A 144,179-nucleotide genomic window follows, 5' to 3' on the forward strand; every position below is an offset into this window, starting at 1 on the left:
ACACAAAGTGGGGCTTTCGAAATTATGACCACACATGAAGCAAACGAACACCACATTTTGATTTTTGGAGTTACGTTCCTCTGGTTGTCATTCGACGATGTGTTCTCGCACTTACGGCTTGTACAATTGTTTCAACTGTTTTCATGATGCCCTAGCACTGCCAAAGAATGATCTCCATGCATTTCGAGTTGAAACCCGCTTTGGTCCGAATTATACACATTACTCGGACCGTATTACAGTGTTATTTTTTTTTTTTTAACAAATCACCAATTAGAATGCGAAACATCTATTGGACACGATTGTACCATGAGATTTCTTCGAAAACAGATTCTACAAAGAAGACAGAAACTTCTAACCTTTACAAACAAGCCAGTATATTTTGTTGAATTTTTGAGACAACCTAAGTTCAAAGGGCAAAACATGGACTAAAACCTCATCTGTTACAACAGTTACTTCGTGTATCCAAAAACATCAATTTAGAATAGCAATATCATTGACTGTATGGTAACAATAGAAGGTTTAGCTCTTTATTTGCAACTCAAAGTACATGAAACCTATTAAAACGCCATGTGTTTCGATTTTTTTCTTACATTTTTTATTATTATTACATAAATAATGAATTTAAAACATTATTTTTTGCCTTGATATTTCTCAAATACACACTAAAATAAATGAAACAATATTTGCTGTTCTTCTAATATTGATTTTTCATTCTCACCAATAACACAATAATAAGTATTCACAAATACAGTGATGAAAGTTGTACAGTGATTGCATGAGATACAGCATTATAACTCCCGGGCTATATTCTCCAAAAATGTGTCTTCATATGAATTACTAAATTTCAATCCAACACATGAAACTTATCCACGAATATATATATATATAAACATTAAGTTGTTTCGTACAAGAATGCGTTACCTATAAATAAAAGATATTTAGAACAAGACCTCTTCTAGGCACGACTTCCTGTATGATCACGGCCCGAATAATGTGGTAAATCTTTTAGTAAAAACTTACCAGAACTTACAGAAAGTGAATACAAATATATTGAAAGTAAATTATGTCATGGTATCATGGTATAATTAGGTTTGTCTTTCATTAACTTTGCTTCCTCTTTAGTTCACAAAGAAAATGCTTTATATATATATATATATTCTAAAAAAATGCCATGTGCTGGTTCAGGAGAAATTATAAACGGACATCTATCATAGGTGAAAACGGCCAATATGAAATTCATAAAACGTATATATAATTAAAAGAAGTATAACAATGTAGTTCATTTACAGTTGCATAGATATTACAATGGAAATTCGTGTACACTGTTAACAATTCGGGTACTGCTTAGGTTTTACAATTTCATTTTTCCTTTTTTTTTTTTTTTTTTACTGAATGTGTACAATATTATAATATAAATTACATATTCAATATTTACATAAATAATACATTGCCGGAATCAAACACACTTAAGCATATCTCAATATACTAATAAACAGGAAACAGTACAAGACTGAACTAACAATATGTTTCCGTCCATGACGTTGCCAGCTCTCTGGAAGTATGCTGAAAGAGGCAACGCTAACTTGGATGAGTCAAAGGCTGTTATTCAACGCGTCAGTGATGATGGAAATGCTACATATAAACATATTGCCAATTCCGTTTTGTGACATTTCGTGTTTAATGCTTGGCTATGGTTAATATAAAATCATCACATCCATTACTCGCAATCAGCAAAAATGAAAACCAACATATGTGAAATTATGTACTTTTAACTCCAACCAAAGGTAACAAGATTGTCCTAATATTAAACTCAAACAAAAACGTCTTTCTCAATTTATGTTGTTGCATATTGTGCATACTTTTCAAATATTAAAGTACTGCAATTTTATTGCATTATTATTTTTATTATTTATGTTAGTTTTTCCGCATGCATAGAAAATATTTGTTCTGTTGAAGAGATACATAATCATATTTAATGCTACACAAATTATTATTCAATTGAATTACATATTACTATGGTTAACAACGTATGCACTTTGCATATACTGTTCAAAGCCACTCGTCACAAAAAAGTGCCAAATTTTACAGATACACTGCTGTCACAAATATTTGTCGCTTGAACTTAGTACACACAACTGATCATAATACCATTTAGATAAGCAAAGCTCATTACTCATATTTAGTATTTTTAATTCCAAATTAAATCATGCTTTTTAATCTCATACGATTGATGGGTGGGAACAAAACAACAATTTTATTTGTTTGTAAATAACGTTATTTGTTTAAGACTACAATTATTACTAATTTCTCCCAGCTCTTTATTTCTTCTTTCTTAATTTTAGTGAACAAAGCAGATACTGAACAACACTAATAAATATATATATATAAAATAATCCATCTACCACGTAGAAGGGTTTACTCTACCATTAAATAAACTAATAATTACTTTGCATTTTATCTTATAGTCCAAAGTTATGTATGTATGAATTATGACATGATAAATGTTGGAATTTGAAATTAGTGCTTCGTATGCACTGTCATGAAAACAACTATTCCTTCATGCTGTGGCACATTATAAAAGGATCCATTTTCCAAAGTTGTTATATTGTTCATTGTTAGTTTCTTACCAAAAATATTCCAATCTCACAGTAAAGAGCCTTGATGTTTTATTTCCAGATTAATCTTCATCTTAGCAACAACAATGAGAATTTTGTGTACTTCCCCTTTTTAGTGATAGTACACTACTTTTTCTACTCTTCTACATTAAAAAGGAAAACGAAAAAAAGAAAGTAAATTCTCACAGTTAGTGCGTAAAGGAAGAGAAGCCAGCACGTCATAGTACATGGAACAACATATCCGTGACAACATATATACAAAATCTTTGAGTAAATGTGGTCACAGATGCGTTTCCCGGTACAACCTAGTGTTTGCTAACCATATTAGGGCACACCCATTGGACATAATAGTAAATGAAACAAACAAACAAACTAAATTCAACGTATTACATTCAACTGAGTTTTCGCGAATCAAATCTATGTTCTCTTGATTTTGTCACTGGCCTTAAGAAGTCACTTCATTTTCAGACAAACTTCCTCTTTAAAAAAAAAAAAAAAAAAAATCCTACTACTGTACAAGTTGGTTCGTCTGTCTCCTTGAACAAGAACCTGTTATTATTATAGTTCTCTCCGCTGGTCTAATGGCTACTGCCTTTGTGCACGGTATCCCGGGTTCGATTCCCGGTGGAAGAGTCACTTATTACGATAGTTTGGGTTCTACCTTCAACTGTAAATCAACGTTTCATATAGTCTCGATTCCGACATGAGAAGCTGAATTCCAACGAACAAATAACAAAATTCTCATTATTATCTCTCTGTTTCTGCGTGATATGTACATGTAAAGTTCACATCACCCGAATCGGCATGTGGCATCAGCCAATAAACCTCGCAGTGCGCTGTTACTAAATCTTCAGGGAGGAATCTAATCATTCATAATTGTCCTCAAATACAAACAAAATCAATTATGAATGATTAGATTCCTCCCTGAAGGTTTAGTAACAGCGCACTGCGAGCTTATTGGCTGATGACACACGCCAATTCGGATGACATGGACTATAACACAATTATTTGTGTGTATGTATAATTATTGCTACAAATATTTATTGAATTTAAATAATACATATTTTGGTTTTCAAATACTGTACGCTCTTCATAGAATATTGTTGATACTTACCCAAAAGTTGCTACTGCCAAACGTCTTGCACTAAGACCATAAAAAAGAAAAAATTGACTTTCTGTACTAATGTACTAATGAGAATATAATGTGCCCTTTCTGTACTGCTGTAACTGAGAATATAATGTGCTCTATTCTTGGATCAGTACAGCCTAATGATGAAATACACAAAGCAGTTTATAACACTATTCCAAAGTATCTGCACACTCAACTTCTACATACGTAAATGAAGAGATAAAACACAGATAAATTAATTTTTTTTTACAAAACACAGAGTAAGGTGTTCGACCATTTGTAGTATATCTATTAAAAAACTTAAATGTTAACTACAGAATATACTAACAAAAATCGAATGATATAATTACGGCTTAACACTCAATGTAAGGACTTCTTTGGCATTAGATTACTTTTTTTTAAGCCTTCCTGCAGCTTCTGAAAACCAATATTTTAGGAAATAATAGTAAAAAAAAAAAAAAAAAAAAAAAAAAAACCTAGGCAATTGGTTGCCATTGATTCCTGAGCAAACCTTATGTAAGTTACTTAGCAAGAAATAGTATAATAAAGTGGTGTTTATTTTGTATTGCTAAAATTCATTTAACGATTATGTACTATGAAATCACAACTTTTAATAAGAATCTATTAGACAAGAATATTCTTATACCACTGACAATAATATACAAATATCTCAAGAAAAATGTATAAGGCACAATATAATAATCATAATATTTACAATTTCCTTTAATATAAGATTATATGAATTTAATATATAAGCTGCCTCGTTACCCATTAATACACAACCCAAATGATGAACAAAATTGAAGATAAATTAAATAAAATATTATTGCACAATTTGAAGAATGACTACTGAAAAAATAATCATCTGCTTACATGTGATGCCGAGTATACAGGAACATTCTATACTTGTTTGTCTTTATACCTGTACCTAGAACTTTTGACTCATGTACCTAAATATATAGGTACTACGTACTTTCAGGTACTTGTACTTTTCAATGAATAAATAATGCATAATTCGACTGTCTTTACAGTAAGGATGATTTACTCTATCAGCGAACAACTAAACGATCACGTATAAAGCAAAATGGAAGTGTGTATATTAATAAAATGTTATCAGTGCCGTGCCGTGAAAAATCAGCGCCCGGGACGAGTATACGACGGCGTCCCGCACATATGAGTGAAGTCGATAGACCAGCCAAGAAGCGCCACCATGGCTGGCGCGGAACGTAAGAAAATTTTCAGAAATAAACCCTGCTTTTCCTTGATTTTGAGCACTTTTTATTACATTTTTCCTTCCATTATATATATATATATATATATATCTTTTCTTTTTTCCTCCCGAATTTTGAGCCCCCCTTATTTCGGGGGCCTGGGCCGCCGTCCGCTCCGCTCGCCCAAGGCAGAGCACTGATTGTTAGATGTTTTATGGTTTCTCTCTTTCTCTACAACTCTTGTTATATCATTGCACTATATTATATTTTGCTTGATCTCTTAATTTTCTACTTACAGAAGAGGGACGGTATAGTTTACATGCATTTCCGCTGCGATCATTTTGGTGCTCTGTATTTAAGATCAGGTACTGTTTTCAATTATTTAATTTTATCAGTGATTTCTTGGAAACAATTTGAATACAAGAATCAGTTGTCAGGAAAATGCTTAACAAACTTTGAAAGTGATAAAAATTTTATTTATATATTATATTATTCATCTATATATTATAAGATGTTTATTATATTATATCTTATAATATGTTTATATATTATAAGATAAGATTTTAAAAAATGTTTAACGGAAGACTTTTTTTTCTTTTTCTAAATGTACTTCCAAGTGTGCTGCACACATTTGAGTCAGAAAACTGCTATAAAGATAAACATTTTATTAATGAGTTCCAATTATCTCAATGTCAATTACATTATTTTTAACTTCATTTATGATCCTTACTCTTTTAATTTTACAGTTGCATTCATACAGAAGTTCAATATGACATTACTTGTACCTACACTTAGGTACTGTTCTAATGCTCCACTTTGTACCTAAAATAGGTACAATTCTAAATTTTAATAGAAAATATTTGCCTATACGTAGGTACAAAAAAAAAAAAAAAAAACCTTCGGCATCACTTATCACATACTTAACTCCACTATACATGTAAGTAAACATAAGTGATTTGGTATTACTGATCTCGACCAATTAGAAAAGCAGAGCAATTCCTTATTGAAGATCACAGAGTTCCGTAAGTAATTAGTTGATTTATTAAACTTTACTTTGTCTTCTTTTGGTTTGTGATCTAGCTATGCTGTATTCTTTGCATTTCGAATTTGTGACCTCATTATATCAAATGTCACACTAGCTGCAATGTCTTCTCTTGTTTCACTTACTTGTTATTGATAGAGATGGATAGAATCTGCAATAAATAAACAAATATAATGCATATTTAGAATTTGTAACGACATAACACTAGCACGTTTAAAAGGCACTGGTCGTCCTCATCTTTTTATTCGTTCAACTTAATATTTGTGTATATTTATTATTCTGATTTTCAAGAACCTCTGTATTTGCATTAATCAACTTAAAGACGAACCTCCAAAGAATTCTGTATATAGGTTAGACAATGAAATTCAAGATTGATGCTGGTATTCTATAACTACTAATGGAAAAAAAAGTTTATCATGTGATACTAATACTATATCATGTAATATATGTAACAATGTTCTTCTTTTGCAGGTCATGTGAAGATTTGGTGTATATATATATATATATATATATATATATAGAGTGTTAATGAACTATACCGACAAACTGTAACAGGTGATTCCTTACATCAAAATAAGAGAAAAAGTTCATATGGACCTGTGGGTAAAAGTGCATAGTTTCAGAGCTAGGGCTGTCCAAAATCGCAAAAAAGCGAAATAATAATAATAATAATAATAATAATAATAATAATAATAATAATAATAATAATAATAATAATAATAATAATTTTATTATCAATTTATATGTATTAAGTTTTTAATTACGTAGAAATCTTGAATAGGAAAATATTGAATGGGGTCTGAAAAGCTTGCTCAAGCTAAATTGTAAATGATTATTACAAGTGATTCTTTATTCAAAAGTTCACAATTTATTTCTGTTAGTAGCTTGTGCTTCGCTTGCTCTTCACGCATCCAGGCTGAAAACCACTGCTCTAAATCAACTAACCAACAATGCTGTATTATAACAATAAACATACCTGGTCACTTGTAATTCGTGTCACTACTTAGTATCTCCTTGGGCAGAAGTTGGACCATGAGCGTTATTTGAATTGTCTGTAGCTGAGCTGTTTTCTAAATCAACTTTCCCTTGATTTTCCGCTTCAGCTAAAACAAGGAAATCGGAATTATTTCACATTGCTGTTTACTTCGTAATACTTTATTTCCCACAATACTGAATGGTATATATATAAATTAGATCTAGTAGAATATACTGTGGATGACACATTCAACTTTGGCGGGATGACACAGAGTTCGATTCTTAGTGAAGGACCAGTCTCTTAAAGCCTAATAGCTTAAAACACCCGTCGTTGTCAGCTCTAAATTCAGAACTTGGATAAAAATAGTACACACTTATCGTTGCTGACTGTTACTACAGAACATTAATAGAGGAAGAAAGTCTTTATTCCATTCCCCGGTACTTTATTTCTGCTGTTATATACACCCACACAAACACGATGTAATGTGCATTGTATATATACAAGGCGTAATTAGAAACTGTGAGAAATCTGCGGATGTTTTCGCATATATTTTCACCTTCAAATCCGATCCCCTGAGCCGAAAATCGAAAAACGGGCTTCGTGCAGAATTAGGTCTGGTAAAGACTTATTTGTATACAAAATTTGGTGGAACTAGGCTACTCCTTTCTATGTAAAAAGCTGATGACAGGCAAACAAGCATATTATTTTATTATCATTAAAGATGGAGCATAACCGTGGGGTGCTACAACTAAGATTTTGAGAAAGCAGAGTAAAATTAATTGTATATATGACAAAGGAAAGAATATTAAAATAAATAATTTCTAAACAGTGGTAAGCCATAATATAACGTAAACAATATTTTAACAATGTTACTTTTAAAATAGCTTTATCATATCATTGGAAGACGGGGATTCACCAAACAATTTACAAACAGACGGTTTTACGAAAGTAAACCGTCCAATCCATTAAAATTTTGAGTACGCAAGTACTATTCACACAAATGCCTCAGCAGACTTTTTTGAAAAAAAAAAAAAAATGGTACCTTATTTTATGATAACATTACATGATATACAATTATTATTCCGATGGGAGCGGTTCCGGTGGAAACACTCGGTCAAAAAAGTGTCATTCTGAGTGAGGTTTTCCTGATTTACCCCACGCAAATACGGGATGGTTCCAGGCCGCTTTCGACTGTATTTTCGCAATTGTCCATGTAATAATATGTAACGTATTTCTTCTTTTAAAAAAATCTTGTTTGAAGACAAGTAAATTTAAATATGCACTAAAGAATCGAAAGTGACGGCCTGCCTACCTAATAATATGCGGGACTTCTCAACCACGAAGAAGTGCAGCAACTCGACGCGGCAGGGAGGCGCCAAGTCGCTGGATATCTGATGAAGGGATGTGCAGCCATGCAGTCTCGATTGACGTCCATAATTTGGTGGTTGTTGCAGATAGAGGAACCTTGGTAAGAATGACCTGTTCGATTATACCCCACATGTGTGCTCAATAATGTTAATGTAAGGCGATTGAAGGGGGAAAATCATGCGTTGGAAATGGCCAGTGTTCCTCCAGCCAGTCGCAATACCATTGGCGCATTGTTATCCTGGAAACTCCCATTGATGACAGGATACAAGAAATCCATAAAGGGGCGGAGATGATCACTAAGCAGATGAACATAGCGATGACCGTTCAATCTCTGGTTTAAATGGACCAGATGACCCAAATCATATAATGTAAATACGCCCCAAAGCATTAAGGAGCCACCAGCAGCTTGGAGAGTGTCTTGTCGACAACTTTGGTTCATGGCTTCATGGTGTTTACGCGACACCAAGACCCTACCATCCGAACGTACCACCTGAAAACATCATTCATCTAACCACGGTACACGTTGCCAGCCATCTAACACCAATTCACGTCTTTCATGGCCCACGTGAGTCGCTGCTGCCAAATCTGGGTCATCCGTTCATAGGTACACACACTTCCCGACTACGCCATCGTGACCCTGGAAAGTAATTTTAAAATTATACTACCCTCGTAACACATTACTTGAGAGAAGTAAAATGATAAGAAAGATAACGCCAAGCCTGTGAACTCTTCAATATGAGGACAGCGGTCGTTGCTAAAACCAATACAGCTGAGGATAATAAAGTTTGTCCCTTAGCAAAGGGCAATAAGTATATACACACAAAAAATAAAATAAATACAGTACTTGACGCAATTTTCACACTAAGTTTTTTAAAAATGGTTTTATTTCAATTTAAAAACCCTTGCGCCCGCAAGTGCAAAAAAGGGCCGCGATAGCTGTGGTAAAGCACTCACTCACTGGTGTATGGGTTCGTGCTTCGATCTCAGCTCTCACTAAGTAAGCTTTGTGGGGGGTGTTGGGGTTTTCTCGGAGTTCTCTCGTTTTCCCCACTCTTCATTCCACCGTTTTGTTCATTATCACTATTATTACAGTTTCCCTTGGCCACGAAGCACAATCGCGGTACGCTAAACTTAAAAATAAGATTAGGAGTTAGATTTCTAGGCTTTCCGCATATATGGCCATATTAGACGCGGAACTTTAAATTTAAAAAGTTTTAGGATTAGGATTTAGATTTCTGGGCTTTCGGCATCTATGACCATGTTAGACCGTCACGTATGAAGGACGATGTCCCTCGGTGATCAGACTACCCGGGGAATTGGGGAGGATGGAAGAAATTGGGAAGGAAGTGGCCTGGAGTGTTAGGTACCATCCCGGGATCTGGCTGTTGTGAATAAGGAAAATGCAGAAAAACCTCTCTTAGGATGGCTGGCTGAATACTTTTCCTACCGAGTATTCCCACCGGGAATAAACTTTAAAAAAAGTAAATAAATAAATAAAATTAATGAAGTGCAAAATGTTTTCAAAATGTCATTCATTTTTATATAAGTAACTTAACCCGGTGAAAAAACGACACATAAGTGCCTGAAATGACTTAAAAACAGTTTGAAAGACGAAATTAACAAGGCAAATATTTCACTTATCTCTTCTAAAAATTAGTAGAGAAAAACACGTTACAGATTAAGATTACCTTTCTCAGATGAAACTTCACACACAGAATCTACGATTTCACCAGTTGGGGTTTCGACAGGTACACTATTCGTATTTTCTTCCACATGACTGATTACCTCTTTGTCTGGTTTGGGTACATTAATTATTTCGGAATCCTTACTAGTATGGTCTTCCATTACACTGCTTGTTACTTCAGCTATAATGCTAACTTCTTTGTCTTTTGTCTCACATACTTCAACAATATTACTAATTTCTTTGTCTATGTCCTGACATCCCTCAACTGTGCTGCTCACTTCCTTGCTTGTTGCCTTACATTCCTCAACTAAGCTGGTCTCTTCTTTGTCCGTTACCTTACAATCTTCAACTGCAACGTTCACTTTTTGGTCTGTTACATCAGCACATAATGTATCCTTAGCATCTTCAACATCTTCCTTCAAAATAAGAATATTGATTCAGCGTGAGTAACTGTTTAAACAGGTTCTTTTAATTGATATAATAAACTTGACCATAACAGAACAAAGTTAGGATTTTTTTTAAAAAAATGTGTAGGGTAACAAAAAAAATTGCTGAAGATTTATACGATGTATCGACAAGGAGAAATCATTTGACATTCTGCAATACCATCAGATTAATAGTGTTGACAACCCAATATAAAGTTGTATTATTCAAACGGTACTATCTCTGATTATGGCATATTTCAAATTTACATGTTAAGAGGAAAAGCTACAATATTAGCCTTATTATTGTATCACAAACAAAGGACGCTACAGTATGACAAACACCCAACTTTAGAAGGCTCTACTACAATAATAACGCAAGGAGACGGACAGAGTAATGCACATCGAAAGTACCTTAGTGTCAGAAACTATAGTCATGATATGACGCATTTCGGATAAAGAAGAAGAATTACAATGGATTGAAAATTTGACTTTTTTTTTTCTTCCAAAAAGTTCTATTTCGAAAAACTGCTTATATATGTATCAGTTCATTCACCCAGATTGCTTTGAATAGACGTACAAATCACAATGCCGTTTACAACACTTTGATATCTCAAACTATTCCACAGATATGATAAACATGGATAAACGTTGCAACATTGCTTAAATTTATATAATTACGAATGCCTGTAGTAACAACTACTAAAAACTATGGCTGTACCGTAATGTTTTAGAAGCGACAAACTCCCTCGTGGATAGATGGTTAGCGACCCAGGTTCAATTCTTGGTGGGAGCTCATGTGATTCGGATTTCATATTTAAGCTGTAAGTCCACATCTTATATAGCCTCGCTGCTGAACGGGACATTAAATTCCAAATCAATCAATTAACCAATATTATGGAAACACAGGAAAACACCTTTTTTTCACAAAAAAATCCACAAATACGTCATTTTAAGCAATTTTCACCCATGTTTTTCATATTTCTGGAATGGTTTGAGATATCAAATTGAGGTAAACGGCATTATAATCTTTGCATCTGTTGAAAACCACCTACTATGTAATTGGATCTGACAGATACAAATCTAAGCACGTTTTCGAAATTAAGTCATTTGAATTGAAAAAAGGAGTCACATTTCCAATCCCTTGTACATTTGATCCTATTTATTCGAAATATGCCATATTGAATTCATATCATGAAAACAGTATTGGACATTACGATACTTTGGATATGCATTGTTCCTGTTCCGTCTCACTTGTATTACTACTGTTGTAGAGGGGTGCAAAATTTGTAAGTTTGCGAAATTGTTGCGTAACAATAAGTAATAAATGTGGTATTGTAAATTTTTGATCTGATGTAGTGTCATTTGAAAAATACAAGATTATGTTGAATTGGCAAAATTGTTAATTTGGTGATGATGTAAAATACGTCAAACGATATTCCCTTTCCATATTTGCATCTTATAAAATCTCAACGACTTTTATCTATTAGTTTAAAAGTTACAAGGAAGTTTCAAAATAAATGTTTCACCCTGTATGTACTTAGGTATAACTTATCAGATTTAAAACAAAATATTTTAATACAGAGGAAGGTTTGATTATTTGTTTATTTTAGTGGCCCTTTTCAGCACCAAGGTCATATGAGACGTGGACCTACAGTGGAATCCAAACCACCACAATGCATTGCAATGTGGTTGTTCTTTAAATTTCTCCCACCTGAAATCGAACCCAGGACTCCGTGCACCAAAGCCGACTAGCGGGAAGGGTCAGACAGAAAGGGTATGAGAGAAGTCATAGAAAAAAATCAGTGGCCAAGAGGGGTTTTGATTTTCATTTAATTTGAGTTTAGCGTCCCATTCAGCAGCAAAGTTACATGAGATATGAACTTACAGCTTAACGTGGGATACGAACCACGTGAGCTCCCATCGGGAAGAGTGGCCAAGAAGAGAACGAAGCGTCGCCATGATGGCATCCAGTCATGTGGTAATGCTGCAAGTTGAAAGCAGTTTTTTTGCAAGGGAGATAAATTTCATGGAATGCATTGGTCGGTAATGTGCGTCAGAGAAAAGGAATAAATCTTGACCCATCCAGAAAGCCTAGAAAGTTCCTTAATATAAGAGAAAAACACTTGTGTGGTACTTCAAAAAATAAAATAAACTTGTCACATTTGAGCAAAGAAAGAATTTATATTTTCTATCTTATCTTTTTAGTAATATCACCTTGTCTTATTTAATAATCATATTTTTTAGTAATAACATACTCTACTATCTTTTGCTTCCTCTAACAATACCGAGGTTGTTTCCGATCTATAGTGACGATTTCGGGACCTGCATTTTGGTCACTTGGCATCGAATTTTCATTGGAGGACGCTGGCAAGCAGTGTAGACATGTGTAGTCGCATCTTTCAGAGGTAGTCAATGGCATATGGTTTCCGCTGTGCCAGGATCTGTTAGAGGAGACCGAAGGTGCACTAGTACATCTGTGAGGCACTCGAAAATTTCACTGAATTTAGGTGGAGGAAATGGATGGTCACCAGTTTCTCTTGCCATTTGTTGAAGAAAGAGCACTATCGAATGCTAGGACTTGATGCAGCCACTACGCATTTCTCTCACTCCCATACAGACGAGGACTGCCATGGACTATAGCTATATTTGGCATAGGAAAGTGCTGTTTCGGAGCCTTTCTAGTAGAGGTCGATCTTTGGCGGCACTCCTCAACCCAAACGTTCTCCACATTTAATATTGATCAAGAGATGCTCAATCTGTACGACCGATGATGTCATTCAATTTGTGCTACTGGTGATATTATCGACTGTGAAACTCGTCATTATAGATCGAAAGTAACCTATGTAGACATCAATGCCCTTTTCATTTTCAAATATATTTTATGATAATTAACGTCTACTTAGCTTCCTAATATATATATAGGGAGCTCCCGTAGTATACATATAAATACTTTATACCAATCCAAAAACTTACATTGTAGTCTCCTTCATACATATATTCATTTTCATTAAATTCTCCTTCCTCTTCTTCGTATTGTTCTCCTTCCTCATAATACTCCTCTTCTACATATTCTTCATCAGCTACATATTCTTCGTCAGCTACATATTCATCTTCTAATTTTTCTCCACTTTCCACTACGTAATTCTTTTCCTGTGTTTCAAATTCATTCAAATTTATACTCGTAACGTTCTCCACTAAATCATTAACTATATCCCTTACTTCACCCACACATTCACCAAAACTTTCGCTCTCCACTTTTGTCACTTGAAGAACTTCATCTTCCACCCTGCTGATACCACCACTTGCTATCACAGAATTTTGCACAGTATGTGGTTTGTTCACAGGAGAGTTATCAGAAAACTCCACACTTTCATTCCCACTTGTGGTCACGTCTTCCCACGAATCATCTCCACCAGAATGTTCTGCTTTCGCACTTATTTTCTGCTGTTTGCCCGTATCTCGGGGCTCACGTGGTGGCAATGGAGGTTTCTTCTCACTTACGGCTTCTGAAGTTGGAGCAATCTCGGAAGATGGTTTATTCCTGTTAGCAGCTACAAACTGATTTCTTCTTCTTGTTACATTCCTTCGCTCAGACGACTGCTTAATTTCCTTCTCGTCTTCTGATTGGCTACTGTAACTCATTGTTCTGCGGGTTCCACGGGCGCGTGGTGAATATCCTGAAAACAATATTTCGGGTTATTTCACACTGACTATTAAATTTAATCAGACCATTTACTTTAAGATAGTAGTTGATTTTTTTTAATCTAATCGTTAAGGGAATATATGAAACACTTACATCGTTGATTATGTGACTGAAAGTTGTCTAACAGTTTCAGTTACTCATTATGTGGTCTTGTTTAACAGGTTAAGCCATTCATATAAATCATTCAACGATGTAAGTGCTTAACCTATTTCCTTATTACTTGCTAGTAAGATTGAAGACTTTCAATACTAGACTGTCATGGTATTTCATACTTCTCAATACTTTAACGAGCTTTTCTCCCATCTCATATCTATGCCTTTACGTTTGTATACCTTATTGTACAAAAGAAACGCTAATCTCAATTAATCAAATAACATTTCATCTACCTGTTTTGATTTTCTGGAATTCAGCAATAAGGTTACGTCAGACAGGATCCATTACTTGAGATGAGATCCGAACCAATACTCGGGATTTTATTTGAGGCTTAATACTTCCATCAGAGATCGAACTCAAAACTACCCGGCTGAGCCACTTGGATACAAAGGGAAAGATCATCAGCCTGCTATTGCCAAGGGAAACCAGGAAGAATTCCTGATATTAGGACCCAAACTCAAGTCAAGTCATCAAAAATAGCTACATTTAATATACCGAAAGTATAATCAAATTCGACGTCATTGAATTTTCTATAATTGTAAGAACACATGTTAAATTTATACACATAGATGTGAATTCCAAAACATGGATACAAACTCCACGGAATACTATGTTACTTTTCTCATTAAGTAGACTTGGAAATAATCTAACAAATGGAAACTTTAGAAATAATTCAACATAGGATAAATTCGTGAATAGCAGTTCCTAATTAGCATACTATTTTAGAGTGTTCATTATCATTAAACACACTTATTATCAAATCAGGACACTTATTGTTGCACGCTGTTAAGTTAAGAACAAGAATATAAAAGAGAGCAAATACTGTTACCTGTGTGGTGCGCCTTGGAATATTATTGTTCTTTAATATTTCGCAAACACAACTGTCTGCTTATACTGTACTTGTAGTCTCCGAATTACGGTACTTCTTGAAGTGCTTCTTAATTCATATTTTCTCTCTTGTGTTTGAGGAAAAAGGATAGTTTCAGCACTTACTGTTAAAATTTAGTAGGTTTGTGTGAAGTTGTCTGAAACGTACTGAGCGCTTTAAAGTCAAAACTGAGGCACAATGGTTGACTGAGGCAATAATAATCAATCATTTATAGTGATTTGAAAATAGCATTATGAAACCACATATGCGCTATTTTGTTCGACGACCTGCCACTTTATCGGCAACATCATAATCACGTCGCTATTGAACTTCTGTGATTTCTGGTCAAAAAATTGTAACACGTGGTTTTCACAGGCCTCTCTTGAAACTCATTTAACACAATTCAGGAAGTTATGCAGGGTCTGAAACAAATGACGGTGTGATGATGCCACGTTCAGCCTATACGGTGGATGCATTAAAACCTACCAGCTAAGTTCTTTCCATTTCTGACTGGTCGTTAAAGATGTATGCGGTTTGGTGTTGTCAGTATGGTATACGACACTCTTTCTATTGTTCAGTCCCGGCTGTTTCTTTTGGATTGCTAGATGAATCGCGCTAATTGTCGATAAAACGTCCGAGTCCATCGTTTTGCCTGGCGGCAGCAGATCGTGATACAATATGTCCTTCGAATACCACGAAACGCACAGCATAATCTCCCTGAGCGTCAGTATAGGCTTTGCCACAGACTGTGGAGCTTCTAGCTTCGACCACGATCTTTTTCGTACATTGTTGTTGTAGGTGTAAGCTTATTATCACTCATAATCAGCTGCTTCAGAAATTGCTCGATTTCGTTACGTTTGAGTAGAAATTCACAGATGGAAATTCAACCGAGTAGTTTTTCAGGAAAAATATATGGCACCTAAACGTCGAGCTTCTTTTGTAGCCAGCTTTCGCCAAACAGTTTAATACTATTTGCTGATGGATGTTTGGGTCATTGATGTCATGATTGCTTACATGCCCATCCTGCTCGACTTCTGTCAGAATATCCTCCACTTTTGCTATGATTGGTCGCCCACTGCGAGGTGCATCTTGGACATCGAAATTTCCAAAATGAAAGCGACTGAACCATTTTCTGACTATTGGCTTTTGATAATGTATCTTGTCCATAAACAGTATGATTTTTTCACGGATCTGCGCAGATTTGCCCTTTGTAATCTAAAATGAAATGAAATGAAATCTTTGAGTTTTACGTCCCACGGTTATGCCGGTTAGGCTAAAGGAGACGGTGATGATGAGTGATGAATGAAATGGTGGAATGAAGAAAGTGGGAGGAAACGGGAGAACCCCGAGAAAACCCACGCACACGGTGTTTGTCCACCACAAAGTTCACTTAGCGGGGGCTGGGATCGAACCCGGGACCCCAAGCACCAGAGGTGAACGCTCTACCACTGAGCCACCGCGGCGGCCCCCTTTGTAATCTAATAAAACTGTAAAATGTTGCGCAGTTTTGTGGAAAATTCACTCATCTTCACGACGCAATACTTTATATCTGATTACAAGAATTCCATACTCTTTGCTCACCTACTAGCTTCAACTATAAGCTGTAGAATGAAATTAGGCTTCGCCCGCTGCGAGTCATCTATCCTGAAATTTGGAATACTAACGTTATCTCGTGCGCAAAAGGCTCACTACTTCCTGGATTACCTGATATATCCTTTTTGTTTCTCTTAAAATTTATGATTGCACACTGAAGAATGTATGATCATATGGGGTCCGACATCTTTCTACTTTGAAATAACAGTATTTTTATATCCATTAACATTGATGGGTTTTTGTGAGATGTACTGGTTCAAATGCTACACAAATTTCTATATAGTAACAGTACACATACGATTTTATTGTTTGCTATAATTTATGTTGTTTCCTTATCCAAGTTTAATTTAGAGTCTTTGGTCCTGATTAAGAAAGACTCGTATATTTGTTTTTCTAAAAACTAGTGAGCTTTATGCAAAATCTCCTGAAAGGCAGCACTATTTGCTCTCTTTTACATAAATGTGTTAAAACGTATACATTGATGTATTAAGAAAAAAGATGCTTACCTAATGCGACTTGTTATTTTTTTTAAAATCCAAAACGGTTTTTGCGAACTCTGTCGCCCTCCTCAGTTGGCGAATCTTCCAGCAAAATTGATTCTCACATCCCTAATTTATAGTTACAACAACAGAAAGTATTACCAAAATCCATCACGTAATACTCACTGTAAGTTTACGGTAGATACGTTACTATTAGTTATTTATTTATTATTTATTTATTCATTTGTTTAAAAACCTCCATGCCTAAAATTCCAAAGTTTAATTACTTACCAAATTCTGCATGTCCATAGTTAGAGCATTAAGGACGAAGGAAAATCTATTTTGTGGGTTAGACTGGAAGCTCTCGAAATGTGGGTGCGGAGATGAATGGAAAGAATCAGTTGGGTTGAGCGGGAAACGAATGAGAATGTGTTAGGAATAGTTGGGGAGAAAAGAACAATTTTAGATGTAATTGAAAAGAAGGAAAGAAACAGGTTGGGACATTGGGTGAGAAGAACCTATATCATAAAGAACATGCTAGACGGTATGGTGGCAAGAAAGAGCGAGGGAGCGTACAAGGCTATAGTTGATGGACGGTTTCAGCACAGGAAAATCGTACATGGAGGCAAAGAGGAAGCTTCCATGCTGAAGACTGTGGTACATGGAAGTTTCTCAGTTGCGGCAAGTGACCTGCCAATAATGCCAGAATACTTATGATGATGATGAATAGTTGGAGCTGGCAACGCTGACCTGTGATTCGCATATAGTGTCAATACCTTAAATTATTTTCCTTTTCCTTATTTTTCATAGTGCTTCCTGTAATTTTTTTTAGTAAAATTTCACTATAAATATAATTCTCAACTCAAACGAAATATTTATAGTTAAGGTATTGAAAGGAAAAAAAAAAACATCCATTTTGAACTTAAGTTCACAAGTTTTTCGCACTTTCAGCAGTTTAGTGACCGTAACCCGTTGTTAAAATGAAGATACTGTCATGCAAATTAGGGGTGTGAAAAACAACTTTGCACTAAGATTCGTCAATTGATATAGTTCGCTGAAACCATTTTGGCTCTAAGTAATTAACACGCTGTAGGTAAGGATCATTTTTTCTTAATTTAACACTCATTTTTATTTATTCATTTCATACATGACAAGTTTCAAAGTTTTTAATCATTATTATTATTATATTTTGGAAACTGTTAACGAAACAAAGGAATGAATGTTAACGAGCATTCGACTACCCAGCACTCATTTGAAGGAACTAAAGGAAAACTTAACGTTAGGATGGTAGCCTGCGGAAATTGGCGCCGGTAACTCACAAATACAATGATTACCGTTCACCGACCCCCATTAGGATAACATTATGGTGACTTCTCTATCATTACTTGCTACCATTGCATACATACCTTTTGTATTTCTTGTTGGCATGTTCCTTGTTTCGTCGTTAGGTATGGAAATTCTAATAGATCTTCCTATGCTCGTAATGCTACGTTCTGTCGAAAGTTTGGCGTTTTCCAATTCTTTCATTATTTCTTCTTCGAATTTTTGATCTAAAATAGACATAAGAAATATTTTAGAAATACTTAACTTATAACACACGTATCTATATGTGCTTATTATATACAGTGTGTTCAAAAATTCAATGACCAAACTCCGAGAGGTGATTGCGTATATAGAATGAAAGAAAAAAAGTTCTAAGAAACATGGGTTGAAAAATGCCTTCTTTCGAAGTTAAAAGCTGCCGTAAACGACAATAAATAAAATTTAAAACTACACAGCTTGAGAACTACGAGACTTATCGCAAGCAGTTCAAGGAATTTCACAGGAACTAATATGCGCTCTATCTAAATATCCATTTTTCACAACCCTCCCATACCGGCACTATGAATTGTACACAGAAGTTAGGGTACAGGTAGATATGTAATTAAGGATTTAACTACCAATTAAGGATTAATGACAATATTCAAGTAAATGCCTTTTAAAAATAGTTTCATTTCTCTGTTAGCAATCGAAAATTACTAACATCACTTTTTCTTATGATGTAGTAAATAATATTATTTTCAAGAGTTACGGAATCACATAAAGAATACTTTACCTTTAAAAAAATTAAAAAAAATAAAAATAAATTGTAAAGTGGAATAAAATTTCAATATTGAAATATGATGTGGAAAATTCCTAAGGACGTGTTTATTAACTTGCTCTTGTTTAAGAATAGTTTTTTTTTTTTAAATTTTATTTTATTGTTTTTTAATGCTTCATATCTTAAGAGTTGACCATCATTTATTTGCATATAGATATACTTAACAATCGTAATTCTTTATGCGAGCGAATGATTGTAATCTAGTTCGTCGTTGGAGGTACAAATATGGTAATGAAAAATTTCGTCGTTCAACTGGCAGAGAACTGAATCCATGTCTCTCATTTGACAACGGTTTTGCTGTCACTGAATTATCAAAAAAAAAAAATATTTCGGTAGTTTTTAATGGACTTGAAGAAGAGCTAATTATTTTATAACGAAACTTTTAGAACATATATAACGCTAAAGGCCTCCTTTAAAACCCCTTGAGAAAAGCCGGTATTCTCGGAAATATTATTTTAGGGTTGTTAGGTTAACGAACTTTATGGAGTAGCAAACACAAGGAAGTGATGATATCCGTGGCAGATCAGCAATACAAGACAACCAAAAATACGAAAGACTATGTTTAAGTTTCAGCGGGTTATCTGCGTTCCATGCTGCGAATGTATGTCATATGAATCAGGATTGCTTCCCAAATGATTATGTTAATTGACATATTGCAGAGGGACCATTGAGTTGGTTCATTCATAACTGTGATAAGTAGTGTTGCCCTCGAGACGAGACGACAGAGAATTTTGCGCGAGACGAAATAGAGCTCTTGCAATATAAAAGTACACTTTTTCGACACGAAATATCACTTTCACGACATCTCTGCAACACGAGACAGCTTCAACTCTTTGTCTCGTAGATAGTATTCTTTAAAAGACGGAACACTCATTTTAGGCAGACATGGAAGGACGCAATTGAAGTTGCTACTGATCGTCAGGATTAATAGGCTCTGAGTATACACTTATCGTTCCACCTACTTCACATCCCTCTTCCAGACTTACGACCAATCATCTAACTTGTTAATACATAAATAAGCAATGAATGACAACATGCTTAATAAATGATATACAACATTTAGTTAGTTACCACCTTAAACCTGAAAATATGAATTATTGACGAGTCTATGAAAAATATTGAATATAGTCAGCGACAATAGTGTAGTTTTGAAATTAAGCTCTCTTGGGGGCAAAATAGTGTGATGGGGAACAGCCTATACTATACGAGTTTATATTTACATAATAGTCTGTGCACCCGCCAAACACAGTGGAGTCTAAATCCGGTCGTAGTTCGGAGTCTACCTTAATAGTAAGCACCACCATGCATTAGCTCAATATTGCATAAGGATTCAGAACATAACACTCAAACATTAAATTTCTCAGTTTTGGGTAATCTTGTAACTATTTTTAAATGTCAATAGTTCATTTTCTTAGATGATTCCTCTTCCTTGTTTAAGGTACACCGTGTCCAGAAAAACACTCCCTGATTTGAACTGATTGTACAATGAAAACTGTTCGCAATATGTTTGTAAGTATGTTTGTCAGAAGGTGTAGTAACTCAAAATATTTTTGTTTCCTCTCTACAGATTGTAACATTTACCCAGTTTTTCGTTAGAAGGCAGTAAATTCTAGACGGCGCACTCCAAACAGCAACGCAAATGGTTTGTACTGGAATTTTTACTTGTTACTCTATTCTCATGACATGGAACAGAGTTAGAAAATATGATGCCACAAGAAGCAAGTGATAGAGAAATCATCGTCAAACGAGAAACATGGGTACAATTCTATGCCAGTGGCTCGAAAAGACTTTTGTAACATACTGATATTTCCTAATCTATAAACTTCCTCCTTCTTATTAAACAATCACAATCCTAAGTGTATTTTCAGATACAGATGATGCTCAAACCCTAAGATATGACATATATATATATATATATTATTTTTAACCTTAAACGGAACGAAATTACTAAATAAGTTCTTAAATTGTTACAACATTATATTTTAATATCGAAATTTCATTCCACTTTATAATAATAGTAATAAAAAACTTTTCTTTAAAGATAAAATATCCTGTGTGTGGTTGCATAACTTTAACATAATATATGCTATATGAAGGGTAAAAGTCATTTTCGATTACTAACAAAGAAACTAGTGTTGTAAGAAAACGTGTTTTTTTTCTGTGAAGTTTTTTTTCAATAAAAAACATCGTTCTTTTTCATGTTTTTTTTCAAATGTCTGAATTTTTTTCTGGCAACTATTATTTATTGATTTACGTCGCAGATTATTGAAATAATCAACAGAACTTGAGTCGAAGCCCTCGTAACTTACAAATCTTTTGTTTCTTTGCACCTATATACTAGCAAAATTGTGTGATTATTCCTTTCGGCCCCAGGTCATTTTTGGCATTTTCCTACATTTCCAGTTAGTGACTTATTGCTCAAAAAACATTCATTCGATTGATATTGTTAGGGCCTTGTTTTTTAGAAAATGGATGTGGCTATCTTTTGGTGTAAGCTGGATTGCAGTGTTGCCAATGGGTGGGAAATTACTGAGGGAAATGTAGGGGTAAAAATTTTTAAAAAATTCCGTAACCGAATTTCAAAATTTTTTGTATCTAGTACCACTGCTGCTATATGGGTTCAAGTCGCCTAAAAAAATCTTTGGTGTGTTGACAACGTACAGTGAAATCCTGAAGTAGCTTGCTTCCATCCAAAGAGGAAAAGAAAAAATTCTGTCATACACATGAAATTTTGACACTTTTTACGCCTCACAAGCAAAAATCAAATATGCCGGGGCTACACTTCTCTAATTATCCTATTAAAACTTTTTATGCTGCGTTCTGTAGGGCAAAGAGGAAGCTTTCAGGTAGTGGTACGTTTGTTTCAATGTAGTCAGTAAGAGAATAATAATAGAGGGGGAAAAAGGAAATTTTCCGAATTTTTCACCTAGAAGCGGGAATTAATTGTTTTGGCTGGAAACACTGCCATCAGACAGACGAAAACTATCTGAAAATAGCCCTAAGTACTCCAAAAATATATCCTACAAGTATCATGGCGATATATAACAAAGTAAGCATGAAATTTAAAAAAAAAATCTCATTCTACCTCAGAAATTCACCATTTTCTTACCATTTGCAGAACATGGTTTATTATAAACCTCAACTGTACTTTCCCTAATTATTCTAGTGAAACTTTTTATGGTGCGCTGTGTACGATAAGGATGAGGCTGTGAGACACTGGTATGTGTGTTCGAATGTAGCCAACAAGAAGGAAATAATAGAAATAAAAAAGGGATTTTTTCCCAAAATTTGCCCTAAAATCTGGAATTAAAATTTTCTGTAGCTGGCAACACTACTAGCAGTCACACACAAACTATCTTAAAATAAGCTTTGGTATCCCTCTAATATATCCTGCAAGTATTGTGACGATATCTAATAAAGTAAGCATGCCAATAAAAAATATCTCATTCTACCTTTAAAAAAATCACAGTTATCTTCCCAATTAGAGAACAAGGTCTACTGTACTTCCCCTAATTATCCTATTGAAACTTTCTATAGTGCGTTGTGTAGAGCAAAGACGAGACTTCCAGATACTGGTACGTTTGGTCCAATATAGCCAACAAGAGGGAAATAACAGAGACAAAACATATAATTTTTCCAAAATTTCCCCCTAAAATCTGGAATTAAAACTTTCTGTAGCTGGTAACACTGCTACCAGACAGACACAAACTATCTTAAATTAAATAATGTACACCACTAATATATACTACAAGTATTATGACGATATTTAAGGAACAAAACTTATAATTACCAAAAATATAGTACTGTAAACAGAAAAGTAGGGAAAAACTAGAAAAACCAAGGGTTAGAACCTAAATACGAATTTTTCGTGCGTTCCCTAATTACCCCATTGTAACGATCTGTACTTGCGTTTGTTAAGTAAGGACAAATGTTCGATTGGCGTAAGTTGACTTGCACTCGGACGTATAGGTACGGATTTATAAACAAAAATTTCTAATTTTTTCCCCAAATTTAGGAAACTTTAATTTCCCTTATTGGCAACACTGCGCGCAGGCCCGTCCAATTGATGTCAATAGTTAGGTATCCATCCGAGGTATCTACTTGGCAAGTATAAGGAGGTCTTTCTACAACGAAGGAAGCTACAGGGGAAAAAGAAGTAAAGGAAATTCGAAATTAGAAAATTCTCGAACTTTTGACTGGGGTGAAATTTGAGAAGGAAATTCGACCCCAGAAGAAAAAAAATTAATATGATAAACTATAGTCCAACTATATTTTGCACGAATAATATCCCGATATATTAATTAGTGCCCACACAGGAGCGGATTAAACAAATGACACACTCGTGTGTGCCACTTTGGCTACCTGGGCCACCGAGTATACATTTGATTACATTTTTCTGACTACTAACTCGTGTTGTTGTAGTTATAATCTCGACTAATAATAATATAGTTGTTGTAAACAATAACTTTATAAGGAAAATCTCTCCTTTTTACATCTTAGTTCCAACATTGTTGGTGAGAAATGCAGGGTGTTTCAAAATGAATTTTGGGGTTTTAAGTCTTCGTAGTACTTATTACATTTTACGTACAATTATAAGCAATACATCAAGTAAAAGAGCACCTCAAACAGTCTTTGCTACAAGTGTTCAATGTGAGATTCATTTGTCACACGGCACACATCTAGTCGATAGGCGAGAAAGGCCCAAAAAATTTTCCGCCATATGGCACAAAACACATTCAATTTAGGGGAGTCTCGTTTCAAGTGTACCATCTCCTGAGGATTTGCTGACGGCCAGATACAAACATTATGAGTGTTCACATTAGCTCTTAGGTGAAATGTCGATTTATCACTGAAGACGACACGATCCAGAAAATCTTCATTGTTATGCAGCAATATTTCATTTGCGAAATTGGCACGTAAACCGTAGTCTGTAGGCTTTAGACCTGTAGCAACTGCAAAGGATAAGGACGTAGTTGCAAGCGTCTCCTCAATATTCTTCACACAGACCGTTGCACTGTACAGATTCAGTCTTTATTAAAACACAAAAAACTTTCTGCTCTCTAGTCTACGTCTTTGCTGCTTGCTCTTTCTAACGGCAGACAGAAGAAACAATGCATGTACATGCGTGCGTACAAAACTGTTTGAGTTGCTCTTTCATTTGATATAATATTTATAATTGTAAGTTAATTGTAATAGATACTACAAAGTTTCAAAACCCTAATATTAATTTTGAAACACCCTGCATTACTTCACATTGTGTCATCCTATATTCATGTCTTTTATATACATGTCATCAGGGCCGGTCCTAGTCAATTTGTTTCCCCATGCAATGGCATAATTTGCGGCCTCCCCCTTTCTCCAGAAAGAACAAATCTTAACAGTCATCATTTTAAGTATGCTACTCCAGCATGAACAACAAAGGTGAGGGTAAGTGCAGTTGCACTCAGAAAGGCTTAAATACTTACTAAAAATGCAATCCCGTTGTGTCTTTGTTTTAATATTAATCTATTACGTTAATGAAAGATAAAGCAAACACACCTGCAGAGGAAAGATGGTAATCCTTTTTATAGAATTCACTATCGAGCTTCAATCTCAATGTATCAGTTTGCAATTCCAGTGCAACTAGTTCTTTTATCTTTATTTCTTGATTTCTCTTCAATATCTGTTAACTTTTTAAAAAAAAAAAAAAAAAAACTAGTTTCTATCTCCAATGATAAGGAACTTGTTTCTGACAAAAACAAGACTAGTTGTCATATCAAAACTGTGATAACTTACTAAATGGAACAGATATCCACTACTATTCGAGAACTGAATTTTTGCTTTTGGCAACAATCAAGCAATTTGTGCTCGGATTTATTCGACCATTTGCTTTAACATTGTCCATGTGGCCTTAAACTAAGGCAACCTAAACATAATTTATGAATGTAGTATTCAAATAGGTCAGCTTAGTAAATGTAACTACCAGCATCATGAAGTCTGTTTCCAACAAGAAATATTTAATTTAAATAATATACTTATGACAGATTTTACTGGACCATCCAAACTTGCCGCTCCACACAAATGCACGTGTTGCATATGTGGTAGAGCCGGCTCTGCATATCATATATATCTAGTCGACAAATTATTTATATATGACATTTAGAAAAATACTATTAGGCAAATTAGTATTAGACAAGTTATTTGAATTTTATACTGTTCGTGACATTATTTTCGTACTTATTAAAGACCTGCTTTCACGAAAAAACAAAATTTCATTTCTACTTTTATTTCTCAGTTGATATTGATGAAAACTGCTGAAACCCGAATTGTTAATAGGTATGGCATTCATGTAAATTGTAAAATGTTTGTAGCGTATCAGTATCTAGCGTTTAATTTATGTTGCATTTTACGGTGATTATACCTATATAAGAATATTTAATACTTAAATGGACGTAAGATGCATTAGAAATGACTATTTGAAAAAAAAACGAAATTTAGAAAAAAAACGAGAGGCAATGTTTTTTTTTTTTCTAAAAAAACGTACATTTCTGAAAAAATACGAACGTTTTTTTTTTTCTATTTACAACACTAAAAGAAACTGAACTACTTTTAAATGGCGTTTATTTGAATATTGTCATTTATCCTCAATTAGTAGTTAAAAGTGTCTCCCCGTACCTCAACTTCCTGTACACAATTCGTAATGCTGGTATCGCAGAGCTAGAAAACATAGATATTTAGATTCAGCGCACACTAGTTTTTTCTTGTGTAATTCTTTGAACCGCCTGTGACATGTCCATTAGTTTTCGAGCTATGTAGCTTTAAAGTTTAATTTCCATTCAACTTGTAACTCTGAAAGGCGTTTTTCCACTCATGCTTATTAGAACTTTTTTCTGTCATTCGATACATACAATCACGTCCCAGAGTATTATTTGATATTTTACAGAATCAATAATTTGCAGTAGGCTATGTTTACAATGAATTTCGAGGTATTTAGTTTTCTCTACAATTACTTCTAAAATCATGTCCCTAACAAGCGCTTAATAAAACCTCCACATTCCTCTCTATTGTCCTCATATCGTCGCCTATCAGATTCATATCATCAGCGTACATCATTGTCTGATTTATCTGGTAATTAGTATTTAGCTCTGGCTTGTTATCTTTGATTTTCTTTATAGTATATTCCAAAACGAAATTGAACAATAATGGCGACAATATATCTCCTTGTTTCAGGTCATTCTCGACAAGGAAGCTCGTGGACCATTTTTCTACTCGGACTCTACTTTATTTTGTGTTGTATTTAAACACATCTTAATCTAATACATATGCTTTCTGCTAATGGAAATAGAAATTAAGTGAAATCTGTTAGGGTGTCTATAAATTGTATGACTAGTAAAAGACTTTTTTTTTTTTATTGATTTTATATTGTTGATTATTTCGAAGTATGAAGTAGGACACTAATGGCATATACAGGGTGTTCGGTAACAACACCAAGAAACTTTGCAGGTCATATGTTTACACGAAAACATAAGAATATATATATATATATATATATATATATATATAGAGAGAGAGAGAGAGAGAGAGAGAGAGAGAGAGAGAGAGAGAGAGACAGACAGACAGACATATAGTAAGGATCCCCACCTTTCAGTGTGACCACATGAAAAATAAAATTCCACACAACACGTGCTATTGTTTACAATCATCAATACAGGCAGACGATACACATGAAGTAAACAGGAAGACACAAAGCCAGCACGACGGAACCCGAAGAGGTATGAGCCAGCCACAAATCACCTATGAAAGTGGATCTGAAGAGTACCGAAGTATCAGTTGACCACTGATCACATAACCTACACCTGCTCCTGAGGTCGCCCTGGACGAACGAGTATTACCTTACCCAAATCCTTGGAGATTGCCATGAGCTAAGGAGGTTACCAAAATACAGTATCGTGAAGGCGCTACAGACGCCCTGGAGGCTGCCATGAGCTAAAGGGTTCCAGTGCAAAAATATTTTCTTCCTTCACCGCGGAGAAAAGCGAAACTTTGAACGAAGGAGCTATAATGAGGGGGACACCTTTGCACATATTAAACAGAAACAACCAATGAACCAATGTTGCCAACTCAATATAAAATTATGTTTCTTCAAATAGCACTACCTTAGATTATAACATATTTCTAATCAACATGTGAAACAAAGACTTTGAATATCACATTTATTATTCAGTGTTGCAAACTAAGGATGTTATAGTATTAAAAATATCCAAAGTTTGGAATCCTCTATCACACATACTGCACAACGGAGATGGACAAGATACTGCACATCGAAAGTAACTTAGCGTTGGATATCATCGTCACAGTACGACTTGTTTCGAATGAATAAGAACGAAGTTACCAGGACTTGAAATTTTGAATTTTTTTGAAAGGGTTTATTTCGAAACAATGTTGAGATAAGTAATATCTAGTTACTTGTGTGGTTTGCAATTGGCAAACAAATCATTTTACCGTTTACAACACTTTGATATCTCAAACCGTTCCGCAGATATGAAAAGCATTGCTGGTTTGCAACACTGCTTAAAGCATGTAACTGCGAGAATTTGTAATTACAGCTACTAAAGCCTACTGCTGTAATGCTATGAAAGAGAAGGAAAACTACAATCATATTAAATATTTTCAACAAATACGCAATATGTTGAACACATTCTTCTGGAATACGAACATAATAAAAAATCATTTTCTTATTCAAGAAGCAATTTCAAAGCCCAACACCGAAACTATATGCGGAAAAACTTTCTTGGATGCTATGAGGTAGGTCTTTTTTAAGTTGTAGATATGCATTCCATCGTTCCTCTGAGTAATGACTGAACTAGGAAATTTCTACGCCATAATATCTTGTCCTAGTGGTATGTTGTTGTATGTTGAAAAATGAAATTTTTGAGTTTTACGTCCCACGGTTATGCCGGTTAGGCTAAAGGAGACTGTGATGATGAGAAATGAATGAAATGGTGGATTGAAGAAAGTGGGAGGAAACGGGAGAACCCCGAGGAAACCCACGCACATGGTGTTTGTCCACTACAAAGTTCACTTGGCGGGAGCAGGGTTTGAACCCGGGAACCCATGCACCGAAGGTGAACGCTCTACCACTGAGCCACCGCGGCCCCTTAGTGGTATTTGAGTTGTGGTAAATTTGTACAACATCCATCATTATCAATTATGTTTATTGTCCGTTTTCTCGGACAGGCAATGATATTTTTAAGTAATATGGTAAATATACAATAATGGTAAATATACAATACCTTCTAATGACTCATAATTCTGCATTTCTCTCCTTCCTCTTCCCCGATAACCTCGCGCTCTAGCTCTTCCATATCCTCTTGAAAACCTCTCATTCTCTGGAAACGCTGTACTTTGGTAAGTATCCTTGTTTTCTGGATTTTGTGACTGTTGGCTCGGCAAGCCACCTGTAATACATATGAACTAAAATAATAAATAGCACATTTCGAAACTTTAAACACATCTTTCTTGTACATTAATAATACTTTCTTCTTGTGTTTACTCTTTAAGGGTCTTTGCTACGCTCACCGCCACTTTTTTGAGTTTTAGTGAGTAACTTAAAGGCAATGAAGAACATCACACATGTAGAAAGTAAGCCAGATAGTATCTGCACAATGCTATTACATAAATAGTAAATTGTTTTTAAGACCTTTCGTTTAGATATAAAGGGCTTATATCCTGTTTGTCATAAGGACCCGATTGTGTCACGTGATCAGATCAAAAGCCACATTGCGTGCTAAATTGAGTCTAGAGATTCCAAATTCGGATGTGAGATATTTCAAGCTCGTAATCTCCGCGTGCAGTGCCTTGGGTAATTCGCAGACGATGCATATTTATCATTATTATTGATTTTACTCAAACAACTTGACTTCTAACAATGTTTTATCCATATTTACCTTACGTGCTATACATCGTTTTAAGCTCTTCATTTTATGTTTGCAATAAGCTTTCAATTAGCCACCTTATTATAGGTTTATATATATATATATATATATATATATATATATAGATAGATAGATAGATAGATAGATAGATAGATAGATAGATAGATAGATAGATAAGTGGACGACTTAATTTTTTCACTGATTTTCCATTAACTTTAACGTTCATGTTTTGTGCTTATTATTGATTATATTCCATCCATTTTAGGACAATTTGCTTTTGGAATATAGAACCTACATATTCTCTTCTATTTTTAAGCTCAATTTCAGCCATCTCCCTCTTTTGGTTTTTGAGATAAGTGGAAAAATTATTTGTTTTTCATTGATTTTCAATTGACTTTTTTTTCTTTCTTTTTTTTAATACTATGTTCCATCCATTTTAGCGCAATTTGCTTTTGAAATATAGAATCTACATAGCCCTTCTACATTTGAGCTGGATTTCAGCCATCTCCCCAAACGTCTGTTTACATCATTGCAACCAGATAAGCCCTTCGGATGCCAACAATTATGACGTCATAAACTGTACACCTAATTTTCTAGTCTATAAGAAAAGGTTTGGAGGCAGTTATTAGTTATCAAATATGTAGAAAGTGAGCCAGGTAGTATCTGCAAAATACTGTTGTATAAACTGGTGTGTGTATATATATAGGGTGTTTCAAAACAACACCGACAACGTTTGGGAGGTGATTTCTGACACCAAGATAAGACAAAAAGTATAGACCAACCTGGGTGCACAAATGCTTCCATTCGGAGTTATAGGCTGCCGAAATCATGAAATATTGAATTTTAAAGATCCATGGCTCCAAAACTATGGGACCTACCGTAGTCGGGTCAAGACTTCACTTAGGAACTAATATGTGCTCTATCCAAATATCCACGTTTCAGAATCCTTCGGTACTTCCGCAATAATTTTTATAGAGGTAGTTGATGAATATTTCAAATTATATGCCCGTAGCCAACCTCCCACTATAAAAACTGTTGCGGAAGTATCACAGGATTTTGAAACGTATTTTTGGATGGGGCACCTATTAGTTCCTAAGTGAAGTATTGACCCGACTTCCGTAGGTCCCATAGTTTTGGAGCTGTGGACCTTTAAAGTTCAATTTTTCATGATTTCGGCAACCTATAACTCCGAAAGGAAGCATTTGTGCACCCAGGTTGGTCTATACTTTTTGTCTTATCTTGGTGTCAGAAATGACCTCCCAAACGTTGTCGGTGTTGTTTTGAAACACCCTGTATATATATATATATATCTTCTTCTTTCAAGATCTTCCGTGTAGCGTATAAATTTGGGTGTCAACAATTATAACGTCATAAACTGCACACCCAAATTCTGGTCTATAAGAGAAGGTTTGGAAACAGTTATTAGTTCATTTCATAGCAGTTTGTAGATATTACCTAGCTCACTTTTTACGTTTTTGATATTCTTCATTGACTTTAAGTTATCATTAAAATAATAATAAAAAGAAAAAGTGGAGGTAACCTTAGCATAGAGTCATAACATGGGAAAACTTAAAGTTGCTACAGGCGTCCGTAAGAGTTAGTGGATATTCATGAATAATGTATTCTGTTTTTATAACAACTTGATACTTATTAAGTCTGAAGATATAAACAGCTTCTTGCAAGATACAGTACGTTGCTCAGAAACTTATCTCTATTCTGTATTTGCTGTGAAAGGAAAATCATCACTCGAACACATTTTTTAAGTGTTCCTTTGTATTTCGTAAATGGTAAAATGATCATAAACCAAAAACCAGTGGTAGAATAATTTAACACTTCGTGATTTCAGAAATATATATATATATATATATATATATATATATATAGCATGCATGTAACAGCAGGTGGCGATTTCTATTAACCATTCACAGCAGCAGCATGCTCAGTAGTATTTTCTATAACCCTTTTATTTCATGGGGCTATATACATTTAAAAAATATAATCCAATTAAGTTTCTTCTAGATTAATTTCATAACCAATACAAAACAACGTATAATTATAATACATAAATCACTGCAATTAAAATGACTAAGATAAACAATGGAATTAGACGGGTTTATAGTTATTGAAGTTATAGTTATGGAGCCTTAACAAAGCTCCCACTATTCGACTCGATTGGCATTTGTACGTCTGTCCATCCGTTTGGGCCCCACCATGACCGGTCCTAAGCCCGCGCTACGAAAGAGAAAGGGACTTTAGATAATATAAGTCGCATACGGGTTTCATGCTTGTACGGTACAAATTAAAACTTAATGTCCCACTACAGAGAATTCAAGCACTGCTTATTGCTCTTTTCAACAAGTCCTTCTTTATAGGATAATGTAGCATGGCAATGGACATAAATGGAGATGGTGATGGGATCCACTACTGGGGAAAGCAAGAACTGAGAAGAGGCTATCGGCCTCCTAAACGGGTGAATGACACGGAGATTGAACCCAGGAGTGTACGTGGTACCTTACCACGGTTATGACTGAGATAGTCTATTGTAGCCACACCTACCGGAGGAAGCGACTGGTGCCTTCCAAATGGGAATATATGGTTAGCGCAGACGGACAACATCAGTACCGGTAATCTATTGGTATCAACCTCTTCTGTAAAATAAAGTAGGCAGGTGTTAGGACCTTGTCATCCCTACCATGGCATGGAAGCCTTCAGGATACCTTTCAAATGGGCGACTAAAGCGTGCCCTTAGGCCCAGGTGGTTGGATGGGCACCTGCACAACACTTCCTGGCGCCGGTTGAACGACATTGGAGAACGGTAACGGGATCCTTGTTTGAGTTGGAATCTCCCAAGTTGTGGTCACATTGTAGTATTCGGTAACTTGGGACTATGTTCTTTAAGGGGGAGGTGCGCTTGCTTTACAACGTTCAGATGCTATCATTGCATATGCTGGTAGGTTTCCACTCGCAAAGTGTACCAATAACTCTAAGAGCCAAGGAATTGAGACTGTATGGGATTTCATTTAAAGATTCTCGTAAAGGTTCCATATATAAACATGTTGGGTAATAAACGGACAGGCCTTAAGTGCAAGGCTGGTCTTACAAGAAAGTCACCCTACGCTGGTGTTTATAAGACTGAACCAGACACTGCCACTACTCTGTCCGTTCGTCTGTTCCACGGTAACCCTCATAAAATTTACCAGATTTTGATCAAACTTAATATGTGAATTCCTAGAGTAAAATCCACTTTAGTATGTGTATAATCGGCAAAGACATGCATGTGGCAAATTTCATGTCAACAGAGCACTAAATAAGAACAATAAAACTTCCTTATTCTTTTAGCAACATTTTGTTTAACTCATTCTAATGTTCGTATTTTTAATTCTTTTCCTATGAAATCTACCAAATATACATTTTCCGATTATACACATAGTATCAGTATTAAAAGTACCCTGCACAATCATTATCAAACTATATTCTTACAAGAAGACAGTTATAGATATGCGCCAATCATTTTGGACATGAGTGTACATGCAAGACAATTTTCAGATATAACCCACGTAAAGTGTTGTCGATTATGACAGAACTGAATGCACACTTTCCAACATTTCTTTGAGGACTTCCAATCATCCCATCTGCAGAAAGTTAAAATCAGAAAAAAAAATTGATTTACCTTTCTAAAACTCTATCTACCAGAAAAAATAAAATACTGAATTTACCTTTCTAGAACTTCATCCCCTCCCATTTCTTTTCGAGTTTCACGGTAAATTTTCTAAAAATCATTCGATTTTGGTACAACATAAAGTATATTTTCTTTGATTCTTTTCTCTAATCCTCAGTGCTTGGGATTAAAATTAATTAAGAATAAGCAGTGAATACAGTTCCTTCCTGTGGAATCGATTACTCGCCTTTCCAATTTAAAAAATACGTTCCACGATCATTTCCGTTACAACTGTTTGATTTTGATAACATATGTCGTATATTTTCTTTAAGGTTTCGCTCATCTTGCACGGAGTTCAAATCAGTAAACAACAAAGTAGTGGAATCCCTGCCCCTAGAATTTTTTATTAATTTTACGATAACTTATATAAAAAAACTCATTTGGTTTTAATACAATATTATGTGTATTTTCCTTAATTCTTTTCTATAATCCCCTGTGCTTGGGATTAAAATTATTTAAGAATGAGGAGTGAATTTGGTCCCCTAATGTGGTATGAATAATTCTCCCTCCTTCCCTCTCAGATTAAAAGATATGATCCAAGATATCTTTCGTTAAAATATTAAATTTTCATGGAATATAGCTTCAAAATCATTCTATTTTCTTCGATTTGAAATCCAATGAGAATGAGAGAGCGAATATGTGTTCTATGATAACTTACGTAAATATTACCTTTTAACACAATGTGATATTTGTGTTTATTGATGTGTTTGGATAATCGCCACTTTTGCAGTTGAAGTCAATTAAATATCAGGACTCGCTACCCCTCTCCGGAAGATTTAAATAAAAATTCTGTTATAATTTTCGTAAAAAGTACAATTTTGTAGAATATGACCTAACTTTTTCTGTGAATTTCCAATCATCACAATTGCGTGCAGTTGAAATGTGCGAACATTGAGGGAACACGTTATCCCGAATTTTATATAACACATTTTTTCTGATTATTTCTTAAACACACACAGATTTTTATTGAACACTGTGTGTATTTTGTCGGCTATTAGAGGCTTCCTCCCATAATTCAGGGTTGAAATTAATGAGGGGGAGGATCGCTCGCTTCAACAACGCACATCATCACTAGCAACTATTATTCTTATTAAAAAAGTAGGGAATCAAAACCAGGTTACTGTTGATAATTCTTTACAACACGAAAGACTTACGCCCTCCCCACTCATTTAGTATCTAACGCGGGTGCCTTTGGTGCACGAAGTTCTTCTACGTTTAATTCCCAGTAGAAGATCCTTGAAATATGAATGAATTACCAGGGCGCAAAATTTCCAGTCGGCAGGTCGCTATTGACGACTAGAAATTTAGAGCTCGCGATCAGTGTTCAGTAGGAATGGTTTCTTCCTGAACTCACAGGGGAGCGCAGTTTCTATTTCGCACGAAAATAATTGTCACTGAGTGAGAGAAAACACGGAATGTGAAGTCTTCAACAACGGACATGGGAAGTGAAGTTTTCACAACGTTGTAATTCGCCCCCTCCTTTCCCACCCTCAATCGAAAACTTCATTACGAGATTCCCAAATTTGCTTCCAATTGTCACATTTTGTGTAGTTTTACCTGTGAGTACTGCTTCATATTAGAGAGGCTTCAGCAGTCTCAACAGAGTTAAGGCCGCCTACGGAAATCCACTTAAGACTGACACACTGGATGATTTCTCACAATCTACATCAGTGGCCCTTCACTTAAGGACTTTGATCCGGAAACTGCAATCGACAACTGGTACTTCAGTGCAGAGAGAGACCGTTACACAAACGTGAAGTCTCAAGGTAAAATATTTTTTACCGTGTATATGAATTGCCCAATTCAAAATTGATTATCCTGAATCAAACTGTCTAGTTTTTAAATTTTATACCCTGATGTAATCTCTTTTTTTGTCAAACCAAAGGCTGAAGGGGGGTCTCTCATACGTGACATATAATGGCGACCACATTGTTGGATTGGTGAGTGGGTCAGACTTTCATATTTTGCGCCCTGCATTACGGTGGTTCAAGTTTCACCTTAAGTTCATGTCTCATACAGTCTCGATGCTGAAAGAGAGACAAAAGTGAAATCCAATCAACCAACGGAAGATTTAATCTCAGAATCAATAGGAACTTAAGTATCAAGGCACAAATTCTTGGACCAAGTGAATGGAATTTTCTCCCTCACTGACAAACAGTTCTTTATCTTTATGGTTCATACTCCTTTGTGAGAGGAAACTAAAGTCTGAAAGACACAGTAGTATAATGAAGAAATGTAACACAAATACCACAACAAAATACTATCGTTCTCATAACTTCGTTACAATACAAGAAATTTAATGCTGAATCTGAAAGTTCCCTCTATTGAATAACAAGAAAAATAATATTTCATTATCATGTCACATGTGGATTCTTATAATTGACAAGAGTAATTACTATTCATTAATTAAATATGTAATATTCAGATAGCATCTTTACAAACTAACATATTTTACAATGTTAAAGGAATATATTACTTTGCACAGTACCTAAGACAAGTTTTTGACTCTGGCTAGATTCTTTGAGTAGATATAAAAAAAAAAAAAAAATCTTAATATGTCAGATATCTACGTGTTGAATGTACACTCGCAAGAAAACTGGATTCTTGCCTATGTTGTTTTCTTTTTCAGTTATTTCGAACAAGAAAAAACTATTTTCAGTGCAAGTAATTATTTAAGTGCATATTTCATCTTATCACCAACTGTACCCAAATCGGGTATCACTTGTTATTTATTTATTTACTTATTTTAAATATAAGAACACAAACATTGTACATAACAAATATCACAACAAAATAATAGCTCTGATTAGGATTGAAATAGCTTATACTTCCACTACCGACCAACTCACCTCGTGCGTGTGATGTGAAATGCTGGCCTGGACGCCTACTGCCTCGTCTACCTCGGTATGTCGATCTTTCTACCATTTGTCTGAAAAGTAAAAAAGACCAAACATATATCATACTTCATGTTTTAACAATATCAACTTCTAATTTCATCAATTTTAAAACATTTGACATGAATTTCGAAAAAATCAAGTTCAACTAAAATCAGCTAGTCCGGTCTCATTACTCAGAATATATCTGAAAAATCACATTACCAATATTGCACTTACACACACAATTTCATGAACAAAACTTAAGTTACATTATCCAAAGAAATTCTACCCATCCATCTTTTTTAGAAAACAAGAAGAAAACAAAACAAATTAAATGAAAAAAAAAAAAAAGAAAGGAAGGAAAGAAATTACAAACTGAATCATTTTAGGCGTACAGTTGTACGAATGAACGTTTTTAAAGGTAGTTGAATGGCCATTTTATTAAAAACACGAGTGTATATTATGACAAACTGCAAAATAACTTATGTGGTTTCGTACACGAACTGAGTCGTTTAGAATTTTAAAAGTATAAACGGGATAGTGAAACAAATTAATGAATATTCCAATCAGAAAATAGTAGGCATAAATGTGAATGATTCAATAGGCATAAATGTGAATGATTCAATTTAAAATTATTGTATTTATGAAGGGTAAAGCTGTCGAATATTGAAAATGAAATCAAATCTTTGAGTTTTACGTCCCATGATTATGCCGGTTAGGCTAAATGAGACGGTGATGATGAGTAATGAATGAAACGGTGGAATGAAGAAAGTGGGAGGAAACGGGAGAACCCCGAGGAAACCAATGCACACGGAGTTTCTGTCGAATATTGAAAACTGCACAGAACATAAATATATCACATTTACTATTATTATTTATCTGAGGATAAAATTACCCTTCCAAGCAGGAATTGAACTCAAGCTCATTCTCTCACTAATTTCAAAATCCAATTCCTGATTAATCTTGCACTTTCAAGCTTTCGGTTGTCCTTTGGAGCTTTGATAATGGAGAAGGAACATATGAAGTAAAAATAAATAAATAAAGATAAAAATATGAAAAATGAAACGGACTCACCGGGGAAGAGCAGTGTGGATACAACTTATCCTGTGTAGCTGAGAAAGATGTGCTCAAAAGTAATTATGTGGTTCACTATGGAAAGGTCGGGTTGTGCATTTTTTTGTTTGTCATGTGACAGTAGGTATTTCATGTTGGTGTTTCTGTTGTGTTTCAATGTACCACAATCACTGACTCTCACTTGTTATTTACGCAATCTTCAATCTATGGCTGTTTAAAAAAAAATAGGAGAAAAAAAACAGACTATTGTTGATATTTCTTTATAACACGAAAAATTTACGCCCTGCCCACTGGTTTAGTGGCTAACACGCAGAAAAGATGAAAAAAGAAAGGAAAAAAGAAAAGGAAGTCTCTGGGTTTCATTTCTGACTTCAAGTAAAACTCTTGAATTTAAAATATTGTGTTTTGTTTTCACTTCAAATTTCAATTTGTAAATAACCATTGCATTTTCAACTTTACGGGCCTCTTCTCGAGCCTTAGACATGCAGGATAAAATTAATTTTTTAAAAAATTTGTTCATCACCTTGAAACATCCAAGGTTTACCATATATAAAGGTTAGTTAAATAACGAATGAAAGATACTGATAAAAGTAAATAAATATTAGAACAATAGAAGTATCAATACAAGTACCAAAACTTAACTTGCCACACAAAAGATTATATATATACACCTTCAGTGAGCCTGAGCATACACTATCATTTGAAGAGTGAACTACACAGGAGATCAGTGGCGAGGCTTGAAGGGAGACAGCATCTACCCGTTAGAATTTCATGTGTGTGCATTAAGTTTAGGTCTTTTTCTAACCTAAAATTTCCTATATATATATATATATATATATATATATATATATATATATATATATATATATATTTCAAGTTGAAACTAGATCCTTACACACAGAGACAGATCTATAACCGTCTAGCGGTACCGTGAACAGTGTCCCTGTGTTAGATCCATAAACCTTGCATCAACCTATAAAAGCATAGGAGTACGAGCTGTGCGCGATTAAAGGGTCAAATAAATACTCGCCTTTAGAACCTTTCACAAGACGCTGGCGTCTCCGTCTTTTCAGGGTTGGCAGTCTAGTTTATTTTAAGATAGATTTGTAAGTGCCAGAAACACGCTACTTTCTTGTTTATTTTAAAAACATCTTTCGAACTCCCTCTGTAAAATGTTAAATTGTTATAACATGCTGTTGAAGAAGGATTTCTTTTTGCTTATTTGTCGGATTTTGTGTTTGTTTAATGTCCCAAAAAAGAAACTAGCGTAAAATTCAGATTTTGCATTGGCAACTCTACCACTATTGAGTATTTAGCTTTCGCGAGAGTGACAAGTAGAAGTGGGTGATTACGGCGTTCTCTCTCTTTTTCTCGCTCTCTGGATCTGGATGTGTGTTTACTTACACTGTATTATGGACTCCCTAACGGCTTCGAAAATTTCTATGTAGTTTAGCGTCCCTTTCTAGCAACAAGTTTATATAAGACGTGGAGTTACAAATTAAGTGGAATTGGAACCATCGCAATGCGTTGGAATTTTCAACGCTCTCCGAATAGGAATCGAACCGAGAATTATGTACATTAATGGCCCATGCCTTAGCCATTATACCAGCGGAAAGAGGTGTTTCGAAAATGTTGGTTAACAGATCATTTAAAGAAATTCTCACTTGTGTGCAAGTCGCTGAATGGATTTTAATAGCTTATAATAAAATTATTTTCAGCGAACTTTGATGCTTGCGCACGACATTCTTTTGCCATTAATTGGCTCCACACCAAAGCAAGTTAAACTAGTATTGGAAAATAACCTTAATGTTTCAGTTTTACGTCGCTATGCTGCTGCAGAAAGCTATCGCTTCCGTAAGGCTGCTCAGAAAATACAATTTGAATTTTACAACTCTATTAATTTACCTAAAGAATATTACAAGATAAATTGAAGGACAACGGGCCTCACAAATACACGTAGATGGAGGGCAATGTTTGATTCAGGCATTTTGCGACCTAGGAAATTTATGGTCGAATGCCCCTTCTCCCGTCACTGCACCACCTCCTGATACGCTATCCACTACTGAAATTGTTCCAAAGGTTGATTTTTTCTTTTGCGGTCCTTCTGAGCTCAGCGGCCCTAGACAATTTGTCTAGTCGCAGATTCCACGCTGATGGAGGGAATAGGAACACTTTTACCCATGCTGAATTTTCTGGTGTCCTACAGATGGACTACTTATAAAACTGTGATCGAATCGATTAGGACTTCATAAACTTCGTAATTTTATTGGATGACGCACTTGACCATACATGTGTCCTCTATGATCAAGGGCAGTGCTCTGAAGTGCGGTACCTCAGGCAGTTGCCCTCCTCGTCCTATGTAAAGGCCGTCGCTGATGATCCCTGGTCATTCATACCTTGAGTATAAAGTTTAAAATTTCATAATTAGTTTATTTTATACATGTAGTATGTTATTCCTCCGAAGTCTACATTTTCCAACTGGCACCACATTTCCTAGAAAGGGGGGGAGGGCATCATTTTCCCACACCCTCTGTAGGAATGATACACACATATATATATAGGTGTGTGTGTGTGTGTGTGTCTAGTGTTGTGTGTACCCAATTCCTCGTGGCACGATTCGCCACAACACGAGACAGAGATCGGCCCTAGGCAATTTGCCGCTCCGTGTAATGGCGTCATCCCCCCCCCCCTCTTTCTACAGAGAGAAAACTCTTAAAAGCCACGATTTTAAGTATGCTACTCCATCATGAACAACGAAGGAGAGGGAAAGTGCACTTGCACTCAGAAAGGCTTGAACACAACAAATACAATCTCGTGTCTATTTTTCTTTCGTTAAATAATAATCTATTATGTCAGTGAAAGATAACGCAAACACACCTACTGAGGAAATTTGGTAATCCTTTTTATAGAATTCAATATCGAGCTTCAATATTAATATATCAGTTTCTAATTCCAGTAACTCGCTCTTTATCTTTATTTCTTGATTTTCCTTCTACATCTGTTAAAAATTAAAAAAAAAAAAAGTTTCCACCTTCCATGATAAGGAACTTGCTTGTGACAAAAACAAGACTAGTTTTCATATCAAATCTGTGATAACTAGCTATAGCACGGCCAACAAGAGATGGTCTCTGACGTTTCTTACCACATGCGGTGGGACATTGCAGCCCCTACTTTGATACCAGTGTTACCAACCACGATCACTCTGTCGTATACAATTAATTAAATTGCCACTACAGTTTCACCGAAAAAACCTTGACACGCGAGTAGTGGCAATGTCACTGCGAGCTGTCAGAGACGTTCTCTTACTGGACGCACTATAAACGGAACAGGTGTTCTCCACTGTTCGAGAATTGAGTTCTTGTATTTGACAACAATCAAGCAATTCATGCTGAGATTTGTTTGACCATTTGCTTTAGCACTTTCCAAATGACACTTTAGCAATGTCACTGTCCCCATGTGACCTTAAACTAATGCGACCTAAACATGATTTATGAATTTGTATTCAAATAGAAGGTCAGCTTAGTAAATTTAACTACCATCATCATGAACTCTGTTTCCAGCAAGAAATATTTATTTTAAATAATATAGTTATGACAGATTTTGACGCCCCTCGAAACTAGCCGATCCGCACAAATGCAGCTTGTCCCTACAGGACAAGACATTTTGCTCTTCCCAGTTGACCCCGTTCATTTCTACAACTTAGACATTTTTATTTTATTTTATTTATTATTATTTTTTTTATTTATTTATTTATTTATTTTTTATCCTCTATGACCCAGGTTTCAGGGAACAACTGAAAACTTGAAAATGTACAGATTACTCAGAAATTGAAACTGTAAGTATTTCTAATTCAAAAGCAAACACAAGTAAGAAGCATTCTCCCCATCTAAATGACATATATATAAATCGAATGATTTTTCCACCATCATTCCCAACTGTGATATGTTAATTTTTTCTCTAACTATAGCACATCTTTGAGAACAAAACGAACACCCCAATAGTACAACTAGATTTTAAACCCCTCCAGACAATCATGTAATTATTTTCTAGTATTACCTACACAACTCAGGAAGAAACTTTTGAATTGTAGACGTTAAAGAAACGCCAGAATGCACCTGAGCCTAAACAATGATAATAGTTAGTCTGCATGCACAGAAAAGCACACGTACTCTTGATTTATCTTTTCGTTATCCCACTCCCTCCGCCAACTGCCTTCTGATGTCCTCTGTCTGTGAATCCGTTCTTCATCAATGCGATTTCTTTCTGCTCTCCACGCTTCGTACTCAGGGTGGCTGCTTCCACCCTGTTGTTTTATTCTTCCTCTCGACTGAAAATAATTAAATTTTGTTATTCAATAATAATCAAAATACCTAAGTAGAATAAAATACAAGTCTGGGTTTTTAGTGACTAGCAGTAAAAACCTCGAACCAGAGGTGGAGAATTTAAAAGAATACAGAATGAACCACACATACAGTATTAGTTTGATTATTATAAGCTCAGAAATGGAGGTTTAGAAAAGAAAAATAAATTCATACAGCCAAGGCACTTTGTAAGAATATTCTAGTTTTCTGGTTCAAATTATACAAATTACCCAAAAATAAATGTGCTCAAGCCACCATCTTGGAAAATGGTTGAACTCCGAAAGTTTTCACTGAAAATAATGGTCTTCTTTGGAATCATAATAAAATAAGCTTTTATGCGATGTATAAAACAGGCGTCTGTAATGCCTAGTAAAAAAAAAAATTAAAAAAATAAATAAATAGTGGCGGGAATTTCTTGAGTTGATATCCATATTTCCCTTTTTGGCCGTAAGGTGGCAACACTGTATGAAAACCAAACGTTAAAATTTGTAATACGCTAATATATATTAAAGATATTCTGCATGTTACGTATTATTCCAATGAAAATAAAGGAAATAATTGTTTGCAGTTCTTATTATTGTGCTTATCTGAACTGCTTAAACAACTCCGTAAAAGTGGTTTCCAAAGATAATTATTTTTACCATTGCAATTGCACCTGAAATATGTTTTACACTCCCTCGAATCCCAAGAAAACACGCATTGAATTGATGTACAGTTGCTGTTTATAGTATTTAATACAGGGAATTTTTGGATATATCACTGTAAAAAATTCCTGTTTTTGAATTATTGCCGTTCTAGAAAGGTAACCCTTCGTTGAACAAGATCAAAAGATTGTAAATATACACTAATTGATGTTAAACATCATTTGATTTTGGAAGTGCCCTGTCAGTCCAGCAATAATTAGAGTGATTACCGTAGTCGAAGAGTCGCCGTAACGTAATAATATGATATAAGAATGTAAAAATGAAATGACATCAAGAGGGCTTTAGGTCATTTTTTATTTTTATTTCATACTAGCTGAATATACCCATTCTTCGCATGAGGGCAGTATTTGGAAGTCAACGCCTGCGGAAGTATTACCATTCATTTCGGCGACCGCGAAAACCATGGATTTGATACTAATATCGGTCATTTTGGATTACTTTTACATGTCTCGGTATTCCTCCTCCCCCCGCTGACTCCCGGCCCGTATAGAATTGCAGCTGAATTTGCAAGTCGTCGCTAATGGAAGTGTAACCATTGATCTCAGCGACCGCGAAAACTATGGATTTGACACTAATATCGGTCATTTCCAATTATTTTTACATGTTTTGGTATCCCCCCCCCCTGACTTAAGGCCCGCATACAATGGTAGTTGAACTTGCAAGTCATCCCTGATGGAAGTGTAACCATTGATCTTAGCGACCGCGAAAACTATGGATTTGACACTAATATCTGTCATTTTGGATTATTTTTACATGTCTCGGTATTCCTCCTTCCCACGCTGACTCCCGGCCGCACACAATTGTAACTGAATTTGCAATCCATCGCTAATGGAAGTGTCACCATTGATCTCAGCGACCGCGAAAACTATGGATTTCACACTAATATCGGTCATTTTGGATTACTTTTACATGTCTCGGTATCACCCCCCCCCCCTCCCCCGCGGTGAACCCCGGCCCGGAGCCGAATAGGGTGAATTTGGAAGTTAATGCGATCGGAGTTTCACCATTGATTTCAGCGACCGCGAAAACTGAATTCGACACTAATATCGGTCATTTTCTACTACTTTTACATGTCCCGGTAAACGCCCCCCTGAAAGCCCCATGGTTCTCACCTTGGTCTGGGGCCTCGGTAAACGCCTCCCTGAGACCCCCTGGGTCGAAATTTAAAAAAAAAAAAAAAAAAAACGCTTCGTCTTGATCTGGAGCCTGGACCAAGGTATCCGTGACCAAATTTTGGTAACTCTCGGTTCACTCGTCTGGTCCCCAGGTCGCACACAGGCAGACAGACAAATACACAAACAAACTCTTTATTTTATTTATATTAGAAGTTCGGAAGATTTTCTAAGACTGCTTTCTACATTTCTCACACGAAAACTATAAAACAAAAAGTAAATAAATTTATTGTATTAAAAATTTGTAACAACTAATCTTGATACCACTGTAGCGCCCCGAGCGGCTTGGGCAGCGTACCTTCGGTTGGCGTCGGCAGATGATCACTAGTTCGACTCCCGCTTGGAGTACAGCAGTGTCCAGAGAAATGAAACGTAGATTTCAACTATTGATTGATGTCAATTTATTGGTTGAAGATGTTTACAGTTCCAATTGGAGATTCACAGAAAAATTGCAAAGAACTTATAAACGTCGAATTGTACACTGAAGACTTATTAAACGTAGACTCTCACTAAGAGGATTTACGAAAGTTATATAACGTTTGTCAGACTAAGTTCAAATAGACAAGACAAGACGAGTTGTGCGACACAACCGCAGGTGGCAGATCGGACCTCTTCAAGTAAAATTACGAAAACGACGAGCCGAAACTCCGGTGAAGAGAAGGGTGACTAAAGGAGCCCCTTCTGAAGGTTTTATACTTTTCAAAGCGGATATCATTGACGTGAACCTCATGTGAGAGTCCAGCATTTGTACATCACATGATTTTGATACAAGTCTTTTACCTTCGTTTTTGTATTACTTCAACAAAGAAATTAAAGAACACTGTACCTTTATCTTGAGTCCTTCACCATGTTTTTGCATGCGACGGTCAATAATCCTAACCATACGCACATCTAATGCCAAAGTCCAATAATCCAGCCAAAATACATGAAATTACAAATTACAACCATAATCTCTTGCATATAAAAGAATACACCATACAGATACGAATATTCAGTTTTTAAATAAAATATCCGATGATTTAAGATTAAATATACTCGTTTGTGGTATTGAATATTTTCACGTTTTCTGATGCCTTGTGTATCAGAGATTGCAAGCTGTAATATTACAACAAAGAGGAAGAATACTGTAATTTTGGACGAGTGTTTTCTGAACCTGACAGAATAAAACACGACATCAAAAGAGCTGAGGGCAATGGAAAAAGAAGTAAGATGTGAAACACAGAGAAATAAACAATTACTGAAGAAAGCAGCAAAACGACATATATGTAATGTAATTATGGAGAGAACGAGAGAAGTATAAAGTAGTGAAAAATAAATTATAAAGAAGGTAAAAGGTAAAGGAAGAAGTTTAATATAAAGTGTCAGTGTTTATGAGAGAAGTATTAAGAAGATTAAGTAAATATGTGAAAAATTGTTTGAGGAGAAAGTGAGGTTACAAAGAAAAGGGAGAAGAAAAGAATGGAGAGAAGAATGGGAAGAATAAAAGTGAAAAGTGATTAAAGATGTGATAACAATACCAAACTCTGCACTAAAGAAAGAAGAAGAAAATGTTTTAGTTCAGGATGTAAGTTCAAAGTGAAAGAAGAAAAGACAGGTGCAAAAGAACTTGTATATTCAGTGGAACAAACTATTATGGGCATAGAAGTAGAGAAAAAGAAATAAAATAAGAAGGAAAGCAATGGAAATAATCAAACAACATATGACCTGTAGAGTACAGCTAACGTGTCTGATGAAGCCAATCATATATTGCCAAAACTATAACACAGATTAGTAACTTCCCTGAACACAAGTTTACTGTACAATACAAATATGCTCACCCTGAATGTTCTACTGTTTTCAGGTTTATATGTTTTATTGTTACTTCCATACGAAGAAGGTTTGTCAGGATTTCTACCTCTCGGCTGCATTTCTCGTTTGGGTCTTGTCTGCATGTCTCTTTCTCTGTCCGCTAAGAACGTATATGGAGGATCTGGTGGTGGTCCACTTCCCTGGAAAATTGATAACGAAATAAAATTGTTTTAAACTGTACGTTTTGAATGAAAGGGGAAAAAAGACTAACTAACATACAAGCAAGTTAAATAAAATAATAGTAAAAAAATAAATAAAAAAATTGAAATTCAAAATATTTGAGTATATATAAATACATTTTTAAATAGATTAAACTGCGTGGATGCCCAGTTTTAGGAATAATGGTACATAAAAATCTGGAAAGAATAGGATAAAAGAGAATTTTATTCTTTAAATTACTGATTAATTATATCAGTAATGTAAAGAACACAGGAACTTAAAAATTAAATTACTGATTTCAAACTTGAAAGATCCCTCTTTTTTAAATGCAAAATGTGAAAAGAATATATTTTGTTGGTTTGTTTTCTTAACGGAATAACATATTGTATACATTTATATTGTATCTTTCACGAAGAATTGTAAATCAATGAAAAACACACACACACACACACACACACACACACACACACATACTTAAGAATTCACATAACGTAATTTTATTGATTATGCATTTCTAACGATCGATCCGGTACTTTGTTACTAGCATCCTGTCTTTCCACACTTTTGAGACATCTGAATATCTTAACAGCAAACTAGACAAATAATAGTCAAGAAACCAGTTACGCACATCGATTTCCGATGTTCGTTTTCTCACCACTATACTATTCCATAATAGTACTCTATTAACAACATCCCGGAGGTGGAATAATAACTGGATAATAACGGTATTCGAGAACCAGCAATTAAATTATGGAACTAAATATAGTTTAATTGAAATAGGTGTTCTTTATGTTTTGAAGTAATTGTAACTTTTTCTTCATGTAAGACAGCTGAAACACGGTACTGCTACAAATGTTTACACAAACATACGAAGAAATCAAAAATTATTCACCTCACCTGAAAAAACACGTCAGAATACTTTTTTCCAGAAGAACCCTCATAAGAACTTCTAACTTCTTTATTGGGATATCTTGGTCTTTCTGATCCAGTACTTCTTCTATTAAAAGACGGCTGCTTTTCTATTCTTGTCTCTGAGGGCTTATTATCAATAATTGAACTAAACTTGTCGGCATTCATTTTATCTGCTTCAACTTCCTAAATACCAAAATAAAAATGTCTCATTATCGTATATCAAAAAAATAAGAAGAGATATGGCCCAGTTTTTTAAAAAATAAAATATTAAAAGAATAGAACAAAAAATATTCCACTTTGATACAAATTTTATTTGTATTTTCACGACCGTGTGAAAAACATCGTTTCTCGTCAAAGTCGATGAATAAAATCCTAACCTTCTATTATTATTATTATTATTATTATTATTATTATTATTATTATTATAGTCTAAATAAATAAATATGCGGAGAAGAGTAAAGCTGAAACGTACTTTGTTGCGGATATGAAAATAATAAAATTATCATTTAATTTTCCTAAATAATAATTCTAAACTTCAGCTTAATCCCTGCTTCATGTAACACACAACACTTAACTTCCTTTAAGAATGTCAGGACTTTACTATCCACATTTACTGTAGTACTTCAAATGGAAATGTTGTAAATAAGCCACACAATAAATTTCAAGCTAGCAACTTCATGCATTATGTTGAGTCTTAAAGCTTTTTGGTAAGGTAACTGTTGCTTTCAGTGACTCTTCTGTACCATAACTTTTATTATAGGTATTATATATAATAGTTCCGCAAAAACTAATACTGAAACATTTCCTGAAATATACACTTCCATTTCACAACATAGATAAGACAGGAAAGTTAAGAAACACAAGGAGAAATTAGAACAAAATTGGGCAATGTTATAAACTATTAAACGTGTCAGATCACTCAGAATTTAGTCGGTATTCAGTTGTGCATGATTTAACTGACAAGCATTCTTGCGTTGGATCGATTTCCAACTTCTTGACAAATGACATGTGTGGTAGAACCTTGCTTTACTTGTGCTCTTGACTTGTTTGACTTCACTGGGCAACGATGGAAAAATTATTATCCTTGATTTTTTTTTTTTTCTCAAATTATAACATCCGGAAAATAAAACAGTTCTAAGGTTTGATCTTATGAAAAAGTACCAATAAAGGTGACAGATATTTTATAACATATTCGTTCAAAATCTATGTATACATCGCACATTGTAAAAGGTAGTTTTCCTACTTGTTATATTTAATATTGGACAGGCCTTTCCCTTTCATATATATTTTGTAACATTTTGCGTTTCTTCATCTGTGTTTTTCATATAGATCGAAATCTGGCACGAAAAAAATGAAATGAAATGAAATCTTTAAGTTTAACGTCCCACGGTTATGCCGGTTAGGCTAAAGGAGACGGTGATAATGAGAAATGAGTGAAATGGTGGAATGAAGAAAGTGGGAGGAAACGGGAGAACCCCGCGAAAACCCACGAGCACGGTGTTTGTCCACCACAAAGTCCACACGGCGCGAGCTGGGATCGAACCAGGGACCCCAAGCACCGGAGGTGAACGCTCTACCACTGAGCCTCCGCGCCCCCCCAAATCTGGCACGAAATCCGAACACATCGTATAGGCATTTTAGTACCCCCACTCCTTTTTATACCCTTCTACGTAAAATATTATAAATAAATAATCCGCTGAAACACGTGTTTAATTGTTTTAAACGGAAGGTCCAAATACAAATTTCAAGTATGTAACCTTAAGGGATTGCGAGATATGGTCATCTCATTATAGTAATTGCAACCAGTGATGATTTCTGATTCCCTCGGGGTAGTTCATAGCTGGAAAAGTATAGGATCTACCGTAGTCGGGTCAAGACTTCACTTAGTAACTAGTATGTACACTATCCAGATATCCAACTTTTAGAATCCTGTGATACTTCCGCAACAATTTTATAGAGGTAGTTGGTGAGTACTTCAAATTATATGCCCGTAACCAAACCCCCTATAAAAATTGTTGCGTGAGTACCTTAGGATTCTGAAACTTGTATTTTTGATAGCGCACATACTAATTTCTAAGTGAAGTCTTGATCCGACTACGGTAGATCCCACAGTTTTGGAGCTATGGATCTTTAAAGTTTATTTTTTCATGTTTTCGGCAGCCTAAAACTCCGAAAGGAAGCATTTGTGCACCCAGGTTGGTCTATACGTTTTGTCTTATCTTGGTGTCAGGAATAACGCCCTAAACATTGTCGGTGTTGTTTCGAAACACCCTGTATATAAAGAAGGGAAGACAAGGGCGACTCAATCCGCAGACAAGGCGGAAGAGGTTATCATCCTTTTCCCAGACATTCTCTTCGAACGTCATGAAAACAGAATGAAATGAAAAAAAAGAGAAACTTCCCTGACTCACTCAATCTTCTGACTTCTCGTCTGGGTGGGTAAAACGAATGGACCATGCCATCGGTACTATTAGCTCGAAAGGAAGGAACTCGAAAAAGGAGAGAGAGGAAGAGAATTCTCCATAAGGTACCCATCACCAGAATTACTGTCAATCATCTTAGACATTCCAGACTTCAGTTTACCTCTCTCTTTTGGGGAGGAGGGAGGGTGGAATAACCTCTCTCTCGAATACTGTGTTTCTGGATAACTTTCTCACGAACATTATCCCTTTCCTTCTCTCTCTCTCCTCTCTCTCTCTCTCTCTCTCTAGAAGATAGAGAGGAAAAGACTTTTCTCTTTCTTCCTCCCCTGGCCCGCTCACTCGCCTTTCCAAAGAGTTTGGGAACCACTGATCCCTACAATTCAGTTTCCTCTAACTGCCAATATATCCATACATCTCGTACCCTACGAGGTGCGTTCAATTTCTAATATTTCTTTTACTTCCTCTTCTTGCACTGTGTGCAGATGGAAGGATACAATTCATCCTAAATACGTGGACATTCTTTGCGAAAGAAAAGGCAACACCATGCAGCGTTCGTAGTTCCTACAGCCACTGCTAGAATGAGTAGTATTTTCGATACTACATATGGTGAGTTCAACGTGCAACAACAGAGTGTGATCAACTGTTTTCCCCATTTGTATGGTGTAGCACCTACCGATAATTACCTAAACTCAGTGAGACATGTAGTAAAAGCATAAGGAATAATAATAATAATAATAATAATAATAATAATAATAATAATAATAATAATAATAATAATAATAATAATAATAATAATAATAAAAAGAAGAGCTTTCGTGAGTGCGAAAGTTTGATGAACAAACGACATGTGGTAACGTGCCCAAGCAGTCTCGACTACGGACAAGCTAGACCGACATGATTGCGAGAGCAGAGGAAGTTGTTATGTATGAACACCGATTAAGTGCGCCTGATATTGCCTCTAGATTTAGCATTTTCATGGAATTTATTGAAACCACTCGGCATGAAAATCTGAAAATACGAAAAGTTTCTTTAAGGTGTATTCACCAAATGCTGATTTTCTGACCACAGGGTCGCAGGGTAACAATGTGCCAGTGTTAACACGTGACAACGCCATGAATGGAGCTTTCTTTTTGTCAAGTGCCACAATAGATGAGATATGAGTACCACTTTTCAATCCTGTAAAGGAACGGTAGTCACCACAATGGAAGCATACGTATTCTCCACCACCAAAGATTTTTCAGGTTATTGAAAGTGCTCAGTAAGTGACCATGTTTGGAACAGAGAAGGCGTAATCCTCACTGATTGTACTTCAGGGACAATACAGTGATAGCATCTTACGAACACATCTTGAATACTAAGCTTACTCGAGCATTACATATACAAGTAAAACGATACGAGAAGGTTGCGCCTGTGCTGCCCATCGGACACTCGTACCTCATCATTTTCTTCGTAACAACAACTTTGAGATAGTGTCTCATGCTCCCAACTCACGAGACCTCACGCCCAGTAATTTCTGGTTGTTCCAACAATGAAAGATCTTGTGTAAACGCTCAATTTCCAGTGAAGCCGCTTTGGCATCAGCGACTTTCCAATCGTCAAAACACACCCCTAAGAAGCGCTCTTGGTGGCGATGGAATTATGGTTTCGATGTTGGCAAAAATGTGTATATCTAAGGGGAGATTACATTGAGAAGTGACACATTTCCTGAGGTAAGTAGTTTAAAATCTCCACATTTTAAGCCCACCTCATATTTTAATCTTGAACTTGAAAAAAATCTCCAAATTTGAGCAAAAGTTTAAAGAATTTGCAGCATTCTCGGTTATTTCTCATGCCAGAGTTACATAAAGCTTAATACATTAATTGGTTTACCTACGCTCTTATTATGAATTTTTTAAAAAAACGTAACTTTTTATTGAATTTAAATTTAGTTATTTTAATTTACGAAAAACACAACATGCACATTTATCATGCAGATTTAACAGTTATAATGTAACATCAATTATTATGATACAAAAATAATTATTTAAGAAGAGATCGTTTAATAACAATGCAAACAATGAAGGAACACACACATTACCATATGTCTTTGCTTAATTTCCTCATTCTTTTTCCTGATTCTCTGAATCCGCTCATCAAGCAATGCTTCATGAGGGTCTCGGGACATCTATATAGAATAAAAACATATATTTAAAAAATGATCCGTAAAAACTACAGTAAAACCTGTTATCACCTATCTAACTTAACCATCTGCTCGGTTTGTACACACATGTGTAGAACTGCAAAAATACAATAATATAATTATTATTGCTTTAACATCACACGATTATGCTCAGAGGTTAAGGGGAAAGAAGACGATGATAATGAGAGAAATGGAGAATAAAAACATTAGGAGGAAACAGAGAAAACCCAGGGAAATCACGTTTATCCACCACAAAGCTCACTATGAACCTCGAATGAACCAGGGACTCCCGTACTAGGACTGAGTGATCTACCACTGAGTCACCGCGTTGTTATTATTATTATGAGTTGGTAACTTACATCAGGTTGAATTTTCAGAAGAAACCAAAAGTCAAGTTAAGACAGGTTTCACTCTATTCGTTATTTTAGTCAATTTAGCAATACAAAAAATTAAGATTTATTCTTAATGAACCACCTGAAATACACGATGGAGATTAGTGAGTGACTGCCAAATTCGGGCACAACGGGTCTGACTCCAACAATTTCAACATGTGGTGAATAACATCGTGTTAATGATTAAACTAGAAGTTGCAAGTACTCATTTGTGACTTTTAATTATGGAATTACTATTCTTATTGTTATTACCTGCTCCCACATGCTTTCGGCTCGTTATATACTATAGGCTAAAATCCCATTTAATTAAAAGTTATTAATCAACTATTATGAGAAACATCAAATTTATTGTACACTGAAAACATTTTTAGAGAAAAGACTTAACAAGAATTTTGTATTAAAAAAAATAAAGACAATTCTTTTTATAATAAAAGGTTAAAGCTTAAAATTACGTTTACATTATTTAAAGACTCTATCAAGCATAATAAAGGGCCATGGTGGCTCAGTGGTAGAGCGTTCACCTCTGGTGCATGGGTCCCTGGTTTGATCCCAGCTTGCGCCAAGTAAACTTTGTGGTGGACAAACACCGTGTGCGTGGATTTCATCGGGGTTCTTCCGTTTCCTTTCACTTTCTTCATTCCACCATTTCATTCATTTCTCATCATCACCGTCTCCTCTAGCCTAAGAGGCATAACTGTGGGACGTAAAACTCAAAGATTTCATTTTATTTCATTTCTACCAAACAGAACCCCTGTAGCTTTCCGGTGTATGGTGACCAGATTTACGACCAGTAAGGAGTACGTCGTCGGGCAACGTGCCCATGGAACGTTTGTGTTCACGAGAGAACAAAAATTTGTATGCCTGTCTCTTTGTTTTGTACGTGTTTGTGTTCTTCCACTATGGCTCAACTTTCGATTGTCACCACACACCAAACAACACACTAGTACTCAGGAATACCAACATGAGTTTCTAGCGTTGCTAGAATACTACTCCGATTCTAATGTGTTCGGTTGTTAGAATGGTTCGAAAAATGAAACTTTTGTTGGCTGTACCTTCGTCGCAAACAAGGACAATTGGGAATTTAGTCTCATCGCTTGTGTTCAGTATTTATTGCTGAACTAACAGCAGTTAAGTTTGCCCTCGATCATGTGCTTCACCTTTCACTGCATCAAATGGCTCATCTGCACTGACTCGGAAAGCTTTATTAGCCTGCATAATGTCTTTAGAGTAATCACGCCCTACGGCAAGGCATTTTTGTGAGATGCCATCAGCTACAGCAACAGGGCTGTGTTGTCGTTGTCTGTTGGGTCCCGGAACATGTAGGTTTCAGGGCAAAACGAGTGTGTCGACACAGCAGCCAAGAACGCCGTATTGGCAGAAGTTACACTGGAGCACTCTCCGGTACTCAAATCTTAACAGTTATTTCCTTCAACGGACGCGCACTTACCTGAAAGCGGGTTAAAACCAGGGTAACGAAAATAAGTGCCATTCAGTTAAACCTATTTTAGGCAATTGGCAGACCTCGTTGCGAAGTAGTTGCAGAGATAAAATGATGCTGACACGCTTACGCACTTCACTCATTTCTATTTAGTGCGTGGCTTGGATTGGATTGATTTTGAGTCTAGTGTTCCGTTCAGCAACGAGGCTATATGAGACGTAGATCTAGCTTAACATGCGATCCGAACATGAATCGAACCAAAGGCGCGTACACAAACCGTATAGCCAGAGGGAGCTCATTTAGTGTGTGGCGCTCGGCTAACCTCCTTATTGTGAAAACTGTATCGTCCCACAGTGTATTCGGCACAATCTTGTAATGTTCACACACTCAGGTTTTGGGAAATGTGTTGTTACATTTATTCGTGAAACTGGAATAGTTAATATACTCTTTGATATATATATATATATATATATATATATATATATATTTTTTTTTAAATTTTTCATGTTATGTTTTACTATTGCTACTTTGACTCATCTTCTTGTCATATATTTAATATTTTCTTTTTATTCGTTAAGAATTTTCACGTACTCTATTTTAATTTTCATTGTTTTTTTTTTTTTTTTAATATCTTATTTTGTCGAATTTATACTTCACTTTTTAAGGAATTTTCTTTGGATTTTTAATGCATAGATTGTACACTTTACGTCACCTCCGTATAATACATATACTACACAATTGTACAGCAAGAGAAACTGAAAAGTTACAAAATATAAATAAATAAAATTACCCAGTGGGATTCGAACCGAGTTCGAGTACTGAATCCCCACAAATAGAAACAAAATCCATGGTATCGAAACAATTAGAAAGCTTTGCACCAGCTGTATAGATAGATAACTAACATCTTAACAGCCCTTTTTTTATATTATTCCGAACCCGCACAATCGTGCGGGTAGCTTTTCTGTATTGCACAAGCGAGAATTTTTCATTTTTCACGCTCACTAGGGCTTCAAAACATGCACAATTGTGCGGGTCCACTTTCTCAGAACCTACGATGGACCCACGCATTGTTTTAATAAAAATGTTCTATACATGTTTCATGTAATATGGAAAAACCAGTCTCATGAAAATAATCTAAAAATTTCTACTCCCGTGCGGAAAGGGTTATAACAAAGTTTTCTGCATTTCATAAGGTACTATTTAGTTCTAAAGCATCATTACATTAAGTAACAAAAGAGAAGCTGAGTATTTCAAACAGCGAATTGTGAACTGTGTTCGGAAGTCTCGTATTTTTTAATTATGACTTCCCCTCCTATTACTTCGAATGCGTTGTTGCCAAACTTACAATTTTAAGGGACTTAAAAAATTTAAGCGCGCAATTATATTTTGGAGAAGTGTACATTAAATTGTTTTCCTTGTTAGTGTTAACGTTTTTAAATTCTTGCAATTTTAGAAAACAATTTTAACTTTCAGTTGAGTAGTTACAGCTTTAGTACCATTCATCCGAGTATCATGGTTCATATGTTATTCTCTTCAGAATGAGACAGCTTTCAAGTAGCAACATGCGTGACGTAGGAGACAAGGGAAAATTGCGTTAAATTGAAAAAAAATTCCCTCCAAAAATACCTTTTGTTAAGTTTTGCGCCTTCTGAAGTGAACGCGGCTAGAGGTATTCAAATATAATCTATCTTGAAAAATACTATGGTTCGTATGTAATAGGTGCGCCAAGATTAATTGTAATATCTAGAATAGCTACGACAGGAAAAATATTTCTCAATCCTGTTTGACAATATATAAATAGAAAGTTACTTACATAAATTGAAAAAAAAAGTACTTTCCAAGCATAGTACTATCATCCAAGTATCAGGTCTCATACGTCATTCTCTTCAGAATGAAATAAGTTTTCAAATGGTACCACGCGCATGTGTTCATAATGTACGAAAAAAAAAAGTAAACTTGGGATAAATACGGACATTTGCCTCCAAAAATTTATTTTTGGAGATCCCGGCTGCAGGCACCCCAATATAATATACCTTGTAAAGTACTGCTCCCAACACATAATGTGTACGCCAAATTTCGTTGCAATATCTAAAATAGTTACGTACGTAGAAATATTACCATTCGCTCATAAAAATACAACAAATCCACATAAATAGCAGATGAAACAACATTCACTTCCCTTGTTTGTCTTAAAACTAAATCATATAAAGCATTCTGGTCATGGTTGGCTGGTTTAAACCAGCTGTTTTTTTTTCAAAAAAACCAACTGGTTTAAACCAAAAAACAAAAAATGTTCGTAAAAGTGTGTGTTTGTAAAATCTTGATGAACACATTTGTGGGTTATCACGTTTCACTCCCGTATATTATTCGTATTATATTCAGACCTATCCCCCATTCATTACTCGAAGAAATTAGCCCTATAATACAAAAGCAACTTTTTTTTAAAAGTTTATAAATGTTTATTTTGTGATTTTTTGTAGTTGTTATTATTGTTATGTAATTGCAATCGAAGAAAAATTCTAAATATTGTTTCGTTTCAATGTTTACTATTGATAAAATACATCGAAAATGCCGTACTTTGTGTGTGTGTGTGGGGGGGGGGTCATACAGACCCCACGAGAGGCATTTAGTGAAATAAGTATCTTTGGTATCTATTTATGTATAAATGAGTCTGAGCCAAAGTGGACTCAAATAATTCGTATCTTTATTCACTTTTCTTATTGATATGCAGATTAAGTCGGTGTATTTCTTTAATTTGGACCAATAAAAGTCGTTGTTAACTAACTTGAACTAAATTAGTTCTTCTGTACTCCGTAGTACTTTGAAATTATTCATATGTAATTCTGTGTAATGGTTTCACTTGTGCAACTGTTTATCTTTTTGTCCTTCTGAAATGACTCGTGACAGTTATATTAAGAAGCATGTAAAGATCAGTGCAACGCATTTTTTATCAGGATTCTTTCGTGAGTGAGTCGGGAGACGTATCGCATTTGTGGCCAATTAGTCCTGGTTCCGAGTTCAAATGGAGGACAATTTCTCTCGGATGTAACTCGAGAAGCGGTTTTTATTCCGCTTTAAGCTTATGTGACCACTTCCAGCATAACCCGGTTGTTGCATAATAACATCAAGGCGAAACAAACTTATTTCTGTCCATATATGATATGAATATATAGAGCAAATTATTTAAACCATAAAAACCTGCTTTAAACCAAAAAAACCGGTTTTTTTTTTGTTTTTTTAATAAAAACCATGGTTTTTGCCAACTCTGATTCTGGTTATAAGGTGGGGAATGGGAAGAGGAGAAGGGGGAAATTGATACAATGTTCATTTCTTAATATGTACTCATGAACTGTGGACCTACAAATAATACTGATAAACTTTATTTTCCTTCCACTTTTGCTAAGCAGAGACAGAAATATTTCTATGCTACTCTAAACCACCTGGCTTTATTTCAAGCCGAAACTTGAAGGGACATCATCACTTTATACCGTCGAACGTAAAGGGTGAAAAAAGCATTTTGTTGTAACATCAAACCCTCTGGATATAAGAGAAACAAAAATCATTCTGATGCAAGAACATAGCCTAGGTATATGTGGCACAGCGTTTGTACCAAAAAGGTTAATGAATCCGTTTTCTTCCATCTCTGGCTCCTGACTTGAGGTACTGGTATTTGCTAGGCTTGTTTTCAAGGAAGTTAATGAAATTTTCAGTCAGGACGGCCGGCTCTTGAATCCCGGATGTAACAGGGGATTCTATTTCTATTTTATGCCTCATGGAATTACCCACCTCTTAGTTACTCTACAAAATGTTCTACTTCCTCCTTTCATAACTCTGATTACACTCGTGTAATTTTAGCAAAATGGGTCCAAATTTCCGTAACCAACCCTAAGCTACCCCGACTCTACTCTACCCTAATCACATTCAAAATATGTTTAGAAGTATACTATTTTTCGAAGTGGAAGTTTTTTTTTTTTTTTTCTAACCCCCCAGGGGGAAAAAAATGCGTATTTTTCGGCTGGGGAAATTCCAACAACCCTGACTAGCAGACTCTTTTTTAAAAAGTATATAATTGTAAACTTTATCTTTACTCATACATCTTCTTAATCTGGGCGTGATAATGTATAAATTCTAATGGGTTAAGTTCCAGAGAGTAGGTTCAAAAATATGGAAAGTACGTACAATTTAGGGAGGAACTGGTTGTTTTCTGTGTAACTCACGCTAACTTTAAAATAAAAAATAAATAAATAAAAGTGGCATTTTCAAATGTGATAAACTTCATGATGTTGGCAGTATTTTGAGTGGAGGTATGCTGATGTCAGACATAAGGATGTAATGAGGTAATTTAGTTCCCCGTATTCAAAGAAAATGAGTTCCATATGAGGGATGTGACATTTCGATGCTGAGTTTTATCAGAATGTATGTTAGTCAAGAAGAGTTATTACGTTTTAAGGAGTGGCACAGATTATTGAAATTAAGTAGAAAGTGTATCAAATGTAGGAACGCATTGGAAAGAAAGAAATGGAGAAGATTGAAATGGGAACATCGTGTTGATAGTGTGAAAAAAAAAAGAGAGCATATAGAATCTTATTTATCAGAGTACTTATTCCAAACTCTCTAGCACAAACGAGTCAGTTGTCCATAGTATTCTAAAGGCAGTGTCTTTTGAATTTTATAAGTCGTAAAGTTAAATAATCGTAGTGAACGTATTAAGAAAAGAACTAACATAACGCAGTTTTTTTTTTTTTTTCGCGACATCCTCGTTTACGCGCATACTCACCGTTACTGACTCGCCTTCCCTTTGAACACGTGAAAAAATTTCCTCGGCCTCGCCTGTTGTACTCCTGCCCTGATTTGATTGGATAGCATTCGTCCTCTTTGGTGGACACCTAGCAAAGGCTGGATTGTAGTTTTTACAGTGTAGTTTCTATGGCATATTTCCGGATGCAATGTTCACAGGGAAAACTATGAAATTCTCGCGAAGTGAATGTGCATGGCGGAATTCTTGAGAGCATTACTCGAGCAGACGGTTCTATCACATTTTGATACATTTCTTACATTTTTAGGTTAAGTTTAAGCCTTGTATTTCTTTTAGCAGAGTATGCACTAAATGAGGAACTCCATTACTACTTGCAGATTGACCTCAGGAGAATTCAGTACAAGTACAGTGCACATACGGCATAAAAACTACAGTGCATAAAACACGAACCGATAGAGAGGGGGTGCGTCCGTAGGAAGCAGGTGCGTTTGCGACAGAGGGTATACTCATAAACAAGGATAGTTGAAGAGAGACACTTACACATACAATGCTTTCACTTTAGCTATAAATTTTCTATTTGGTAGAACCGCCTGCTCGAGTGAACCCTTTACAAGAAACACTTTCTAAAGTAGCGCAGTGAATTTCCTGATAAATTACAAAATTTTAACGTTTTTAGCCTGAAAATACTGGACATCCTGTGCAGTACAAAGGACATTCAAATTTATTAACAAATTGTTACAGGAGATGAGAACCAACATGTGTGGTGAAAATGTGCGAGAAGTAACGATATCGAATACAGCAATGCTTAGTGCAACTGCAGGCTATGCTTGAGACCACAAGTCCAATTTCATAGCAAAATGACTTCAAATTCTTCATGGATGGCATTTAGCATCTCCCCCAAATCTATCGACGGCTCCGGAGCCGTACTGAGTTATAGGGAGCCGTTGTAAACCTCATTTATGCGTTTACCTACCATCGCTTTCGCGTCTGCTTCCTTCGGATGCACCGACTCGCTACCGTTCGGGCCCCCTTGCTGCGCTCCTGCCCTGACTCGAATAGACAGTGTTCATGCTTTTTAGTGCCAGCTAGCGCAAATTGGTTCATGTGTTTATGCCATATGTCCAAACTGTATTTATACTCATAACTCCATCACAGTTACAAGTAACGAACCTTAAATATTACCAAGTGACTTGTCACAGAATCTAGGTATTACTCTTTTTCATAGTGAAATGACTTGATTGTAGTTCATTCTCTTCACCACCGAAATTCTATCAGACTGAGATATACTATTTAAAATAGGCGTGCAGTTTTACTATACGGATCCATAGTATAAGCCCCGCAAGGGGGTTCGTTGCGTTCTGTTTTCCGACATAAAATGGGAAAACTAAAGACTTACCCAAATTTTTCCGTACATTTTACAATCTGTGGATCCGTATAGTAAAACAGCACCAAAATAGGTTAAAAGTCATTATCTAAATTTGTTTAAGCGGCTAGCACCCCACCGAACATAGATACCAAACAACGGACACTTTCCCTGAAGACATGCTAATAGAACGGACATAACTATATACAAATATTTTTGGTAAACAGGAGTAATTCTCTTTCTGACAACTTAACAATCCGCACGATACCGTGTGTTATTATGATTCATGAGATCTAAATAAACCTATGGTCACGAAGTCTGCACAATTATTGATAATAAATTGGCAAATACTCTTAAAATTTGAAGTTTTATTGGCTGACTAACAGCACAGAAACAATAAAAGCTTTTTACAATCGTGTCCTAACTAGCAAAATTATGTAACTTTATTACTAATATTTATTTCGAGAATGAAGCCACGTATAGAGTACACAATTCCATATCCTAAAAAGGTTATAAAGGGTACCCTATCTATTGTTTTTTTCATTCGCAATAACAGATTTCACACATCATATATTTTTTACTTTTTGTTTCTTTTCGCATGTATGTATTTATCTTTTTTCATTTATTCTTATGTCCTTTTCTGTCAAAATTATAACAAAAGAATTTTCTATACCTTCGCAGCTTACACAACAGAGATGAACTCTTCACTCAGCACGTATACTTCTTCTTTATTTTCTAAAATTTACTGGTATTCACATTCTTCAACCAATTTAGTTAAAAACATTTCTGAATAACCAAAGATACCGATGGTCATCTTTCTCGACAACCGATTCGAACAAAATCCTCTAAATTTTACCTTCCGTCCCAAATATTTAAAATATAATGGACAGAAGTACTTTAGAGGAATATAAAGGTGCTATCGTATTTTAGGGGGAGAACATAATTTTTTGCAAAATATATGGGATTAAGTAGGGGTGGATTCAGAACGGACTTCTGGGGGGCGGTAGGTTGGAATACTGCTTCTTAAAGCTACCGTCAAGTGGGGTTTCTTGAGACTTAAGGGTAACTTGAGACAAAATGATATGTTCTTTTCAAATGGCTGTGTTGGCTAGATTGTTTTGATTTGAAGCATTTTCTGAAGCCGGTCTACTTTTTAAAGGTGCTGAAGAAAAGTGTAAGTGATAAATACCCAGTTATTATTTTACAATTAAGATTTATATAGAAATGTAAATGAGCTTTTGGGGAATCTATTTTGATTGTCTTTCTAACTGTCCATTATTTTCGTAAGGGATTTGTTGAAATTCGAAATGTTTTTGACTAGAACCTACCCTAATGTGTTTAATAGATGACTGAATATTCACCTGTCCAGTGTGGCCATGCCTTTTTCATACTTAATCAAATTTCTCCGAAGTGGGTTGATGAGGGGTAACTTGAGACAAAAAAAAAATGGGGTAAAATGAGACACTTGAATGTTTTTAATTGGGAAGTACATAACTAATTAGAAGAAAATGAGGTATAATTCCATGTATAAAATTTAGTTTTGTTGATTTTAAGTTTAATGTAACAATCCTATTACTACCTCCACTAATAGCGGCATTTCAGGTCTATTCTTAACAAATTGCCACGAAAGTATATACGAAAAGCTGGCAGCAGACCTTATCGGAACTATTCAGAAGACCAGATGGAGAAAGCTCTCGCGGCTCTAAAGGGAGCTGCTTCATTGAGGCAAGTTGCAGAATACGGAGTTAGCAAACACTCGCTTCATCACAGGTATAAGGGTAAGCATCTGGGAAAATATGGGCGGCATTGTGTTTTGAATCCTGATGAAGAGAACACAATCAGCGAATGTATCAAATTGGCAGGTGAGTGGGGGTTTCCCTTAACAAAGTTTGATGTGCGTCTCATTGTGAAGGGGTATCTTGACCGGAAAGGAGTTGTGGAACCACGTTTTAAAAACAATCTTCCAGGCCAAGACTGGGTTGACTCATTTTTGGAACGACATTCCGAAGAACTCACTCAGAGACGGTGCCAAAACATTAAAAGACCCAGGGCTGCCCTTAATAAAGAAGTTTCAGACAGCTATTTCGATTAACTTGAAGCTACAATGAGAGACGTGGATCCAAAATTCATTGTGAATTACGATGAGACTAATGTTTCTGACGACCCTGGAAGGAAAAGGGTTCTTATCAGGAGAAAGTGTAGGCATCCTGAAAGAGTTATTGACTTCAAACTCCAGTGAATAACAAAATTTATGTTTTCCCGGTTATTGGTGACGAAAACGAAGTTAATTTGGAACATATTGTCTGTAAGATTCTCCCCTCCAAAGGCTCAAGAGGAAGATACTGTTTTGAGATTGCTCCATAGATATCTCCGTGTATTTTTTGTATTTTTCTTTCCCTTGTATACGCAGTTTTTTCAATAAAACGTTTTTCCTGCTTTCTACTGTGTCTCAAATAACGCTTAGGCTGCTTAACTTGCGACATTGTTTGATTTCTCGTGCTTAATAGCACAATTTTGATTCTTGTCTCAAGTTTCCCCGCCTTGCTGGCTAACTTGAGACACGTAGTTTTTTTGCACCTGTAAAAAATCTAGAAGTATAACTTAAAATATTCTGTTTTTCTTTTAAATATCATATGCAGACCGGACATCTGATTATGTCAGTTTTAGTATAGATCGTATAGTTTATAAACAGTTACACTTAGAATTTTTTTAGTGTCTCAAGTAACCCCATTTGACGGTACTTTTAAGAGCTCCAAACCCTGGAATGGATTTTATTTATATATATAAAATAAGAAAGTTTCCTCCTCTGGGGGGGGGTGATCGCCCCCTGGATCCGCCACTGGATTAAATTCCAAAGTTGGACTCCGTTTCCAGGATATTTTTTTAAAATTTACAGGGGAAATATGGATAATTTGATCGTTTGTGTGCTTGATAATATATAAGGATCTCGAGAAATCTGTTTATTTGTTATATATAAGCGGTTATAAACACGGGACTATTCGGCGAGCGGAGCGGATAATATATAAGGATCTCGAGAAATCTGTTTATTTGTTATATATAAGCGGTTATAAACACGGGACTATTCGGCGAGCGGAGAGTACTTCGCTCAAGGTAACGGAATAGTTGCATTGTGGGAAAGAAATGAGCATTTATATTATCAACATGGCGGGTAATACGCCCAAGGGTACCTATGTTCTAGATCCTACCCAGGGGCGGATCCAGGACGGACTTCGGGGAGCGGTCGGTTAGGCTAATACTGCTACTTAGAGCTACTTCTAAGAGCTCCAAACTTTTTATGGATGGGTTTATTTATATATAAAATAAGAAAGTTTCCTCTTCTGGGGGGAGGGCGATTGCCCCTGATCCTACCTAACCTTTCCCCCACCTCGCGATGAAACGAAAGGAAGCCTAAAGTCAGTTAAGAACGTAGAAATTGAAAAAAAATATATAAATTTTAATAGTTTTTATTAAGATTTTGGTAGAAAACTATCGGACGTCCAACTTTGAAATAAATGCCGAAATATGTTACTTGTTTCACGGTAGCATTGTATAACTAATAAAAACATATGAGGATCTTACCTCTCACACGTATAATAAGGTAAAAATATGAAATGCAAGGTGTGTCCTTTATCATGTAATACTCCTAAAGAAAATATGAACGAAATTGTTATGTTGAGGAAGTGTACAAAGTGATCATAGAAGTGTCAAAAAAATCGTGCCACACCGAAGTCATGTTTTTTATTCCATATGAAACGTTTTACAGTGAAACCTCTCTAAAGCGGACAGCCGTGGGGAATCAAAAATTGTCCGCTATAGAGAGGTGTCCGTCTTAGAGGGGTTTCGATATTTTCTTACGTAAATTAGTAAATAAGGTAATTACAATAATGTAATTACAAACTATTGAAGGTAATTTATCAAACCGTTTTATGACTGTGGGCATGTCGACATCTGCGGATTCTCCACAAATCGCTTTGAAAGAAATTTTGTATCTAATCCGAAACTTCTCTAACCACTCGTTCGAGACCTTGAAATCTGAAACATTCATTTCTGTTGCTACCTCCAAATTCTTATGCGGCACTAAGACAATATGCGAATACGCGGACAAAAAATACCAAACATGTCTTCTGCTTGATTCCAGCGGAACAGTAGAATGACGTGTCATTTCAAATGGCAGGCAACTGTCAATCACTTTTGATTGTAAAACAGGTTGGGTGGGAGTGGAATGCAAGCAAAGGATATGAGGGTGTTGTTAAACAAAGACGCTTCATCTGAGTTTCTGAACAGACAGTTGACGAGGGAAAATGTTATTACAATGCTTCCTTGGTGATACATGTATGCATTTTTGAAAATGTATTTTTTCTGTACTTTTCAACTTGTTTCTAGAGAAAGTGTCCGTAATATGGAGGTAAATAATACCTATAAAAGACAGAAAAGACTGTCCGTGTCCGTACTAGAGAGTGTCCGCTTTAGAGAGGTTTGTCAACATGTTTTTTCCTATTACAGTGTTTGGGGATTACAAAATATGTCCCTTATGAGAGGTGTCCGTTAGTGGAGGTTTCACTGTAGTTCCAAATGAATGGCTCACTGAAATGGACAGACATGTCCTACTATTCTTTTTAATACAATGTACTATCAGATTATTAGGAATCATCCAAGTGACTACTACTAGTACCTCTCCAAAAAGAAACAAATTTGGATCTCATTCAATAGTTTAGCTCGTTTTTTCTTTAACAAGAGTTTCATATCAATACGAAGATGGGCGGGCCGTAGAAGTCCATACCTTCTCTGTAGCCAGAGATATTTTCAATTTATTGACGGGTAAATGTATAGAATGGTTAGAGGCTGTTTGATACTATGAGCTGAAGCAGGAGAACGTATAAGGGCTGAAATACTTTAGAACAATAATGATTACGGCTGACTGCGATATAAAAAAGTGCTTCCTTAGTATGCAATATGCAATAATGCACTGAGGTTATGTGCAATATATACGTGGATTGTGGCTGTAGATACGACGGTTCGAATTATATCGGTCTAAAGCGTCGGTGTATTCGTATATAGCTACATGATGATCAGATGATCCAGTGGTGGCTAGATATAGCGTGGTAAAGCTGAAATCTTGCCCTAGGCCTCATGGACAATTGGATGTACCAGATCGATACTTTTGTGGATCTAGCGCTGGCGTAGAAGATAGAGGTGCGGCAAAAGAGTTGCAAATTTCGCACGACGATGTATTTCAGCCGTGGAAATATCGAAAACAAGAGAGTAGGCCAGGCGTAAGGCATGTCGTTTAAGAACTTTGAGACGCTCATAGAGAGTCGGGCTGGTTGGCCGACCAGGCGAGATGACTGTATGTAATTGCTGGGCATACAAAGAGTGTATAGGTAAGCAGGAGAAGTTTTGCATTGCTGCCCCACATGGTGCCTTTGAGATTTCGTAAGAAGTTCTAATGGCGGCGGATATTTATATCAACGACCAAACGGACTGTATAAGTAAATCACATAAGTTACTCTTTGCTGATGATCTCGAAGTCTATATGGAAGTTAACTCAGTTCAAGATTGTAAACTGTTGCAAGAGGATCTTCACATAAGCAGTTGGAATGAAAATAATTATTTTAAACTAAATGCTAACAAATGTAGTGTAATGTCATATACCAGAAGACAGTCCTGTATTGCATTTGAGTATGTAATTAATGAACAGTCACTAATTAGGAAAGTCGTAGTCAAAGACTTAGGCGTGTACTTTGATCCGAAACTAAAGTTTAGTGTTCATATAGAACATATTACCAACGAGGCATTTCGTAATCTAGGCCTAGTCATGAGGTTAGGTAAAGATTTCGAAAATATCAATATTTTGAAATCATTATACTATGCATACGTAAGCTCAAAGCTTGAAAATGCGTGTACAATTCGGGATTCTCAAACCAGTAAAAATAAGTTGATGCTCGAAAAAGTTCAAGCTAAATTTCTGAGATTTTTAACGTTTAAGGACACAGGTTTTTACCCAAGTAAATTTAGCTCCTCTAACCTGTCTATCAACTATAACATGTTAACGTGAAACAAAGAAGACTATATATATATATATTATATAATACTTTTATATTTATATTTATATAATACTTTGCATAAAATGTCGATAAAAGCAGGGAATTCATACCATTATTCAGTTCAAAATCTCCTGTCGTCGCGAATTCTGTCGAGAAATATGAAGCTTAAAATATATAAAACGATAATCATGCCTGTTGTTCTATATGGTTTCGATACATGGTCGCTTACTCTGAAAGAAGAATATAGACTGAAAGTATTTGAGAACAAGGTCCTGAGACGAATATTGGGACCCAGGAGGAACGGGAATAGGGAATGGCGGAAACTTCATAACGAGGAACTACATAATTTATATAATTTACCAAACATTGTTAGGGTCATCAGGTCTAGAAAGCTTAGGTGGGCAGGTCATGTAGCTTGGATGGAAGAAAGTAGAAGCGCTTTCAAAGTCTTGACTGGAAGACCAATCGGAAAACGACCATTAGGAAGACCTAGGTGCAGATGGGAGGTCAATATTAAGATGAATCTCGCAGAGATAGGAATACAAAGTAGAAACTGGATCCAGTTGGCTAAGGATAGAAGTCAGTGCAGAGCTTTTGTGAACGCGGCATTGAACCTCCAAGTTCCATAAGCCATAGAGGTAGTTAGTTAGTTAGTTATAATATTTTGCATTCGAAAGTCGATTGTCCAGAAATTGTATCCAGCTTAACTATATCAGTTCCGTCGACTGAAACACGAACATGAATCACAATTTATTTAGTATCAATAAGTCACGCACTGACATAATGACTAAATCACCGATCGTAAGAATCAGTGCTGACTGCAATAACACAGTCAAATTATGTCCAAAAATTGAAGTATGTACAAACAACATCCGAACATTTAAGAGATATGTTATAGACATAATGAAGCAGTACGCCAAATAAGTAAACAACTAATATTGGTAATCAACACATTATTGGGAATATTATACTTTTACTGTAGTAAGAATTATGTATAGTCCGAACACTGTAATTGGGATCTATCCTGTTCTGTTCTATTTAATAAATAAATAAATATTTGCTTCCAGTTATTTGAGATGATGATTCCAAGTAATATGTTTGTCGAATGTGACATACAGATATTTAAGAATGTTTTGAAGTGACATTGGATAGTCGAAGAGAGTTAAATGTAAACATTGCGGATTGGGGCTGTTACGGTATTTATCACTGGCGGCTAATGTTAGTGTTGCAGCGTTGCGCAACGACCAAAGTATTTCAAGAAAAAAAAATATTATTATCAATAGTAGTAAAGAACAGAAAAAATACTTTTTAATACTCGTATATATACACTTTAAATAACATATTTTTTACTTCTGTAACTGTCCGTTCCGTTAATCTATTTTAAAAAGCGAAAAATAATACGCCACAGAGTCTCTAATTTATATTGTGTTGCAGCGAGCATACAACGACCAGATTCCTTCAGCGCGGCAATTGGAGCAAATGTTAGAAGTCTCCTTTCCCCTATCTCAGAAGTTAAAGGGACAGGTCGTTGTAGTGCTTCTGCAACACAGCACGGTTTCCAGTAAACAAGAAGGTTTTTCGCGCTAAATAAGATTTCTGAATTTTCTTTCACTAGCAATTAACAAATGGAATTTGATTTTATGCATTCATATTTTTAAATTACGGGACCATACTGAAGCAAATCAATATAATGACAATTAAAAAAAGTGATTGCAGAATTACAAAATAAGAAAGAAAATATCTAGTAGAGGAGAAAACAAATGAAAGTAGACCCGCATTTTCAAGTTAATTCTTAGCTTATATTGATAATGAAGGCTTCTTTTACAGTAATCTGTGAATCAAATATTAATAAGTCAGTATGTAGAATCCCTCCCCACCACCTGTGGATAGTATTTTAGTATAAACATCTTTCTTTTATAAAATAAGTATATTTTATCCTCTTGATAATTTCCACATAAAACTGTATGATGGGGAACGCCACATTGAATTTGGGACTAGTTAACAATGCTCAGTGGCGTAGCCACGAGGGGGTCCACCGGGTCCGGACCTCCCAAAAATTTTGAAACTTGACTAATATTTGTAGACTTTCCTAACAAACTATACTTGTTTAACAGAGAAACGATTGATGTAGGCTAAATATTTTATTTCACGCCTCATCATTTACTCTTTTTTTCGTATAAAAATAATCGTTCTACCATTTTTTTCTAAAAATATAGGTGACAATAAGTAAGAATTACTTATCGTCTTTTCGTGTGCAGTATAAGACAGGTTCCATATTATGTAGACGTATTGGACCTCCCTCAGATACTTTGGCCCCTCTCAGTTAACATTTCTGGGTGTAGAAGTGGCAGTGCTGTTTGTTTTGATGTTCTTTGACTTTCGGCTTCTGTTACATGCTAATCCTTCATCTGGCGGGTTTCGAGGTTTCCTTTCCAGAACATATCACATTGGTATGCATTGTTTTGCCTCATGTGGAAGTATATTGTGCTCATCGTGCATTGCGTAACAATCAAGACGGATGATTTGGAATGTAGTTTTTTTTTCTTTTACGCACATGTGTGTGTGTTGATGTATGAATATGTGACATTCGGAATTCATATACCAATACCTCTTTTGTATCAACTGTTTTGGTTTTTAATTATTAGGTTAATTTTATTGTGTGTGCTTTAATTCTGTAAATAACCTACAAATTCTGAATGAATTGTATACCATGACTCCTGTAAATAACATACAAAAAACATTGACCATCTTTCAACTGAGGAAAAATTTGCAATCAAGGCTTAGACAAAACAAGCAAAGAAGCAAAGGGCAATTCAAGATAGTTTCGAAAAAAATACAGTTTAAATTTACAGAATATCTTATGACAGTAATGTTGTTTGCACCAGATAAATTTCCTTAATTTATTTTAAATTTTCCTGGATAAACTGTGAATAAAGTGTGTTCAATGTATGTTTTTTTTTTCTGTAACACTAATATCTGCTAGAAACTCTCTTCAGTCAACGCTGAAGAAGAATTCGGATCACTGTTAGGGACTGAGTTTGCTAGAATGAATCGTTCGCAATAATCTAGAAAAAATATTTAGTGAATCTACAAAGCTTCTGAAATTAATATTAACTGGTACCTATGGCGTCAGCAAAAGACGAAAAGTTTTTTTCCACATGAGAAAGAATTGACACTTTCAAGGAATTGAATGTCCCATTGGTTATGCTTTCCATCGAAAAAGACCTGGCAATAAGAATACTAGAGTTCAACTAGCATGTATTAGACAGATTTGCTCCAATCAAAGAGAGGAGAATGAACTTTCTAATTAATTAAGGTGATTAATCGGATTAAATGTTCTGCATTTTTTTATTTTTTAAAAACAAAATTTTATTTAACATGTCACATAGCATTTGCATCTAAAATTATACTGATTAGTCAATGAGTCAACTTTATATCTTCTGTCTCTTATCGTTCGCACTACAACATCCGAAACTATAATCCACCGGCCGCCACTGGTATTTATGGAGCTTCAGCCCAAAGAAAGTCATTTGAATGTTGTTTGAATTTAGCTTAAGCTCCCACTTCAGGCACCTTATAAGAAGTTTGTCCAAAGGTAGTTGTAGGAGTGGATTAATGCGTTCAAACGAGAATCCCAAGGCTAGAAGATCTGTATCATCAGCAAATTATAGTGCATACAATGAATGCTAAGGTTGTGGGATGTCGGCTACATACAGAATATACAACAGAGGCGATCTTCCAGTGTTCTCAAGCGACAGATTATAAGGGATACCAGGAATACTGATTCCCTCTCCCAAATATTAAAAAGAAAATGCCCTTGTACTTAAATATGTTCGGATTCACGGAGCTTTCACTAAGTCATATATTGTATAGTACTCCAGAATCTACCTTGTGTTGGAAAATATGAAAGAAGAATTTCTAACAAATCTTAAATATTAAAGCGTTATTCGACTTGAATGGTGAAAACCAATTTATGTAATTTCTCTGCTTTGGTCCAAATGTGTTATTATGCAGACAATACTTAAAGTTGTTCTCAATAGGATTTAAGATCATTATGCTGCCATCTATGGAGCATGTGGAGAACTATATACGAAGAAGAAAAGTATTAAATGCATAAGAAACTAGTATTTTATGCAATCGCCTCTTCCTTCTTTCCAGGGATGTAATGGAGGGTATACGCGGCTATACGGCGTATACCCACCTCTAATTTTTGTAAACTATCGTATAACTACCTAAAATTTAGGAAGTACGCGGGTATACGCTAGATTCAATCAATAGTATACTCACTTCCAGTGGCGAAGGGTCGTAAGAGGCCCTGAGGCCCGGCCTACCCATTTACTTTTAGAAATTATAATTTATAATTATTTCATTTTCCTGGCACAGAATGTATGATAGTTTTATAACTTGAAAAAATATATATATTGTTCGATAAAGAAATCGTGGTTAGCACCACTGCTGGAAGGCTCCCCAAGCAGTGTCTCAGGCGGCAGTAGAACTACCGCCAAGCTACTCAGAAAATCCCGCGAGAGGACTTGTTTGTAATAACCTGCGAAAGAGACCGGCCTCAGCGCTTATCGACTTTTGTTTCTACATAAAGCGTTTCACTCAAGACCTTCGTATTCGATTCGATAAAGAGCAAGAGTGGGGCCCCATTCGGTACGAGCTTTGCTTAATTTTGCGGACTCTAACGTAACGCAAAAGCTGGAACAAGCAATGTGCCACGCCTATTGTCGCAAACTAATGCCCCTTTATTCCGTTACGTTGGCGCAAACCCATACGAAATCAGATTCGTTGAGTTGATTAGAATTGAGTAGCGTGTGTGTGTTCTTGAGATATTGTGAGTGACATTTTTGTCTTACATTTGCAAAAATGAATGAGAGAAAATTCCAGTAAGTGAAGAATATGAACATAATATAATTCCTATTAAAGAATCCTCCATGTCAATGGTCTTTTGAAAATTAACGTGTTATTAAGGAACGAAGATTGATTGATTGATTTTGAGTTTTACGTCCCGTTCAGCAGCGAGGCTATATGAGACGTGGACCTACTGATTAACGTGGAATCCGAACCACATGAGCTCCCGCCGGGAATCGAACCCGGGTCAAGAAACGAAGACCAACTCCTGTGTTGAAAATAGAACAAACAGAGGGCAAGAGAGTTCTGCATGCATTGGTACAAAAAAAAATATTTGTAGGTGTTGACATAAAGAGCAGCGTATGAAAAAATGTTTAAGTCCGATTCTATTTTTAAAGGGGAATCAAGTGACATGTAGAATGACTTCGTTGAATGCCTGTCATGTGTTTTGAACAATATAATTAAAGACGAAATTTTACAAGCAGAGTTTGTTTCAGTACAAGTAGACGAAACAGCATGTTTCTTGTGAAGCGCAGATAATGTGATAGTCCATCTTCCCCATCCGATCACACCTAATTGAAACAATTAAATTGTATTACGGCGAATTAAGTTCAGGTAGGAGTCACATAGGGCTACGTGAATTTCGTTATGAAAATTGAGATCCGGATTGAATCAGTGCTATCAATCACCTACAATTACATTAAATTCATGTGAATTTGTCTTCTTGTGTTTCTGTAGTAAGATAGTTATGTCCATCGATAATCTGTTTCTTATTATTATTATTATTATTATTATTATTATTATTATTATTATTATTATTATTATTATTATTATTATTATTATTATTATTACTATTATAATATTGGGCCTACCCTCTTAAAACTATCACCCTTCGCCACTGCTCACTTCATTGGAGCAAACAACAACTGTTTTTCATATACTGTACTAGTACCCTCGTTTATGCATTTTTCGCCATCGCAAGTGAGCTTGTACGAGCAGGACCCCTCAGGAGCTTATGCGAGCAGGACTGCCCGTGGCGCCGAAACGAGCCTCAAAAAGTAAATTTTATAACGTGTTTTCTATTGACTCTTTTTGGTTTATATTCTTGTAAAGTTGCCTCAATTACTTAATCTTTTTCCATTCTGCCATGGAAGAAGTTTCATAGTACTAGGGGGCTCTGTCGACAAATGGAGACAGCACGTAGAAGAATGAGTGGAAGGGGGGTTGGTATTGTTTAGAGCGGATCATGTTCTTTGTGAACTTTTCCCAGGCAGTGAGTGATATTTGGTTTTATATATATTGGTCTTTTAAAGTGATAGTGGAACAGTATACACAGCACTTACTTTTGATTTCTCAGAAACGACACCGCCGTGCCACACTGTCGGTCTTTGTGGAGAGTAGGAGATGTTATTGTTTCGCTATGTACACTCATGTCCAAAATTATTCTCGCATGTGTATAAATATGTTGTTGTAGGAATATAATTTGGTAACGAATTCGCCCGGTATTTCTTACAATGTTAGTATGTGTATAATCGACAAAGACATGAATGTGGCAAATTTCATGCCAAAAGAGTAGTAAATAAAAACAATAAAACGAAAATAAAATTTTCTTGTCCATTTAGCAACATTTTGTTTTACTCATTCTAATTTTCGTATTTATAATTCTTTTCCTATGAAATTCACCACAAATATAAATTTATCGATTATACACATAGTATCAGTATTAAAAGTACTCCGCAAAATCAATATCAAATTATATTCTTACAAGAAAGCAGTTATGCAACAACCTTTTTGGACATGAGTGTACATTTGTTGCCAAACCATTCATTGAGGGTTTTCAACTTCAACAGGAACTATTGATTTTTCTTTCCCAACTACCAGATGAAAATGCTAAAAGCTCTCTTGAAATATTAAAATACTTTGAGGAGCAACCAACTGACTGAAAATTTCCCTAATATATCAACTGCACTCAGAATTGCTCTCACTCTTCCTGTCAGCGTGACTTCAGGCGAAAGGAGTTTCTCAAAATTAAAATTAATTAAAATTTATTTGAGATCTATCGTGTGCCAGGAGTGCCTCGTGGAACTCGCCATAATATCGATTGAGTTCGACATTCTTCAAGACATGGATATAGATATCATTGTCAGAGATTTTACAGACAAAAAAAAAAAAAAAAAAAAAAAAAAAGCTCGGAATTATTGTGAGATGCTGAAAACAAGTGTATAATTGTTGAATTGTTTGCAAATTTTCAGTAATCGTGGAATTAAACTTTTTATTTAGTTTTCTTAAGTTTTGTTACGCTATTAATTATCACGCTTGAGGCCAAAGGTTTCAAATTAGGAAAACAATTTGTGTAAATTATTCCAGATTTTAATGTCTTGTTTTTATAGAATAAAAAGATAGGATAGTTTTAGACGGAAGCATTTAACGTAGTATTTCTCGTAGCAGATGTGCTGCCAAAAATCTTGTATAATATTCTATGGCATCAAAAGTATATGGTGCTTTTACATGGTAGCATTTTGATAAGCATCAGGTCTTGACATAGCAAACAAATCACTGGAGAAAAGCGCAATTATGGCTCCGAAACTAAAGCGTGAGGTAGCTAAAGCTATAGTAGTTGTAACAACAGTCCTCGCCGGTTATATTAAAAAACGAAAACCACAAAGAAGTATGTAGGCAAAGAGTAGAGATTCAACTCTTTCTTTACTACAATTCAATTTCCCACACAAAACAAAGATAATGGGTATTTGGCACAAAATATTTCGCTTCCTTTTAGCAACCACCCTAACAACAGTTTGTTTGTAACCAATATGGCTGCGCCCAGTAAAATTCACTGCAGAAAACTTTAACAGCGTAAAGCTAAATCACTGCATGGATCCGTCGACAAAAATGGATTACATGCAAAATCTAGTAAAATATTAATTCTATAAAAAATTGAAAGGAAAAATATGTTTAGGTATGTATATACGTAGGTATATTGTAGTATTTTGACATCGTTCTTATACATTACGTCGCGTGTAGTAGTTCCCTGTGATTATGAACTTTATACATAGTTCGAATTTTGTTAAAATATTTTTTTCCGGTTTTACTTTCAGGACGCAATGAAAATTTTATTTTATAGGATATCGCAAATCGATTATTATAACTTACTATGAAATCGATTATGGTAATCGATGGAAGATAACTTTACTATTATGAAATCTACCTTCTCATTTGCAAACTACCATATGGACTATTTTTTTTAATTTATTATTTATTTCTCTTTTCAGACTTTTCAGGCAATTTTAATTTTCAATTTGTCTAAAAAATTAAAATCTTTGAATTTATAATAGAAGTAACTTACTGTATTTCAAAGATTTTAAAAATATTTGGCCACTGTAACTCTTTTTGAGTGAGGAAATGTACGTCGGTAATGAGATACTACTTGCATAATACACTTTTCTGTTCTTCATTCTTTGTCAGCACAGTGTTATACTCTTCCATAAGTTTCTCTCATCTTCCTTCAGAATTATTTAAACTTTCAAGCTCTTCACAATGTTCCTGCCCGATTGTTACCTACTATCCATTTCCCAAATCGAAGGATCTTCCCGAAGAAAAGTTTCATCTATACTGCCTCAGGGCCGCTTAGGCACGTGCCTAGGGCGCAAAAAATTGGAGGGTGAAAAAAGGGAAAAAATTAAAAGTACTCTGGTGCAGAAAATGTCATTTCCGTTCCGGTTGAGCTACTTGGTCACAAACAAACTAGATCTCGGTAGCTAATGTAAATGTGATACACATAATCACAGGGTGTTTCAAAACAACAGCGACAACGTTTGGGAGGTGATTTCTGACACCAAGGAAAGACAAAAAGTATAGACCAACCTGGGTGGAAAAATGCTTAATTTCGGAGTTACAGGCTGCCAAAAACATGAAAAAATGAATTTTAAAGGTACATAGCTCCAAAACTATGGGACCTACTGTAGTCGGGTCAAGACAACTTTGAACTTAATATGTGCGCTAACCAAAACTACATGTTACAGTATCTTAAGGTACTTACGTAACAATTTTTAAAGAGGGAGTTTGGCTACGGGCATATACTGTAGGTTTAATCTGAAGCACTCATCAACTATCTTTATAAAAATTGTTGCAGAAGTACCACAGGATTCTGAAACTTGGATATTTGGATAGGGCATACACTAGTTCCTAAAGTGAAGTCTTGACCCGACTATGGTCGGTCCCATATTTTCCGAGCTATGAACCTTTAAAGTTCATTTTTTCATGTTTTCGGCAGCCTACAACTCCGAAAAGAAGCATTTGTGCACCCATGGTCTATGCTTTTTGTCTTATCTTGATGTCAGGAATCATCAAGATTCCGTCCAAAACTAGCAAGATTCCGTCCGGCCAAGCTCTTCTGTACAAACTGAGGAGAAAAATACAAATATAGCATGTCCGAATTCTTCAGCTTGTGTCAATGAAAATTAATCAAGGAAGAGTAAAATTGTTAGTTAATTAAAATCTACAAAGATACACACTTAAATTCTTTTGTATCTTTACTTTTAATCTGTGCCGTTATACAGTGTGTTTGGAAAAGAACTACCTAGTTTTAATATGTCCTAGAAAATGTACAAAGTGATATACACTATTCTAGTTTGTGGTGTTTGATTCATAAACTCTCCAGGTTTAGCTCCCCTGCAGTTGGCAGGTCTGCTTGACCTTGAGATAGCACCAGTGCTGTTTGTTTTCCCTCTGTTTCCTCAGTTCAGTCCAGGCAGGCGTGCAGTGCAGAGCAACTCAGCACAATGTGTACTCCGCAACTAAAAGCTCAGTGTGTTATTTGACTTATGAAAACTGAGTCAGTTATAACAGTGCAACGTAATTTTAGACGTCAGTATGGTGGTGAACCACCTACAACAAAAACTATCCGCCATTGGCTAAAGTCTTTCAAGGAAACCGGTAGTGTTTTAAAAGTAAAATCACCAGGTAGAGAGAGAACTTCTGAAGATCGCCACCACGAAACCCAGATTTAACCCCACTAGACTTTTTCTTTTAGGGCCACATAAAAAATGTTGTGTACAGTGAAAAGATCAGAGACATCATCATTTACGGGAAATAATCGTCGCGGCGGTTGGGACAGTTACACCTGAAATGTTGGTGAGTACGTGGCGAGAAGTGGAGTATCGTCTCGACGTGTGCAGGGCCACAAATGGATCCCACGTTGAAGTCTACCATCATTAAACAACACTTGAAGGAATTCTCTTTCATGATATGTACTCATTGATGTAAGATTTCATTCATTTCCCAATTAAATTTATACTTAAAACTAGCGAGTTCTTTTTCAAACACCCTGTATAACACAACTATCTATATCAATCTTACTTCGCAAGTACATTAATCTTCTTACACATCAATCTATATCATTATACTCTGACTTCCAATATAATCTGACTCCTATTATGTTCTTACTTCCATTATATTCTAACTTCCATCATAATCTAACTTTATTTTCACATACTATATCTCAATAGCGGCTCGTAGTCTGTACAAGCACCGGTTGCAATGTTGCAATATCAAAGGTATGTAGGTACCCGCAAGTGTTTCCCTCCCCCAGCTTTCTTGAGTCTTATCCAAAAAATATTCAGGAAATATGAAGAGGAAAGTCTTTTAAGCTCTATTTGTATATTATTGATTAAATTATTTCTCTAATATTGATTTAATATATAAGCTATTTCCTTTTTTTCAAACAACTACTATCAATGTACGTTTATACACTATTTATATACAAAACCTCTACACTCATGTTATTGAACACGAGGTGAATCGAATATATAGTATGTGCTGTAAGCCATGAATGATGGCGTTAATCCGAAAAGAAGAAAAAAAGCAAGAAAATTGCATGCACGCAATTAAACAAAATTATTTAATTATATAAACTATGCATTATTTTAGAATTGGAGGTCTTTCTTCGATCTTTTGGGCTTCAAATTTTTATATGACTTTATTGAAATCTGAAATGCTGCTCGAAAAATTTCTCTGAATAGAAAGCATCGCTACCGCAAATATTTTCCACTTTATTTTCTTTAGGGTCCAGAAACACCTCTCTCCTCCGACAATATGCATTTTGTTAGCATTTCTTTGTATAAATATACGGTACAAAAAGTCCATTTTCAGAAACCAAATTTTTTGTCTGTAAAGAATCATGAAATCTAATCATGAATCCTTTGAAAATGAAAAAAAAATAGTTTAACATTCCAGCAAATTAGGCTAAAGAAAACAGATGAGTATTGGAAGTGAATGATTTGATATTAATTTATGCTCACCGCCGGAAATCGAACACGGAATCATGTGCACGAAAGAGACAGAGCTAGGAATTAGACCAGTAGTAAGACATTTTCTTCTTCGAGACTCGATCGAACCCCCCCCCCCCAAGAATAGGTTTTTTAAAAAAAATAAAACTTATCCCAAGAATTTTCACCTTTGTATTACAAATGTTAAATAAAATCTATTGACTTCGAACGACCGCCCCCAAACTTTCAGCCTGGATCCGTCCTTGCTACCACCAGACATATTTGTTCTTTGAGAGTTTATGTTTTGTGAATAACTTCTTTCTTCCAAGCGTCTGTATCTCCCTCGCCCTATCAATTAAGTTAAGCGCTGCTAAGCGGAGGAATTCGTAACTAATAGAGAAGTTGACCAGTTGCGGAAGAAAGTGCAACCCCAAGAGACCAATACGGGAAGATACGAGCGATGCAAGAATAAATCCACTTCCCCATGTTAATAGGAGCTCGCTCCCATATGATCAATGTTACTGCTTCCAGTGGCAACGTTCGCTGCCGCTGGAAATGTAAATCTCTCTCTTTCTTTCCGTTTTTAATTGACTTTTTTCAGAAATGCATCAATACTATTTTGCGCTCAAGAGCAAAGGTTTATTTCTTACTAATACACTACTTTAATACTTAAAAATATTTTTAGTATTAAAAAAAATATCCGGTTGCACAACCATGCAACATATAGTACCAGCCGCCGCTGCTATATCTCTTAACGGACAGCATTTAGTATCTCCCCCTACTCGTTTCATGATTCCAGAACCGAGTACCTTGTTTTTGTCTAAATTGTGATAAAGGTAGAAGTACAAGGGCCCTGGGGGCTTCTAACTCCCTTCGCTAGCTGCCCCTAGCTTAGCTATATTTTGTAAAGTAAGTAACACACTGTAAACCTTATTTGTGCAAGATTGGGGTAAAAGTAACACACTGTAGATCTTATTTGTGCAAGATTGGGGGAGGTACTAAATATCAGCCTCTCTTAACTACCGTAACAGCCAGTATCTAATTTTTAACCACTTAGTGCCCTGCTTCCATATTCTACAGAAATCTTCAAAGAATATATGGTTTTTGCCATCCATCTACCTAACATGATGATAAGCTCCTGGCATTCAAAATGATATTACTCTGGGTACAACTCCTCCGAAAAAGATAACAGCAAGTTCAATAAGTTCAAGGTAGCTAGTTTTCTCTGGGTAAGTTATTCTGGATATTCTGCATAGTAATCTGAAGAATGTCATTGGCCTACTCGTGTAGTTTTTCTTGAATGCGTTCATCTTGTATACAGGGCTTGAATTTAATTTTGTCAATATTACTCCAAGCTTGTTGATCATTGATCTTCAACTCGAAAACAACTTTTAAAACGAGTCCATAAACTTGATGCTTGTATAACAAATATAAAATATATCTTCCCAAATAGTGTTCCAACAAGATGCAGACACCTTTTATTCGCCTAGTACGTGCGGAAGTTGTGTCACAGCAAAGAGCTTGGACTTTTCAACAAGATTATGTTTTTCCAGAGAATTATGCACAGCAATCGCTTGATGTTTTCCTGTGACAGATGGTAATTTCGGAACTGCTAGCAATCGTTCGCTTTCACTGAAATGAACAATAACTGTTAATAAACTTTTTATCTTCCTCATTATCAATGAGACCCAAAGCAGAGAAATGAGCACTGTCGAAAAAATCATCCAGTTTTTCCACGTAGTCTTTCTTCTTTTTATTTTGTAATTCAGTTCGCCTCTGCAAAGACCGACGATTTCTGCAAAGGTTTCCATTCATTGTAAAGTGTTTCCAATTCATCTACACTGTATTGGAATTTTTGGTTGGGATAGGACCTTCCCCAAAAACTTCAATCTCTTTTATCACTAAAGATGAACTGCGACTTAAATTTTATTTTTCTAAGGTTGTAAAATAACACCTAGAGTGTTTGTGCGTTTGTGCATTTGATGGTAACTTGGAACCAACAACTTGCAAATTATCGTGCTCTAAAAGATAAATCTTATCAGTGCTTTATGAGCAAGTGATTTTGAAGAATGAATTATTTTCTCAGCTATTCTGGGGCCGGGGCTCAGTGTTTACTTGACATTCGGCTACATTTAACCGATATTCTGGTGCACTACAGTCTGGGACTAGTGGAAGTGTCCATATGCCATATTGAAGTGGAATTAGCTTTGGACAAGAACAACCAGTCTAACTGGGTTGAAGTTCTTTCTCATTTGTTATTTGTTTAACGTAACTTGTAACCTGGCCATGCAAATTTCATCCTTCGTAGCACTGCACGGATATTCTCCTCAATTGTTACGCTCAATATTGCACATCTTAAGTATGTTCGAGAACGAGCCCACGGCAAATTGTACGATCGCTTTTTGACTTCTGCTAAGTCGTACAATAAAAGGAAAAAACAGCAAAGATTAGAGACAAAATCTAGTGTGGATCTATGACATGTCCAAAAAAAAAAAAAAAAGGAAAACTTCAAAGTTTTATCGGGTCGTTATTTTGGTCCAGATGTAATTAAGGATAGGAAACATGGTAACAATTACTATGTGAATTTCAATCAGGGCACGGTCAGGTTAAAAGCGATTCCATTGCCGTAGACCGATTGAAGAAATATTACCTTCCTAAGGGTGATGGATAGGATCATAGAAGCTAGAGGATTCACCCCTGCAACCCTGGGTGAAGGGGCCAAAGATCCAGAACCACCGGAAGTGGATGACATCAATCGTTTTGTTGAGGAAACTTTCGACGATTGTGAAGACACATCCCTCGACGCAATGTTTCTTCGGAATGTTACTTTTATGTCTGATCTTCCGACGCGGGCGCAACTTGGACCACCATCATCATCCGTGGAAAATTTGAATGAAACGAGTTTTCTGTTAATCACTAAGTTAACAAGAAAATAGCCTTGAAGTTCGGAAGCATAACATCGCTAGTGGGAGATTGTCCAACAGCACGAATACGGAACTAGAATCTCGTGAAGGAATTTATTTGGCATTACATAAAGCTGCAGGATCCGAACTTTCTGAGAATTGCAAGAAAAATGGACATCTGAAAGTCGGTGATCTTTGCATCATAGAAGCCTACAACCTTCCTGCCACTTATGTTTAGTGTAATTTTTGATCAGGACCCGAAGTAGTTACACTCTTATGAGAAAGCACTTAGTCTAGCTCTTCAAAGCGGCATAACAACTATTTCATTTCCAAGTATCGCTACAGGAGTATTTTCTTTCAATTCAGGAATTCGTTGGTAGCGTGGACTGGATAGTGTACGTGTCTGTGATTAGGTGTTAGTCTCAGGACGCCTCACTGCAAGTGTCAAAGCACAGTTCATTATAGTAAACATGCAAGGTTATTACTAGGGCCCGGATTTTTATATGCTAAAAAACTGTAAAATATTTATTTTTTATGTGCTAAAGTGAAAAAATATTTGCTAAAAGTTAAAAACTATTTAACAAAAACTTACAAGGGAAAGAAGAAAATAAATACCAGTACTCACCAATAGCTCCTATTCATCAAATGTCGAAATTCCATTAGCATTGCAGTGAATAACTAGCGTCTTTTCCAAATTGTCCATCGTAAAGCCATGCCTATTGTCACGGAATAATGCCTTATATTGAGGAAAGGAACGTTCTACATCAGACGATGTTAACCTCGCGTATTTGAAAAGGGGCATATTACGAATATTCACACCATCAACTTCACTTGTGTTTTGGCCTTCCAATACTTCAGATATTTTACATAGGGTTTTATAGCCAATGTTTTTCTCAAACAAATCCTTATTTTTTTTTTCTTACGACTTCGGTTTCGAAGCAGAAAGAACATTCAGCTTTCTTTCAACGCACTGGACTTCTTTAGCAAAGTACTCAATAAATCTCCCGTAGTTCCTAATTTCTTCATAGAGTAAGTCAAGAAACCAAAAGTGGCAGATATGAAAGTCAAGTCACATTTCAATCCACTGTCCTTTACTACATTTTGAAAAATTTCAATGGATGAAGCATCGTCTGGGTTTGGTTTAGTTCAATTACTACAGATACAAATATTTCAAAATTCTCTGCATAATATAATACTGCATTAAGTCAGGTACCCCACTGCGTGATTAAGGGTGTTGGAGGAAGTGAAAAATCGGGATTTGTTTCTTTGAAAAATTCAATTCCAGTTCGCGATTTTACAATTTTTTCCCCATTTGACACTAACTTGTCCACTTTAGGATAAAAGGTTCGATCGATGTAGGGCGTGTCACGTGAATGTTACGCAACATATATCACGTGAATCATATTAGAGTACCATACAGAAAGAGCTTCACCTGCTTTCCTCGTATGAGGAACACCGTCAGTCAGAAAAAGCAAAACATTGTCATATTTCACACCATTCGGCCACAAAATGTGTCTGGCAATTGTCATGTGATTTGTAACTGAAAGTTTTTTTTAGAGGCTGGCAAGAAATGTTGTTTGGAAATTATATAATCATTTTTCAGTAAACCTACTATAACATTTTCCAATTCTCTAACACGAACAGAACCACTAGTTTTGGCCATGCCCATCCAAATTTTTTCGTTTTCTCATACGGACCTAATGTGTGTTAACGTTTCTTCATAGCATTTAGGTAGATAATATTTCCGAAGCGTTGACTCATCTGGAGAACTTAAGTTTGTATATTTGGTAAGAAAATTTCGGAGCTCGGGGTTGTTTACCTTTTACAAGGGTATGCCAGCAGAAACTTACGCTTTACATAAATCTAAATAGTATTGTGTATTTGTTGTGAAGCTGGAAGAAGAGGGTGCAGTAGGTTATCCGATTAGAGCTTGTCGCGATGAAACACGTGACGCAGCAGCGATATGTTTACTACCTGACAAGTGTTGCACTACCTGGAACGTTGATCTGCACTTACACGTTTCGAACGTGATTGACAAAAAAAAAAAAAAAAGATTTTACCGTCGGTGGTAAAAAATGTTTTAAAATTCCAGTGCGTAGTTCCCTAAACGTTCACACGCAATGGATTTCACTTTGGGCATCGTTAATGCACAGATCCAAAAATATCAACTTCACCACTGTACTACAATGACTCAATTAACAAAAGTCCCACAACTTGGTTCTGCATATATGGCACTGGCGTCAGATGTCTAGACTGAAATACGATAATGTTAAGAAGGAAAAGAGACGTTTGGTACCAAAAAGATTCTGTTAAAAGAATGACAATTAGGGTGGGATTTTGAAGCTGGATTGGATGCCCTAGCATTTTCACGACTGACAAATCACGTGGTGGTCAAGGCAATGTTAACACACTGCAACGAAACCCTTCTTCTTTAGTAATATAAAATATAGTGCTGTGCCTACGATTACCTCCCCTTCAGCTACGGTCACTCGTCCTCCTCTGTTTTGGGTTCAAAGTAAAAAGCACTAATTTAGAAGCTCTTTGTTTGGCACAAGTTACCCCAGCGCTGATAGGCAGAATTTATGACGACGCTGTTTGTGCAGGTGGAAAATCGCTTGTAAATACGATGGATCGATTTATGTAGCCCACTCCTTTCCCGGTGTTAATTTCTTTCGAGAAAAAAAAAATAGTTGTGAAATTTAGAATAAAATAACGGAAAATTATTTTCAAAAATACGTATTTATTACAAAAATGTCCAAAATATTTATTTAGATAACTTTTTTAAAGAAAATGTGTATTTTTATGTGAAATAAAATTTGTAATTTACACTTGCAGATTCTTAATTGGGATAATAAACTTTGTTTTCGGCTTGTACGTGTTTAGGAAAAAAATATGATTTTACATACAAATCCGGGCCTTAGTTATTACCATCACTGTCAAGTCATGTGTCTAAGTTTTCCCTCTTCCGCACGTCATGATTAAAATCTTCACACTTAGAACATAAGACGAGAAGAATGGTATTGTTTAATTATTACGAATGGTGATTTTGTGATTTAACAAGTATAGAATATTGGCAGTGAAGGAAGTGATCGCCGCTTGCGATCATACGTGTGTGAACTCACGTTCTAACACAGATTTTAAATTTTGGCTCGCATTAATACATTATAACACATTTGCCACCTAAATTGAATTTATATTCAAAGATAAATTATTCCCACGCAGTACGGAGCGATCAAAATTAAAATGACATGCCATTCGAAATTGCTACCCAGAATTTATTTTTGAAATTTTCCCCGATGCCGAAATGAATTGAAGGGATTGGTGTTGATTTGTAGTGCGCGTTTTAAAACGTCTCTCTCCGAAACCTTTCACGACCCGCTCCAAGGAGTAGTACTCCCGGAAGTACTTTTTTTTTTTCGCGCGCTAGCCAGCTGTATTAAGTTGGAAACAAAATTTATATCATGGAGGTCAAGGTGGAACAAAACGAGCCTTGTGGGGCTTCTAACCCGTTCCTACTCCTCCTCTTACTACTACTATTTATCTGCACAAAAGTAAGTAAATCACTTTTTTGAGTATTATTTTAATCTTATTTTAATGAAAAAAGTATTATGAAAATTTTAAGAAAATCTTTCCGTGGGCCACGTTTGAACCCACGCCAAAAGCGAGTTACAAGCCCGTAGCGCTAGCACGCTCGGCTACGAGGACCGACTAAGTTGTTCATGATGATCTGCTGACAAATTTGTGAAAACAGTTTCTAAATAGGATCAGTGGTTAAGGAGTTTCGAACAAAAACGGTGATCGTTTTTGATATTGACTGAAGTGAAAGAATCTAATTTTTGTTAGATTTCTCTTTTCCTTGTGAGTTTTTCAGCTTGTTCTACGATGTAGGTGACGGCGCTTTGAATTCCTCAGTCGAGAGACTATCAATGACATTCTTGATTGCATTAATTTTTTCTTTTAGAATTTTAACAATAACTGATCATCGATTTCGGTTGATATCAATAATAGAACATCATCATCATCTTGTCATCGTTCATTGTTATTTAAAATTAATTTTATTTCTAATACACATCTTATTGAATATAAAAATTCAAAATGAACTAATGGAGTCAAGTGACGGTTCAAGCGTTCAACTTCCATTGGTTGAATCAACTGATTCAGGTGAATCTGATTTCCCCAACATTGACTCAGTTGTCAACACTAGTAGTTCTACTAGTGGCTATTTTTCTACTACTATTAAATCTACGAATGTGTTACCATGTCCTCACTGTGTCCAAAGAATTAGCGATACACATAGGTAAAATGTATCAGATCATAAATGCGGAAGAAGATTGTTATCATATAGATAATAATAACCTGATTATAAAACTACAAATATTAACATCTCTAACCGCCATAAAGGCACACAGGATTTTTGACGTTGTCTAACTTGGGGAAAATATTAATATCGTTAAGGTCCTCGACACAAAATTTAAGACGTGTCCATCGAGGTGCGAGAGCTACAGTGGCTGATGCACTTCCCGAGGTGTTAAAGTAATTTCAAATTACGAAAAAGATACGATCAAACTTTTTTCTATTTCCATTAGTTGCACTAACTGCTTCCAAAAATCAGAAAATGTGAAAGAAATCTTACCTCCTTGGCAAGGGTACCGATCCTCGGGGTCCGCCCCTTCCCCTAAAGCTCATGTGGGCCTTCCCACATTGTATTTATGAATATACAATATTTGGTGTAATTTGAATACAATGTCTTAAAATCCTCATATGTCTTCTGCATCTGAATGCCTTCCCCCTCAAATTTATGGAGAAATCTATGCCCTTGCTCCTGGGTAAAACAGAGTTCGTCTTTGGTGTAATACAGGTATCGACGCCTTAATCCGGTATCTAACAAAAATCAAGAAATCTTTTCCGAAACAGAATGTTTCCAATCTTAAGATTATAGGAAACAAACTTTCAGATGGTGACAACCGTGGAGCAGTCCGTCTATTAATGTCAGATGATATTGTTGCAGTCCCCGACATTTGTGTTTGAAACGCTGTTGGAGAGGCATCCAGCCCACCTTGGTGAATTTACTTTACCGAATCTCCCTGATGATCCAAACACCTATCGAGTTTCGGTTAATGAAATTAAAATAGCTAATTCCTTTCCATCTGGCAGCGTGCGAGGGCAGATCTCGATGGTCTTCGCCCTTCGATTTTCAAAGATCTATCCTGTCAAGTACTTGAATCGAAGGAAAAGCTCTTGAAATTCTCATTATGGGATCTGCTTAATTTAATTATTTTAAAAAAAGTGCCTCCGAAAAACAATAGGCGAATTTTCAAGGGTAAACTTATTGCTCTCAAAAAAAAAAAAAAATGTGGAATTAGACCTATCGTCGATGGGAATGTTTGGCGCAAAATATGAGCGAAGATTATATGCTTCAGAACACAGAAGCCTTTTAAGAAATTTTTGTCTCCCCATCAACTTGGTGTTTGTATTCTCAATGGAGCCGAAACAGCTGTACATGCAGCCCGGGTTTATTTTTCCTCCACTCACAATGCTCGTAGGGCTGTCTTAAAGACTGATTTTCGCAACGCATTTAACGAGCTTCGCCGGGACTCTATGCTTACTACAGTGTTGAATGAATATCCTTCAATATATTTCGTATCCATACGCTTACCAATGTTACCCTCAAACCAGCGATCTGGTCTAAGGTCAAGACTAGTGGTGGGCACAAAAACCGTTTTTTGAAAATTTTCATAAAACCGATTTCGGTTTTCTTCAAAACCGGTTCTCTGTTTTTCACCGGATCCGATTTTCTTCAAAACCTGTTCCGTTTTTTTTTTTTTTTTTTTTTTTTTTTCAAAATTTGTTCTATTTCTGACCAGAATAGGGTTTCGTTCTCCGGAAACCGAATCCGTTTCCACACAAATAGTTTTGTGTGTTTTCCAAGTTTTCACCGAAACAAGTTTAGAAGAACACCGAAACCGGTTTTGAAGAAAACCGAAATGTCGGTTTTCTCGAAACCGGTTTCCGGTTTTTATAAAAACCGGTTTTGCCCAATCCTAGTCAAGACACATTTCATCCCAAAGAGGAATACAAGGCGATCCCCTGGGCCCAGCACTTTTTTGCTATAACCATTCATTCCTTAGTGAAATCAATCAACACTGAATTAAACATTTGGTATTTGAATGATGGGACTATTGCTGATGAACTTGAAGTAGTTCTTTCAACTGTACTACAAATAAATGAGATGGCATCTGCACTTGACCTACATCTGAAGTTGTTTTTCTTGGATCAAATGAAGCTACATGCAGATACACATTAGCTAACCGATGAAATTTACCTTTCAACTTGAAATCACAAGTTCGATCCCCGCTGTAAGTTGGAAGTTTTTGTTATATCTTGGTTGCATTGCGGATCTGAGGTTTACCCATCCTCTTTAAAATGGAAACCTTCGAAGATCAAGGGAAATAAAGGTGCAGGAGGAACTGGTCGACTCATGAAGATAATCACGACGGAGCGAACTGGTTGTGCTGTAAAAAGAGGGAACAACGAGATAAGTGTGATGGAATAAAACTCGTGTTTTCTGAGTACCGTTACTCGAAGACTAACGTAGCAAATTGAAAAACCTACGAAAACTATATTATATATATAGATCGTTAAAGCATCCAGTTAATAATGAGTGGATATGAAGGGTATATAAATTCATAGCCTCATTTTTGACTCAATTCGACTCATTGTCATCGCTTCGTTGTTCTCTGAAAACAGATAAATGTTTAATGATTGTAGCTTTTCAACTTCTCACAACTGAAATTAGAAAATGGGAGTGGAAATTGAATTTCTATAAGATTGCAAGAAAAATAAAGAAAAGGCAGGGGTCAGCGCACTTTCACGTTTATATTTCTTACTGTGAAGAAACCCAAAAAAAACGAAATTGTGCATATTTCTGCAGGAAGTAATTTAGTCATCAATATAAAGTTATTAATAAAATATTTATTTACGGAATATGAACAATATCACGAGAGTCGCTTTTCAGTAAATTGTCAGAAAAAAACAAACCACCAGGTATAAAATACCCTTCGTGGATATTTTTCTACGACAAATGCTTCATGTCGTGTCTTCAGTGTTAATGAAAAATTTATTTATAACATCTGAACAAAATTACCTGAGTCACCTTTGAAAACATGAGTTACACTGGATCAGATTATTAACGAAATATATATTTATGAAAATTATCATCTGAATCAGTTTCGAGAAAATAGTCCGAAATGCACTCATTGCTATGAATAAACTACAATTTGTAGATTTTCCTGGAAAAACTATATATCACAGTACAAAATTGTTAATGCAATATTGGTATGAAATTAATAAAATTGATAGAGTCGTTTTCGAGGAAATCGCAATTTTTTGTTATCACCCTCCAGTAAACTACCCTCGTTTGGAGGATAGAAAGAAAATTCGAGGAACTCTTCTAGAGAATCTCAAGTTCAAAATTGGGTTGCGAATTCGTTAGACGATATAATTTCTAAGCGAGTGAACACAGATTGGGACAGAAGGAAAGGTATTTGAAAGCCCTTTTTCAGTATATAGAGGCTATAAAAATGCGTGAATCTGTTGAAAACTCGGATTTATTATTATTATTATTATTATTATTATTATTATTATATTCCTGCTTCATACGTTATATTTAAGTCAAACACGACTGAGTTGTAAGCTAAATGGTAGTAATATCTCTATATATAATTATTGGTTTCAATATAAATGTAGTGTGGGCTTAAACTATGTAAATGTTTCGTCCATCTAGTAGTATGCATGGAAAGGTAAAAGTAAATCTGGTCATAACTTGGGTATATTTTTAAAATAATCACACAAAGATCCATTAGATTTGGTTTATTGATGGTACTATATATTCGTCTGTTATTGCTTAAGAACAGACTTACAATCTATAAAAAAAAATACGTACATAGAAAATAACTGTTTTGTGTTGAAAAACATCAACAGGTATATAATATCTGAGCGAAATCTCTAAACATTAACAAATATTCAAACTTTCAAGTGACAAGTCACAACATGAGTATTCTCCCTTCGAAATACACAATCTAGTTTAATTGGTCTTTTTCAAAAGTTTTAACTTTTTTTAAACAAGTTTCCTAAAGCTCCAAGAGTATTCTAGACAAAAGGAAATTGCACGTAACTGACTAGACAAAAATTACTGTTAAGTAACTGTCGTGTAAGGAACAACTGTACAAAAATAAATGCAGACAGTATATGAATACAACTACTCCCAATTCAAATTGAGACAACGGTAATACTAATTAAAGCAATGCTCATAGTCAAATGACTATAGTAACAATTTCATCATATTTATACTTTTATTAATACAACCATGATAGAAACATTATGTATGTTTATCCAATATAAAGCATATGTATGAGTTTACACTAGTAAATCATAAATTATATACAATTGAGGTATCTTGCCACTGTTACACTCGTAAAGACGCCCAAAAATATAAGTTTATACACTAAAAATACCATCTATACACTTAACATTTCGTGCTTCGTATAAACATTCCAAGAGCTTTGTACAAAAATTACATTTCAAATTTATTTTTCATCACACGTTGTGTTATATAATTCACGTCTCGACACACCTGCAACAACGTTTGACATGTAGAAAAATTATGCACATTAAAGTTCCAAAAATAATTGCATATTGTAAATAAAATATATATATTTTAACAAAAATCAGACTTTTACAAGTAGCAAACTACGGAACAAAACAGACTTCTGATTTTACCCCATTACCTAGATTGCTTCGAATTGTACCGTGTCCGTTATTAACAATTTTCGGTCCGCGTCTACTTATGTGTCGTTCCACCCATTTCAATAACGTAAGTACAGAGTCTGTACTGGGCAATCTCCGGTCGGCTGCTGTCTTAACACTGTGGGAAGATGTTACGCGGAAAGTCACTGCCATTCCCTTCAACGCTTGTATGGCATCTTCATCTGTTACGTCGTCTCCGGCAAAAATTATTCTTATCCTCTCACTCCAGTCAACACCAAATGCTGTTCTCAATATATAGATAGAAGCACGCCCTTTGTTCCATTGTACAGGAGGCCTTGCTTCTATGGCGCAATGTGCACTACCCGCATTAAACCCACCCTCCTGTATCAGTTGTTTGGCTCGCTGGATTAAGTTTGGTCTCACAGCAGTTGGTGTTTCACGATAATGAAATGTTAAGAGAGCACCTTTGTTTTCAACCCACGCTCCATCGTGGCATACTTCCTCTTGAAGTGCTTTCAACAAATCCCGCACTTTATCCTCGTATTCAATTGGCATCGGATGAACAAATTTAGTTCCGTCAGGATGAAGTATCTCCAATCCATGATTTCCTGCGTAAGTAATGTTTTCAATACCAACCATTTCTTTCACATTATTCACGTTTCTTCCCGATATAATTGCTATATATACGTCAGACATGTTCGACAATCTTTCTAACACTTTCTTAGTTTCTGGAGGTAAAATTGCAAGATCCGGGTGAGGAGCCAGTGGCGCGAGTGTTCCATCATAATCTAAAAGAAGAGCCAATTTGCTTGTATTTCCAACATATTTTGTTAGATATTCATCGAAATCGTCTATTGTTACTGGAAGCATAGTAGTAGGTAATACTTCATCACCATCTTCAAGTATTAGAGAACCCATAGCTTTGAGGAATGACTTCATCCAATAATTGACATCATACACTCTTTCTCGTCGTCTTAAGTGGTTCATTCGCACTTCCCTTTCATCTTCAGGCATTGTAAGGGCTCTATGAATTACCTTGGCAGCATCGTCTATTTCATACGGGTTCACAATCAATGCTTCATGCATCATTTCAGCTGCTCCAGCGAAAGGAGAAACAATAAGAACACCAGGTTCTTTGATTTGGCACGCCACAAATTCCTTGGCAACTAAATTCATACCATCACGGAGCGGAGTGACAAGTGCTACAGCAGCATCGCGGTAGAACGCGGCAAGTTCGTCCTGACTCACACACCCATAAATATATCGAATGGGCGACCAGTTAGGAGTTGTAAAACGGCCATTGATACGACCTACAAGCTGGTCCATTTCCTCTTTCAGTTCCTTATATTCTTGAACGTCTGTGCGGGAAGGTACAGCTATTTGAAGAAGAGTTACTTTCTCTTTGTGCTCAGGATGCTTCTCGAGAAGTCTTTCAAAAGCTCTCAAACGATGGACCAATCCTTTCGTGTAATCTAAGCGATCCACTCCCAGGATTATCTTCTGCTGACCAGTCACCATAACTTGAGGCGCTTCGTTTGCTAATTGAACGAATCGGTCGAAAGGAATTCCTATTGGAAGAGGTCGAACGCGAACAGTTCTTCCTCCGTGTTCCACAAGTAAGTTTTTCCTATCGACACGACATCCCAAACGACGCTCACAGCAATCAACGAAATTAAGGCAGTAATCTTCTATGTGAAACCCAACCATATCGCAACCTGAAAATACATTTAGTTGATTCAGAAAAATGCACAGAACAGCTTAATAAATATATATTGATGGCTAAGTAACCAATATCAAATTTTACGACAATCACCACTAAAACTTAAGTACTAAAATAATTATCATGAATTACTTAAGGTAATATTTTACATCTGTAAAAACTGCTACCTCCACGCCATATGTAAACTACCTATATATTAACCCGGGTACTAAAAAAAATCAAGAACTAGTCCTTTGTATTTTTAACCTTAACCTACTCGAAAGAAACATTCCCATTCCTAGCTAGATAGCTCAGAACTCGCAAGTCTGTCTATTGAAACTTAAGCAGCGGTAGCAAACGAATTTGGAATCAATACTGATGAACGTCTGCACTAAGGTAATTTACGTATCTCTACTGCAGTGACCAAGAAAATGGGAGATTTTAACAATTCTATTTTAATAATGCAATTACTACTAGCTTGTGACTGGCTTATCTTGGTAATTTTCCAAACATTACGCAGATAAATATTTCGAGCAAACCTTTATGCTCATCAGAGCAAAGAAAAAACCAACATTACAAATGTGTGAAAGATACTCTTGGATTTAAATGTATCTTATTACAGAAATGTACACACGTATATTATATATATATATATATATATTCCACCGGAGACTCATTTAGCAAGTACTAATTTATACGAGATTACTGATAAAAAATAAACAAGATTTAGGGGTTTTGTAAATTTTTTATGTAATATGTAAATATGAAAAGGGCATAAATATGTAATATGTATATATGAAAGAAAACATGTGCGAACAATTAACATCTGCAATTTAAATGAGTTGATGTTGAGTTTAACGTCCCTTTCAGCAGCGAGGTTATATCATACGGGACCTACTGATTAACGTGGAATTTGAACCGCACGAGCTCCCGCCGGGAATCGAATCCGGATCTCCCACGCCTCTGTTTTCACCAAATTTCAGGTGGCAAAGATCGAAAAGATTCATATCAGATTCACAAAGGATTACGTGAGGCGTGTGATGAGTCCTCTGATTTGTTGGCCTGTTACGGGATGGGCTGCGGCATCAAAGCCAACTACAAACAAAGAATACGGTGGGGCGTATTTGAACGGCTATAGATCAAACATCAGTGTAAGCATTGCAAAAATCGCTCGGAAACGGTGTGATATGTAGTGAGTGAACTGGTTAATGAACTGAATATTTCATCTGCGTTAGCGTAAAACATGCTAAACACGATCTCGACATGCATAAGATTGCAGTCAGATTGGTACCGCATGCACTGTTGAAGGTGCAAAAGTGGCACCGATCCGAATGTGCACACTTAACTTTGAACGTTACGCGGAGTAGGAGGTTACTATTCTGCATCGAATTATTGCGTTTGACAAAAGATGGGAAAGATTCTTAAAACCAGAAATTAAACTCCAGTTAGTAAATGGCGAAACTCGGCGTCTCCACTAGCGAGAAAATCAACAAGAGATAGCAACGTTGAGGTCATGATGTTAATGTTCTATGGCCACGAAGGTATTATCCTCTAACACGAAGACTGCCGATGCGGTGCAGACTATTGCGACGTTGGAGTTGGAAGGTACGGAAGCACCCGCCATATTTCTTGGGCATGAGTTCGAGATTTTGATTTGTCCCAACAATGGAAGAACCACTTCTGAGACAACATTGCAGTGATATTCTCAGCATTACTCGTGCCTTAGGGCGTCCTCTCGAAACACTAACAAGCGGGAGCACTTAATGGTATCCAATATCTGCCAGATACTTAAAAATTTATCCTCGTACATATCCTTAAAGCCACTGAAGCATTTTGTTTTGTATTTAATTAGCTTTCGACACTAGTTTTTATTATTATTATTATTATTATTATTATTATTATTATTATTATTATTATTATTATTATTTTATTTTTATTATTATTCGTTTATTTACGGAAGTTCCTTCAAATTTAGGTGTTACTGTTTTGTTCCCACGGTTATGTCGTACAGACCAACATTAGATACTACCAAAAATTATATTCAACTGAAAAAATAAAAAAGTATGCTAATAAATTTATATTTGAAGGACTCTCCAACTTAGGACCCTCAGACTTCTCTAGTTGTATTACACCACAATAAGATAAACTTATGATTATAATCCCATGAATATTAGTAATTTGGACACGCTGCTTTATGAATAGAATAGCTGTTAATTAGAGAAAATAAAATCAATTTACAGTTCACAATACTATTTTAGATCACACTTACACTAAAAGCAACTAGAAATTGCAAGTGATTTATTCGAAGTTAATTTCGATGGTGCCTGTAGGTGAATTTTTTTATTCCTTATAACGGAAGCTTAGAATATAAAGAGATCAAGTTTTCAAGTTTACTAAGAGTTAACAAAAAATTTGGTTACTTACCAATAAATCCTCCCGTGGGGAAACTAAACACTCTCCACACGGTTTGGAACAACAAGCTAGTTTCGTCTTCAGTGGTAAGCTAACAAGAATAGAAACGGATGAGAGAAAAAAGATATAGAAAAAGGAATGCGTACAACAGAATGAATAAATACTTGTATAACGTAATGGATGCTAAAATACCACGATCAGGGCACAGGGCCAAAGAACAAGCTGAGTTGATGGAAGCGCGATGTCTACGTTACGTCACTATTGCCAGATCCAAAATATACATCAAAGGTAATTAACCAGATTCTATCAATGTTACAAAAATCCAGATTTAAAGCTGGTTTATATTTGTTAATTAAGAATGATTCTTTAATCTCCTGTTGTTTCTTTGTTCTTGCTGAACCTATCACATTAACCTGTTTTATATTGTATGTATGTTAAGTGAAGCGCCACTCCCGACATTTCCTCTTCTTGTGACTTTTTTGATTGTCTACGTTCTTTAATTCGGGTGTTAATATTGCATTTCGTTTGACCTATATATGAGGAGTTACATTCACACTGAACACGATAAATAGCGGACTTATTTAGTGGATCGACAAAGTAACAAATCCGGTAAAATGTTTTGCTAAACTTTTCAGGGTGGGTACTGAAGATATATAATGCTTTGCAAGAACACGTTGAATTTTTGTCGATAATTGTGGAAAGTAAGGAACGTATCACATAACCAAAAAAGTCAAAAGGAGTTAGCATGTCGGGATTGGCGCTTCACTTAAAATAACACACACAATATACATTAGGTTAATGTGATGGGTTCAGCACAAACAAAGAAACAACAAGAGGTTAAAGAATCATTCTTTATTCGTAAATATAAACCGGCTTTAAATCTAGATTTTGACAAGATTGATCGAATCTGGTTGCCTGCCTTTGATGTATATTTTGGATCTGGCAACAGTAACGGAATAGACATCGCGCTTCCATCAACTTAGTTCATTCTTTGGTATTGTGCCCTGATCGTAGTGTTTTAGCATCTTTTACGTTATATTTATTTATTCTGTGGTATGCATTACTTTTTCTAGACCTTTTTCCTCGCATTCGTTTCTATCCTTGTTTCCTTACCACTGTAGACGAGATTAGCTTGTTGGGAAACGTGTGGAGTGTGTTTAGTTTCTCCACGGGAGGATTTATTGATAAGTAACCAATTTTTTGTGAATCTGAATCATTCTCTCATGCGCCTATATAATAATTTTACTGGAAGTACTTTATACCTGTACTTTATTGTGAAATCACGGTCAAGCTACGGCCTGTATTCCTTAAATTTCAGTTACTTTATAAAGAACTGACTTATGATTATACAAATTTTTGATACTTATATTTAGATCTTTATTGTAAGTTTTATTGTATTTTAAAATCGTTAAGCAGTATGAAGCGTATTTTCACCAATTATTAGATTTACAAATTAAGGAAAACACGACTGTTTAACTCCTTATAAATATGTCCCCTGGGAACGTTAACAAAGATTTTTATATTCCTAGTATAATGTCGGTAACCAATCTTGTTACCTTTGATGGTTGGTTAGTAATGAAACGCTACAGCTGCGAAGTTTTTACATTTTATTCAACTTAATCTTTTTCCACACGAAACCCAAACTAGAAATACAATTCACTTAAAGCAACATTTAAAAATAACAAATGTGTAACAGTTTCACCAACTAACTGAACATATTGGCTTCATCAGACACTACCTATGAAGCTAACAGATTTAGATAGTTGGCGAAACTGTTACGCATTTATTATTGTTAAATAAACGTTGGTTTCTTCAGTGAATTGTATATCTAGTTTAAGTTATTTAAGATAGTAAACGTAGTATGAACCAGTTAGTCTCACAGCATTTTATTTATTTATTTATTTTTATTTTTTTTTTAATTTGAGTGGTCACTATCACACTAACAACTACGAATACGAACATAAACGCAATCTGGGTATTCTTAACACGCATTTCATATATAAATATGAAATATAATACTGTATGAAACGCGTGTTAAAGAGTGCATTGTAGATTGAGTTTATATTGGTACTCATAGGTGAGAGTTGGAGTGGTAGTGTGGAAAAAAGATTAAGTTAAATAAAATGTAAAAATTATTTTTGTGAAACCGAAACTCTTGATGTTTAATACTGACTAGTCAGCAGTAATGAAGACAACAAGATTGGTTGCCGAAATTACACTAGGAATACCAAAAATCCTTTTCGGATTTCCAGGGCATATTTTAAGTGAGTGTTAGTTAACCTTAACAAAATGTATCAGATTCTGTCAATGTTAAACCACGATTTCTTATGTTGCAACGATAATGTTTATGTATATTTAGTTATAGGGCAAGGACAATACTCCGGTACCTTATGGTAACAAATCTTGTGGCCAGACTTGTTTAAACTTGTTTTATTTATACTGTTAGTGAGGAAGCCCTAAGTGGTTGAAGTGCATTTTTAATTTCTGCAAAATGAATAAATATTAAGGAAATAGAAAATTTAACAGTAACAAAAATAGTTTAATTCTCTGAAATAACTATCGTGATAAGTTTTGGTAATTAATAAAGTAATTTTAATCGACCTGGGACCGCAATGTTCAATTATATATGCGTGTTACAAAGCTCATTGGAAACAAGTATAAAATAATCATTAATTTTAAAGTCATCTAACAGAATGTGGGTAGCTTGAACAAACTATGTTGCAATGACACAAACACATTTGTAAGTAGTAACTGGGGACTTAACGGACACAACTGCTGCTGCCAATTATTTGTTTTATATAAATATGGCCTTATTTTTAAGTACCTAATAGTAAAGAAGGGGGGGGGGGGAGTTGTGACGAAAATTAGAGAACAGTATTATAAATATAACCGCTGACTGTAAAGCTCCATAAATGATACAATTAACGACGTTCGCCTTATTCCACAGTATCCGAGACATTATTTACACCCTCTAGTAACTAAGTGTCCTGACTCAATGATAAAAATGATCTTACCTAGCATACCCTGTAATACTTCATCATCCCAAGGAAATAAACGGAATATATCCCACGGAGGAAATGGAATATGCAGGAAGAAACCAAGCTTGCACCTAATGTTCAGTTCCTCAGCACACTTGAAAAAAATAAAGCAATAAGAAATATTACAATCTATTTATTTATACAATTTCCTTTACATAAAATAAATTCACGACCATGTACAGAAATTTCATACTGAAACCGATTATATGAACTATTAACAGTATAAAACTGTATTGTGAGAGTCATTAAATCAATACTACTATACAAATAACAAATACGGTATGTATGTATATTTTGGCCGTCAAATGGCTGGAACCACTGGAATTACTTCAGTAAAACAACAATGACTTCACATCGAAACCTTACAATGACAAACTTATCATCACGTTTTGACTCCCCAGAGTAACTAATAACGTATAAGGTAAAACAAGGTGTAAGAAAACTCATCATTACATGTCTTTTGAACCACTCAAGAAGAAGGTAGTAATATATATATATGTATTAATCCTACTTATTTCAGGAGATAGGAACGGATCATCTATTTACAGGAATTCAATACGATTGAGTAGTGGGAAAGAAAAGGTGTTACTTGAATCGCTAGTTAATCTCGAAATGTGTGAGAAAATGTACATTCACTTATGGGAATTTTATAAATTCTATCCGGTGGGATTAGGAAACGAAGGAAAAATCAATATAAATATTTTTCCTGAACCACTGGACAGAACCACACCCAATTTGGTGTATAGAAGCTTTGATATACACAAGATGAATACAACATGCATGAATGCTGGTGGGGTAAATACGAACTGAACGTGGACATGCAAGAAATCTTTTTAACGTTTCAGCATGTGAGATTCCTAACACAGAATATAAGCATCATATTCATTTGCACAAATTCAGGAAATTCCACTCCGAAAACATGGAAAATTTAATTATTGTCTCGTTTTTTCTGAACTACTACAGAGGTACAAAATTTAGAATATTCACAGGATGCGAATACTCATTCATTTGGACGACTATCTGAAATTTTCTCCACCCCAAAGATGTGGATAAGTAATTACTAACAGGTGCAATAGGGTACATATTATGAAAAATCTACCACCGATTACCAAGTTAATATGGTAGACGAAGCACAGAGGGAGAACAGATGGACGAGAATGTACAAAATTTTGTATGAGAAAGTTTTTTGATACACAATATTTTATCAAGTAACATGCTATCAAGAATACACCATTGGACTGAACTGTAATTTTCAGATATAGGTAGCTTCGAACTCCAGTGAATTTGATTTTTTGTTAATGAGTTTGTCGAATTAAAAGCAGAGGTATGTTTCAAAGTTTCCCATAATCTCAGATTCACGGGCGCTTCTGAGTCTAGTTACATTTCACCAGTTTATGAAAGAACTAACTGTTAGAAAGAATCCGTTCTAAAACAACTATACAGTTTTATTGAAACATCAACCTGAATTAAGATCTATATGAATTATAGATTAAATAAACCTTCCGGAAAACATTGTGTGGTAGAAAGGGCTAATTTAAAAGGAAAGTTCCGAATTTGTTCCTCCGTATTCATTCTCGTAAATAACCAGCAATTATCATACAATCCCACTGCTTCTGAAATTACAGAAAAATATCACTATCTCCAGACTTCACAAGAATCATAGCATCGTCTGAGATGATGAAAGGAATTTAAGCAGATAGAAATTATATATATATATATATATATATATATATATATATATATATATATATATATATATATAGAGAGAGAGAGAGAGAGAGAGAGAGAGAGAGAGCATATCATTATCAAATATTCTTTAAAACATGAAATCCTTTGAATTTAACTCTGTAACACTAACAGGAGTTACCGGTAACACCAGTTTCAATTATTACTAGTTTTTAAGCTCTGCAGTTGGCAACGCTGGTGTTTTGTCTATACTTGGTCTTGACCTTCGTTGTTATTTTGAACTAATGAGATACCCATTCATTGTTTTTGTTGTAAGCAGAGAACTTTCAAATCGAGCAGGTTGTTACTTGGGGTGGTGTGTAACCCCATGTTAGGGTTAACGTTTGGATTTTTCCAGTAGATTTTTTTATTTTTTTTTATTAAGGTTTCAATACAAAAGTGGTAAAACGAGCACACAATTCTGCTCCTACATCTTCTAAGCAATTGAACGATTGCTGAAGTTAAGGGCAAACCGAAAATAGTAAATTTCTACAACTCAACAAAAGGGGGACTGGATTCTTTTGATCAAATAAAGCACACACATTCCCTGAGTAGAAAAACAAGATGATGACAGTTACGATACTTTTGTGGAATGTTACATCAAGCTAGAATTAATGCAATAATATTGTTTTATATGGGAAACCAGAACATAATCCAGAAACCCGAAAGACGCAAATTTTTGTTTGAACTCGCAGTGCAATTAGCCATGAACGCCTCTGGCGAAACCTCCCAAAAGAGCTACGGGGATCAATTCAGACAGTTCTTCAAGCAGAATAAGGCAGAAAGAAATGAAAGAATCACACATGAAGAATAGCTTCAAAAGTCCAGATTGGAAGAACAAGTGAGATTCGGTTATGGGAGAGAGCGACTAATGAGAAAATCAGAACTGTGCGCAAAATGTCACATACTAGTTTGTAATGATTACCGGTTTGATGTGTTATAACTGTTGCAAGTAAACACCTAATCAGCAGTGGTATGGAAGCTGACATATTTTTAAACGTTTTTCTAAACTTAATATATGTCTTGTACGCGATAAATATTTTAATAACCATTTAATGTGTCTCGGGTTACCAGTAACCCCAGGTTAGTGTTAACGATTGTAAAATTTATGTTAGTGATCCAGGGTTAAATATTACCAACAAACTTTTAACGAAGAGGAAAACAAGCCTCAACAATCGCAATTTGCAAAGTATGTTTCACCCAACTAGTTATTTGTGAATTCAACATAATACATGTGCTAATTCTCAGATTCTTACGTTCAATGTACTTAATTATTTTCATTTCATGTATCAGGGGTTGGATCAGCAATCGAAAAAGCAATCCACGTCGCCTATATCACTTAAGATCAGAATCTTTCTCTTTCCTTTTTCCTTTGACAGAGAACTGCCTATGACGAAAATTTTACCCAAATGTTTGGCAAAATGTACGTATAAGGAATGAATGTGAGTGACAAGAATTAGCTTCACAACAGCTGCAGAGTGGCATAGGGTGCATTGTACTGCAACGGTCTTTTCTGCATCCGCCCATGCCTAAAATTCAGTAACAAGGCTAAAATATCAGAGAAAACATGCAAACATAGTGATAAAAGTTTAACAGTAACATTAGTAACACAGTAGGATCTTTTGCCGGAGCTACATACCAAGGATAAAGAAAGGGCCAAGTTAGTATGAAGGATGAAAGTCAAATACTTGTAGAGACTCAATTGAACTGGAATCGAAAAATGCGTATAGTAACAAAGGAACAAACACATGAGGAAGAAGAAATGAGAAGGATAAATACTTGGACAATCACAATGCAGGTACGACAAGGAGGTGACTACGAAACCGGAACTTCAGAGATCGTTCGGTGGTCATCTCTGAGCAGTGTTGGTACGTCTGCTGGTAGGGTAAAGTCAGTTCGAAGCTGTGCGTGATTAGGGCAATCCACAAGCAGATGTTGAATACTTTGTCTAGCTCCACAGTCATGCACAGTGGTGGGTGTCGCCACGAACTAGAAATCCATGTGTTACGTATGAATGTTCAGTGTGAAGTGGAGTTAAAATTCGTTCCTCCTATCGAGAAGATATTGAATTGATTTTAGTTTAGCGTCCCGTTCAGCAGCGAGGCTATATGAGACGTGGACCTACTGATTAACGTGGAATCCGAACCACATGAGCTCCCGCCGGGAATCGAACCCGGACCTCTCACGCCAAAGGCGCGTACGCTAACCGCTTAGCCACGAAGGAGCTCCGAGAAGATATTGAGTTGGTGGTCCAGATACTAAGTGCAAATTTGAATACATGTAATTTATTGCTGAGAGCCTAGTTTCATCCGAGCTGCCAGGTCTGATGTAACTGAGCAGTGAACAGAGAACAGACGGCTGCGTATGGGAAGGGGATGCTCTCTTCTTTCATGGACAGCAACTTTCGCTGCACATTCTGAATTTTCATTACCAGCTATGCCAACATGTCATGGAACCCAGTAGAATTGTACCCCACATGCCTGTGCTAATAACCCATGACAAGAAAATTCATGGACGAATTTATGTTTACTTTGCACATCAAGGAGGTAACCAAGAGCACTTAAAGAGTCCCAACAGATTAAGATCCTGCGTACGACATGCAGACAATGTAAGGGCTGTAAAATTGCAACCACTTTAGCAGTGAATATTGAAGAAAAGTCGTGTAAATTAAAACCATAAGTATGTGTAGCTGTAAAAAAAAATTTAAAAAAATTAAAAAATAAATAAATAAATAAATAAATAAATCTTCGGAACCATCAGTAAAAAATAAAAACTGCTGTAAGAGCAAGCGAAAAATGTTGAAATTCGTGAGGACTGGTGCTTGGCTGCTCCTACTGGGCCAGATTGAAAGAAATAACTGGACCAAGTATCTTCCATGGGGCTGTAGGTAGAAAACTCAACTGACAAAGGGTGAACTTCGAAGCCAAGGTCATCGAAAAGTTTCAGTGAACGAATTCCAAAAGGCCTGGTAGCGATGGAAACGAAACTTAACGAAATTAAATTAAATAGTTTTACATCCCACAGTTATGATGTGTACACTAAAATAAACATGAATTAAAATGATTGAAAACGCTGGAATGAAGAATGTGAAAGGAAACGCGAGGACCGATAATATCCACGTACACGGTGTTTGTAAACCACAAAGCTCATTTGGCAGAACGAGCTGGGATCAAACCAAAGACCCCATGCACCAGAAATTAACACTATCACTAAACCCCAGCACCACCACTGCACAGTGGGCCAGAATTAGAATCTGACTGGAAAAAAGTAGTTTTCGCAACTACGTCTAATCTACATTCGAACAGCACAGTTGTGTTAAGTAATAAGTAAGGTTTCTTGCTGCGTATCAGTAAACACGGATAACAGCATATAGTGGCGGCAGCAGCACTTCAAAATTAATAGTTCATTATCTGTTTTATAGCGCGCTGAATTGGGGTAGTATGAACGTAAGGTTTGCGGTTTAATTGCGCATGTGAAAAGGCAACGAACGATCGCAAAATAAGCTATGAGTAAAGGTATGTATATGTACTTGCAGTTTGACTAAAGTTTTGATTGATTGGTTTACGTTGCTGTTCTGTAGAAGCATTTCTAGAGAGTCGAAGTATTCGCGTATTGAAGAACTGCTATTGGAAATTGAAACTGAGATTTAAAAATGTACGTTCATGTCTGTATTGAGATCTTTCGTCATGATTTAGTTTGATATATGTATTTCGAAATACAGTTGTGATCTACTGCCCGTTCTTGCCCGATTTTTATATTTATCGTCTTTTCAAAGTTAAGTGTAGCGAGCCGGATACGCTCTTCGTGACGTGAAGAACCTGTACGAGGTATTGCGTTCTAAACCATCACTTTATAATTATGATACGAACAGTTATGGAATGTAAATTCTTTCTGTGGATGTTCTTCGCAGTGTGAGAGTGACTTTAAGTGCCTTCAAAGTGATTTCGAGAAGCGCTGGAAGCTATGTAATAGAATGACTGATAAATTTTTATCCAAATAAAATGATTGGTTGGAACTTGGAAGGACATATTAAGCTCTGATAAAGTATTTACTGGTTTCAAAACGATCTCTTGAAGCCAAGAGCATAGGCCTTTGACAAGCAAATTAGGCAGACCTAGTAAACTCTTCGAAGATCCGGAAACAAAGTCGAAGAAAACACTTGTACAACCACTCGTTACAAAGCATTCTGAGTAAAAGCTGGTGTTGGCTACCCAATGTTCATTGAGAGCTGCTGGAAAAAGAGATGTCGCGGTTGTATTAGGAGAAATCACTCAAACGACACCTAAGGGAGCAACGAAAATCAAAAAGGCTTATCATTCTCCGAAATTCTCTCAAACACTTATTCTCCGGATGAAGTCGTGGCACTTATTATAGATAACAACTTAACAAAAAGACAGTATGCAAATTTGAGACTAGGTGCAAAGGCAGAACATTGTGACATATTTCCGTCGTATAAAGTGGCGTGGGAAGCAAAATTAAAGCGTTATCCCAGAGAAAATAATATTATAGTAACTGACACGTCAGCCGAAGATAATTTACAAGCAATAGTAAATCATACAATTGAGCGCATCGTGATTTTAATGAAGATTATATTAAACAGTGCATCAAAGATGGAGACATAATGAAATTAGTGTGTGAGTGGGGTTGCGATGGAAGCAGTTGTCATAATGTATACAAGCAGAAAGTTCAAACAGAAGATAAATTGAACTAGTGGCTCAGATATTTTTGCTATCTCCTTCGTTCCCTTACAGTTGTATTCAACATCAGATAGGGAGGTTGACAAAGCAATTTTGTAGCAAAATCCCTAACCATCGTCGCCTAGATTTTGTCGACCAATTAAATTATTGTACCAGAAAAGAGAACTGAACTGTCGAGAAAAGAGGTATGTTATATGGAAACGCAAATACGTAATTTAAAGCCTACTAATGTACCAATTCAGGAAAAGGAAGTAAATGATATCCCTAAACTTGTGTTCACAATGGTGAATGGGAAGATGTGAAACTCTGTTACAGAAACTTCCTCCTCAAACGTACTCCTTGAAGGCACTTAAAGTCACTCTCACACTGCGAAGAACATCCACAGAAAGAATTTATATTCCATAACTGTTCGTATCATAATTATGAAGTGATGGTTTAGAACGCAATACCTCGTACAGGTTCTTCACGTCACGAAGCAGTGTTGGGCAAATTTCAATTGAATTAACAATTAACAATTAATCTGTAAATTTAATTGTTAATTGCAATTAACAATTGAAATAAGTAATGGTTAATTGTTAATTGCAGTTGGCCATTGAAAAAGGAGAATCAATTGCAATTGATCAATTGATTGAAAATAATTGCAGTGGAAAGTAATTGCAATTGAATTCTGTAATTCAATTGCAATTGAAATTAATTGGCAATTGATTCAATTGCAATTGATTTCCACAGCAATTACTTTCAATTGATTGATCAATTGCAATTGATTTTCACTGATTAATTTTCAACACTGTAGTTCAGAGAGGGCGTGGGGCAATGAAAACTTTAGCCACAACCAATTGACTCACCTCCCGTCGTGACCCACGTCCCACCGTGGCCCACTCTGATCCACCACCCATCATAAACCACTCTTACCCACTGTGACCCACAGACCCACCAAAACCCATTGTCATCAACTCTGACCCATGATTCACGCCCTCTTCTCTACTGACTAAAGAGTTTAAACTTGTAATAAAACAAGCCTATAAAATTATCACTCATCGGAGTTTGAATTTCTACGATCAATCGCTCAAGCACCGCACTAATACAATAACGGCGGATCTGACCTTTCTAATATAAATAAAATAGAGTGTGTTCGTGTGTCTGTGTGTCTATCTTTGTGCGGCCTGTGGACGAGACGAATGGACCGAAACTTTTCAAAATTTGGTCACGGGTAGCTTGGTCTAGGCCCCAGACCAAGACGAAGAGTTTTTTTTTTTTTTTTAAATTCCTTACTAGGGGGTCTCCAGGGGATGTTTACCGGGACCGGCCTGGGGACCAGAAAAGTCGACCGAGAGTTACCAAATTTTGGTCAAAGATACCTTGGTCCAGGTCCCACACCAAGGCAAAGCGTTTTCAACAAAATTCGAACCAGGGGTCTCAGGGGGGCGTTTACCGGGACATGTAAAAGTAGAACGATATCAGTGTCGATTTCATAGTTTTCGCGGTCGCTGAGATCAATGGTGAAACTCCGATCCATTAACTTCCAAATACACCGTATTCGGCTGCGGGCCGTGGGTCAACGGGGAGGGGGGGGATACCGAAACGTAAAACTAATCTAAAATGACCGATATAAGTGTCAAATCCATGGTTTTCGCGGTTGCTGATATCAATGGCGACACTACCATTAGCGATGACTTTCAAATTCATCCACCGTTGGGGGCGCGGTAGCTCAGTGGTAGAGCGTTCACCTCTGGTGCTAGGGGTCCCGGGTTCGATCCCAGCCCCCGCCAAGTGAACTTTGTTGTGGACAAACACCGTGTGCGTGGGTTTTTTCGGGGTTCTCCCACTTTCTTCATTCCACCATTTTCATTCATTACTCATCATCACCGTCTCCTTTAGCCTAACCGGCATAACCGTGGGACGTAGGGTTGCGCACGAGACAAGATTTGAGGCTGTCTCGTCTCGAAAATGTGCTGTAAAAGTGATGTCTCGACTCGAAAAACGTATATTTTTCTATTGGAAGAGTTGTGTCTCGACTCGAATTTTCTCAGAAAAATTCTGTCTCGACTCGACTCGTGCGCATCCCTGGTGGGACGTAAAACTCAAAGATTTCATTTCATTTTTTTTTTTTCATCCACCGTTGTATGCGGGCCTTGGGTCACCAGAGGGGGGATTCCGAGACATGTAAAAATAATCGAAAATGACCGATATTAATGTCAAATCCATAGTTTTCGGGATAGCTGAGCTCAATGGTGAAACTCAAGACCGCGTTTACTTTCATATTTAGCCCCCATCAGCTAAGAAAGGGGGCATTATAAAGGGGATCACGAGACATGTAAAAATAATCCACAATGAACGATGTCAAATCTGTAGTTTTCGCGGTGGCTGAGATCAATGGTGATACTTTCATTAGCGATCATTTTCAAAATTTAGCCACCATTGTATGCGGGCCGGGAGTCACTGGGGGTGGGGAATTGCGAGACATGTAAAAATAATGGAAAGTGACCGATATTAGTGTCAAATCCATAGTTTTCGCTGTCGCTGAGATGAATGGTGATACTTCCACAGGCGCTGACTTCCAAATACAGCCCCCATCGGCTGTGGGCCAGAGGCATTTTTTTTTTTTTTAATTGGAACCAGAGGATTATAGGGACTTTTACCGGCATATATAGAAAGTAGTAGAAAATGGCAGATGTTAGTGTCACATTCATAGTTTTCGCGGTATTGATTGGGGGTTGGTGGGGGCCAGAGGAGATTTTTTCACAATACGAACCAAGGGGGTCTGAGGGGTGGTTCACCGGAACATGTAAAAGTAGTAGAATTGATGTCGAATCCATATTTATTGGGGTTGCACAGACGTATAGTGACACCCCCGATAGTGTATACATTCAAATTCAGCCCCCATCGGCCTTCCCAATGAAAATACATGTACGTTGTTGGATATATATTCACACAAAATATATCCAATTTTAGAAATGTTTTTAATTGTTCTCCCGTTGTTCAGTTCGTTTACATTGATATTTTATCTGATCCATGCGAAGAACGGGCATAACAGCTAGTACGAAATTGCAAAGTGTTTGTTATGGAACAAATTACAATGAATTCAATTATATAGATAATAATTATAATTAATAATTATTTCCTTGTTGAATTATAGATACTTTTCAGTGGAAAACTGAATAAAATTTAAAAGTCCCAAATCAACGTAAAGTAGACCAACGTAAAGGAAAAATTATAAAATTTTCCATATAATTAAGCTTACAAACTTAAATGGAAATTTAGCTTAATTACAAGGAAATTTTTTGTGTCGTTTTGTGCGTCTATTTCCTCGTTGTCTGCGTCACCGGAAATGGGTCAATGTTATCCTACAAATATGGCGGAACAAGTTAGTGCTGTTCCGTCAGGAACGATTTCGAGGTCGTTTCCTTCACATCATCTTGTGCGTGTTTTCTACCGTTTTGTAAGCCTATTTCCACGTTTTGTGAATCAGTGGTAGTGGGTCAAAATGGGCATTCAAAGTGGGAAGAAAAATGATCCACTCTCCCACCAGTATCGAATTTCAAGGTCGCTTTTTCGCATTGTTTAGTGCATGTTTTTACCGTTTCTGCGCATATTTTCACGTTTTGTAGTCCAACGAAAGTGGGTCAAAGACGACCTACCAATATGGCAGAAAAAGACATATCCATTCCACTTTCAAGGTCCATTTTGACCCTCTCCCACTGATGCACAAAGCGACACAAATCATGCATAAAAAATGTGAATAAAACGACCTCGACATTCGATGGTGACGGAACAGCATTATGTTATTCCGCTATACTTGTAGGCCCTTTTGACCCATTTTCGTTGTCGCACTAAAGTGGAAATAGGAGCACAAAACAGTACAAAGCAGGCACTATACGATGCGAAAGAAACGACCTCCAAATTCAATAGTGGCGGAACAATGGCTCTATTTCCTCACACATTGATGGACCATTTTGACGCATTTCTGGTGATGCTCAAAACGTGGAAGTAGGCGAACAGAACGGTACAAAATACACACTAAACGATGCGAAAGAACCAACCCCGAAATTCGATAGTGGCGGAACAGTGAGCCATTTAACTCCCACTTTAAAGCCCCGTTTAACTCACCTCGGGTGATGCACAAGACGAGAAATAGGCGCAGAAAACTTAAAAAAAGGGCACTAAACGATGTGAAAGTAACGATCTAGAAATTCGATAGTGTCGGAACAGTGGGTCATTTTCGTCATACTTTGGAGGCCCATTTTGACATACTTCTGGTGACGCGCGAAACGTGGAAATAAGGACACGAAACGGCACGAAACATTCACTAGTCGATGCGAAAGGAAGGACCACGAAATTTGGTAGTGGCGGAGCAGTGGGTCATTTTCGTCCCACATTCGAGGCCCATTTTGATCGTCTTCCAGTGACGCACAAAACGTCGAAATACGCGCACAAAAGGGTACGTACGCGATGTGAAATTAACGACCTCGAAATTCGATAGTGGCGGAACAGTGGGTCATTTTCGTCCCATCTTGGAAGCCCATTTTGACCCACTTCTGGTGACGCACAAAACGTGGAAATGGGGGCACGAAACAGCACGAAAATTCAGTAGTCGAGTAGTCGATGCAAAAGGAAGGACCTCGAAATTCGGTAGTGGCGGAGAAGTGGGTCATTTTCGTCCCACCTTCGAGGCCATTTTGACCGTCTTCCAGTGACGCACAAAACGTCGAAATAGGCGCACAAAAGGGTACGCGGTGTGAAATTAACGACCTCGAAATTCGATAGTAGCGGAACTCTTGGTCATTTTCGTCCCATCTTGGAAGCCCATTTTGACCCACTTCCGGTGACGCACAAAACGTGGAAATAAGGGCACGAAACGGCACGACACATTTAGTAGTCGATGCAAAAGGAAGAACCTCAAAATTCGGTAGTGGCGGAGCAGTGGGTCAATTTCGTCCCACCTTTGAGGCCCATTTTGACCGTCTTCCAGTGGCGCACACAACATCGAAATAGTACGCGATGTGAAATTAACGACCTCGAGATTTAATAGTGGCGGAACTCTTGGTCATTTTCGTCCCACCTCGGGGACTCATTTTAACCTACTTCCCATGACGCACAAAACGGAAGTAGACGCACAAAACGGCACAAAACGTTGTGAAGGAAACGAACTCGAAATTCATTGGTGGCGGAAGAGCAATAATTTGTTCCGCCATATTTGTAGGCCCATTTTGACCCACTTCCGGTGATGCACAAAATGTGGCAATAGGCGCACAAAACGACACAAAACGCACAAAAGATGCAAAACAAAGTACCTCGAAATTCGTTGGTGGTGGAACAAGTTAATGACGCCGTGAGCACCAATATAAGTATATACTGTAGTTCTTACCAGGGGGCGCGGTGGATCAGTGGTAGAGCGTTCACCTCCGGTGCTTGAGGTCCCTGGTTCGATCCCAGCTCGCGCAGTTTGGACTTTGTGGTAGACAAACACCGTGCTCGTGGATTTTCTCGGGGTTCTCCCGTTTCCTCCCACTTTCTTCATTTCATTCATTTCCCATCATCACCGTCTCCTTTAGCCTAACCGGCATAAACGTGGGACGTAAAACTAAAGATTTCACATTTTTTGTAGTTCTTACCATCAAGGCTGAGAACTGCACGGTCCAATTTTTTAGCCGAAGTAGAAATCCAACCGGAATAGTGATGATGTCAACCGGCCCGGCTCGGTTCAACTGAGCGTACAGCTTGAGCTGGCTTGGTTGGGATTATCCATCGACTGGGCTCAATTGAGCCAATGGCTTGAACCGGCTCGGTAAAGACGAGTTATCGACTCGGCTCGATTGGAGCCAATGGCTCGAACCAGCTCCGTTGAAACGAGTCCATAGGCTGGGTTCGAGTTAGCTTAACTAAGCCAATGGCTCGAACCGGCTCGGTTGGGGTAAGCAATCAGCTCGGTTCGGTTCGGCTCGAGCTGGCTCGGTTGGATGAGCTGTTGGCTCGGCTCACTTCTCGGTTCGGCTCGATAAGTGAATGAGCTGTGAGTGAGCCGCTTGAGTCGTTGACAACCCTAAACCCGGGTCGAGCAGTTTTAAACATGTTTGGCTGGAGTCCCATAACTTCTAACAATTTTTGGCTCGAGCCCGAATACTTGCTCCTCCTGAACTCAAACCAAGAACCTCGTGATCGATGTCCTTGCCTCCTGAAGATTTCTTGACTACCGAGATCGACAGTTAACTAATTTTTAGTATTCCGATACAAACCACCTATATTCCATGTTTATACATGTACACGGTGTTATAATAATAATTAGTTATAGTAGTAGTAGTAGTATCATTGATAATTATATTGTCTATGTAGGATACTTGAAGATAGTAGTACTTGGAACTACACAAAGGATTTAGCTCGAATTGGCTCGACTCGACTGGAAACTCGATCCGAATTCGAGTCGAGTTGGGGGAAATTTTTCGAGCCGAGATCTCGAGTCGAACTCAAAGATGTCTGCTTCGAGTCGAGTCGAGTTTTAATGAAAATTCGCTCGAACTCGCTCGTGCTCATTCCTATTGTATGCATGACGAGCATATAGAGTTCTTTCGAGGGGGATAGAACCATAAACATAATATATTTAAAAAATACTTAGTTTCACGGCTTTCTTCCCAGGGGGGAAAAAGATGGTAGGTATCCAGCATTTCTTATAAGTACCTGATTTGAAATATATAAAACAGTAACAAGTGGACAATACAATATACACACATCTTCTTATCTTCAGTTTTAATTGCTGATTTCAATTGCAATTAACAATTACAATTAACAATTACAAGTTTCAATTGTCAATTGCAATTAACAATTGAATGTTTCAATTGCACCCTTTGCAATTGACAATTAACAATTAAAAGTTTCAATTGCCTGGTGACCAATTAACAATTAACAATTGACGAAAATTTAATTGCAAATTTTATGATTGAATTCAATTGCAATTGAAATTAATTGTCAATTACAAATTGAAATCAATTGCAATTGAAATCAATTGCAATTGATTTTCAGAGCAATTACTTTCAATTGATTGATCAATTGCATTTGATTTCAATTGATTTTGCCCAACACTGTCACGAAGAGCGTATTCGGCTCGCTACACTTAACTTTGAAAAGACGATAAATATAAAAATCGGGCAAGAACGGGCAGTAGATCACAACTGTATTTCGAAATACATATATCAAACTACATCATGACGAAAGATCTCAATACAGACATGAACGTACATTTTTAAATCTCAATTTCAATTTCCAATAGCAGTTCTTCAATACGTGAATACTTCGACTCTCTAGAAATGCTTCTACAGAACAGCAACGTAAACCAATCAATCAAAACTTTAGTCAAACAGCAAGTACATATACATACCTTTACTCATAGCTTATTTTGCGATCGTTCGTTGCCTTTTCACATGCGCAATTAAACCGCAAACCTTACGTTCATACTACCCCAATTCAGCGCGCTATAAAACAGATAATGAACTATTAATTTTGAAGTGCTGCTGCCGCCACTATATGCTGTTATCCGTGTTTACTGATACGCAGCAAGAAACCTTATTGATTACTTAACACAACTGTGCTGTTCGAATGTAGATTAGACGTAGTTGCGAAAACTACTTTTTTTTCCAGTCAGATTCTGATTCTGGCCCACTGTGCACTGGTAACGGTGGATCGTGCCTGATAACGTTGATAGTGATCTCCAGCTCCCAGTGCAAAAGATCAAGGATGGTGAGGCATTGTTTTTAGATGAGCAAAATAGAGCATCAGCGTTGATGGCGCTGAGTGAAAGAGAGCTCGTGCGCTTCAAAGTCTGGCTGATCCATAACCAATGCAACTTTTAGAGAATTAAGGTATGATATAGTTGTATGACAGTACGATCAGCAATCCAAGAAATATGGAACAACACTTTCAGAAGATTCAGTGCTTGTAAACAGCGATATTTTAAGCTCTCGTAGACTGACTGCCCAAGACATCCGGAGATCGAACTGAAGGCCCAGAAATTGAATGTTGTCAACAAAAGACAGGCGTGAATAGCTCAGATAAAGGTCTGGATAATATGTGCAGCTGCGTAAGCGACAGAAGTGGGCACAGTCTTGTCGATGGAGAAAAATCCAGTGGATGTTGACTAACGTGAAAGTGTTCGACGTGAGTTGTTTAGCAGCAACATGAAGATCACAAGAGTGGCAATAAATTACCAGGACGTCCACATACAACATTCCATGAACGGGAGCTAGTATCTGTGTCATAACACCACTTACTACCACAGCAAAGAGTCACATTTACGACACTGCTCTGTGCAACGACTTTTCTGAAGTGGGGGGGGGGGAGAATCCATATATACCATGTTGCTGGATGATTTTTTTTTCGGCAACACAATCCCGTCCCTATAGAATGTGTGGGGTTAGTAGTCAAAATTGTGACACGGAGGCCTCTTTTGAAACTAACTTAATACATTTCAGAAGTTCTGCATATACGGAAGCCAATGATGGTCTGAGTGCTAAGTCCGGGCTATACAGTGAATACACTGAAACCTCATAATCAAGTTCTCTCAATTTTTGAGAAGTCATTAAAGATGTATGCGGTCTGGTGTTGTCAGCATGGTACACGACATCCTTTTGTTGAACAGTTCCGCCTTTTATTTTAATTATTTATTCTAATTGCTAGGTGCACTCACGCTAATTGTCGACAGTAAAGTTCTACCGTTCTGCGTGAGCAGCAGCTAGTGATACTACGATGCACTTCCAAACCCACCACAAGCACAGCATAATCTTCATAGGCGTAAGTGTTTGTTTTGCCACAGACTGTGGAGCTTCTCTTAGCTTCGACCACGATCTTTTTCACACATTGTTATCGTAGGATTTAACTTATCACTCGTAATCATCCGCTTCAAAAACTGATTGAGAAAACTATTTTGAGTCAGATCGTGTCGCACTCAAACGTCGAGGTTCCTCTCTCTCCAAATGATTTAACACTGTCTCGAGATGGAAGACAAAATCATTGGCGATGTTACCGGTCATGCTAGACCTTTGACTGATCATCATCCACTTTTGTTTTAATTAGTCGTCCACTGCGAGAAGCATCTCGTACATCGAAATTTCCAAAACGAAAGCGAATGAGCCATCCTTGGGCAAATGCTTTTGATAAAGTATCTTGCCCATAAGCAGCACAAATTTCTTGACGGATCTGAGCAGCATTTGGGCCTTTATCAACATGAAGGTCCCTTATTGACTCAGTTAAGCGAAAAGTTTACTTATTTTCACTACGCAGTATGTTACGCCTGATAAAAATTCGAACACTTTTTGTACATCTACTAGCTTCAACTATCAGCTGTCAAATGATGTTAGAGCTGACCTGGTGCGACTCATATCACTAAGATTTGGGACATTAACACTATCTTGTACACAAAAAACTCAATATTTTTTTAAGACTTCAAATATGAAATACACATTAAAAGTACGTGTCTTTTTCATATATAAAGTTCACATTTTTTGTCATTTCAGGCGTCGAGACCTCCATCCTTTGTCTCTAAGCACTGTAGGATTTATTTACTAGGTGGCAACAGTTGAGTTATAGCGCTTGAACGACTCAGACTTGTTTCTCATACTGCTCGGGGGCACTGAATTTTCGGTTGAAGAGCAACGGGTAATTGTGAAATTCCTTACCGCAACTGAACGCTGTGCAGTCGATACTCAACGCCAATTGCAGGGTGTGTGTGATAATAGTGCTCTTGCAGCAAACAATGTTGGAAGTGTGTGCATGAGTTCAAAAACAGGGCGAAAGAGTATGAAAGATGAGCAGAAGTCTGAACATCCTAAAACAGCATCAACTAAAACACTGCCCATGCTGAAAATTTCATTATGGAAGACAGGTGTGTTGCCATGCAGGAGATTATGATACATTGGAGCTAACAATGGGAACAGTAGAATGAATAATCGCAAACAAATCAGACCTAGGGAAGGTTCTTCTGGCTGTATTCCAAGAATGCTTAACGACGATCAAACAGAGGCAAGGCAAATTCGACACGATTCAGAAGAGAGACGCAATTTCTTGGAAAGTGTTGTGACAACGGACGGATCAGAGATTCTATTATTCAACCCAGGAATGAAAAAAACAGTCGATGTAGTGGAAACCTAGATTCAAGTCTCCATCCCTAAAAAAAACTCATTAGGTTGCATCTAATAAGAAGCTGCTGTACGCTACCTTCTAGAATTCCCAAGTGATGTTTGTCACCCTGTTCCGAAAGGTCGTACAACTAGGGGCGAGTATTTTCGTACACTTTTGAATATATAAGCTTTCCAAAATGTACTGAGAAACCATAAAGCGGCAAATGGCAATTTCATCATCCACATGGGCAATGTATCGCTCTACCGTGGTAATGTTGTGACCACATTCTTGACTGATCTTGGCTTGGTATTGAACTTTTGCCTCACCCACCGTACTCGTCAGATTTAGCCCCGAGTGATTTCAGTTGTTCCCAACCCTCAAGTATTCTCTTTGTGTACGCCATTTTGCCACTAGATCATCTATGGAAAGTGCTATTTTCCAGTATCTGAAACACCCTCAAAGATTACTATGCCACAATGGACAGACAGATGGCAACTTGTATTATTAAAGAGGAAGAGTTTGTTGAGAGAAAGACGCAGATTAATTCCCTGTATTTCCTTATTCTTGGAAATTACAAAGAAACGGCACATACTTTTGGTATGCATTACTAAGATTCGAATTTCAACTTACATTCTTCACTATTTCTAAGTTAACTAAAATTTCATACCTGTCGAACTGTGCTGGCAGTCAACATAAGATGATAATCATGAAGCCACACTAAAGGCGGTGCATTTTCATTGGACGTATCGCTTTTGATGATATTGCGTAAAGCTTCAATTGTTTTCTGTGCGAAATACTGATTTACCTCATGATATGCCTGAAAGCAATGGATGTAACAATTAACAAATGCAAATTAAGTTCTGACAATTGTACGTGAAATTTATGAATACGTTAAATCTCGTATTAAATAAAATAATAAACTTTAAAGTAAAATAGAATCTAAGTTGTGGTCTTATTATCTTAACCTTTTGTGTTATAGGCTAATGGAAACTGCGCCCATCAGATATGTAATACAAAGTCCACAATAGGTTATACTGGTCATTCCGATATTCGGGACCGGATTTTTTTTTTAAGGTAAAAGTGACAGTGTTTACAAAAATATTTTCACATAGTCCATACATATTTCTGAAAAGCAGAATGTGTTTAAAATAAATAAGCTGAAACAAATTTGTATTATTCTACCTAGGTACTTAGTAGTGTATTTATTCAGTTTCTCTCTGGTCAAGAAACCAATTCTTATCTCTCAAAAAGTTTTATTGAAGAAAGGAAAGTGCACACTGGCTACAGATTTAGGAAACTCATTTTTGAGCAAGTGAACTGAGTATCTTTATGGGAAATGATGAATACAGGGTTGGAGTGGAAGGATTGAAAGCTCGTAAGAAACTTAAATATGAACTCAAGCAATAAAACTGCATAAAAAAGGGAAGGACGAATATTAACCGAAGTTTTACTTTCCTTTCTTCATTTCTTGAAATATCCATTATCATCAAATATACAGAGTGGACCATTTATTTTGATACACCCTTATATCTTTTGAACTAATGAACAAAAAACTTAATATTTATACCAAGCAAATATCCTAAGGGAACACTGGTATACTCTCCGATACCATAAGGTTAACTATTTTGCCAACCAAACAGAGAACTTTATATTTCTTCAAATGGCACTACATCAGGTTAATACAAGTTACAAATCTGCGTGTTGAACGAAAACTTACTATGTTAACTTTATTATTCAGGGTTGCAAACTAAGGATGCTACAATATTATAAACATTCAAATTTTGGTGGCTTTTACAGCAATAATAACGGAAGTGAGAAACGCGACAATGCACATCCGAAGTACTTTAGAGTCTAATTCTATGATCATGATATAATAGATTTCGAATGAACAGGATCGAATTTACAAGAGGTTGAAAATTTGATTTTTTCAAAAGGCTATTTCGAAAAACTGCTTATTACGTAAGTACCTCACCCAACTACATAGATTGTTTTCAATAGATGTGAAGATTACAATGCCGTTTACAGGAATTTGATATCTCAAACCGTTCTGGAGATATAGTAAAAACTTAAAAATTTTCAACAGCTAAAATTATGTAATTTTAGTAATATATCAAATTTTATCATTTTTTCGTATCTCCCAAATGATTTGAAATATCAAATTCCTGTAAACGACACTATGATATTCATATCTAATGAAAATCACGTACGTCATTGGATGTAATACTTATCTAAACACTTCTTCGAAATAAAGTCTTTTGAAAAAATTTTTAAAAAAAATTACTCGTAACCTTCTTTCTACTTCTTCGAAATAAACCATAAGATGACTGTAGTATTCGACGTTATGGTACATTGAATTTGTATTACCCTGTCCTTCCCACTTGCATTATTACAGCTGTAAACCTCCCAAAACTTTTTTTTTTTTTTTTTTTTTTTTTTTATGTATGTGATACTATAGCGTTCTCAGTTTGAAACACTGCATGACAAGTTTGATATCATAAGTTTTAGTTTTATATATAAATATGAATAATCTGATGTAGTACCATTTGAAAAAAATACAACTTTATGTTAGGTTGGCAACATTTAACCTTGTGGTATCATAAGGTATACCAAAGAATGTACCCCTTCCGACATTTGCATAGTACAGAATTTCAGTATTTTTCGTTCATTTATTTAGAAGTTATAAGGGACTAACAAGAAAGAAAGAAAAACAATATACGAACTTTTCCTTCTTACTGAAACACAGCTCAAACAATTAATATAAAGAGAACATTGAGGAAAATTGAACTAATTACATAGAAACTGAGTTTTTATGCCCGTTGCATCTTCCTGAATTTGTATTATGCGTAATACTAACACAAAATGAAGTAGGAAACCTATAAACTTGTTAATCTTATAAAACCAAGAGACCATCATAATAAGACTGTCCTGTCCTGAATATTAAATTTTACCATAAACTGTATGATAATTAACTGTGAAGCCTCACCTGCCAGTGATCGGCAGAGAATACTGCCCTGTCGGGCATAGAATGAAACAGAGGCCAAAAGGTTCCATTGCAGCAACCATTATAATAACTATTGAACTTCTTAGGATCTATATGCACTGGAATAACCTGTGGGTAATAAGAAAGGAAAAAATATACATTAAATGCAAACACGTAAGACCAGTACTAGGCAAGGATAATATAACCAAATTTAATATATAGAACTATTTAATTCAAGTTTATTGCATCCTTAGGCCATAAAGATGACAATGGATTTGTACATTTTGGCTTCTTAAATTCAAGAATATTTTCTCATTTTTTAACTACAGCATGTAACACGTCATATAATTTGGTTCCTGTATATGGAACATTTGATACATACTATTTCTATGTTAAACTATATTAAAATGATTTCTTCTACGTGTATGATAATTATGTACATACATATATTATATATATATATATATATATATATATATATATATATATATATATATATATATATATATATATATATATATATATATATTACTTTAATATAAACCCTTCAGAATGTAGCTTTGTGTAACACGATAAACTTCGTAGGGGGAAAGCACCAAGAGATTTAGACAATTGTCGACAAAAGTACTTTTTAACAAAACTCTTTTAAGTAGGTTACACGGCTACTTTTGCTAAGAGTTCTTATCGCATAGCAAAAGTGACCTACTACACAAACAAGATTTTGTTTTTCAACTGAGATTACAGTCAACAGTTAATACTTAGAATGGACCACGATTATTGTTTCTCAGCCATGTCGATATTTCTATCGCTCCTTCATAACTTCTTGCGATTTTTTTTTATAGTAATATCCGCGTATAGTGTCAAACTGGATACCCTGACATTCAGTTCTAGGTGATTACATATATAACTAAAACAAAGTTGCTAATAATTACTCGTATTAGTATTGTGTGAGATGCGTGCTAATTAATGTAATCTACGTAACAAAAATATATATGGAACGGCAAACTCTTTCTCAAACACATCTGAATGCAAAAAATATACTAGTGTTGAAAAAAAATAGTAACTACAATGAACATTATACAGGAGTAAGTTAAGTCTTGCAATATTTCCAAAACACAAACACCAGACGCGTGTATACGCTGTGATCGACCGTAAATACAAGGTCAAACTGACCCAAGAGGTAGTATGGCAGGCGGACTATTTAATACGGATATAACCACCATGCCAGTATCTTCATCAGTTTTTAGTGACAATGACAATGAATACTCAAAATCGTTTGATACATGAACTGTTACTGTATGAGTTCGAAGTCAAGCATAATCCTGCAGCAGCAGCCCAAAACATTTATCATGCGAAAAGGGAAAGTGAAGTGAACCACAACACACTAAGTTCCAGAAATTTCGCGCCGGTTGTACAAATTTCGAAGGTTAGGCATAATCCGGCCGCACCACGGTAACGAATTCGGTCATACGAAACGCCATGGGTACCAAAACAACTCTACATATCTCAGTTTACTGTAGTGCGTCATCTTCATGAATCTGGTTGAACCAACAGAAGCAGCCGCATTGTGACACTTGAGTTGGCCTAAACTCAGGTCTAAGAGAGTAGATGTATGCCGACAACTGCTATAAAATCCGCCTGAAATGGATTGACACACGTGACGAAGTGAATGCTTTTCCGAAATACGAATGTACAAAAACAGTGGTTGAGCAAGGGCCAACTTCCATAACCAGTCGTCAAACAACCCCGTTTCGACCATGGTCATGTGTATTTGATAGAACTACGAAGAGATAATTCACTTCCAGTATGTTCCTAACGGTCGTGCCATCAATACCTATCCTTAACCTGAACACAGTTGGAACGGATGCTTGCTGCACTATATCAAAAATATCCTACAGTGGTGAATCGAAAGCGTACCCTGCTGCAATAGGATAACGCAAAAATACTTGCAAAATCGAGCGACTTCGAAAAACGAAACGAAAATGCAGGAACTTTGACATCGAGTTGATGCCTTGCCCGGGATAGTCCTGCCTTTTACCCCTCGGATTACTACCTGTTTCGATCCATAGCTCATTTCCTGAAATCACGATGCTTCACCAACCAGTACGAAGTAAAAACAGCAGTGACTTTTTTGTCAGTCTTCAAAATGTACAAGACTTGCTATGACGTGGAAGGTGCTGCAGACAGTTCAACACGAGGGCCTATACTTTGAATAACCTCCTTTCATTGTACTGTAATAAATACAGATATGTTGGGTACCAGAATATTCCAAGAATTATGACGACTCCTTGTATCAAGAAATATTTAAGTTTCAAATTCCCATTTGATTTCTTTCAAAAACTGGTATATATTTTATAAGTGGAGGTTGGGAGAAATTTGCTCCCCTGTGAAAGCTTTCTAAAACATGTCTAGGAATTTTTGCTGAAAGTATCACCGCATCATCCCCCTTTTTGCACAATTCATAACGGGTTACAACTAAAAATCTGCACAAAATGTGCAGAGTCATAAAATAAAACCTATTGACACAGTCATCGCTATTCTTTGGTATGTTGATAGTACACTCTTTGTCTAATTCACAATATGTTTGCTTTCTTTCAGATGCGAAGTAACTGGTAGAAAATGGCGTCAAAGGAAGAAGTCCTCCGTGCACGCATTGTAAATTTCCACGAAAAACATCACGAATTGGGGAAATGACATTGTGTGAAACACTTTGCTGCTGAAGGTGTGCCAAAAAGAACAATTTATGCGATACTTAAATCCGGAATAACAGAAAGAAAAGCAGGAACTGGTCGAAAGGCAGCAATTATGACGAATAAAAATAAACAAAGACTAAAGATGTTTGACAAGAAAGACAACATTAGTCAGAACGACGCAGCAAAAACTTTTAAGTGTTCACAACAATACATATCTAAAGCATTAAAATCAATGGGAATCAAAGCATGCAAAAAGAAAAAAGCTGAATCTTGCACAGACACGCAAATAAAAACTGTGAAATTAAACTGTCGTTGGATGATCAGAAATTACAAAGGAAAATCGTTTGTTTTGGATGATGAAAGTTACTTTAGCCTTTCTAAATTCCAAATGCCCGAAAATGACATTTATTATTCCTCAGACAAGCAACACACTCCTTCTAATATAAAATATAAAGGCAAGCAGAAATTTGAAAGCAAAGTGATGCTTTATTTAGTTGTTTCGGACAAAGGTGTGTCGCAGCCTTATTTCAAGCCTAGTGGGTTAGCAATCAAGATGTGTACGTGAAGCAAGGTCTTCAAAAGATCTTAGTTCCCTTTATACGAAAATATCATTTTGACAATTTTATTTTCTAGCCTGACAAAAGCCAGCTCTCATTATGCGAGAAAGGCTCAGGAGTACCTCATGTCCCAAAACATCCTTTTTGTGCCCAAAACCAAAAATCCAACTAACTTGCCCCAGTGCCGCCCAATCGAAGATTCTTTTGGACAATTGAGTGACAAGATGTACAAACATAATTGGAAGGCAAAAAACTGTTCAGCAGCTTCAAAGAAGAATACGCAAATGTTTAAAAGAAATTGACCCAACTAGCGTCCAAACAGCCAGTGCGTCTATTCCAACACGTTTGCGGACTGTAGCTGATCACGGACCATTTGCAATGTGTCATTAGCATTTTCTTTTCTGCCTATGTATATACTGTAAATAAACTTTAAAACATAGTTTCCATTTGTCGTCTGGTTGCTTTTATCTTACCTCACATTTTGTGCAGATTTTTAGTTCTAACCCGTAAAATAAGACACTGTACTTAATGTATTATCTCTATATAACGCAAACTAATTTGAACTGTTCCGTACACATTTCTTTTACTAAAATATGCTCTAAACGTCGATCATAATTTAAAAGTTTATTTTATTTATTTATAACCTCATTCAACTGTGCGACGTTTACCACGTCATCACTCATTCAAACTTCTTAAAGAGAAAACAATTACAAGTTACTAAATAACTATCTGTTACATAAGCAATATTTCTGCAGTTTAAAGGAAAAAAAAAAAAACAGTATATAATTTCCTTCCTAAAAGAATAGTAACTACAATATTAAAATAAGCCAGCTAGCTCGGAATGCATAGATGCTATAGACTATTTCCCTTTCTACTCAAAAAGATGAGGGAATATTCAAACTGATATTTGATGTAACAAAGAGTAAGATTCTTTTCGAGAATCAAACCTGAGCTTAGAGGTATTGCAAAATTTTAGAACTTGACAAAAATCAAACTTCTAAAGAGAAATGCTTTACCTGTTTAGAAAGAAGCCCTGCAGTAGGTGTCTTGTCATTTGGGTCTGATTCGGGAATTGGCTCCGAAGCATCTGGTAAATGAATACCGGGCCAGCCAACCCAATAACCTCCACATTGGATTACTACCGGAGCGACAGCAGTTACCAAACCGCCGGCACTGAAATTTAACATTTTCAAATTATACCATACAAAGAAAATAAGTTTTCCGTATAATTACTTTAACAATTACCTTCCTGAACAAATTATTATAATCTCTACAATGGATTATATCATTACTTGGAAGCAGAAGTAGATTATATCATTACTTTACTGAAGAAATTATTTAACTTACTACCATACTCCTTGTAGCATTTATGGCACAAATTGGTCATTTCCTGGTGCCCTTCTTATTTTTCCAGCACTTTTAAAAGTGAAGACAAGACAAGACAAGAAAGCAGAAGATTCATTATTATTATTTTTATTACAATTATTATTATAAAAATTCTTTATTCAAATGGTATTCGATAACAAATACAGTAATAAAAGAAAATATAGGAATAAGAGCCGACTTACACTAAGAAATCGACCAACATTGGTAGCATTAAATTCCAAACGTGAAATACTAAGAGTGACAATCTTACAAATATTAAACTTTAAACTGACCATGTAGAATACAGTATAACTTCTAGTATTCAATTGGTCTCCAGTCCAACTGCATCCGATCCCGATCAAGTAAAGACTGAACCCCCTTTCTGTCTCAGGTCCTGGTGCGCCTCCTCACTGACCAAGTGGTTCATGCGCGTAATCCAATTTTATTATCCGGTGGTGATACTTGGATACTTACCTTCAGTGCGCGGATTATGTTCTTGATATTGGGGTGACGATAAAATCTATAAAATGAGGCTTAACAGGACAAGAGGTCAGAAAGTGCAACAATCCAAAATGAGACAATGACGCAATTTCAATCATCAACCCCTCCCATCACGCATACAAATGATTATCTAATAACAGTAATAATTAATAAACTTAATAACTGAACTCACTGCCTGAGCTATCTGCACCTAACCTTTCCGAATGAGGTCCTCCCTGATGATCTACTGGCTAATGCGCGCGCCTATAGAGAGCACTGAAATTGAATGCACTATGGTGGTTCAGATTTCAAATTATATCTACAATGTAAGACACTTGTAAATCCTCACGTGACAGTTATATGTAATTAATATAACGTTGTCACTCAAATCACTTCCGACGACAAACTGAAAAATATGAGGATACAATTGCAAATGACAAATAGAGACAATAAAATAGTGACTGAGCAGTAGTAAAAACAGAGGAAAAGAATCTGTATATTGTGGTAGCTGTGAGTATAAGATTAGAAGTCAAAGGTGAGTAGTTTACATCTTAATTCAGAGTACAGCTAGCAGATTAAAACGTGGAAGGACCAAAAAAAAAAGGGGAGGGGGAATCTGACAATATGCTCGAACTTTTTTATCTCTTAATATAGTTTAAGGGGAAAGAAACATCCCTGATGTTAAAATGACTGATGGGGAAAATTTCTTTCATTTCCCCCGGTAATTCGTACCCTGCTTGCGTTAAATAAAACCCTGAGTACTGTTTAAAAAAATCACAATCCTCACCCGAAGCATCCAGTGAAACGCGCAATTCTTGCAAACTCTTTCGGAGTATTGTTCAACCTTTTCCAGTGCTAATGATGAAGTTTTGCTGATAACCAAATGACAAGAAGAAGAAATTTTTAAATTCTGACAAGTACTAGTAGAAGAATCTTGAGAATTGTTTTTATGTTTCTCCCGTCCTGAAAGTTTGCGCACTTCCTCGACACTTGAGGAAAAAAAAAAAAAAAAACTGTATAGTTAACTTTGTCGATTTATATTGTGTTTCAGAAAAATCACCGACTCTCTTAGAGAACGCAACAATCATCTTTCCCGACACTATAAAAGTTAGCAATTTCGTGATCTGAAAGTTCCAATCCTTTAGTGTTTGCTTTCAAGGTAAGTTACACAGGCAAAGAACACAAACTAATAAGATCTTAAAATGACGACAAGGGATGTTGCAGGTTCATGGCCATATTTTGACCAGAGGACTAGCCCAGCCGAAGCAGAGAGACAGATGAGCGGAATGACTGTTTCAGTCAACGTTGGAAGGGCCTTTCTGGAACGTGCGCAAATGAATACGCGGTCCAAAGATTTGTTGCATTGTTCGAGTACTAAGCCTCGGCTTTGGTGTCCTGTTCTCTGGTCAATATATGTCCGGCTTTATATCGTTCTGCAAAATTGGCAGAGCCTCTGTATAGCATTACTTCTACTCACTAAATCCAGGTTTATTTATTTATTTATTTGCCTGTTTTGCATACAAATGAGAGTATTCTCGAGCACGCATACAGTTGTCAAAATTACAAAATAATTACATATATGGTATAAAAAAACATACAGATAAAGTAATACATACATAACTATGACTTTTATAAGCTTATACAATCATAATATAATTAACAAAGAAAAAAACATTTATACATTATCTTGAAAAAACTCATTTACCGAGTAGTAACATTTATCTATTAAGAACTCGTGAAGATCCGATTTAAACATAGAATATGATTTGTTTTGCTTTAGAAAGTCAGGTAACTTATTGAAAATTTTTGTACAGTTAATATATACGCTTTTTTGAAAAAACGAGAAATTTGGGGGGATAACATGCAAATTATTAACGAACCGAGTATTGTATTTATGGACGTTTCGTCGTCTGTGATCCCTTTAGATTGTTTTGATCTATCGCCATCAAAACTTACCTGATATGAACTCGCATTAATCTATCCTCAGTTTGCTAATATACTATTTTCGTTCATTTTGGTCTGTCAACAGTGCAGCACTGAATTAGAACTTTTTTTTTTTTTTTTTTTTAATATTCATGCAATATCGTGTTCAATACTCATGATCAATTTTTCAGCTTCTCCAACTCCTTGTAACTCCCTCATATTTTTTTCTGAATAGTTTTTACATAGTATGAAGGATTTCAGAAGTCACCGTTTCTGCAAACTATCAAAATGTCTTGTTTTGTTTTTATCCGGAGTACTCACAAAAAAAAAAAAAAAAGTATAAACTAGTTTCCGAAGTTGCAGAGTACTCAAATGCCTGTGGCACCAAACAACCACAAACAACTTACACTAAAATCTCTGATCACAGATCGAAATTTTTATCTATTCAACTATGGTAAAACCGACTAGAAGTATATCAGGTTATCGCGTACCACGATTAGCGCTAGTGAAGGAATCGCGACCAAGATGATTAGAATATTTAAGATAAATTTAAATGCCAAAATCTTGTAGCGTGGCATTACAGCAATGTCTTACAGTGTTCCTTGTACTCTGTCCATCTCATAACGGTAATTTCCAAAATTTTACTGTTCATCAAAAAAGTTAATAAAGCATTAGGCTAGTTTTAGACGGAAGCATTTATCGTAGCAGATGTGATGCCAAAAATCTAATATTCTATGGCATTGAAGGTATATGGTGATTTTACACGGTACCATTTTGATAAGCATCTTGTGACGTAGCAAACAAATCACTGGAAAAGAGCGCAATTATGGCTCCAAAACTAAAGCGTGAAGTAGCTAAAGCTATAGTGGTTCAAAAAAACAAAAAACCTTTTTTTAAGCAGGTTTTTATGGTTTAAATAATTTGCTCTAAGTATTTATATCAGATATGGAAAGAAACAAGTTTGTTTCGCCTTGGTGTTATTATGCAACAATCGCGTTATGCTGGAAGGCTTTACATAAGCTTAAAGCGGAATCCAAATTGCTTCTCGGCTTACATCCGAGTAAAATTGTCCTCCATTTGAACTCGAAGCCAGGACTAATTGGCTACAAATGCGATACGTCTGCCGACTCACTCACGAAGGACTCATGACAAAAATACGTTGTGCTAATCTTTACATATGGACAATTTCAAAATACTGCAGAATACAGAACTAATTTAGTCCAAGTTAGTTCACTACGACTTTTGTTAGTCCAAGTTAAAGAAATACAACTACTTAATTCGCATATCAGTAAGAGAAGTGAATAAAGATACGAATTACTTGAGTCCACTTTCGCTGACCAATTTATACATAGATACCAAAGATACTTCTGATTTCAATAAATGCCTCTCGTGGGGTTTGTATGACCTCCCCCCCCCAAAAAAAGTACGACAATTCGTTTTTATCAATAGCAAACATTATTAAAAAAGGGAACAATATTTAGAATTTTCCTTTGATTGCAATTGCATAACAATAATAAACTATAAAAAAAATCACAAAAGAAACATTCATAAACTTATAAAAAAAAGTTGCTTTTGTAGTATAATCTCTTAGAGTAATAAACAGCGAATTTAGGTCTGAATATGAAATGAAATGAAATGAAATCTGAGTTTTACGTCCCACGATTATGCCGGTTAGGCTAAAGGAGACTGTGATGATGAGAAATGAATGAACTGGTGGAATGAAGAAAGTGGGAGGAAACGGGAGAACCCCGAGAAAACCCACGCACACGGTGTTTGTCCACCACAAAGTTCACTTGGTGGGAGCAGGGTTTGAACCCGGAACCCCAAGCACCAGAGGTGAACGCTCTACCACTGAGCCACCGCGGCCCCTAGGTCTGAATATGAATATGAATAATATACAAGAGTGTGCAACAATATGTTGTATCATTTTCTTGTAATAAGCTTGTAATTTTATTTGGGCGATACTTGATTTTTATATCACTAGCCTGCTATTCCGACAGAAGAAGTAGTTTTTTTTTTTTTTTTTTTTTTTTGAATATATGTAATGGAATGTTTTTGGTAACCATAACTACGGATTACTTATTGATTATTCTTACAAAAACGTAAGTTATACTATTTTAAAGTTGTTCCACGTTAAAGATCTGAATTTTTTGGAATAAACGACATATCGTGTGAAATGTGAGTGAATTAATTGGTTCATTCATATTGGTTTAATAATATTTTAAGGATCAGGAAGGTAATGTTATTATAAGTGAAACTGACAACCCATAAATGTGTGTTCATCAAGATTTTACAAACACTTACACTTTTACTAACATTTTTAGTTTTTTTTGGTGAAAACCAATTGTTTTTTTTTTTTTTGGAAAAAAAAAAACTGGTTTAAACCAAGGTTTGAACCATGGTTTAAACCAGCCAACCCTGTTAAAAAACGAAAACCAAAAAGAAGTGTGTTTGCAAAGAATTGGTTGTTGCGGAGGGATGATAATATTCCAGTTCTTTCTGTGCTAGAGAAAGAACTGAAGCCTGAGGATCTTATTGCATTCAAGAACTTCCTGCGTATGGATAATGAAGTCTTCGAAAAGTTCATTATACAAACAAGGATGCTCCTAATATTTTTCAATCAGCATAAAAATAGCATCCCTACTCCAACTCCTTTTTCTTTAATATTATTCAATTTCCCACTCAAAAGCATGGATATTGGGCACAAAATATTTCGCTTCCTTTTAACACACCACGGTGGTGCAATCGAACCAGAAATGTTGGGGAAAATGCTACGAAATAAAGCAGGTTGTATTGACAAGAAATGCCATAGGATATGCCATGCCATGTGAAATGCTATAGCATTTGCTACTTTCCACGGTAAGATATCGATGATTCGATTGTTGCTACGATAAATGCTTCCGTCTAAAACTAGCCTAACGCATACGAATAGTCACGTGACAGCATTCACAGTAGATAACGCACCATCGTCGTCTCCCATACTAGCTTGCATTCTACGTTTATTTACAAAGCAGGATGCCAGGAATACACTATGCTTCATTGCGAATATCCAGCCAAGACAGACAATTATCTATGTTTAACTGTATGATACTTCCGACCCTCAAATGACATTAAGGTGAGTGTAAAAGCCTAGCTGTTGCCAACAGATGGTGGCACGCTTCTTTATCTTTCCAATGTATTTTGTAAACAGCAAAAGTATTCACAATTCAATCATATCAAGAGATCAATATTAAAACTTTGTCCAAAGACAACTATAATATGTACTAGCGTCAATTACCAGCTTCGCTGCGATAAAATAAGAAAAAAATAGTAGTATGTTCCGTTAGTCACTTTTTACCATTCCTAATGCGCTCTCGTTAATTTTCGATCATTTTTATATATTTCCCCCCTCCCCAAGTTGTGGAGAGTTGCATTTGGATTTAAACAGCATCGGAAGTGTCACTGTTCATCTCAGTGAATCCGAAAACTATGGATTCGACACTAATTACCAGTAATTCTCGATCATTTTATTATATCTTCCCCTATGTTACACCGTCAAAGTGAAATGACAAAAACCATCCCAGGCTCGAATCTAACCTATGTTGAAAATTTGATCGAGATCGGTTGAGCGGGTCAAGAGTTAAGTCACAAATATACTCACTTTTATTTTTATTTATATAGATAGATAGATCCAAACAATAAATTAACGTAGTTCCTAATTATTTTCTTTCATTCATTGTTCAGAGCGTTTAATTTTACTCATTAGGAAAATGCTTCCAATAATGAAGCTTTTCCAATAATGAAAGAAACAATTAGTATTTCAACAAACTACACAAATTATTCTGATTATTGATCTGACTTTGTTTTGGGCAAAGTTTCGAAATAAATCTCTCAGTTTTGACTGAATTGTTGCGAAAATTGTTGATTCCTACAAAATGCATTGAAGAGATTAGAGGAAACGTGTTGCAGGCTATTGAGTGATTAGAGCTTTTTTGAACTCACGACTTGATCTTTTTATTAACAAATTTTTCAATGAAAATTCAGCCAGCACTGTGCTCTATCATAAATTAAAAACTTTTATCATATCAACAGCAAATTAAGCATGAACCTATTCGTTATTGAAAGAAATTGTCTACTTTTGATATGCAATTGAGGTTCTTTATGTTCTGCACCCTCTGAAAGCAGGGTAGAAAGGTTATACTGGATAAGCTGATTTGGGATCCAGCTGACTAGGCCTGCCTCACATCGTGTTCCCAAACAAGCACCGGCTTGTCTGAGCATGCACAGATGTGTCCGGACATGTATGGACTCGGCTAAGTATGAGGGTAGATTTTAATTTCTCCCCCAATCTTGCACATGTAAGATCTCCAGTGTTATATACTTCATAAAATATAGCTGAGCGAGCGAAGGGTGTTAGAAGCCCCGCAGGACTCGTTTTCTAACTTTATCACAATTTAGACAAAAACAAGGTACTCTGTTTTGAAGCTATGAAACGAGTTGGGGAGTTTCTAAACGCCACCCAAATATGATGCTATCGATATATATATATATATATATATATATATATATACCGAAGTCAAAAATCATTACTGTACGGTGCCAATTCTAACAAATTTATCAAATTTACTTTCGTACTTTAGCTTGTTATTTGTTATTCCATAGTGATAATAATAATAACTGGTTGAAGTATAATTAATGTAAATAACATTTTTAAAATGATGATTGTTCTTTCTGTAACTTTATTTGTAATAAAAAATAATGATTAAAAAGTTTTATTTTTTATTTGATCTTTGTAAAAGTCCAAAATCCAACCTTTACAAAAGTCCAGTCTAAAGTTCTTGGGATTTCACTAATTTGAAACAAAAGAACAAAACGGCTTTTTTGTTTGTTTGGTTTGAAACTGAAAACTTTCGGGGATAACTACCTTACATCTAAAACTGTAGTCTATATTTGATTGAAAGAATTAAGATGAAAAATTGACCTTTTCTGTAACTAAGAATTAGTAAAGGGCACAGGGAACTACTGGAATTTTGGTGAGATGCTGAAACTGAATCTCTTTCTTTTAAACAAAGAAAAGGAAGAAAATACATTGAATTTTGCAAGAATGTATGAAGCGGGTATATTTTGAGCTATGAGTGAGTGGAAAATAGTCGTCTGCTGTCATTTGTCTCGCACAATTGTGTTCAATATAACAAGTGATCTCAAAGAATGTTCTAAAATAGAAACAGATTTTAAAGAGAAGTTCTTTCTACTTCTACATGGGGAAGGAGGTATATACGAGACACTCACAATCTGGATAATGTTGGACTTTCTAATGTGTTTAGAATTTAGTAAATAGCCTATGTCATAGGCTATTTACTAAATTCTAAACACATTAGAAAGTCCAACATTATCCAGATTGTGAGTGTCTCGTATATACCTCCTTCCCCATGTAGAAGTAGAAAGAACTTCTCTTTAAAATCTGTTTCTATTTTAGAACATTCTTTGAGATCACTTGTTATATTGAACACAATTGTGCGAGACAAATGACATAGGGTTGCCAACTTTTGAAAATTAAAATACCGGACATCCTCCTGGAGTGCGTATACTCTTAAGATTGTGACATCATCGCGTGTCAAAAATGTGAACAAACAAAGTGGTTACTTCACACAAAATTGAGTAATTCGGAGTTCGAACTTAATAACTTTTGAAGTCTTATTTAATTTACTTATTCCAGTTTTGCTTGAGACAGCACATGTAATTTTTGCAGTCTACCATCAATAATACATCGTATTCAAAACAAAACCAAATACGAGTTTCAAAACAACACCGATAACGTTTAGGAGGTGACTTTTTTTTTTTTTTTTTTTTGTACCATCAGCTGGTTTAAACCGGCCACCCTGGTGACACAGTGTTCTGAAACCTGTATTTTTGGATAGTGCACAAATTATTTCCTACGTAAAGTCTTGACCCGACTACAGTAGGTCCTAGAGTTTTGGAGCTATGGACCTTTAAAGTTCATTTTTGCAGGTTTTCGGCAGCCTATAACTCCGAAAGGATGCATTTATGCACCAAGGTTGGCCTATACGTTTTGTCTTATCTTGGAGTCAGGAATCATCTCCCATTCTTGGTGTTGGTTTGAAACACCCTGTATAATTGGTAACAATTATGGTATGCACAAAATATACTTGAAAAATAAGTCTTACCAGCTTCGTTGAGGCTGGCAATACCTCATAATGCGTACACACTTTTACTTGATCTGGATGCATTTAATTTAGCCGAGAATGAAGCAGTGGTAGTTGCGCTCTTGAAAATGTACTTTTGTGTCCTTTAGCAGTTTTTGGTATGTTCAGTACATTTTCCTGCCTTCAACTCCTCAGCAAATTCCGCGCATGACAGGTCAATAATAAAGCGAATTATAAGCTCTGCTTTAACCATGTTCATCTACAAATGATTCCTTTCGTCACTCCAGAGTAATCTGAATAGAACAGAATAGGACTAGTCAAGAGGAAAAATTACCGGACATTTAATGTGTTTTAGAGGTCGTACCAGACGGAAATCTACTATGAAATCAAAACGATAAGTTCAGGCGATTTCAGATTTTCCCAAGATTGGGGGACCTTTAATTTGAGAGTTCAAAGTAGTGCAACGAAAATACTGGTGGGTCCTTGGTAGTATAGTGGTAAAGCTAGTTCGATCTTAGCTGGTTCCTGGTTCGATCCTAGTACTTGCCGCGAGAACTTCGTGAAAGACAAACGTCATGTGCATGAGTTCCGTTTCCTCCCCATTTCTTTATTCTACACTTTTGTTCCTCAGAATTGTAGTCTTTCTCTCACAAGAAGCATATCCGTAGAACGTTAAATTTTAGGCTTAACAAAAATTAATATACTGGAAAGCCACGTTGAGCATGATCAGGAATGTTCCACATGAGAATTTAGTTTCTTCGAGGAATTCCTTCCCCCGGTCTACTCTCTCAATCACTGCATACCACATTAGGAATCACATCAATGACCGTAGTCTACTCTTAGCTTGGATTATATTAGGCCCTATATCTTCGGATAAACTTTATTCTGTGCTTTGTGCAGACCTACACTGCTTACATAGCTGAAACGTGGGGCATGGGAACACAAGCACGTTTCTAAGATAAGATCATGGTAGGCCCTATACGCTTATTACACTATATTAAGTATTATAGCATTTCAGTCTGTTACTAAATATGAAACATATGAATTAGATACTGAATTATGTAACTTGTTCAACATATGATGTGCTTATGATTAATGTACGTAATAAACGTTACCGCTCCTCTGCATTTCGACCGAATGGATGTGTTTTCAAGGGATAATGGTACGAACATTCCTGATGCATACTTTAATTTTTACCCTTGCTTTAATTCAAATGGTTATGAACCCAACAAAGAACCTCGACTGCATATTGTATCAAAAGTAGAGAAACCGAAGAAGAAAATCGAGTAAGTTGGTTTAATGATTAATTTGCTGTTGATATAACAAAAGTTTTTAATTTATGACACGGAACACCGTACTGCCTGACTTTTCATTGAAAAATTGATGAAAAATTTATTAATTAAAGGAATTAAGTCTTTCACTTCATTATTAGAGAGAAAAAGTTCGTCGTATTATTACATATAACACCATACCGTTACCATTGTATTATGTTTAACAGTAAACAAACGTTCAATGCACGACTACATATTAAAACTAAACGTCAAATTCTTCATATTAAATTTTTCTTCTTTTAAAATGAAATAAACTATCGTACGTACCTAGCTTTTCTTTCCAATTTCCCTGTATCTTCATTTCGTTTAAGCACAAATGGTAGCCGGTTAGACACAACTATCATAGTCCCTGAACCACCGACATGATGAGACATTTTGTAATAAAGAATACTTCGTTTTGGTGTCACTAAACAATAGAACTCTCAATGTTCTTTCTTTTTATCTTCTTCCGTCACTGTTCCTTGTAATCTTTGTGCTTCTACACCGTCACAAGGGCAAGGTTAGCCCATGGCCCCTCCCCCCACCACGAGATGTATTCAATTCGTTGCTGCGCATGCAGTTTTGACATACCGCTAACAGCTGTTTACAGAAACAGTGTTGCAATAAGATAGTGAATTTATGTTGAAATATCGCACGGAGGTTTCCAAATGCAACATCAATTAAGAAAGAAAAAAAATGATTATTATGATTCATATTCTGATGCTTCAGGTCTTTCAATAAATCAGCACTTTCTTTTCTTTTCATGTAAAACCTCAGATCAATATATAAGCGTAATGTTGTTTCCATCTAACATATTCCATTAAATATATTTAGTATATGTATTTGGTAATAATTCTTGAGAGAAAAATGAAATCTGCTTTACGTCCCAAGCATTTGCCGGTTAGGCTAAAGGAGACGGTGATGATGAAATGGATGGAATGAAGAAAGTGGGAGGAAACGGGAGAACCCCGAGAAAACACACACACGGTGTTTGTCCACCACAAAGTCCACTCGGTGCGAGCGGGGATGGAACCAGGGACTCCAAGCACCGGAGGTGAACGCTCTACCACTGAGCCACCTCGCCCCTAATTCTTGAGAGAGTATACAATCGTTAGATTGCAAAAATATAGGGTCACCAGACGTCCCTTTTTAATATGATTGTCCTTTTTTTTAATCGTCTGGTACCTCGACAAAAACGCAAACGGGACGCAAAATGCCCAGTTTTTGGCTCGTAGTTCAGTGGCGGATCTAGAAGGTAAAATCTGGGAGACCAGCCAGAATCCAATCTATGATAGGTGTATCATGAGTTTACAAAAATCATTTTAATTTGAAATAAGTTTACGCATTTCGTGTACAGGAACTAGGAATATCTAACGTTTCAAAAATTTTCCAATAAAGAATAAAAGACAATGCTTACTATAAACCTTACAATTTTTTGTCACTCTAAAAACTGGGAGGCCTAGGCCCCCGAACTAGATCCGAAAAAGTATTCGAATAAGTTTTTTTTTCTATTATTGGAATAGCTATCCGAATATATGAAAAATTGTTCATTATCCGAATTATTGTTCGAATGATTATCGAATTGTATTCGAATAACGAGTTTCGTTCGGATATTCGAATTACTTAAAATATTTTAGGAAATTTTTATACAAGTGGCAATAATGCAAAAGCAGAAAACACTTCTCCAACGGAAAATTATTACAGTCAGTTTGACAATACTGCCATCTGTTTGACTTGTAACCCGATATCGTTGTCAAAACAATAGTTGTGCATCTGTTATAAGTTTGTTTGTTATTTATACGTAAGATACTAAAGCAGAAGTGACCGTTCTTTTTACGGACTGAAGAGCATGTATCCCGCAATACAGTAGAGTAATTTGGAAAAATGAAATGAAATCTTTAAGTTTTACGTCCCACGTTATGCCGGTGAAGCTAAAGGAGACGGTGATGATGAGTAATGAATGAAATCGTGGTTAATGAAGAAAGTGGGAGGAAACGGGAGAACCCCGAGGAAAGTCACGCACACGGTCTTTGTCCACCACAAAGTTCACTTGGCGGGGGCTGGGATCGAACCAGGGACCCTGAGCACCAGAGGTGAACACTCTACAATTGAGCCACTGCGGCCCCTAGAGTAATTTGGATTGGAAAAGTGGCTCCTGAGGGAAGACACACCGATAAAAATTAAAGATTTTTTTTCGCTTGAAATTAAAATAGCTAACTTTACAACAATTAAAAAAACCTTTATTCCCTCAGTTCCAACTGATAATGGTTGGGCTCCCGAAATTTCCTTGGGTCCCAGTATTTATCTTCGTTATGTCTCGCTAGACATAGGCCTATATGACAACGGATCATACTTTTATATATATATATATATATATATATATATATATATATATATATATATATATATATATATATATATATACACATACATATGATCGAGTATCCGGTATCCGGTAATTACACAGAAATTACCGTCATGTGCTTGACGGTTTAAAATTTATGCAAAATTTAGTATGTGAAAGGCCTTTAATTATAAAGATGAAAATTGGTATATAAATAACTCATTAAAAATAATAGTCACGTGTTCCAGTTTTGGAAAATTTAGCTTATAAAATGGTTATTAATTTCTATATTTCTTTGTCTATACCCCTCAAACTATAAAAATCCATACCCCTCAAGTGTTTGAAGTCAATTTTGGAGTCTCGAGCTGGGTTTCTATCATGTCAGTTTGATTAAACTGTACTTCCTAAGAAGGAAAGGGGTTTCAGAGTTTATGCAATATATATATATATATATATATATATATATATATATATATATATATATATTAGGAATTCTTTAGGTTAGGGAGATTAAACTTGTTATATAACCTAAATATGAAAAAAATGAGCGTCTGTCTTAATTTCTTCAAAAATTTTGCTCTGAAAGGGAGGGAAGTAATTCATATAATATTTTAATCCTCTCTCTACATTGAGTATGTTAGGAATCCCTCAAGTTGAGAAAGATGAAATTCGATATAAAAATAGATTCCTCATTTAAAGTAATTGGACAAGTGTCCTCAGGGGTGTAGCCAAAGGGGGGCCCATCGGGGTCGGGCCTCCCCAAATGACCAGCTTTTAAAACATCATAGTAAAATTATCTCGCTTCATTCATTTAAAAGTAACACATTTTACTGATAATTAATAATTTATGGTAAAATAGTAAGGAGAAATATTTTTTTTCCAATACCGATCGGAAAATAGTATAGTATCTCTTCCTTATACCGATCGAAAAATGGGATACTTTTTTTTTTTTTTTTGGTGACAGCAGATTATACAATTTACTGCGATTTATATGCTTTAACAGGTATATTTTTATATGCTTTAACAAGTGTTTTAAAAGACATAGAGGATGGAAAATTTGGTGAGAAACAATGCTTTTATTCAATTTGGATTTCATTCGCTCTCTCTTTTGTTTTTATTCACTGTAATAAAATTACTATTTTTTAGTCACAAATAATAAATAAATATTTTTGTCAGGAAACCGTAAAGAAATTAAGTGAAATTTCAAAGAAAATCAATCTTGTGTAGATAGGTTCTGTATACAAGGTCTTAAATTTAAATATAAAGGTAACCAAGAAAAGTTTTGTTGCTTTTTCACCCACCACCTTCGAATATTGATATTTCACCTAACCTGGAAGATCAAAAATAGTCCCCATCAGCATCGACGATCTTCTGAAAACGTTCTGGAAGGCCATGGAATCCATCGCGATAGAACTTGGTGGGCCGTAAAACGAAGAAAGTATCAGGTGCATTTTGGACTTTTACTGGGGATTTGAACTGGCGTCCTCTAAGGTGATTGTTCAAAGAATGGAACAGGTGATAATCGGACGATGCAATACCCGGGGAATATAGTGGTTGCAATATTGTTTCCCATCCAAGGCGGAAAATGGTGTCCTGAGTCATCTTAACCACGTGGGACTTAGCGTTGTCCCGTAAACGAGGACCCATTTGCAATTCAAAAGCGATGGCTCCAGAGTTTTGAGTTTTTGTTGAGCACAGCTCAACTGCTCACACTACACAGTTGCATTGATACTCTGACCAGCTGGTAGCACTTCCCGATGCACGATGCACCAAACACACAGAAGGACCTTATTCTGGTACAGTGCTGGTTTCGGCTGTTTTGAAATCGGTTCATGGGATGCTACCCAATGATGACGGCGCCGTGGAGCTTCGTATAGGACACACTTTTTATCACATGTCAACGCTCTGTTCAGAAATGGCTCCGAAACAGTAAATAAACACAGGTGACTACCGCGTTTCCTTCTGGCCCAGAGTCAAAATATGTGAGACCCATTGACCTAACTTGTAGTGCTTCACAGGTTGATGGATGTGCTACCGAATGGTTTCTCCACACACTGAATTGTAGTCCCAGTTCCTCTTTGTACATGTGTTGGTCTTCTGGCACGTGGTGTTTTCAGGTGTTTCGTCATCGTCCTTAAACTTGTTAAACCATCGCTGCAATGTCCGCGTCGTCACGACACCCTCACCAAAGGCCTGGAATATCTTCTGTCCCGCTACAGCGGCGTTTGACCTCCATTTGAACTCGTTCAGCATACACGCTCTTATGACGCTCTGTGGATGTCCCATGTTCCCTCTGTCTTTACGCAAGTTCACGGTGTGTCTGAATTGCCACAACCAGGTAGTATGTTGGATATACCCACACCAACAACTGATGTTCGTCTTATCTCCACCCGCATTCAACTCACGGTGTGAGGGCCAATTGAACACAGACTTCCACGAAAAGGGACAGAACTTTCTTGGTTGCCTTTATATTTATGCACAAAAGTATAGCGTTTGGTCCCGGGCAGTAGTTCTTGATTAAGCATAATAAAAACTATCTTGAATATAATTTATGGATAATAATAATAATAATAATAATAATAATAATAATAATAATAATAATAATAATAATAATAATAATAATAATAATAATAATAATAATAATAATAATAATAATAATAATAATAAGAAGAAGAAGAAGAAGAAGAAGCTAAAATAGTGTTTTTAGTTTTCCAGAAGAAAACCAAAATTTTCCTTGCTTTCAGGCCTCAAAAACACTAACAGCAACACTTTTTTTTTTTTTAAAAGCTTTGTACATTGTAGCTGGCCCCCCCTCAAAAACGACGGCTTCCCCTACACAAACCTGCTGGCTACACCCCTGAGTGTCCTTCATTTAAAGTAATTGCAAAAAGCTGCTTCTAAAGGACAAAGGACAGAGGTGCCAATTTCTGTATAACTTGGAAGCAAGGCTGTTCAAATATGTGTGTTTCGTTGTCATTATATCCAAGCAAAAATGTCCAGATTCTGGGAGGACCAAACCAGAATCGGCGATCGTGAAAAACGATATACGAACTGCCATGTAAAAAAGAATAACTTCCGAATAACGTCAGGCACTTCATCATCTAGTTCTTAAACCTTAATTACTCGCTCGGGTGTACACAGACCCCCAAAGAGGTAAATTTTGTGTTGCTAGCCAGAAGTCCTGATGAAAAAATATAACAAAATGTCTCAAAACGAGTACAAAAAAAATCTAATTGCAGCGAATACTTTTATAAACATGTCTATAGTTATGCTACGTTGTCTTAATTAATTAAAAAATATATTGTAAAAAAAAATAATATCAATTTGGTGGTCTATTGGACCCCGCACGAGTACTGCTGTCACAAAAAAGGGCGCGAGCACTTACGGGTTAATAAAACTGTAACCGCCAGTGTGGTCATATCGCCAACACTCATTTGTGGTGTAAGTGATCCCGGGTCCAATATATTCCGTTGGTCACTGGCGCAAAATCCCGGGGGATGATGGCGACATATCCCCCGAATCTTGGAACTGGGAGGGAGTTTCCCCCCAATAATCTGATTTGAAATGTGTTTTTTGGGGAGAAATGTTATGATTTGTAGCTGACTGCCATAAACGAAAGTGAGATGAAATTGATACCCCCCCCCCCAAAAAAAAGCCTCAAATCTGCCCGCCCCCCAATGTTGAAGACATCTCTGCTCCTCTGATCCTTCAGAGAAAAAATATTATGGGAACGGTCTTACCCCCCGCCCCTTTTCAATGTTGAAGACATTTGCGTCGCTGCCGTTGGAGACACTCGGTCGAAAATGTGTAAAACTTTTTCAGGACACCTATCCTAAGTAACGTTTTCCTTGTCTTTTCTTCATTCACACCAGGCGGGACTCAGTGGCGTAGGGAGGGGGGCAGAGGCCCCCCCAAAGAGATCCGACAATGTACTTTGATACTTTGATGTTTGTAATTTTTTTATATATTTTTATGTTTATATAATTTTTGTTTGTAATTTTTCTATATGTACCTATAAGAGCACTTGGGCCCCCCCAAACACATCCTGGCTACGCTACTGGGCGGGGTGGTACCTAACATACTGGTCCCAGCGAATTTAGGACAGAATGGCAGGAGGACAAAAGGGCAGGGGACATAATGGCAGGAAATAAAGACAGGAGGACAAAATGGCAGCGGACGAAATGGCAGGAGGACGAAATGGCAGCGGACAAAATGGCAGGAGGACGAAATGGCAGCGGACGAAATGGCAGAAGGACAGAATGGCAGGAAGTTAATTTGGCAAAAATTATAACTCCTAGGGCTCGTATTTTTAGGTTTCATCTATTGTGTTTGTTAGTAGGTAACGGTTCTCGATTTATTCATTTCTACCTCAAATGTCCAAAGCATATAAATACAGCTAAATTGAACCAAGAGCGTAAAAGTGGGTAAATATCAGTTATCCATGTCTTAACTTTTTTCTTAAATTTATTTCTTTTAACCATCTTCCAATTGATATCTTGGTTTTATAACAATTCTAAGTAGTACAACTTTTATTTATGACGAAAGAATTTTCCCGTGGACTCCTCTGAATTTCTCTCAAGGTCTAGCTATCATGTGACAAAGAATTAAATCTACTAACTGCTTTCACACACAATATAATTTTGAAACTTGGGAGCCTAGTGGTATCTTTGTGTCTGTAGTATGTAATAATGCTGATACGTTATTCTCTTGAACATCTTAATGGTATTTGTCGTTTGACTTCAGAAGACTGAGTTTAGCCTGCAAGTACAAGTTGCCTATAGTTAAAACATATCAGATGTATGATCTTGTTTAATAAAACCTGCCCCTCCCCCTCCTCTATCTGAAAAGCCCTATATTGTTATTCACATATGAAATTCAAAGACAAAGGCAATCGTCTTTATCCAGTCATATTTTTATTTCAAATGTAAGTATTAAAATGTGCTACGCATGGTTGCAAGAGGCTTTTTTTTTGTTAATACTGAACTTAGGTACCTAATATTGGAACTAATTTTCTTCATGAATTGATGTAAGAAGCGGCCGCGTGATTTTCGACCAATTATTTCATTACTGTTATCTATGAGTAATGAGATAACAACAGTGGAAGACAAACTTCGTTTTTCTCAATACTTTGAAAAACTTATGAAAGTAGTTTCGTTATCCAAATACATATTCCAATCAAATCAGTTTCAGAGGTAGCATTAATCTTATAATAACGTAATAGCTGTAAGAGTTACCCTGAAAATGTATTTTGTATGTTTTCTTTTTTTCGTAATTCAGAGATTTTATCCTGAATTTCACTGGAGTTATGAGGAACCTTAAATTATCAGGCATTCCACTTTAATCGCTCCCCTTTCACCCCCAATGCGATATTGGGTATATTTACAGCTTAGTGTAGCTTAAAGGAACCATGATCGTGCATATTTGATTTCTAACTTACTTGCTTATAGCGTTGCCCTCAAGACGAGATGAGAATTCACGTTTTCTCGTCTCGTGTCGTAAATGTTTTTAAAAATCCTGTCTCGAATCAAACTTTTCTCGTCTCGTTTTGTAAATTTATGTACAAAATGTGTCCTGATTTCAGTCTTAGATTCATGTAGAATTTATCGGAATTCTTCCAGGTTACGACGAGTCCACGAAAGATTGATATAACGACACTTAAATCATATTTATTAATGAAATAAATTGTGTAATGACTTGCGTATCTTTAAACGTTGATAAATGCTCTTTCTTGTGTTCATACTATTACCTTATCAAATTGCACATGACATATATACAATTAATCATATGACATATATACAATTAATCTTATCCTATATTTTGAAAACGGGATACGGCTGTTTTGGTGTAGGACGTTTTGGTGCAGGGCGTTTCGGTGTACGGATGTCTCGGTGTAAGGACGTTTAGGTGTGAGGCTGGTTCGGTATAAAAGTTCCAATGTTTACACCGAAACGTCCACTCTTCAAAATGAAAATTATTCGTAGGGAGAAATAAATTCATGAAGTAGAAAATATAAATTAATAAATAAAATAAAAATTAAATGCTGCTGTAATTGACAGGGGTTACTTATTTATAGTGAGTCCCATCGCTTCACTCTATCTCAGAACTTCTTATATCCTCAAATGTCATAATTATGAATTGATTGGGAAAACGTTTTATGGTAATGATATATAGTAAAAAGTGTGATGCATAAACATTGTGCACGCCACACACACCTTATTACGGCAATAACTGTGCACAAATCGCAAAATACTGCACAATCTTTGAAAGGAAATTTTCAAACACAGGTGGTTTTTCTTCCAAATCATGCTTTTATATCATGGATACCCAATAAGATTAGCAAATCTAGGAGAAGAAAACTGATTATGAATCAGTGTTGGGATATTGTATTATTACGGAGATATAAATTCATGTTATAGTTGTAGAGGACAGTGTCAGAAAAATGCCTCAAGAAAATTTTTAACGTCCTAAAGAGCACAAGAAGAGGCACGAACGGTTTCTGCAGAAATGGTTTCTATTATGAGTTACTCTTTTGTTCTTAAAATAGGTTCAAAATTGATGAATTGTGACCACTCCACGAAGCTAATAACAAAATGGACTTTGCATTAGACGCTTGAAGAAATATCTCTTGGAACCATGATCTCACAACACTTGATGTTAATTGTCCCGGATTTGACGCTTTCACAAGGATATTTTCAAATTTAAGGAGGTTGTGTTGGACTATAAGACCAAATGTTCCATTGTTTTCCTACAAAACAATTAACAGTGGTGATAATAAAACACTATTTGCAGAAATTAAAGGCTGTATGATGTAGCTAAGAGTCATAGAATTTACTGACTGTGTCACACTTTCTACTGTTTGTATCCCTGTAAACACTAGAGTACGTCCCGTCTGCATTTCCAAATTAAACCGTATTGATCAGAGTTATAAATATTTTCTTTTCCAATAACATGTGTTGCTTCATCTTCGGGACAAATGCATTGGCACTGGCTTCTAACTTTTGGGGCTATAGATTTAATCAAACGTCCTGTTAAAATAAGTACAGAAAGGGGTTTCAAATCAGTCTGCACCTTCTCTCAGTAGTCCCTGCCAATTATAATTGCTCTTGGCTAACTGCAGAACATTTCAAACCAGAAGACTATTTGTAATTGTAATCATCATATGGATCCGCCAATTTGAACTTCGTAATTTTAACGTCAGGTTCTGAATCACCTGTCCTAAAACCCCTTGGCATTAAGCTGGCCGTATCATTTAATCTTCTAATTTAATAATTATTTTCTGTTTATGCTTCGAGGCCACCTTTAACGTTCAAAGCGTGGTTTCTACCCTTAAACCAGCACCATTACCAAAGTAAAAAAAAAAAAAAAAAAAAAAAAAAACGTGACGGTAATTTTTTGATATTCTACAAGTATGCAAAGTTTCATTCAAATCAGTAAATTACACTTCCGTAAGTCTCCTTGTTAGTGCTGTTCAAATGGAACAAATAAGTTAATTGGCGGACATGAAGTCAGAAAAACGAAAAATACGCCAATGTTACGAAAAGATTGAGCAATAACAATGAGACTCAATAACAATGTTAATCAGTTTACACTATTGCAGAGTGGCTACATTATGACACTTCATGATTGTTCATTACAAGCATATGATTAATGCAATCAAATATTAGGCTATACACCGAAACGTCCTTTACAGCCAAGCGTCCTTACACCGAAACGTCCGTACACCGAAACATCCGTACACCGAAACGTCCTACACCGAAACATCCTACACTAAAACATCCTACACCAAAACGCCCTACACCGAAACATCCTAGACCCTTTGAAAACGGGAGATCCTATGTCTACCGAAAGTTCTAGTGTTTCTTGTGAGTACTCTACAATTTGTTTCTTCCGATGATTTTTGCCCCGAGCTTCCCTTGAATTTGTCCCTATGTATATTTTATAGACTCAAAAATACTAGAGACAGTCACCAGAAAATAATAAGTACACATCCTACATATCCTCTGGTCAAAAAATTTCGGAACGAATCGAATCGACCAATTTTAATTAGTTTTCTTTGCCACAGAAAGTATCCTTTTTTTTTTTTTTTTTTTTTTTTTTGCTTGTTACTTAAAATATTTTGCAAATAACTTCAATAACTTTTGAAACTGTTTGTCTTCACTTGAGCATATGCAGGTCACAGTGAGAAATAAAGATAAAAGCTGCTTCCTTCTAGTATTCCCGAAAAGATCTTAAATAATATATATAAAAAAGAAAACGACTAAAACTAATTTCTTTCAAGTAAGACACTACTGGTATGAATAGAAAGCTTGCAATAGTAAGGTGTTTGTAGATGACTGTCAATTAGAATTGAAATATTATTAGCAGTTCGAATTTTGGAGCATAATGAATAAATCGAAAATTTGTGTTGAAATCTTCATTTATCAAGCAAGAAACAAAATAGTTAAAAACCAGACAAATCAAATTAAGTTCCTGCCATTTTGTCCTCCTGCCATTTCGTCCTCTGCCATTTCGTCCACCTGCCATTTTGTCCCCTGCCATTTCGTCCGCCTGCCATTTCGTCCTCTGCCATTTTGTCCTCCTGCCATTATGTCCCCTGCCATTCTGTCCGTTCCCCGGTCCCAGCCGTTTACTTCCTTTCCCAATTCCGCGGATAGTGTAATCGCCAAGAAATGTCATTCCTCAGGATTTAGGCTGTAGATATCAGTAATGTCGAGAAATATAATTTCTTACTGTAACTACCAGTAATCATATTTTTATTACCTTGTTTGCAAGGAAAGTTAAGAAGAGTAATTGTACCAGTATATATAAAACAAATATATCGCAAATGATAACGCAGGAAATGTTACTGCCGTTTCTTGAAAAACAACGTTCAATCTCAACATATGAAGGAAAAGTACTGTGCTTCTTACGAACAACATTTGGATGGAATGATACAAAGTCATTTATTGGCTCTATCACGTGGACTAACCGAGGTCAACAGGTGGCGTTTATATTAACCAGTCAGCACGTTTCCACATGCTGATATCTATGACTAGGGGGAGGGAAGGGATGAAGAGAAAGAAAGCATATGAATGAATAAGGAAGTTAATTGTTGTGTTTCCCAATCATGAATGGGTTATACACTTATTTCCATGAAATACTGTATAGAACCAAGCTTGTTCAGATAGATACCTTGTTTGACTAGATTGCGCTTCAACGACTTTAATATTTATTATTTTATTCCCTAAAAAGGAAAGAAAAAAAAAACTAACGAGGAACAGTATTACGGAAGAAGAACTGGTCTTGCTACATTTTGACTGTTCTTTGTTGGATTAGGCCGATTAACCCATTCAACAATAATCTCTAATTATGAATACATAAAATAACTGATTCAAGCTTAACTTTATAAAAATAAAACTGCGCGTAGACTAAACTACATTGTTAGTGTTACCATCTAATAGATTTTTAAAAGATGACATATATCACACAAAGATTTATATTATTAGTGGACAATTCTCTTACAGCGAGAAAAGATAATTTTAATATAAGGCAATATGCGCACGTTAAAAACTAGATGAGAAGAGCATTCGACATAACAATTACTCGTATTGGTCCAGACCCGCAAACTTCCACAAAAGTTCGGGGGCATAATATGCTCAGGGGGCCAAAGTCGTAACAATTCTAAACCTCTCTACTGGTATATCAATAATTATACTTCTATCTGATATCCGTAATTCTCATCCTATTTCTTCACTCTAGCTCCCTAATATCTCTGTACGCAGTGTTGCCAAATTGTTGACACAAAAAGTCGCTAAACGGGAGGTGAAATGACTCCAATTTTAGGTGAAAAGTCGCTGAATAAAGTTATTCGTGAAATCCGTTGTCAATAAGCATTGTTTTAAAGTTGTGTATGTGAAATAAACAATATGTTCTATTCACGTCTTTTTCAGCAGGGCGCAAACAATCCTTGAATTCAGGGATAATTTCACATTGTTTCGGGTACTTTTGTTCATATTTTGGAGTCAAAATAGTTCCGAAATAATTAACACTACAGTTCTTACGATGTGCAATTTTTGAAAAAAGAAAAAGTGCAGAATAATTAAAAGATCTCAAAGGACAAATATAACAAATACCCACTTCGCTCTTATTCACGCATGTATAGTTAATCTCATTGATATCGGTGATGCTGTATTACTTGTATCTCTCAACGGAAGCTCTGCAAACTATAGGACATCAAGAAGTTTGTAATTGTTCTCCATTAGAGGACAAGGGTTACAGATAACAATGCAGGATTGCAGGGGGAAATTAAATGAAATCTTTGAGTTTTACGTCCCACGTTATGCCGGTTGGGCTAAAGGAGACGGTGATGATGAGTAATGAATGAAAAAGGTGGAATGAAGAAAGTGGGAGGAAACGGGAGAACCCCGAGGAAACCCACGCACAGGTGTTTGTCCACCACAGAGTTCACTTAGCGGGGACTGGGAGCGAAACCGGGACCCCAAGCACCAGAGGTGAACGCTCTACCACTGAACCACCGCGGCCCCTAGGATTGCAGGAAAGTGGGTACGCTACATTCCCAAACTCTTAATCACTGGCGCTGATTAAAACAAACAAAAAGAAAAAAAAACTGTTTTGAACTAATAATGCTTCTCTACAGATTAACAAGGTGTTTACAGCAAAAAGTAGCTAAATTTGTAAGTAAGTAGCTAAATCGTCATTTAAAAATCACCAAAAAAGTCGCCAATCGGAAAAATTATTTTTTTGTCGCTATCGTGGAGGTAGAATCCCTCAGATTTAGCGACTTTTCACCCAAATTGGCAACACTGTCTGTAAGTTCTCCGAGGTACACTCATGTCCAAAATGATTGTCCCATATCTATAATTGTCTTCTTGTAAGAATATAATTTGATAATGATCTTGCAGGGTACTTTTTATACTGAAACTATGTATATAATCGGGAAATGTATAGGTCTATTTGTGGTAAATTTCATAGCAAAAGAATTTTAAATACGAAAATTAGAATGAGTAAAACAAAATGTTGCTAAATGGACAAGAAAGTTTCATTTTCGTTTTATTGCTTTTATTTACTGCTCTTTTGACACGAAATTTGCCACATACATATCTTTGCCGATTATACACATACTAACATTGTAACAAATGCCGGAGGAATTCGTTATCAAATTATATTCGTACAACATAGGCCTTTTTATAGGCATGTGACAATAATTTTGGACGTAAGTGTACATTCCGATCCATATACCGTATTTATCAGTTTCCGCAGTCTTACAGCAACACAAAGCAAAAAAGGCAAAAAAATCAGTTGTAATTGCTATGCTGATTACCGCAAGCAAATACGCACATTTCACATTGCGTCAACGAAAATGGCTAGCGAAGTGGAAGGGAATTATAATGAATTTACTATGACGGATCTCATAGAAACATCTAAATTTTATTTTTTGTATTAAAGGAACACATAATGCTGCATTATGGTTTATTGGAGTCAAGCCCCCCAGCCCCTCTGTAGTCGCGGTAGGGCTGTGCGATATGTCGATATATCGATATCGTCGATATCGATATCATCTTATATCGATCATCGATATCGCAAAAATATCGACGTCGATATATCGATATCGTCGATATTCGATATCGATATCCGATATTGTCGATATTCGATATCGATATCCGATATCGTCGATATTCGATATCGATATACGATATTTTCGATATCGATATCCGATATTTTCGATATCGATATCCGATATCGTCGATATTCGATATCGATATCCGATATTGTCGATATTCGATATCGATATCGTCAATATTGATATTCGATATTGGTGTTTCACACTTCCTCGAAAAAATTGCGGCAGGTTTTGCTTTTATATATATATATATATATATATATATATATATATATATATATATATATATATATATATATATATATATATATATATATATATATATAACGCTTTTTGGCTCGCGATAGTAGCTCCATTTGCATTTCTTAACAGAATGAACCCAAATTTACAGAGGATTAGTATGGGTTAAAAATTTGGTTCCTTTTGAAGATAGTCCAAATCGGCGGCGGTGGGGTAGGGATGTTTCTACGTCTACTTAATCCACCTAAATATTGTGTATTTAACTTATATTATCGGCTACACTTCTTCACCGAATCAAACCAAACTTTGTGCAAAAATTGTATTGGGCAGAAATGATGTTTCTTTCGAAGATAAAGCCAAAACCAGTGCAGACACGGGGAGCTATGCCTTCCAAAATATTTCTCATCATTAACATGGCTGCATTCCTTAATCGAGTCAACTTGATATCCTCACTACAATTAATGTTTGTGTTGTATTGCCATTGCGAGTGAAAAATCAAATACCTGTGCTAAAATTTGCTTAAATCTAAACAGACAGGGAAACAAGAATTTACTAGTTTTTTGTGCAAAGTAGTAATTTTCCGTTTATTTGTATGTGGTTACTAGATGTAAGTTGAGCCACGTAATTCAGCCCACTAAAACAAACAAAACCCTCCATTCTGTCATTTCACTACACAGACCTACATATTCTGTTTAGGTAGTATTAACACTTCCCTATTTCTTTGGATTTGCTTAAGTATTAGAATATGCATTATTAGGTGCACTGTTATTAGGAATGACTTACAACCTTTCTAAATTGATTTCATAAGCAGAACTGAATAATGGTATAAGATGTGAAGTTTAGCCTAAATTTAATAAAAACATGAACACTTTTAGATATGAGTTTGCACAAAACCAATAACAAGAAACCTCTTAAGTTCATGTTCACGTCTTTGCGTTAAGCTCTTTAATACAAAAAGATTATCAATTTAATAATAACATGAAAGAGATCTCTATTGATCGCGTGCTTTTTTTTTTAATTGGATATTAAAATAGAATACTACAAAATAATAAGTCCAAGTGTTAAATTTGTAAAGCCAACGGATTAACTTAGAAGAACTGAACAGACACATCACACATACAGAGAAAAATGAACAATAACTGTCTTGTTTAGAAATATGCCTATTAGCACACTGTTTTCAACTAGAAATGTATGATGCATTGAAGTTCATGACACTGCTATTTAGGAACGAGCTCTTTTGTTCATGGAAAGAAAATCAGTTGTTTCGCATGTTCTGCACCAACTGTAAGTGAAGTATGAGCATCAGTTACGATATTGCATCCACAACTAAATACTCTTTCCGAT

The 144,179-nt window shown here is 36.0% G+C and overlaps 2 protein-coding genes across 3 annotated transcripts; both read right to left on the reverse strand.

Moving 5' to 3' along the window:
• Window positions 1-1,230: 1,230 nt before the first annotated feature.
• Window positions 1,231-59,488, reverse strand: LOC145685978 (uncharacterized). Of its 2 annotated transcripts, XM_081758779.1 has the most exons (12): window positions 59,349-59,415; window positions 50,625-50,711; window positions 46,110-46,307; window positions 45,023-45,193; window positions 41,138-41,295; window positions 35,868-35,947; window positions 28,659-28,823; window positions 18,653-18,796; window positions 13,424-14,127; window positions 10,030-10,441; window positions 6,974-7,100; window positions 1,231-6,148 (listed from the first exon to the last, which is right to left on the reverse strand). In XM_081758779.1, exons 2-11 carry the CDS (start codon window positions 50,709-50,711, stop codon window positions 6,997-6,999), a joined length of 2,223 nt encoding a protein of 740 aa, XP_081614905.1. In that variant the 5' UTR covers window positions 59,349-59,415; the 3' UTR covers window positions 1,231-6,148; window positions 6,974-6,996. The 2 variants fall into 2 exon arrangements, with proteins under 2 accessions (XP_081614905.1, XP_081614906.1); XM_081758780.1 differs by lacking the exon at window positions 50,625-50,711 and having other exon boundaries at window positions 59,349-59,488.
• Window positions 59,489-86,593: 27,105 nt separating this feature from the next.
• Window positions 86,594-129,190, reverse strand: Tps1 (Trehalose-6-phosphate synthase 1). The gene is made up of 6 exons (XM_081758781.1): window positions 128,920-129,190; window positions 118,427-118,583; window positions 114,164-114,289; window positions 111,848-111,997; window positions 94,631-94,748; window positions 86,594-89,220 (listed from the first exon to the last, which is right to left on the reverse strand). Exons 1-6 carry the CDS (start codon window positions 129,024-129,026, stop codon window positions 87,488-87,490), a joined length of 2,391 nt encoding a protein of 796 aa, XP_081614907.1. The 5' UTR covers window positions 129,027-129,190; the 3' UTR covers window positions 86,594-87,487.
• Between the last annotated feature and the right edge of the window lie 14,989 nt (window positions 129,191-144,179).

This window comes from Thermobia domestica, chromosome 5 (assembly GCF_964235325.1).
Source record: "Thermobia domestica chromosome 5, izTheDome1.hap1.1, whole genome shotgun sequence".
Lineage (NCBI taxonomy): Eukaryota > Metazoa > Arthropoda > Insecta > Zygentoma > Lepismatidae > Thermobia > Thermobia domestica.

Coding starts and splice junctions, on each gene's coding strand:
- LOC145685978 (XM_081758779.1), bottom strand. CDS start 50,711: ATGTCCCGAGACCCTCATGAAGCATTGCTTGATGAGCGGATTCAGAGA. Junction 35,948..41,137: donor AACGAAAAGATAAATCAAGA/GTACGTGTGCTT, acceptor TTTACTTTTCAG/ACAAATGGTAGAAAGATCGA. Junction 10,442..13,423: donor TGTATGAAGGAGACTACAAT/GTAAGTTTTTGG, acceptor CTTATTTTGAAG/GAAGATGTTGAAGATGCTAA.
- Tps1 (XM_081758781.1), bottom strand. CDS start 129,026: ATGTCTCATCATGTCGGTGGTTCAGGGACTATGATAGTTGTGTCTAAC. Junction 94,749..111,847: donor CTGCCAGCACAGTTCGACAG/GTATGAAATTTT, acceptor ATTTTTTTCAAG/TGTGCTGAGGAACTGAACAT. Junction 89,221..94,630: donor AGTATTACAGGGTATGCTAG/GTAAGATCATTT, acceptor ATGTATTTTCAG/GTTGCGATATGGTTGGGTTT.